Below are 144,179 nucleotides of genomic sequence, written 5' to 3'. Positions count from 1 at the left end.
ATTTAACAGAAACTGTAGAAGAGAGCAGCAACTACAAAATGAGCCTGGGTAGTTTTTTCCTTAGTTTTCATAGATCTTTCACAAGAACATAGTTTCTGTCCTGTTAATCAGATGTAAGGTTTCCCTAGAATCTTATCTGTTATAGCAGACAGGAGCAGATGCATCAGAAAAATTTTAATTCTCAAGGCAGTTGTATGTAAAATAAAGCATCCTTCATACTATATATCATATTCCCTCTTGTATTAGTGATTGGCTTCAGCCTTTCAGTTTGGGTTGTTAATTATATTAGCTGTACTGTTAGCATTAATTAGTAAAACTATGTGTATTATTGCAACCCTAGGACACCCCTTCCTAGTGGAGATATGTAATTTTCTGTGGCAATGAGTTCTTCAGGCTAATTGTACATTTTGTAGACAATTATAATTGTAGGTCGTTTTGTATTTTATCTGCTTTGACTGTTCCTCATATTCGTTTCACTGGATACCCTCTTGTTCAAATATTTGAAGCAGCCAGAGGAGGAGCTTTAAAATTTATTTCCACAGGCCAATGCTTATTTTCATATTATATATATTATAAATTCTTTTTTGTTCTTTCATTTTACACATGACATTCACACAATATCTGCTTAATTCAGGCAAACTCTGGAATGGAACGACATACTCACATTCATTACACAAGCTCTGTCATCCCTCATACCACTTTCTGAACCAATAATATATATTCAGCTCCAGTTCAGAAATCATACGTCCACTTCAGCATGAAACTGAACTGCCACGTCTTGCAATCTAATTATCAAATTCTGCAATGAATGGGCAAAAGTATCCCCAGCTGAAAAGAATTTTAGAAGCAACAGATAGTGAGAGTTTGCTCACGTTTACAACTACAATCCAAGGAAGTTCAGAATTAAGGTATAACCAACAGGTCATGTTCAAAGACAATTTCCTGACTGTAAATCCTCTATTCACATTAACATAATTAATATTACGTCTGTTGGGAAATCTCATAGCTGTTGGAAATTTCAGATTATCACAGGAATTCTGCAGCTGTAGAAGAAATGCTCCTCTTAAACTATTTCTTTTTAAGATAAGCTTTAATATTAGGTTAAAAAATATTTTTACTTGCTTTTCATTAAGAAGGATTGATTTTTAATGAAAAAACACCCCAGGAAATCTCAAATTGTGTGTTTAGAAATACTGCTGCTGAATTCACTTGTGGACAGAAGATCTACCTGGGCTTTCTATTCATTTGGAAAGGCCAAGGCACACATGGAACTAAGGGAAAAAACATCTGGGGCTTTCACACTTGCCTAAAACAGCAGAAAAACAGCCTTTCCACATTCAGAGTTTTAAATTAATCTCTCTCTGCTGCATATTGTGGTGGGCCAACTGGGCTTATTATCACATTTCAGCTAAGAAGGGGTAACCTTTTTTCATTAATCTGATGATGCTCTTGTGTTTTTCCTGTATTAAAAAAAAAATAAAAATCACTGTAAAATGCATGCAAGACAAAGAGTCTGATCTTGTCAGCAGTCAGAAGAGTCGAGCACTGAGGTTCAATTTTTAAGGTGATACATTTTTTATTGCTGGTAATAAAAGCTGGAATTACACATGCTAAGGTAATTAAATCTCATACTTCCTGGAAAAAATACCTCTGTCCTACTGATGGTTCTGGATATATGATTTATTGAACAGATGTATCTATATCAGACACTGCTGAGCAGTGTTTGATGAATCTATTATGTCCCCTGAAGGGGAAATCACCACTCTTTTGGTTTGTGCTAGTCACAAGCTACATTAGCATATCAGATCAGACATAGCAGAAGGCAACTACTGCTGTGGGAATAGAGGGCCAGGATCACATCCAAACTACAAGGCTTATTAGTGGAACAAGCAAATATCAGATCAGCTTCTGCAGGACCTGATGGGATTCGCTATGAGATGAGAAGTCAGCATATTCTCTGGCATGGATCAAAAAGTCATTAAAATCAGAGATGTCACTAGAAGACCAGAGCATATCTAATAGTGGTGCCAATGATGAAGAATGAAGTTATGAGAGCAACAGACCAGGAAATTTGGCTTCTGTAGCTGTAAACAAGTTGGAATGAATCTTTCATTAGAGATAAGGTGTTATTAAAATAAATTCAGAGGAGCAAAATAATACAGTGGCAAAATCTGAACATGTGCCAGTGCCAAGAAAGGAGGAGCTATGGCTCTTTTCTTTTTTGCTCCATAGGATTGACTAGTAGATACTGACTTTGTAGAGGTCTCTGCCATAAATAATAGAGAATTGCACAAGAAAAACAATTTTCGGAATAGAGGCAACATGATAATAGGAAAACTTCAATTTTAGAGGAGTTATGATGAATTCTTTTATAGGATAGCATAGGATAAAGTCAAATTAAAGCTGGTAAACAAGAAAGTCACAGGAGATTAGTGGAGTAAGGAACTGACATGTGGCCAAGGCTGACAGGAGCAAATCTACATGACAATAAACAATTTTTTATTTTTTCTTTCTTACTTCCCTTTTTCAAAGTATTAGAAAGCAAAATGGAGCCTACGATATCAACAAATTTAGCCCTCTTTTACCAGCAACCATTGCTCTTTTCAGCCTCAGGCTGTCCTGTATCACTCTGGACAGAATTACCAGGAGAACAGTGAATCATCCAATATTCATTTACATCCTCCACTTCTTATGACAATTATTATTAAGGAGGAGATGCTAGAGAGAATATATGAACACAGACTTGATTGTATGAGCATGATTTATTACATTACATGGAAACATTCCTAATAAGAATCCATACTTGAAGAAAAATTAACTGAGCTAGTGTGTGAATCAGTATCAATCTTCTCCATTCTGTAACAGTAATAGAAATTAAAAAAGACTCATGCTAGAAATCACTTTCGGAGACAGAAACGGATATTGCGCTGCTTAAATGGATGTCCTAGGCAAATAGGCTATTTGAATCACGGTGTAAACTGCTACTGCTTTGAGATACTCTGTGTAAACCATAAGGGCATCCCTGTCAATAGGAAATTACAAGTTCCAGTTCTTCATCACTGCCTTTTAGAAACACCCAATAAGAGATCCTTTTTGATTTTAAGCTTTCATGTAAAATTTTTTACTACTGGAAGAAAATAATGAGGCATTATTTTTCTATGGATGATTTTATCCAACAGCTTGATCCAGCAGCCTCAATAAAACTAAATTTATATGCTCATATCAGTCATTGAACATCATGTACGATTCTGCTAAGTGTCAAAGTAAGCTAAGCTTATGACAGCTATGACAGCTGCACTCAGAACTGCTACAAGGAGGTGATCTGTTTGTAAAATATGAAAAAAGATCCGATAAGTCATAAATACATCCATAAATACTAGACCGACAGAAGCAGAGGACTTGAGAGTATTTTTTGTTAGCAGCTAGCATAGATTCGGTATCATTTAAAAGAAGCAAGTCAAGACAGAAGAGGGCTCCTGCCTGATGAGTTTTTCCAGAATTTCAGAAACATTCTCAGTTTTCCTTATATAGTATTAGAAGTCACTAGGAGAGTAGCCAGTTTACTCTCACAAAAAGAGGAGTCTGCCCACTTCAAAGGCTCAGCTCCAAAGTGAATCTTTCTGCAGCAGATTTCTGCAAGTTCACATACGCTAAATGGCGAGAAAACAGTGAAAGCCAAATTTACAGATAATGAAAACTGGACCAGGTTCCACATCTCTGATTTTGCAGTGATTTTCAGCAATGAGACCTCCCTCAAACAAAATTATATCCTTTGAGAGGAGAAATCTGGCTCTTCTGATTCTGCAGCAGGCAAGGGTCTTTTTTCTTGCTTCTGATCTGAACTGCTGGAACTTGGAACCACATAAATTCTGCATTTGCTGTTGCCTAAAGGAGGACACCAATCATGAGTCCTTAGGTCTCGATCAAATTTCATCAGTTGTTCTTTTCTCCCCTAGACAATCTGGAATAATCCTTTGTCATCTTGCTGAACTATTTATCTTCTAGAATGAGGAAATTAAGTGGCATAAAAATAAAAATATAATAAAATTAGAATTTTAGGTAGCATTTGGATTGCATCAGTGTGAGGATTCATAGAAATTCACTTCTGAAGTACAGATGCCTTCTTCCTATTTCACGTTTGCCTTTTATATTTGGAAATTCCTATTTTAAACAGGACTGAAAACAGTTCTGTAAAAGAAACTCTTTTAATAACCTTTACATTAATCTAATTTTAGGGCATGAAGTATTTCTAGGACACACTGAAGTTGAAACTTTTTAGAAAAGAGAGAAGAAATGGAGTATTTCTAGTTGCTCAAACTCAGTTTCTGCTTGGGATAAGATAATATTTAATGACAACACTGCTGGATTGTCACAAATACTCATCTGACTTTATGTAAAGGGAGTATCTTCTCTCCGAGATTAAAACATGTTGAAGTTAATGACTGGTTATGTTAATGTGTTACCTTTTTGTGATCACTGCACATTGCTGGATAGCTGAGTTCATGCATTACCCTCAAATTAATGCTAATTGCTATGGGACTGTCATTATCATCTTATTGTAAAGTGAATTGAGTCTTCAAGCCTCTTATGAGGTTGCTTTAGTTGTTTAAATCTAAAGAGTTATTTTTAGATGACACGAGGGAAGATAGAAGGTCCACTACTGTAGGTCCACTACACCAGCTAGTAAGCAGGTAGAAGCCTGCAGCAACCATGAGGGAAGAATCTTCATTTAGAGAAGAAATACTCTCAGAATATAAAGATTAAATGTGGACGTTGAAAGCCCTGCCTGAGGCAGGGGAGTTGGAGCTTGATGATCCTTGAGGTACTTCCAGCCCAAGCCATTCTACGATTCAATGATTAAGATCAGTATACTTAGAAAGGCAATTAAAATACACAGCAGAACACCTTTTTAAAACTCTTGCTAGTTCTAAGTACAACTTATCAGAATGCTGGCTTGGCTGGATAAGAAGAAATTATTAACAAAACCTATGTTGTGGGATTTTAAACAGCATGCTTCTTCTCTCACATCATTCTGCTACTGAGAATGCCTGTGTTGATTTGGATAGCCTGCTATATTTCTGGCCCTCATCCAGTCCATTTTGTGCATTGTGGCAAGGGAACAGGGAGAATATTTTCAGTTCAATTTCATTAAGAAAAGAAGCTCATGTGACCATGTTGTTACTTTCTTCCTTTGTCCTTTTCTAGTCACATTTCAGTGTAATAGCCAAATGTGGCAAAGGATTAGGACTATCTAAATAACTAGATTCCTGCATGCTTGTGTCCTCTAAGTGCTCAGATGAAGGGAAAGGCTGAAACATTAGCTTCATGTCTTAGAAAGAAAACATCTCTCCAAGAAGATGCACACAGAGCAAAGCATTGCCAAATACTCCAGCCAGTGGTTGCCTCAAACAAAGCTCACAAAGAGGAAATTCAAAGGAAATTGAGCTTCTAATTGTCCCAGAACTCCTTCCTTTTTCCCTCTCTTTTTGATAGCTGTTTATTTGTACAGATATTATTGGATGACTGAAGGCTGTTGAAGACAGTGGGAGTGTGTCCATTGGCTCCTACAGGGTTCAGCCTAACACAGTAAGGACTGAGTAATTTCAGGAACCAGAGATGTGTCTTTGTCAATTTACAGTTTGTTTCTGCTACACCTCAGTTACTGTTAACATCATAAAACATTTATATATCAAAATGCCAGTCGGTAGAAACAGCAATCAAAAGGTATAACCAAAAGCACTGTTTAACTTTAAGGCTCCTAACTTAACAACTAGTCTTGCTGAGTTTTATATCCCCTTGTAGTTAAAGACTGCTCTTTCCCTTTCCAGAGAGAGTACAAATACAATCTCTCTGGCAACTAAACCTTCCAATAGATTTCTTTCTCTTCACAGACCCCATGAAAGTTATGATAATTCAAGATAAATAGTGTGAACTTTGCCTTGGAGAAGCTGGCACAGCTCCTGCAACTATGGGAAACAACTGCCTCTGTAACTAATCCTGCTCTGAGCTCCCTTTGTAAATTTTTAAGACTCAAATGAGTTGGTTTTTGATACTCCACCTTTTTATGTGTCTGCCCGTAGGTACTTAGCATGAACACAAATATTAAAACTAACCATAAATTCGCCTGTCTCCTCCCAAAAACCAGCTCTAGATTCCAGCTCACTGATCTGGCAATAGCATATTCCACAGGCAGGCCATATGTTTTTACTGCTTTCCTTCCAGCAGTCGACAATCCATATGCTTACTGAAGACCAAAGAGCTGTCCAGCATTTTGAGAAGCCACATAGAAGCATGTGCCCTCCTACTAATCTGCAAACAGACATGGTCACTGTTGATAAGAAATGAAGCTGCAGGCTACACCCAATTTCCTGGTTCCCAATATTCCACAGTGTTTACCTTATCAGGATTGTCACTATGATTCCTTGTATTTTTTATACAAAGTAAATGAGAAATGAAGGACTGCTAAGCTTTGATGCCGCACTGAAAATCATGAATAGAAGTTCTCCATAAAAAAAACCTGTGGCCAACCCACTCTGAAGTTACTGATAGTTGCACAAGAGCAGAACTGGCCAACTGGTGATTTTTAGTGTTGTCCTACATAATAGAAAGCACAGAAAATATTAATCTGTTTGTGCACAGAATTTGCTACAAAATTACATCATTTTCAGTTAGGCTACAACTGGGAATCTAATCACTTATTACCTAACCAAGCAGAAGTAATCAAGAGCTATTATTTATACAGTGATTCTATCTGAGGCGAGTCCTAGAGGAAAATAAAACCCCATTTGAATAGGAGTCACATCTGCCTCCAAATGCTGTACTTCAGCTTCCATGTGTGAACAAATCATAGAAAATAAGACAGAAAAAAATCTGAAGAGGCTACTTAGCTTAGGCCTGTGTCCCAGCACAACCATTCACATCTATCTATCCTGTTACTAACTACCTCCGTTGATAAAAACTCAAAGTTCCCCAAATAATATTTTCCTTGTGCCACTTTTGCATACTCTTACCTGCAAGATTCATGCCACTGAGCTTAACAGATCTATATAAAGGAAAAAAGACTTCTTAAATTACTGTAAATTATTCATCTGATAGTTAATTTGCTCCTGTAGGGTGTCATCAAAGTGCTGAGGTTGCTCAGAGCCATGTCAAGTTGTGTTTTGAGGATCTTCAGGGCTGGAGATGCTATAGCATCTCCAGGTCACCTGTTCCGGCCTTCAATCATGCTCACAGTAACAATGTTTTTTCTTATGTTGGCAACATCCTAGAAAGAGAATAAGAAATTGACCTGAATTATTAAAGGGATCGGTACTAAAAAAAGTCTATAAAAATAAGCAAAAATAAAGAAATATTCCTGGCAGTATATTAGTAGGATAAATCACAGCTAAAAACCAAGTCAGAGCTGCAGGGTGTCAGTAAACTGAAATTTATTTACTATCAGAAGCAAACAGCCTGGAAATCTATGGCACAAAGAGTAATCTAATACACACGCTCACCCTAGAGATGCTTCCTTTTGTTATGCTCAAAATATTATTTATGGTCAAAGGAAAAACATTTTATTTATAAAAGCTTTATTAAATTTTAAGTCTAATTCAAGAATCATTATTAGTCCAGACATAACTAACATAGAAAAAGAAAGATAACATAACCAAAACAGTTAGGCACACTAAGTAATATTTATATTAAGATTTAAATCATGACAAGCACAATTAGTTTTTTTCCTTCTTTTCCTGATGCTATGTTCACCCTTCCAGTGATTCTCTGGTCTTAAAATCAGTTTCTAGAGACTGCCAGAGAGTGTAAGACACTGAGCCATTAGCCTCTGGAGTCCTCCACCAGGGCAAATACAATGGTCAAATACAATGACAGTCTGTTTTTCCTCCCTTGGGTCATTTTTATCTCTTTACTAACAGGCATCTAAACCCTCCTTTTTCTTCATTGTTTTCCAGCTTTAAGTTACACCTGAATTATCTGTATTTGGTGTCACATATGTAAGTTAACTATTACTCCTTTGTAAGTTTTCCAGCAAGTTTTCAGCCAGTGAGATTCTACTCCACCTCTCTGTCATTGGAGCAGCTGAGAGAATCATGTCAGGAAAGGCATAGATATGGCTGGTCCCTCCTTTGGAATGTTTGTGCCAGCCTTCTTAAATTCTCTTCCTATGATTTCTTCAATTATTATGATCTATGTTAATAAGCTTTCCCATATCCTTCTTTGTCCTTTCTTGTTTTGTATTCCTTGGGGAATACATCACATGAAATAAAAAGGTATTCCTTCACTGGAGTCTCTTTTGTTCTGAATTCAGCAGTTACGAAATCAATACCCATTAGACAGCAATAAAACCTTTCTGTCTTCCCTTCCTCAAATAAACCCTATTTGAAGGAAAAGGAGAACTGCTAGACCATATATAAAATTTTGATCTGAAACATACTAAACCCAAATAGTGGGTGGGAAAAGCTGATATTTCTGATTTTAATAGCTGTAGGAAAATTTATTTTTATCTTGTTAAGTAACGTTCTTTTTTATTGTCATTTTATTTTTCTCTTGGAATATGAATGAGCAACCTGTTTGCCTATATTGAATGCTCACTCCTGGTAGTAAAAAGAAATATTTAAAATGCACGGTGCGCTGCCAAGTGACGTTTCTTTGTAAACACCTAGTTTGAAGTCCTAAATCTCTTTTTTTTTTCTCTTTTTTTTTCTTTTTTCTTCTTTATTTTTTTTTTAGTTTCTACATCTCTCACTAGAATTGGAATTTAGGTCATCAACATCATACTAGTCAGAGGTTGATTTTCTTTGATCATGAGGAAAAGCTGATAAGGATGACTGTCAAATGCATCCAAGCAATCCTTGCAGAATTTGTAGCAGGCATTCTTGCCTTGCATAAACCAAAGCATAAACCAGAATGGCAATTCCTTCCTACAGAATTGGTTTTCATGTATTATTACACATAAAATTCTCCATCTAGACATAGCGAGGTTGCAAACACATTATGTTTCCCACAAGCTTCAAAAATAAAGTCATCCAATGCCTGTTCTGACATCTAAATTTTATGTGCTTGGCTCTGAAGTGGTATTTAATATTAAATAAAGCATTAGAATTACTGTGGGAGAGATCTCTCATACTCTGATAAACCCCTCTGCTCAATGAACTACACTGCCACATTCATGCTCTGTTGTTTCACCAACGCAATGGTTCTTGAATTGTTCTCTGAAAATCATTGAAAAGCGTTGAATTACTTCTCCCACTTCCCTTTCCCCCCCAGCTGATATATGCACTTAGGTAAGCAAAGAATTTTCCTGAATGTCGGCAAATGGGGAGCTGACATCTGCAAAAGTGACCAAAAAGAGAAAGAATCCTTTGCTTCCAAATGCTACTGGTCAAGAGGAAGGAAAACTCCTTCAACAGAGGGCAGCAATGGCTTGGAGACTCACCTTACATGTGCTCCATGTTCTTAGGAAATCCCTCAAGGGAGATAGACACAGGAGTGTGGGATCTCCCGATCAGTCTGACTTGGACATGACTCCACCTGGACACTTTTCTGTGCAGCTTTCTGTGGAGAACCTGCTTTGGCTTGATGATTCTCAGAGGTCCCATCCAAGCCTTACAATTCTGTGATTCTGTGGTTCTGGGATGACAGAGTGACCAAAAGGGTTGGTAACTGTCTGAAGAACACCACAGTTAAACAAATTGTGACAGTTGCTGTAATTTCCGACACAATGGGGAAGGAACCTAGCAGGAGTACGTGGGATTGAATTCCACCTCAACCACTCTTCAGAACTGGACCCTTAGATACTTAAGCTGCAACCAGGACAAGACAGAAAACACCAGACATGTTCATCCTTTCTGGCTTCCAATTGATTGAAAGTTATTGACTTTATGCTTTTGATTTCTGAAATAACTGTCACAGATGTTATAAGGTGGGAAAAAGGCAACAGTGCTGGCCCATGGCATTGGTGAGTCAATTCACAGCCTCATACACGCAAAGACTTGCTATTGATTTTAAAGTACATGGTCAGATTTTAAGAGCTTGTTGGCATTTTCTCTGGAAACTTGAAGTCACCAAATACTTTCTTTCTTGGAATAAAGAAAGCATGTGAAAAATGTTGATATTTTGTTATCCTTTGGCATGTGGATATGCATTTCTATACATGCACAGTAGTCTGTAATGCTTACGCAGTCTTCTAATCTCGCAGTTTTTTTTAGACATATGGAGATGTGTGTCCAAACACTGGTAAGAAGCACTGAGTCTTGGTAGGGTAGATAATCAGCTTAATTTTCTTCTTCATCTGTTTTCATTTTCACATTTTCCCACGGGGGACTCATCCCTCATCTTACTATAACTTAGTGGCCTTTTATTACAGAGTTTTGGTACATTACCTTAGTGGAATTCGGTTATTTCAAGTCATAAAGTTATATTTTTACATCCACCTTGTGGCACTGACATTTACAAAATCATCTAAGTGACCATTGCTTCTAAATGAACCTAGGAAAAATATACAACAATACCAGACGTTAGTTCTGGTTGAGGAGATTCTTTGACAGAGATGGAATGATTCCATTGTCTAGGGACTGAATCCTCACCTGAGAGGAAAATCACCTCCTTGTTGTAATGATAATTTAATAGAAATGACTGGCAGACAGCCCTCTCCCCCTTCCACTCTCAGCAGGGTGCTCAGCCTCTCAGCTGAGAACTTGTGGAGCAGGTCTTGCTCTTCTGAGATTAACACATCTTTAAATACTTCATGTGTAATGGTACAGTTTCCATGGGAAACACTGAGAGTTATTCAACCAGATAGCCAGAGCGTCATAGCAGATTCCCAGGAAGTAGAAGTTTGGGCATCTTGGCCAAATTCAGAAATCAATCTAGATCTGGCACATCCTGGAGAAAAACTCCAAGCTGGCAAGTATTAGAGGGGGAAAAAAAAAAAAAAAAAAAAAAAAAATTTTTAAACAGGTGGTACTGGTTTTATTTAGGATCAAACTCAGCAATCATGACCTATCAATTCCTCACTGTTACCTCCCGCAAACATCCTGGTGAAACAGTGAGAAATGATGTACTTCTGAGCTGAATGGGGCTTGTATAAATCATGGGCAACTGACTAAGACACCTAATTTTATATATACATGCACATATACACGTATATACATCCAATACATATATTTTAAGCTCAAAGAGGGTAGATTTAGGTTAGATGTAAGGAAAAAATCTTTTACAGTATGGGTGGAGACAGAGGAACAGGTTGCCCAGTGATATGTTTAATGCCCTGTCCCTGGAGGCATTCAATGCAAGGCTGAACTAGGCCATGGGCAGCCTGATCTAGCTGTGGTGTCCCCATTCACTGCATGAGAGTTGGACTAGATGGCCTTCAGATGTCACTTCCAACTCTATGGATTCTATGATTCTGTGACATATATACATGTACACATAGAGAGATATATTTATTTCCACGGAAATGACAACAAAGAGCAAAATAACACTATTTTTTAGGGGAAATTCTGAGCTACAAAATATCTTTTTTTTTCAACACATTCAGTGTTGAAAATCAGACAGTTCATACGGATGAGCTGATTGAGAGGCTCTTCATTTCATAGTTAAACAGCTGTGCATGGCCATTCAGAACTTGGCTTGTTCTCCACATTGCTGTCATCACAGCTGAAACTCACCACCCACCACCTCACTCTTTGATCTCCATAAACATCCAGCAAGCACTGATGAACGGCACTGGGTACCATTTTTTCAACAAACAGGGATTTGGTTCCACATGTATGCTTAACACATATTTCCATGTCAGACACCATTCTGCCAGACTGCCCCTCTGGCATCAACAGCATCAACAACAAAATGCAAAGAAATATTGATGTGAAGGGTCAACCTCTACTGCCTTACCACCACCATCTGCCTCCAAAGTCATATGCCAATATAATAAAATAGAGGCTTTACTTTTGGAGCATTCCTAGGATATGTATATTTAGGCACTTAGAGGTGAAGACAGGATTTTCACAAGTTCTTAAATTTTTAAACGGAGTTTGGAGATTGCATAATTGGCAGTTTGAGACACTGCATTAAAAATCTCACCAGGCTTTACACGTTTTACCCTGGAATTTTCACTTTGAATTGACCTTTCAGCACACAGGATCACTTCTTCCCCTTTTCACCCCTGTTTCATACTGCCTTGGCTTCAGCAGTGTTGTATGCTTCACTGATGCTGGTGCACAGAAGAGTCATGCCTGAAGAATGTCCCTTTGGATACATACCTAGACTCCGCTTCCAGTTAGAGATGAGTTCCAATAGCATTGGTGCTTATGAGATTAGATTTCGCTGTGTGAGCCGTTGCTGCTTGATACTTACGATGAAGTCTTAATACACCAGGTGGTAAGTAGGCAAAATATATGTACACCTCTACTGAAGTGGAGCAACCCAGGGGGCTCAGCATCACTGCAGTCCCTTTAATACTGAAAACACCAAAGGTATGCAGTTATGTGGTGATCCATTTGGGAGCTTACATGTGCTAAGATATATAGATCTAATATTTCACTTTGCAGAAATGGTTTATTTCCAGCAGTAAATACGATGTTTGTGAAATGAGAATAGGCTATTTCAAACTGTTATAAGCCCACTGAATAATTGAATTATTACTCATCAGGGGGCACTGTAATTTGTTACCTGTGTGATTCCAACACTCTGAATCAAAGTAATTACATCCACAGTGTCATTTAGTGAAATAATGCCAGGAAGGTCCCTATGAAGAGAGGCAATTGCTGAAAGGATTTTGTTGAAATAATAGCATCAATTCAATTGGTCCTCTTGCTTCATTCACTTTTACTTTATTATATGGCTAAACAGCTCATTCAGCTTTGCTTTGCTGGAGTGACAAATATGAGCTTTGGAAAATATCTGCATGAGGAAAAAGGCACAGCTTTTAAGGGGAAAGCAACCAACAGTCATTTTTACTATCATGAATGTGCAATTGCTAAATGGCTGATAAATTTATAAAACAGAATAGAGAGGCAAGCTAATATCCTCTGAAAATTCAGTGGCCGGCTTCCACTGGAGGTTTGTCTAGTGTAAAGAATTGGTATGAGATGTCTGGAGACTGTTTCAAACCACAGAGCAATATTTTCTATATCTCATGAGATAAGCTTCGGAAGACCATGAAATTGGAATGTATATATACATACATATACATTTATATATAAAGGAGTAATTTCTAAGAATAAGGATTTTGGGGTTCATGTGTGTGCATAAATAATCAGTATATATATTATTGCATGTGAGTATAAAGTGACTGCTGTTTTGCTACTTCATCCTCATCTTGATTTTTAATGCATTTATTACCATGACCTTCCTGTGAGATAGGACAATCCTGCACGCTGTGCTTTGGAGAAATAAAGCCAAAGAGCTAGAAGTACCATATAGAAGATAAAATTATGGCTTACATCCACCTTTTCTAAGACTCACGTAATTTTTTCTTAGAGACATCCCCAAACTGACCAGGATATATTGGTAATGGGCCCCTTTCCAAGATTTTGAGAGGGAATTATGTCAAGTTAGCAAGAGAGAGGCACGTGCCAGTTCCAACAAGCTGCTGAGTACTTTGGTCCCTAGGGATTTTTGATTTCCAGCCAAAGGCTGAAACTCTGATAGCTGGAAAATTTTTGCCCTAAAAATAGATTTTTTCCACATTGTTGGATTCATTTCACATTTTATATAATTGCAGCCCTTGTTGGAAAATTTATTTCCTACAAATCTGGCTCATAAATTCCCTACTTTACAGTACTACCGTGACTCTGTTACAGGCCCTTACTGCTGAGTCCAATATTTATTATTGGGGAAAAGGTGGAAAGCAAATCCACACTATTGAAAGTGTTCCATAATATCACAGTGTTTTAGCAAATTCTGCACTGTTACTTTCATCTGGGGATTTATCATGGTGCCTACATGTGTAAATAGCAGGCCCATATGCAAGCATTTCTTTCAATACAAACAGAGAGTTGTGATCTTTTTTAATAGGAACACAGTTTTCTGGTGAGAGCAATCATTTGGGGAGGCAGTCATTCTGTTGTGTCATTTAAAAATGAGTGATTTTTGCTGAGGGAATGTTTTCGGTCCCTTTCAAAAACCTGACTCTCTCATTATCTTCAGGTGATCGTCAGGAAACTGACTGCTGCTCTGCATAGTGGCATCTCAGGGCCTAATTTCACGCTGAGTTTTCCCCACAAGGCCAAAAAAGCAGAAAAGGTTTTTCCATGTGCCTGACTGCCTGTTTCCCATATTCTTTGGTTGAGCAACGTCCTCACAGAGGTCAGTGATAGAGAAGAGTGATTTGTTTTGGAAAGCTAAGGACTTTCACTGGTTTACTACCAAAAAAAAAAAAACTAACCTCAGTAACACTCCGCTTTTCCTAACCCATGAAGCAGCTTTACTGCATTGTTTAAAGCTTTAAATGTTAGAATTGAAGTATTAGACTGCAAGCGAGGGGATTTAAAAGCAAGGAAGTGTTTACATAGGGAAGAACTAAAAAGAAAAGGAATGGAATACAGATGAAACATGATGGAGATGGGAAGGCAAAAATCCTCTCAGTGCTCTCATTAACAAGGACAGAGAATATCTACAGATGACACAGGATGAGCTCTGAGCCCCCAGACTGATTTGCCATCCCGGTGAGAATACAGCAGATGGCAGAGTTCTTCATCTGCGACGCTGCTCACAGTAGTGCTGGGGAGCCAGCAGTGGTAATGCTTGTCAGATGCCATGGTTTGACAACTATCACATCCAAAGCACGAGGTCATCTTGGAACTGCAAAAGGAGAAACATAACTCCCATTTTCAAGAAGGGAAAAAAAGTAGATCCAGGCAACTACAGGACAGTCAGTCTCAACTCTGTGCCAGGCAAGATCATGGAGAAGATCTTCCTGAAGGCCCTACTAGGGCAAATGGAAAATCAAGACAAGGTGATTGGTAGTAAACAACATGGCTTCACCAAGGGCAAGTCATGCCTGATGAACTCGGTGACCTATCATGATGGGAGTTTTAGCATCAGTGGATAAAGGAAGAGTAACTGATGTCATCTACCTGGACTTGTGCAAAGCATTTGACATGGGCAAGGCACGTTTGTGTTTGAGCATAAAGCCCTAATTGCCTCCAAACAAATGCAAAGCTTGTAGTTAAATATATGGTAAATGTGGGTTATTTCCAAACATCCATGGTTCCCTGTCTGATATGAATGAAACACATCTGCCAGAGACAACTGCTTCTGGTCTGCTTGCTGCCAACAATATTTAGTCTCTTTCCTTCTCAGCATTTCTGTCATTTTTTCGTTCTTTCTTCTCTTGTTTTTATTTTTTTTTTCCCCAAGATTTTTACCAGAGATATTATAGCACTCAAATCCTCTTAGATTAAAATCATGCCAGTATCCTTGAGCTAAATTAGCATCCTTAGCTACACAGATCCACTAAAACCATAGGCCTGGACCAATGCTTTAAAGGAGCTGATTTCTTCACCTGGGTCTGTACCCAAAATGTGGATTTAACCAGTTGAGGAGCACAGGGTCTCCAGGGGAATCATCTTCTGAGCCTGTTTCACCTGCAGAAAGAACTCTGTTTTTCACATCTTACCGGCTTAACGACTGTAGAGTGTTGTGTATCTGAGTGTGCTTTGTGCTTCCTTGGTGGGAGGATTCTGGAAAGAAAAGGGAGAAGATCCCCAGTTAATCAGCTACAGTACATGCTTGATCTGCACAGCCCACCAGGTATTTTAGGAGACTAATAAATATATGTTCTGAGGATTCTAGACACAAAAATTAAATGGTTTGGTAAGCATGAAAATGCACTGCACAGGCTGGCTGTCTCTTTGAGCTGAAAAGCAAGCTTGATCTATGAGACAGCACTAATTGTGGGTTTGGATCAGCCTTTGGGCACATGGGTAGGGTATGGCATAGAATTTGTACCCTTGAACACATTGATTTTGGCAACTCCACTATGCCAGATTATACACTGTCCTCACGTAATGGCTTGCAATTGATTTAATGCAGCATGAGTTCCTGCTCATCAGCTCACCCACAGCATCTGACCATGATCACAATAGCAAAGTGAGTGCAATTGCATCATGGCAGCTGATGCTCTTCATTCAGCATTTGGAGCGTATGCCCAGAAGGTAAACTGCGAGAACTCAGTTTTTCTGCATTATCTGCCAAGAACAGCAGTGTAAGACTATGCTTTGCAAAAGACACTGAAAGAGTTAAGTTTTCAGTTCTCACTGGGATTTGGATGCCAGGATTTTTAAGAGCTTTGGGAAAAACTCAGGGAAAATAAACAAAGCAAAGAAGGAACCTATCTGGTAACTTTAAGTCCACAAAGTTCTGAGCAGATGTATAGAGGTTTCAGTGTATGAGGCCTCTATCATCTTAGCAGAACCAAAGTTCTTTCTAATATATAATTTAATACAAAATAGCTCCTATTTAAGCCCCTTCTGGTGCTCCTGAATTCTGGATGTATATTCTGGCTTTTAGTTACAGCAGTAAAGTAGCTAGATAACTAAAGGTGTTAATCAGCAATGCCATTCTGATTCAGTATTTATTTATTATGGCTATTTGTGCTGATATTTGCTTTTTTTTTTTTTTTTTTTTTTTTTTTTGGAGTGGTGGTAGGATGTAACACCTTGAATTTAATCATTATTTGTATTTGACATCACTGATGATAAACACCTTTAATTTCAGAAGTGTAGAACAGGGTTGGGTTTTCAAAAGGTTGTATGAAGCATAAGACCAATGATGTCAGGTCATTGCTTTTGTGGAAAATGACCTGTACCTGTGACTACCCTAGCTGCCTTTTTCTGAATCCTTTGGGAAGGTAGGGTTCTGCAAGATGGAAATTAATTGAACCTTCCAATCTTGTATACTATGTATAAAGCATTTCCCTGGACTCACATTCAGATCTCATGTTGGAAGGAGATCTGAGCAAATACTAGCACCTCCTTCCCCAAGTAATGTTGTAGTACGTGGTCTACCAGGAAAACAGATCTCCTTTTGTCAGGTCGTAGAATCATAGAATCATTATGGCTGGAAAAATCTCTAAGATTATTTCATCCAGCCATCGCCACATCCCCACCATGCCCACTGACCGCGTCCCTCAGTGCCACATATCCACAGCTCCTGAACGCCTCCAGTGGTGGTGACTGCACCACCTCCCTGGGCAGCTTGTGCCAGTGCCTCTCCACTCTTTCTGAGGCTTTCAGAGGCCTTCACTGTGCACTGAGGAACTACTGAAACACAGAGGGTACCTCATAGCTCAAACACTCATCAGGCTGTGGTAGGAATATCCTAATTCTATTCACTGCCTCTCCTGCTCCTGAAAATCTCAATATTTATATCTGCCTCCTATGAGCTCTTTATGGTCCTAGGAGAGGCTGAGGAGATTCAGTGACTTTTATAGTCTTTTACAGTCTATATGGTCTGTACCTCATTAAACACGAGATGCACTTGCCCCTCCCATGAGGCTGTGCCACTGGTAACACAACTGCACTGACGTTTCTCAGAGATTTGCCAAAATGAATGCATGCATTTTTTCTACAGGCTCTTTAATGTGGTATGTCACGTTCCTCAAAGGAAAAACACACAGATTGTGTTTTGAAGTGCTTGCTAAGAATGCAGGAACGATAAACCAGAAGGGGTGCATCTTTTTCTTCTTCAGGTTCTCCCCATATCTGTGACTAAGTGGTGGAGTATTTACAGAATTCAAAGAGGGATCAAAAACATGGCACAGTATCTGAGGTTCATTTGTAGAAGGTAAAGTAGCATATGTTATGAGTCAGTTAATCTCTTTAGGGCTTTATCCAGCACAAATTAGGTTCTGTGGTCACTGAGTCACAGCAGGCTGTGGGCCGCTGTAGCCTTGGAGCTTTATTCTGATGCAGCTGCCAAGAAATGAACTGCTCTGTGGGCGCAAAAATTGGCTTATGCTCAGCAAACTGCGGCCAGGCATGCTCAGATCCAAAGGATGCTCCTCTTTCCACATACAGCTACACTATTTCTTTCTCACCTGCCCTCAAACAACCCGAATGCTAAGACACAGCCCCTAGAAAATAATGGAGGTGGTAATTCAGTTTCATTAGAACTCAGAAAAGGTTGTGAAATAGTATTAAAAGATGTGAAAGCCCTCACTGCTTTGGCAATTTAGAGCTAGCCAAGATAAATGCACTGCACAGGGAGTAGAACTGTGTTGCTGTTGGGCCATTTTTTTAAATGTAACATATTTGGCCCCAGTCTTTAGCTGGAGATGCTACAACACCAATAGAAATAAACTGTCTTTTGTTGCCTAAGTCCTTCTTACAGAGGAACAGACCAAATCCTGGGGAAATCACAAGTGCTCACATATGACTGTCAGGGTGCCTGGTCCTGTGTGCAGCTTCCTCCTTCCCCGCTGAGTCCTTGACCTTGTTAAAGCACATCTCATCTTTGTGCCATATATTGCACATTATGAACGAGGCTATAAATATTTGTGCATGTCACAGCAGTAGCACTGAGATCACACTTTGCACAAGCTACAACAAAAATCATTTTTTTGTTGCCATATTTATTGTCACTGTGTTATTTATTGATGCCATTCCTTTGAGTTAATGACTACTAAAGGCATTGCCTGGTCATTTTCACTTCTAATCTCTGATACTTCTTCATGCAGAAGTGGTTCATTCTGATACGCTGAAGTATAAAACATAAAGGATGTGCACTGCCGTGACATCCTGAACGTACAAAAATGCATATCTATATACCTGTATATTGATAACAAGAGGCTGTTATTGCAGCTTTCCAGTAACCACAGCTTGGCTAGAAGTATTGCTGGAGGAGGACAGACATGGGATTAAAGTCCACCCTCACACAAAAACACCAAGAACTCATTTCTGGGCACCTGGGACAAGAGCTAAAGAAACAATCAGGCTGGTGACTCATTATATTAACTAAACTACCCCCATTGTGCCTTTCCTGTATTCAAGTGCCTAAAGCTGTGATGCTGCAGGTTTGGGACTCCTGCATCCAGCTCAGGCTCAAGCATTTCTTCTCTAGGGCCATCTGGGATCAAAAACTTGATGTCTTTTCACGTGAAGTGGCATAAGAAATCAGATCTGGTGGATGCACTTAAATCACGCTCACAAAGGTTGTTAGCCCTCACTTTGGCACGAAGTATGATACTGAACTTGAGCAGCACAATCTGAAAAAGAAATCTAGTAGCTAACTTATGTATTTACAACCTCAATTTGGCAAGGCATATGCTTTACTTGAGAGTATTTAAAATGTGATCAAACTTAAATGTATGCATGTTTTTAAGGGTGAGAGTTTTTTGTTTTTTGTTTTTTGTTTTTTGTGGTTTTTTTGGTTGATTGGTTGGGTTTTTTGTGTGTTTTTAATATATAGGAGTCTATAGGACTGGTCCTCATACAAAAGCTGCTTCAAAAGTAATGCCTTCTATTTTATTATATTGGCCCATGACGTCAGAGGCAGATGTTGGTGGGATGGCAGTAGATATTGAACCTTCCCATCAATATTCCATTACACTTTGTGGCTGCGCAACACATGGCAGCAGAGGAGCAGTCTGACAGAATGTCAGCATGGAAGTGAGTATGAAGCAAAAGTGTCATTCAGTTCCTCCGTGTGGAAAAAATTGCACCCACTGACATTCGCTGATGCTTGCTGAATGTTTGTGGAGACCAAACAGGGATGTGAGCACAGTGCGGCAGTGGTTGGTGCGTCTCAGCAGTAGCAACAATGCAATCCAAAAGCCAGGAAACAGTATTCTGATTTTTACCTATTTACCTATTTTACCTATTAACAGATTACTTTATTCAAAATGGGTGAGAGCATCATGCAAATACATGAGGATCAGGCCACTACTGGAGAAAGAAAACCTGGGGAACAGAAACAAACTTAGGAATGACTTCATATTCCTTCAGGCTTTCATAGAGTCCAACACAGAAAAAGAAGCAGCGTTCAAGCACCCAAATCTCCATTTGATAGCACTGATGTTCTAGAAATTAGGCCAGAAATCACATTGCTCCTGCTCTGATGGGAGTGACAGGTGCCTACTCGAGTGACAGCTGAAATGTTCTCTGTGCTGGCAGGACACAGCCCTGGGCTTTTCATCCTGAATACATTCTTTACCAAACCAACAGATTTGGGTTTGGTTACATCTTTTATTAACTCTTTTTCAATAAATTAATCAGAAGCTTTGGGGGAATTAAGGCTTTTAAAAACTGATCAGTTCTTTTGCAATTCCCTTCTGAGAGCTTCAAAACTGGATTTCTTCCCATTCAATTTTTTACATTTCCATTTTGCAAAATTGAAGAGTCTTGAGCCAATGCAAAGACAGGGTCTGTACTCCCTTTGAAGAGAATTTGCCAGAGGCCTCACAGCCACATTCTGAGGAATCCCATTCCTACTCCATGTAATACCCTTGATTCAAAGAGCTGTGACAAATTGTGACAGCCACCACAGGTCATAGATATCTGAGCCATGGTTCCTCCTGATAGTTGAAAGTCTCCAGACACCACCACATCTCAAACTGTCCCTCTAAGTTTGGACAAGGGGAAGAAGCAGCAGAGCTTTCTGGCATTCTCTTTGCACCGGAGAGCAAAATACTTTTCCAGTGTTCTCTTTGAACCAACTTGGCTGCACCCAGTGGGTATAATGAAGGGCACCCATAGCTTTGAAACTTCTTCCCGCAGTTCAGGAAGTCAGCTCAGAGTTAATAACTGTCTTCTATTAAGAAATAAAGGACACTGAGATCACCAATATCTTATGCTCCAGAGGACATCAATAGACTGAATGAGGGATAGAGGGATCTAAGGGTGTCTTAGTTACAGCTGGGGCAGAATGATTTTCTTCAGAGTATCTAGTATGATGCTATGTTTCAGTTCTAGGAGAAAAACAATGTTGGTAACACACCAATGTTTATCACTGCTGCTAAGCAGTGTTGTACAGAGCCAAGGCCATTCTCAGTGAATGGCCAAAGGCACAGGGAGGGAACAGAATTAGGACAGCTGACTGAAACTGGCCAAAGGGATATTTCAGACCATATGACATCATGCAGGAGGAGTTTTGAAAGGGGTGGGAATTTATCTCTTGCTCTTCCAGTGCTCGGGGGGGATAGCTGGACATCGATTAGGGGGCGGTGAGCAATAGCTTGTGCATCACTTGTATACTTCTTTTTGTGTGTGTGTGTGTATACACATGTCATAATTATTCTTTTCCTTCTCTCCATCTTAATAAATTGTTTTATCTTGGATTGAGATCCAAGAGTTCTACATGGTTGTTTTTTTCAATTCTTTCCCCCATCCCACTGGGGCTGTGTGGTGCACAGCATCTGCTGAATTAAACCACAGCACAGGATATACCCACTGCTAGTCAGCATAAGGAGTTATTTTCAGGCATTTTCCTTGTTGGCCAGTAAGTACTCTTCTGTTAGGAAAGACCCAAAGGGGATAACAAAAGTCCTTGGAACCCCACAAAATGAACCTGTGCATTATCTACAGCATAGTTTAAAGGATTCTCCATAAAACAAATACACAAAAGGCAGGTTATTTGGGATCTTTTAGGTCTTCTGCTGTTCACACAGTAAAAATCCAGGGGAAGGAGACACTAGGGTACAGTCATAGCTTGTAAAACTTTTTACAACAAATACACAAATGTACCATTCCCAACTCTACCTTTTCAGTCACACTTGTCAAATTTCTGGTTGGTTGTGCAATATATAGTGCCCTGTGTACCATCAGAGGTCTCACAAGTACCTCAAAGTTCTACTGTCCAGATACCCAGCATGAACACCAAAGGAAAGTTTATACTGCTTCAGTGCCGTCTTGATTCAGGCAAGTGTTTAGTCAGAGTCCTCATGGTAAGAAGAAATAGGGCATAAGAGCTCAAAAATCCTTTTTAATATAAATATCAATCCCTTATAATATTAATATAAAGCGCTTTTAATATTAATATAAAATACATATGTAGCAATGCAGAAAACAGTTGTGGCTGAAAGAGTAGACTGAATGCAGTGGTGTAAAGGAAAATACAAAACTGAGCCAACTAGTTCCGAGCAATGTCTCATTTTCTGGTTCTCCACGTTCCTTAGAAACTTTAATGTTTCACAGTTTCAGGCTTGGCTTTTCCTTTGATTAATGATTTTTTTTCCTCACTAACAAGTACAAGACCTCAGTAGCCTTTATCAGGTAATCTTGGAAGACCCAAAGCCAATAAAAGCTGGAAAGGGTAATCATGGTAAAGGTTTTTCTTTTGGAATTTCTTGGTAAGAGATGAACTTCTCATTTGCAAAGAATATATATTTCCTATAAATAGGAGTGTTAATATGCAATTGGGAGAGAGAAATAACAGTCCAACAGACATGGTTTTTATGGCAAATATTTGGATATTTGGCCTGACAGCCCATGGAAAATTTCTAAGGTCAGAGGGCAACCATGAAATATAGGGCTTTTTTCAGATGGCTAAAAAAGTGGTATTCAGAGGTCTACACTTCCACAGGAAACCTCTTAGGAGTTCAGAACTGAAAGAAGTTGAAAGCCACAGGACTGGCAAGATGCATGAAAGAGAGAAATGGAATGTATGATTAGGTAAGTTAAAAAATTGTTAATATCCAGAAGCCTTAAAGAGAAACTAGTGCACAGATACCCTTCATGAAAGATGGCTTACAATTTGAGAACTCATAGAATAAGAAAAAAAAAGAGGGTAGCAATTCATACATTTGTCTGAAACTCCTGGCATATACTGGCATTTTATGTCAACGTGCAATACAAAAATGTGCTGCACTACAGTCAGGGGACCTATACCTTCAAATAATGGATTACCCTCAGAGGAGAACAAAATTTGTAACTTATCTTGGAGGAAAAACAGATAAGACAGTTTTTATTTTTTGTATGTACGTTCTGAATGCTGACAAAAAAAATTTAAAGAAAAACTTTACAAATATTTCCAGTAATATGAAAATTTTCTTTTGGCATTCTCATTTGGAATAAAATATTTTGACTGAAGTTCTGCTGAACCTCTGAACAGCCTCACTTTGATTACTGATATGATCTCATACTCTTTGTTTGAAATTAGTTTTATGCACCCGCAGGATGTTACCCATTATAATGCCTCACCACACAGGCATTGTATCTCAGGAGAGTGATGCCCATGTTCTCTTTCACAAATTAGACTGCTTTATCATCTTTTATGATGCACCAGAGTCAGATGATTGTTACCTTGAAACACAGTATACTCACAAGGAAATCCATTTTGTCTTGTGAAGGAAAGAAGCTGCCCTTTGGAGACCTCTAGATCATCAGAGATGATAACATCTCAAACTGCCGTCTCATGCCCCAGTGCAAAGAACTGGAATGCAGGATAACAATTTTCTAAAAAGCAAATTTAAGATTCAGCTTAACAGAGTGGAGTACCTCTACCAGGGTCAACCCAAACCAAAATAAAACAATCCCACTGGTTCTTCGCAAAGGAAAGTTCATTTCCAAATCAAAATTAAAACAAAAACAAAACCACAACTTTTTGACACTGAAGAAATTGCATTTTTAATCTAAAAATAATTGCAATCAGTTTTACCTGCAAATTCTAACAAAACCAAAAACATCAGTCTTGATTCACAGCTTTTGTTTTCATTTAGCACCACTTTTATGCATGCAATAACTTTGTGTGAGCAATAGTGAATTTATATTATGTCCTTAAAAGGTATTGGCAGCTGTCGTTTATCTTGGGATTCATTAAATACCATTCTTTCACCTGCAGGGAAGGAAATTATGTTCCTTTATGGAAGAAAGGGCCTGGTAGCAGCAGTATCTGGTGGCCAAGTGAGAAGGGACGTCAGCTCGGATACTTTGTGCGGGCTGAATTTAGCTGTGACAGGAGCAGGGTTTGCAAGGCCACGGGTCTTGGTGACAGGGGTCAAGGTGGAGGTCAAAGCCAACAGTGAACAGAAGAAATGCTCTCATGTGGGTTGTGTGGGTGGCTCCGAGAGGGGTCAGATTAAAGATACTTGAGGTACTGGATCTTAAACTGTTCAGAAGCTGCCTCTAGTGGCTTCTGACAAATGCAGGGAAGCGTAACTTTGTGGGAATTCATTATAAATAAGCAAGGCAGTACCAAAGCAGCCAATCTGATTCCTGTCATCAGTTTCTCCTCTTAATGGAAACAGCCTGACCAGGCCTCAAATGCTAACTGCTCAGGTCAGAGGGACAGCAGTATAAATGTTTGCAATAAAAGACTTCTGGGCTCAAAACACATTTGTTTAATCAAAAAGATTTGTGTAGTGATCAAAGAAATTACTCTAGCAAAAGCCATATAGTTTGCAGAGATTAGGCAAGTTGTCCAGTTCTACAAGTAGAACCATCCTTAAAGCTCACTGCTATAAATCCTGCTGCTTTCAGCAGGAATTAGGAGTGCACTTAGCAGTCAAGACCTACACTACTTAACAGGCCAATCCTGCACAAATGCTTTCTGGCCAAAGCAGCTATAGGTCAAAAGCATAATTGCAAAAAGGAGTCAGGAAAGAGTTATGGACAATAATCACATTTGTAAAATTGAGATAGCAGACAACAAGCTAAAACATGAAAAGAAATGCAGCTCTCTGAAGAAATGGCTATTTCTTTTTCCAATTGTCAGTCTGCTGCTGATTAATGGACAGATAGGTATGGAGCACAAAATGATCCATGACAGATGGGAATTAATTCTTTTTTTGTGTGTGAATATTAATCGCATCATTATTTTGCTTCTTTCTACTTCTGCTCTCTGCTCATCTTTACTGGAGTGGTTTAAATGTAATTTAAATATTAAAAAATAATCTACTCTTACTGCGATCCCTGCCACAGTTAATCACCATTTACTCTCTTTATCAGTCATACTATTTGCTCTGGACGTACCTTACCTGTATACATTAAGGGGGCTGCTGGTGACCTCAGTGGCCAGAACAGCCCCACAGAATTAGAGGAGCTGCAGTAACATAAGGGAAATACATCTGGGTAAACAAGGCTCTGGCACTTCTGTTGGAAATCCAATTATTTTTCTGCTGCGTGGGAAAAACTATGTAGCTCCATTTATTCTGAAAGAATGTCAGAACACAGATACATGAACGGAAAACTTCATACGAAGCTCTTTTTCTTTTGTGAGCACACACTTTCATGTTACCAGCTTATATAGGTTTTCTGAACAAACACAGCCCATTAAAAAACTCCCCCTTCCAAGCAATATTCAGTTCAGATAATACTTGTAAAAAGACCTGAGGGACTGGGAAACCAAACACTGAATATACCAGTGCCTGTCACTTTGAAAAGATTCTGGTGAAATTTTCCAAATAGCAAAGTGTCAGAGCCACCCAAACACTGCTGACTAGGAATGGGACTTCAGCTCCTTTGAAATTTGAGCAAACTCACTCAACTGAGAGGCTTTTACCACATCCGAGAGAATACAAGAGAAGGGAAAGAGGGAATCAGGTCCCAAATCTAAATTTCTGGCACTGTAAATTATGTTTTTTGCCAATAGCACGTAATACTGCTCAATGAGGGGACTGATAATTAAAGGTATTCAGATGGGAGTCTGCAAGAATGGAGTAGCCTTCTTATTTTCCACTCGCCTGATCAGTCCTTGTTCTTGTCATTCATTTTGCAGTTTTCCGAAGAAAGGCCATAAGGTGAGAGCTGAAAGAATTATCAAATGAAATGATTAATGTTGTAAATGGACACTCTCATCCTCGTATGATGCACAGGGAGAGCTTTCTCATGAGGAAATATAATAAAATAGTATGGCTGATGGTATCCAGGCAGTCCAATCTGAACTGCACCCATCATAGAAATATTAATTACTTTAACTGATGTTCTGCATTTTGAATGCTTTTCGAAACTGTGCCCTCTCAGAACTGGAAAGACTTGCTGTGATTTTGTAATTTACATGGCAAAGAGACTTTGTTCGTCTGTAGTGTCAAAGGTAATTGTTGGGCTAATGAGATTTCAGATCAGACATTTATCTGACTAAATAAACGGACTAGATTCAACTTGTGAAAATGGCCAAGAGACTAATTTGAGATGTGCAAATGAAGGGATGGCATATGGGGAAAGTATTCTGTTCTACAGCATGCAGGAAAACTCCACCATCAAACAAGCCAGAAGCTTTTCTATCACGTGGCATCACTTCTATTTATCAAGCCAGGTTGAATCTCTTACGTATCCCAGATAGCTTTCAACCATTTGAACTAATGGAGTAATTGATGGCAATAGCTGGTTGTCATCTCTGATGTGAATCAGCACAATCAGATGAGAAGGCACTTTGCAGAAAGCAGGAAACAGACTGGCAGCCTCTGTCTGTGCTCTGCCCTGCAGGAGGGCAAGCAGCAAGCACAGGAAGGACAGCGGTCACTGTCTTCATGTCTGGCACACCGCACAGCCCGTCCTTGAGCAGCCATGGCTGTGCTTACAGGCATTCTCATCACAGGAAGCATCAGATATTCTAAATAGAATAAAAAAACATGAAACAACACTAAGCTGTGCATCCCATCTGCATTGCAGAAATATTTCCGCCCTCACTGGAATGCTGTAGAGCCCTGCTGCTTAGGTGTGCATAAATAAGACCCTACTGGAAAATTTCCTGGACACAAACTGCCATCTTACGTTTACTCATTGGAGCTTAGGGAGAGAACTACAAATGCAAGAGGCAGCCTCTTCGAGAAGCACAGCCAAAACAGATTGGGGAAATTCACCAGAGGTGCTCTGAATACAGCAATGGGAAGCAGAAGTGAATTTAAAGGCTGAAGAAGAAGGATATAGTATACCGAGCCATGAAACACTGGGGAGGATGAGGAGACAGCTGGTGCATCCAAGCCTTCAACAAACTGTATTTTTCTGCTGACACAAGAGATATCAGGAAAGGAAATTGGGAAAAGCTCTGAGGGATAGTGTGAAAAAAGAGGGGCTTGCCCTGGGCATCACACAAGTTTTCTGCCTTTCTCAGAAGCTTCTCTGCACTGCTTTCTGCCTACTCCCCAAAGGTTAGTTTTGGTAATTTTTTCTCAGGGGCTGCAATGGATGCTATATCTCCCTCTGTTTCATAAGGGATCAGTAACTTGCTTCTCTATAGACCTTTCTTCCTTAGAGGGACATTTCTCCCAAACCTAGCAGTACTATAAACTCAGAAGAATCAGAGCCAAGGTTACATGTCAAAAACATCAGCTCTGTTTAGGGAGATGCTATAGAAAAAGGAGTTGTGACATTTTAGGGTTCATGATCTCAACTTACACTAATTAGAATCACAGAATCATTAAGTTTGGAAAAGACCACTAAGATCACCTAGCCCAACCATTCTCTTACAGCAATTGTTGCCCACTAAACCATGTCCCTAAGTACAATATCTGTCCTTTCTTTAAACACCTCCAGTGATGGTGACTTCACCCACTCCCTGGGCAGCCTGTGCCAATGCCTCACCACACTTTATGAGAATAAATTCTTCCTAATATCCAGCCTGAACCTCCCCTGGTGCAACCTGAGGCCATTCCCTCTCATCCTATCACTGCTACCTGGGAGAACAGGCCAAGCCTCCACCTTACCACAGCCTCCTGTGAGGGAGCTGTAGAGAGCAATAAAGTCTCCTCTGAGCCTCCTCTTTTCCAGACTGAACCATCCAATTCCCTCAGCCACTCATTTAAGACCCTTCACCAGCTCTTTTGCCATTCTCTGGACACACTCCAGAGCTTCGATGTCTTTCTCCTAATGAGTAATAAGACTGTCTGTCTGCCCATATACAGATCTCTGGATAAACAGAGATTTTAACACAAGCAATGACTCAGAATAATTCCAGTTTCCCTTGTGGGACCAATCATCCCATCCATTGACAGCAGAAGAAACATCTTCCATTTGATAGGAATTTGTTCCAATACTACACAAGGATTGCTCCTATTCCTACTCCACAAGAAAAGCTGTGTTTATGTGGTACCTTTTCTTTAGTGAATTAACCAGTAGTCTCTGTGAGTTTGCACATGAACGTTTCCAGTTTCTCTCACTGTGTCAGAAGACATTTGCATACATATAACAAGCGATGCAATATTATGAGTTGAAGACAGAAATTGCATGCTGTGCTTTTCAGTTCACCAAAAGCCATATCCTTTGGCAGGGATAAATCTCCTGATGCTTTTCCTCAAGAGCTCAGAATGCTGAACAATAGAAAATTAACAAGGTAACTTTCCCCAGGTGACAGGTGAAGTTACATTCCTTAAGCTATTTTTTCTTTTCCAAACATACATTCAATGTGCGAGCATGCTATGAAATAAACAGCAGTGCAGCTGAGCATTCATACAGGAAACTTAATGTTGCATGAACTGCTGTTTTCTGCATTTGTTTTGTAAACTGCCTGTGTTTAGTCCTTTTGCCCTTATTTGGTGGGATTGACAAGCTGTGCACAGAAAGTATCCAGAACTAAAACAGTGCAGAAGCCAAAGGTCTGCAGTGAGACAAAGCAGAGTGTGTGCGTGGCTGCAATGAACACTGCTATTATTGCTGACCAAGAATTTCTTACCCTGTGATTACCATCTGAGTCCAATACATTGCATTCCTTTGCAAGTGGTCTCCCCAGGTGTGTTCATCTCCATTACAACTGCAGCAACCTGAAAGAGCCCCACTTTGAAGTGATAGGAATTTGGGGGGAAGCTGAGGCACAATGGGAGAATGACTGGTAAAGGGTGTGCAGCAGATCAGCAACCTGACATTAAAGCTTGTAGAATCACAGAATCCAAGAATTGTTCAAGTTAGAAGGAAACCCTAAAGGTCATCTCGTTCAGCTTCCCTGCAATGGAACAGGCACACTGCTGGCTCGTGTCCTGCTGGCCATCCACCAGTACCCCCAACTCCTTTTTGGCACAACTGTGCTCTATCCTTACATTCCCCAGCTTCTATTGATCATGGGAGTTGCCATCGCCCAGGTGCAAGACCTTGCTCTTGGATTTGTTGAACCTCGTGAGGTTCTCAGGACCCGTTGCTCAGCCTGTCTAGGCCTCCCTGGACGAGGCTACTTTTCTCTGCTATGCTTGTACTACAAGATCCTACTCCAGAGTTCACTGAAATTGATTTTAAAAAACAAAACAAAAAACCCACAACTACTGACTTAGTGGTCTTTGAACTTTGCTCTATAGCTCCAGGAATAAGCACACCGTTTGTTCACAAATATCTACAAAAGGCAGCAAAAGTACCCTACTAGTTTTATACTCATTAACTTGTTGTAACATGCTTGATTAATTAATGCGTGTCTGGAGAATGCTGGCATTAATGAAACTGACAACCTTTCACTCAGATCAGAGTGCTATGGATCTACCGGGGAACTGCCTGGGGGAGGCATAGGGACTTGTACCTTGTCAATATTTATTAAATGTATTACCAAATTTGTATTTGAAAGCAGAAAAATCATGCTAGTGATAACACAAAGAAGATTGCCCTTCTTTGTATTCCTTCCACCTGTGTTCTCCATGGAAGATATTGTGCCACTGGTCATTGCTGAGGTGACACAATCCCCTGTATCAGCAATGAAAGCAGAGCCCTGTAAACAGCCTCATAGAGTTCTCCATTCTTTTAGGCCAAAGAAAGTTCATGCCCATGGTTTTGCTGCAAGCCACTCAACAAATGCATTAATACTCCAGAAGTAGGTAATCAATCCCTGCAGGTCAGAGATGAGAAGGAATGGTATCAAGACTTAACCAGCAGCCCTGCAGCACCTCATCTGGGATTGGCTTTGGATTATGGTGATTCAGCTGTGAAGCTTAGAGCCAGGCTTTGTGTGTTCTGTCCACACTTCATAATCCTTGGCTGTGGTTTATTTTTTTTATTATTTTTAAAGGAAAAGCTTCATAAAACGCAAAGTACAATCAGATTCCTTCTGGAGATAAACAGCACATATCATGACAGAAGCAGCACCTTTCATGCAGGCAATGCTCAAAGCATCTGAATCAGATGGCAGTGTACATTTGGAGCACAAATCCCAGGGAAAGTAAAGGGCACTGCAAAGTTTGAAAAGTTTGAAAGCTTGAAGCTGCTTTCCACACTTGAAGGCCAGAAGCCCTCTTATTCCCAGAAAGCACAAAATGTTTACTCTTAGAATGGGCAAATGCTGAGTGAAGCTTCAGTTTCCTGTAACATTCTGTTCCACCAGCTCTGACTGACATTAGCATCCACAGTGCCCTCTCCAGCATCAGCTGTGAGCACCCCATAAAAAGAAATACTTGTAGCTGAGATAGGATAGCTCTTCCTTATGCATGAGGCACTGAGTTAGTATATGGAAACTTGCATAAGAAAGTTCTGCTTGCATGCTAGTAGATTTTTAACATTATCTGTATTGTGGCCAGTAGGGAAAGGAGGTGATTGTCCCCCTCTGTTCTGCCCTCACGAAGCTCCATCTGGAGTCCTGCATTCTGGCCTGAAGCACCTAACACAGGAAAGACAGAGCTGTTGGAGTGGGTCCAGAGGAGGGCAGTGAAGATGGTCGGAGGGCTGGAGGACTTCTCCTTTATCAGGCTAAAGGTGTTGGGATTGACCCTTGGATTATTCCACTTACTGGTGAAGGGAAAGACATGATGATGCATGAATTACAGGATGCAGAGAATTTAACAGAAAAGGTATGTGGTATCCAAGAGCATAATTTCTTTCCAAATAACTTGGGGCTGGTGGACCAAAGGAGTGATCCTACCAATTTTCAGAAAGCAGAGCCCAGTGCAGAAGCTGTGGGAGGGCAACTCCAAGCTTTTGGGGCCAGCTGTGGCAGGGCTGAGTGGCTCTCAGAGCCATGCCTCCTGGCACCTGCACAGCTCTGTCCCACTAACAGCTGCCAGATAGAGGGAATGATGCTTTCCCCATTGCATGGATCTACGTGTGTCTCATTCATTGGAGACTGGGAAGAAGAAAAACATGTTTCAAATGAAATGAACTTGCTGGTCTCAGTTTATTCTAAGGTGGAGAGAACTGCACATTCAAGGCAAAGATATCCACTTGGTTTTATTTTTCACTTTTTAAGCAACTCAGCAGAGAAAAAAAAGTTTTTAAAGAAGTATCTCCTAAATAAATGGCATATGCCCACTGACTCATTGCATGCAGTAGTAGTACATGAGTAAATAAAAGAAGTAAAAAGGTTGAGCTAATTCAGCAATCAGATGCTCCAAGAAAAGCTGAGGCCATCAAACATGCGCAAAGAAAATGGCTCCAAACTCCATAAATGCTGTCCTGCATTTGCTGCAGAGCAAACAAGTGAAACAGCCCGTGTGTCATTCTGCTAATCTGACACTACAGTAGCACGGTGCAGAATCAGATGAGGAGATCGGAGACCTTTCATATGATTTAAGACTGCTTTTCATTTATTATTTATTTTTGCCTTTTTAATATCTAGTGAAGATTTCACAAAACAGAAGTCAGACAACAAATTGATCCATAGATTAAAATACTCAATAGTGCCATGAACACTGCTAATCTCAGTTTAGTAGCTCACATGGCAACTAAATCCCGTATCATCCCTTCCAAAAATGAGTCAGGTAGATTAAATCTGACAGGACAGCATGGGGTAATTTGTGCTGTGGTAGCATGCAGTGTACTAGTTTTCAGATAATTTCTCATTTCCAGGGCATTTGAACATTTAGCTTTGAAACTTTGACACATAAAAGGGAGAAAGCATTGGAGAAAAATTGTTTTTTTCCTTTCTTCCTCACCTTTAAATTCCCTTTTAAAGAAGCAAAGGGAAGTGAAGACAGATTGCCATCTATTGGTGTAACTGAGAAATGCCACCAGTGAAAACTTCCTGGACACATTCAACTCGACTATCTGTTTTCCAGTAATAGAGATACGACACCCTCATATGTAGCACTTCTGAAGCTATGACATGCTTACAGACTATTTTAATTAAAGGACATGCTATGACAAAGGTGGATTTCCTTCTTTTTCGTCTTTTATTTCCCTCAACCAGTACACCAGGATCCCCCAGCCAAGTTAATTCTTAAAGTAATTAATAATTCTAAGAGATTGCATCCACTCTCTGTAGTGATTTATAGAGGCCTTTCAAACTGCATCCTGGCTTTACCAAAAAGAAAAAAAGAAAAAAAAAAGAAGACTAGAAATAATTTAAAAACAAATATCTAGCTCATGCTTTAGCAGAGGAAATTTAGGTATGTTAGGATGAGACTGGCTTCTTTGCCGGTGAAAATATTGGAGTGGAGTGAAGAAAGAAGAATTCATAGATTTAAAGACACAGACATGTCCTTGTACACAGGAAATGGAAAGGTTTTGTCAGTGAAAGGGATGGGGAAGGAAGGGAATGTGGGAGAAAAGGTAAGGAGAGCAAACGTGAATGTACTGTGTTTGTAGCAGCTATATCCCTCATCAGCCTTTCCAACACGGAGTATGTATTTTTTAGCTAACCTCTCCATTTCATTGATCTTCAAAGTGATGAACAGACAAGATTCCCCTTTGGGTGATGCTGCCTTGACTGCTGGTTACCACATACTGGCTTGAATGTTACCCTCTCCAGTCACCACTTGAGCAGTTTCTGTGGCATTTTTCAATTTCCTTCATGCTGACACTGCTGATCTATATAACACTGCTTTTTCTAGCTCAGCTAAAATTTCCTAGCTACAATTGCTTTACAAGAGCAGAACTGCAGAAGCCACATTCCCCAGCAACAGGAATGATGGTGATATCTTCTATCATGGGAATGATGATAGTGCTCACATCTTCTACCATCACAGCTGGATCCAGGGCAGGACCTGTGCTCTGGCATTAATGGCAAAGGCTCTCTCTGTCCGTGGCCCAGGGAAATGTGTCAGATTTTAGTGAGGACATACTTCCCTTTTCTTCCTGCTCCAAATATTCCACATCCATTCTGCATGCATCAGTACAAATTAGGTGATGACCTGCTAGAGATGAGCTCTGCAGAGAAGAACCTGGGTGTTCTGGTGGACAAAAGGTTAGCTACAAGCCAGCGGTGTTACCTCGTGGTCAAGAAGGCCAATGCACCTTGGGTGCATTAAAAACACTTGGCCAGCAGGTAGAGGTAGGTGATCCTTCCACTTTATTCTGCCCTGCTAAGACCACATTTAAAATACTGCATCCACTTCTGGGCTTCTCAGTTCAGAAAAGACAGTGATCTCCTAGAGAGATGGGTTGCCCCAGTGGAGGGCCACAAGGATTATAAAGGGCCTGCAGCATCTCCCATAAGAGGAAAGGTTGAGCGACCTGGGTCTGTTCAGCCTGGGGAAAAGAAGACTCAGAGATTAATGTTTATAAATATCTAAAAGGAGGTGAGAGGCAAATGGACGAGGCCAGGCTCTTCACAGTGCGTAGTATGTAGTGATAGGACAAGGAGAAATGGCCTAAAACTGGAGCATAGGAAAACGCTGAAGAACTTCTTTATGGCAAGGGTGACAGAACACTGGAACAGGTTGTCCAGAGAGGTTATAAAATCTCCTTCTCTGGAGATATTCAAGGCCAGTTTGAACACCTAGCCTGTGCAACCTATTTTAAGGAACCTGCTTTAGCACGAGGGTTGGACTCGATGATCTCTTGAGGTCCCTTCCAACCTCCACTGTTCTGTGATTCATTTTATAATACCTTTAAATGTCTTACGTTGTTTCATTTCCTCACTCACAAAAGGGATGTGTTGGTACAGTCATGAAGTCCTGCACTGAAACTGGTGCTTTTTATGCTGCTTGTAGCCATGAGTCTTCATTTGCCTTTAGATGAGGTTTCTGTCCTCCTCTTCAACAACCATGACACCTTGACACAATGCATCCCCTCCTTTCCACCACGTAGAGCATTTTTCCATGCGGCACTGCTATTATGTGGGAGCTGAAGAGCTGTGCTCCCCAAATGCCTTGATATAATACCTCTGTGTGGAGCTGATCATTCTGAGTTAGGCTGCAGTGTTACAGCCTTGAGCTCTAGTTGTCTAGAGTAAGTCAATGTAGTTCCCTTACATTTATTAGAGTTGTGACAGTTTCAAACTACTCAAGCACTAGCCCTTAGCTTCCAACACTACCACCACTTTTGGGCACCAAACACTTCTCCAAAGGTACTGAAATGTAAACAGCTCTTCAGCACTTCTCTATTTCCAGGAAATAGACTTTCTGTAACTCATCTCCTCTGTCGCTAGAAGGTTAAAAGTGGCTGATGTTAGTATGGAAGCAAAGCAGAGTACCAGGGAGCTGGGCAATAAAGCATCTCAGAGCTATTTACAAGGTGGATTGGTTGATGTTAATGCCTGTTAGATCAGCATGGAAACAGCCTCCAGGGGTATAAAATAAACAATATTATCAGAGCTGGAGTGTGGGGAATATCAGATTCCACTGCTGACTGACAAAGTGAGAGATGGGTTTATTTACTATTAAGAAACCAATTTATAGTGCTGTGGGGTTGCTGAGTCTCTGTTTACTAGGAAATAATATATAGCTCTCATGTTCTTCTATTGTGTAACATGCCTTTGTTACTTGATCCCCAAAAGGCAGTCGGTGATACTGTTACAGTATGGGAAGACTTAGTTGCACAATAGCATTTGCTCGTTTTGGCACTGTGAAAAGTTTTATATAAAGTATATTGTGGGTAAAAAGAGCAGTAATTCCTGTCTAAACCCTGAAATGAGTTTTTTAAAATAAGAGAGTTTCGTGCATAGATGAAGATTAAGAGCTAGATGTTGCCCAAAGGTGGTGGATGCCCCATCTCTGAAGACGCTGGGGACAGGACTCTGAACACCTGATCAAGCTGTAGATGCCCCTGTTCATTGCAGGGGAGTCAGACCAGGTAACATTTAACTCTCTCCTCCAATTCAAACAATTTTATGATTCCATGATTTCATGACATCTTGAAATCCACCTTTAGAGTTTGTTACTGTCAGTTATTTTCAAGTGTCCTGTTCAGATGGCCTAATCAAGGTGTTGAACTTGACATTGTAAGTACAGTGGTGCCAGAGCTCAAAAAGTTTTGCAACTTTCCAAAAGTAGTGGTAACCTAGCATGTGGCTAATTTACTTCATAATCCACAAGCTCTAGGCCTTGAATCCATATACAGTGATGACAGAAACATACTCCCAGTGCCTTTTGGGCAAAGCATTCAGTGCAAGTGCAAGGCACTTCATGATGCTTAGCAATAAGAAATTGGTGAAATCATTACTGTGAAAAGATCTGTGAAAGGTGAGGTATGAGTAAACACTGTGACTGGCTCTTGTTATTGACACCAATTTATAATACAGAATGATTGGATTCAGTAAATGAGTATAGCATTCATACCAGTGTTACAGAATCTGCAATGTTTTGGATAAGTACCTATTTTGTGGACTCCTATAGAATATCCAAAGACTATTATAAAGCAATGCCTATAATAACATTAGACTTAAGTGCTTCATGTATCATCGAATGCCTTTGTGTAAATCACTCCATGCTTGTGTCAATTCATATATGTAAATACTTTATCTTCCAAGTCTCTACCTTCTTGAGCATTCAAAAGCCTGGGTAATAACTGAATCACTCCCATATCATGTCAGAAGTGACAGTGCACTCATTAATATCATTCAATAACTATCTTTGAGCACTTGAAAGAAATCACTAAAAAAATCATAATGAGTATAAGAACAGGGTTCTGGAATGTGCAGTGTAGAAGGCTGTGAGCAGCGACTTCTGAAACTCTGGATTCCTGGGAGCTAGTTTAAAAGTTTCTGTGCTAGCATGAGATGAATCACATCCTGAATATAAAAACAGAGTTTGATGAATCGTCCAGATTTGGTCTTCAAATGTATGTCTGTTTCAGTTAGGGCAGGTGAATAAACCCATTTTCCCCTCTGCCATTCCACTGGTTCCATAGGTTTAGGATTTGGGAAGACAGCCAACAGAGTACCTCCAGTTATTTAAGTCATGCTGGTGGCACAGAGTAGTTTACATGATGCACTTAGCTTTTACTGGCCATTTGCAGAATTCCTTCTCCATCCCTGCATGTTTTCCCAGCATTTCTGACATGAAATACACAGCATAACAACATCTAGACATTTTCTTTCCACACATTGGACCATAAGAACATAACAGTGTTACAAAATCCAGACAGGTTCTGATGTAGGACCACAGTAGGATCCTTACTCTGTTCTCTATCAATATTCACTGCAATCTAGCTCAGATTAAGGTCGGAAGACAGTCTGTGATACAGCTTCTAAAAGAGATTTGTTGAAGAAAAGCTTGCCCTTAGCACCAGTTACACACTCCGCCTCAGAATGATGAAATAATTCAAAGCTCCTAATGCCTGACTCCTTCTGGGATGCTACTCCTTGTGTATAAAATACTGACTGCACAAGTATTGCACTATTCAAATTGCACTATTCAGAGTTCTGGGTATGGATGGAAGCAACTATGGGTTTAATAATGTCAGTTTTATTGATTATAGATTTGGGAAAACATTGTTTTAAATTTCAGAGCTTGGTCTTTCAGCCACTTGTCACTTAGCCATTGTCATTAATGCACTGTGTATGTAAGAAAAGCAAGACCTGATCACAAATATGCAAAGTTTTAGCGCTGTAGAAGGAAGATGTTTACAAGTAACACATGTGCAGTAATACTGACACAAGAATACTGGTGCATTGGAAAAAGACCTGCAATCAGCATTCTGCATTGCAGCTAAAACCACAGCATTTGACTTAATAGCGCTGAACAGGAACATAATCATCAAAATGTATGTTGTCAGTGGTGGGGCTAATTAAAACAATAAAGCCAACACAATGGGAAACTTCACTGAGAAAAGTTCAAGGTCTTTCCCCTTCACATTTTTTGTTTCTGAATTTTTATCAGGGCTCCTAAACAGCAGATGCTGCAAGTTCTTCTCTAAAAAGAAAGAAATGAAAAAATCCAAGAGACCTTAACAAGGAAGTTAAACCACATTTCTTCATCTACATACAGCATCTTTGCACGATACTGTCTTGAGATGATGGTACATACAAGGGGCAAAGCCATGGCATAATCTCAGATTTTAAGAAAAGCTGTATAAGAAGTTATGAACTTAATGCAATGATATTAGTAGCTCTTACAATTCTTCATAAGTTGAATGGTCTTTGCTGGACCTGTCTCTCAAATACACTTCACACTGCCACCATATTGCTCTTGGGTTCTTCAGCTGTAGTCCATTTTCTTTTATTTGAGTACAAGTCCTCTGCAGCAGAGCTCTGGGACTGAGCATGCTTCCATTTCTCTCCATTTCAAATGCCACATGGTACAATCACTCCTTTTGCTGGCAATCCTTATTCTGAAGGAGCCATTATTTGTGACCCCTCTTTATCAGTTTCAGCAGAATTTCATAGCAATAAAGAAAAGTCTTAAGGACTGATTGCAATTTTGTGCAATAGTCTGACTTTGTGTTGCTGTGCAACTGATTATTATTTATCATCTGCTTTTGTAAACCAGTAAATATTAACCATTGTTCCTGATCCTACACACTTTTTCAAAGAACTCCATTTTATTCCTGTAGGCAAGCTCTTTGCACATGACAAGTGGATGACTTGCTAGGATCTTTTGTACAAAGAAACTAACATTAAAGAATAACTCAAGAAGGAAAAAAGAAAGAATCAGACTTGGTTTATTAACATGCATCACAGTCAAAAACTGAATAGTGACACAGCATTTGCAGGGCAGCATTGGACAGGATATACTTGTGACCATCTTCACTGCATTTCATTTTGCTGAAATGTTTCCACTGAGCTTTTAATAACAGTTTGTTATTTCTTAACATCTGGATCTAATCTAACAATAATTACGCATGTTGGGACTTGGGGTTTTGGGTCCTGAGTGGGTGGAAAAGTGGTTTACGGTAAGGGAATGAGCCTTGTGTCATTCAAAGAGAATTCCATTCATGACAATCTACTTTCTCCTTTACGTTAGTGAAATGAGACTCAAAAAGATCCCACCCTGCCTTTTATTTTTGCCCAAGAATTTCAAAAGCAATTCGAGTTGGATTCAGTTACCCAAATTAAGACATTTGCACCATTTGGGGCTCACGAATGTATTCTAATGTCCTTATGGAGCTGTCAGACATGACACTGGTAAGATCTGTGCTGTTCTGTGCTATTATGTGGAAGAATATCCTAAATGCCAGACACTTACATCTGGTAGTTGAGCCCTAGCAGACGCATATATAGAGGCAACTGAGTTAAGCTCTATCACCTCATAAACAGAAGTGGGAGTTAAACTGAAGTAGCTCATCTCTGGAAACATACGATGTCTCAGGAGACACCTGTGAGTATGTGGCTGAATCTGAATTTCACAAGAAAGGTCTCCATTCATGAACACCAAAACTCTGAGCTAATGTACCTGATTTTCAGATAACACTAAATATAAAGTGTCATTCAAGTATTTCAGAGTAAGTATTGAAAATCAGTATTCACATTTGCAATTCTTGGCCATAATGCTAAAAAAGGAATTGCACAGTCATTACACCTTAACAGCAGTGACATCAGGGTATTTAAGAAAGTTATGAATCAGTTATCTGGAAAAAAAAAAAAGGTAAAATCTGAGTCTTAAGACCCTCAAGGATAGCAGCAGTTCAAAACTATGGTAGTCATGACTGAAAACTGAAAAGTTAGAAATATAGCAGGTAGAGTGCAATTGCCACTGATAACTGGGATTGGTGCTGATCTCCTTTGCTAGAGGAGCTAAGGAGGTTATTGATTTAGTTATTGTTAAGATGAAAATTGAATACAAAATTCTCTCATGAGCAAGCAACATTGGATTGACTGCTACCTTTGCTAGGCAAAAAAAAAAAAAAAATAGAGATTCTGCATAAAATCCTCTCCTTGCATAAATGGAATTTGTTCCCCTCCACTAAATAAAATTATATTTAATTGCACCCAAAAGGAACTCAATCCTTCCACCCTACATATATGGAAAATGCACTTTAGTTCAAATTCTTTATATTCCAGAAATGTTTCCTCCACTGATATGACTCTTTAGGGGGCAGCTGGCAAATTTTATTTTGTCCACACCTGGTCACAGTGATAGTTATGGGGCCATTATTATAACAGCAGACATCTGTAGTAATAGTTACTTAAATATAAACTTCTGCATTTGAACTACACTCTCTAGGCTTCTTCTATAATCAGTAGGAAAAAAGTAAACATTTTTAGTTCCTGATTTTTGTATGTTAAAGTAGGCGTCTAAAACAGGTCAAAACAACAGCGCCCTAGAAATTTCTCTTTACTAATAACATAAAATTTCAGGTGGGGAGCTCAAAAGTAAATGTCAGCTCTGCAGATGTCCATACTTAGATGAGATTAATTCTGTCCCACGAACAAGGAGAGACGCTGATTATGTTAATACATCTTAACAGCAATTGCCCACGTTATGAGGTATACTCAATTGTGGATTAAGAAACAAGCTTAATGTACCTTCTCCTCAAGCCCATAATCGTCTTACCATTGCAATATTTCTTCTAGAGGGAAATAATATAGCAGTAATGATACACTGATATTTAATATGGCAATTTATGACAAGAATTGAATATCAGTTCTGTAATGCCCCTATTAATGTATCTTTCAGCATCACAGTCCATCAGAAATGTCTACATTAAACACTGGGGGAACGGAACAGCATCTGCCTCGTTGTAGAGAGCTGCAGTAGAGATATTTAGATTGATAGGAATAAAGATGCACGAGTGTGGGAATACCAGAAGGAGCAAATGGCAAGAGAAGGGCTAAAATAACAATGTGTTGATGCCACATAAATCATGAGGTCATTAAGATGGTGGAAGTTTGTTGGTAGAAGTTTGATGGTAGAAACACATCAAGATTGTGTTTCTTCCTAGGATACCCAACCTGGGAAGAAAAAGATAGCAGTCAAAACCTAATGACTCCTAGGTGGGACAGGAGGCAGAGACCAATTCCTGCCAATTTGCAAGGGGAACAAAAACTGTGTCAAAAATCAGCAATGTAAGTTGAATTCAGAGGACATGAAGAGGAGCTGGCCTGTTTCCTTTTACCCACTGTGCCTGCACTCCAGCATCTTGGTGCTCCAATAGCAGGTAGACTACCTGACATGCACCTTGGTGCTTGTATATTCCTGTGGAAATATATGAATGAATCAATGAAACCAGTTTGATTTTGAAATATAATCACCTTTCTGCTATAACATCTCCCACTGAGATTTCCTACATTATTTCATACAAATACTTCTCTGTTCCTGTCAAAAAAAAAAAAAAAAAAAAGGAAAACAAACAAGCAAACAAACAAAAAAAACAACCAGCTCCTCATCGGTCTAAATCTTCTGGCTTTGCTTTCATGTCATAAAGTATCCAACGGTAGGAGTTATCTCAAGCTACTGTAACACTTACAATTTCATGAGCATTACACCAGGCTTTTGGAGGCATACAGACTACAGTTCTACTTAACTTTTTAAGTCAGACAAGCAGCATGACTAAATTCACAATTGTGTTATTTAATCTGGATGACACAAGAGAAAAATGGACAATGACAAACCCTACCCTAGAAGGCACTGAATTATGTGAGACAGGGAAGTTTAAAACTGGTTGTATTCCACAGCTTTGTGAATGATCAGGTTGAAATCTGGCACTTGTAATAAGAAAAATGAATAGTTTGGGTATATTATTCATTCAAATGAAAAAGAGCCAAGCCCTTTGCTGGCATAAATTGCCACAGCTCTATTGATTTCAAACAAGAGCTGATTTGCATCGGATGAACATCCAAGCCATATTTTATAACATGCCCAAATTTGATTAATTGTTTATACAGTCCTGAGCAGGATTTTTCATTGCTCAATTATTTTAGTACAAAAAACCCTGCTGCTGAACATACCATTCCCTCTACCATAGGAGAATTAATATTACTTTCTCCAAGCTGTGTGGTGTGGTGAACACACCCAAGGGACAGGATGCCAACCACGAAGATCTAGCTCAAGCAGCGGGCCTAGGAAAACCTCATGCAGTTTCATAAATCTAAGTGCAAGGTCTCACACCTGGGTGGCAGCAGCCCCTGCTGTCAGTACAAGCTGGTAGACAAAAGGACAGGGCACAGCCCTGATGGAAAAGACTGGGAGTACTGGTGGGTAGGAAGCTGGACATGAGCCAGCAGTGTGTTTTTACAGCCTAGAAAGCCATCTGTATCCTGGGTTGCACCAACAAAAGTGTAGTCAGCAGGGTGAGGGAGGTGATCCTGCTGCTCTGCTCTGCTCTATGAGACCCCACCTGGAGTACTGCATGCAGATGTGGAGTCCTCAGTACAGGAGAGACATGGAGCTGTCAGAGTGCGTCCAGAGGAGGGCAGCAAAAATGGTCCAAGGGATGGAGCACCTCTCCTGTGAGGACAGGCTGAGAGAGCTGGGGCTGTTCAGCCCGCAGAGGGCCCTGTGGAGACCCAAGAGCAGACTCAGAATCTAAAGGGGAGTTATCAGAAAGGAGAGACTCTTTAGCAGGATTTGTGGTGATAGGACAATGGGGAGTGCTTTCAAACTAGAAAAGGAGAGATTTAGATTGACTACAAGGAAGTTTTTTACAGTAAAGGTGGTGTAGCACTGGCACAGGTTGCCCAGAGAGATGATGGATGTCCCATCCCTGGAGACACTCAAGGTCAGGCTGGATGGGCTCTGAGCACCCGATGGCACTGTAGGTGTCCCTGCTCATTGCAGGGGAGTTGGACTAGATGATCTTTAAAGGTCTTCTCCAAGTCAAAGAATTCTATGATTCTACGAATTTTAAGGATTATACTTGATGTTAGCAGTGGACTTGTCTATGAAAAGTGAACATCTCCTAGATTACAGGTTGACTCAACCAAGCTGTCTTTGTGCAATTTTCTGAGGTTTCTTTCATCAGCTTCTTGGATTGTCAGGCATGTTTCCTTAACAGAAAATCCCAACTGGATACTTTCAGCATCTGGACAGAACAGGACATGGTTTCCAATAAGACGGGTATAGAAATGGCTGTACAAGATAACTGAAAAGCTCTTGAAATCATTGTTCAGAATTACAGAATTATGGATTTTCATTCTTCAATTACTTCTGATTTTATCATTCCAATTCTAACTTTAAAATAATAATAATAATAAAGAAAAATCCAATAACTTATTCTGAGTACTGTGCTCCCCTGTGATACATGCTAAGTTTTTGGGTTTTTTTTTCTTGATCTGTCAGTGACTTTATGGTTCATTCCTTTTCTGTCTGTATTACTGCTGTAGTAACATATCAGATGTTTGGAAGGGATGGGAAGAAGAAGGAAGGGAAAAGGGTGGATGGAAGGAAGGAAGATAGGGAACTGAGAAGGAAGGAAGGGAGGAAGAGAGAAAGGAAGGAAAGAACAAAAGAATGAAGGAAGAGTAAACTGAGGAATAAGGAGGAGAATGGAAAATGGACAGCTGCCCTGTGGCTAGGGGAATCATCACAGCAGTTTTCACTCAGAAGCAGTGCTGAGTGAATTGTAGACCAAAGCACAAGACAAGAGATAATAGTTTTTTTCAGCCAGTTCTTCCCTATGAAAGGCCTTGTGGATAACAGGCTTATTTACACCTAAAGTGCTCCTCTCTGATAAATCTCTGCCTTATTTTTGTTTGTTTAACATGTTTATGTCAGTGGCTTTATCTGGAAAACATCAGCATCCTTCATCTCATTCTACATGGAGCAATATACATGACACCCCTGTCTCAATTTAAAGAACATTTAGAATTATCTCACAACTTATTTTTGTGCCACCTAACATTATGATCTTTTCAGACTTCATATGCTAATCAGCCTGGGGCTAAATTTATACTTAAATGAATGATCTGAAAAATACATCTATACAAAAAGGCCAGTAGTTCTGACAGTTGAGAAAATAAGCTTATTCTCTGTGAGTAGATAAGCTCAACTCTACAGAAATATGCTAAAGAATTTGATATAGGATTAAAAAGTGCCATATAATTTTAAAGCTAGACTGTAAGATTAATTGCCAGGAAATCTTTGCCCAATTACACTTTATGGTTCTGGCCCCTCACACTGATAAACTCTGACTGATTAAATATACCAAAGCATATTTGCTTCAGTAAGCTGGTTAAAAAAAATGCTGTGGTTCCAAAATCAGGCTCTTCTCAACCATCAACAGGTACAGACATTTGTAAATATGGTTCTGCTATCCTGAACACAACCAGAAAATTCCATATGGAAGCAGCTAATTGAACCAAACCAAATGAAAATCTATTCCCTTTTCTTTCACAAAGTTGTACAAAACTAATATCATGCAATCATAGAATGGCTTGGGTTGGAAGGGACCTCAAGGATCATCAAAATTCAACCCTCCTGCTACCTCCAGGGACGGGGCATCAAAAGCCTCTCTGGGCAGCCTGCTCCAGCACCTCATTGCCATCTCAGTGAAAAACTTCCCTGACATCTGATCTAAATTTTCCCCTCTTTGCTTTAAAAAACACTTCCCCTTGTGCTATCACCATCTACCCATGTAAAAAGTTTATTTCCCTCCTGTTTATTAATTCTTTAAATGAATGGCCGTAATACTGCAAGTTTCCCTGAAATTATTCACATGCACACAAAAAAGCCCCACATCCATTAGATATATAATTTAACAAAGCTGGATAACTAAGAGAAACTATAAGAGCAGGTGTCTTTAATACAGTTTAAACTGAATATGTGGGGCTTTATATGATAGAGTAATTATCTACCTAGAATTATAGGAAATGTTATATTGCATCAGCAAAATGCCATATCAGTATGCTAGTTTAGCCCACACATTTAAAGACAGAGATAGACAAATAAATGAAAGCAAGATTGGAGACTGTGACATAAATATAGAGAAAACAGGAACCTAATACATACTGTCAGATAAAAGGAGCCTGAAGGGAGATGATAAAAACAGTTTAAATACCTAGAAGGATGCAATATCAAGGAATGAAGAGAATTATTTATACCACGTAAGAGAGCTAAACCAACTTGTGTTTACCAGAGCCTGGAAGTTTAAAACAAGAAGATACAAGAGCAGGCCAATATAAACATTTTAGGGGAACAATTATGCATGACTGGGACTCCAGCAGGGAGAATGCAACACTCCTCAATTTTTTTGAGTGCTTTGCAAACCTACTGGTCCCTGAGCACAACCACTGGGGCTCTGTCCCCTCAGTTGTCCCCTTTCTTGTTGACAGAGCCCACCTGCCACCCATCTTCATCACCTTGGTTGGCTGGAGCTCGATTCAGCAGTTGTTCTCTCACTGCCAATGAGGGTGTTAACTAGGGCCCACAGAGGTCTCACCTACAACAGAAAGCAGCTATTTTAAAAGTATGAATGCTGCTGTGCATCTCCATATGAAGGTTCTGGCCCATAGTCAGTGTTTCAAGCCCGTTGTGTCGGGGTCTGTAAGTACAGACAGCCACGAAAAGATCAGTAACCAAAAGGCATGTGCCATGCCTTAAGGATGTAATGACAGAATCACTGAATTGTGGGGGTTGGAAGCGACCTCAAGAGCATCGAATTCAATCTCCCTGTTAAAGCAAATTCCTGAAAACAGGCCACACAGGTACGTGAGAAGAAAAATACAGAACCTCCCTGGGTAACCTGTCCCAATCCTCATAAAGAAGTTATTCCACATGTTTGTATGGAACTTCCAATGATGCAGTTTTAGACCAGTGCTCCTTGTCCTATCACTACATAGTGCTGTCAAGAGCCTGGCCTCACCCATTTGCCTCCCACCTCCCTTTAGATATTTATAAACTCCTCTCGGTCTTCCTCATGCTGAACAAACACAGGTTACTCAGCTTTTCCTCATACAGGAGATGCTGCAGGCCCTTCATCATCTTTGTGTCCCTCCACTGGACTCTCTCTAGGAGATCCCTGTCTTTTCTGAACTGGGAAGCCCAGAACTGGACCCAGTATTCTAAATGTGGACTCACTAGGGCAGAACAGAGGGAGAGGACCACCTCCCTTTACCTACTGGTCACACTCTTTATAATTCACTCCATATCACATCATTTCAGGGGCTTTCTTCAGCATTTTTCTAGTCCAAACCCATCTCATGCATTCTCATCACTAACCAAAATGTGTTAGACATGCTACCAGACTCCCATCCTGTGCTGTGAATCAAAGCATGCCAAGGGTTTGGAGATTCACTTCCAAAGTGCACTCTTGATCCAAATTAAAATGCTAATGGAGATGAATCCAGTTCCAGAATTGGCATTTTATTTCAGACTATTTTCTCCTTAGTCTACTTTAGCTAGGTCAAAAAAATTTGGCTTCCTTCCTGCAAAACAGCATGGAGATGTTTTGTTTCTGCAGTTTTGCATTTGCATTGCTCACCACTGCACTTTCATTTTCTGAACAAAGCACCGTCTAGAACAACGATTTTCAAATTTTCCTATTTTGTAGAATACTGATTTATTTTCTGTTTTTCATTGGAAATTGCAACCCTCTGTTTCACATTGAAACAATATACTTGTCATACTCTAAAACCTTCTCCAAGATCTGAGGAAAAAGTAGAAAGCCCCTCCGAGACCTAATTTCTGCTCATTATTTTAGATTATCCACAGAAAAAGAGAAGTGTCAATAATGACAGCATCCCAGTACATGTTGACAATGCCCTACTTCTGGAGAGGTAGCTGTGCTTTATTATTCCGTTCCATTGCATCTCTCCCATATGGTTCAAGATTAAATCAGAGTAATCATACAAGGGGAAGACAATTCCATGCATGTTACAATTAGATGAAAATAAAAAAGGTCCTTTTTAAAGCTCAGCATCTCAGCTCAGAAGATAACTTTGATTATAAAGACATTTTATTAGTTACGATATCTCCATCTAGGCCAAAATCTATTGCTATAATATGGAAGGTGACAACATAGTCAAAAAATAAAAAAATAAAAGAAAATCAAGGTTGACACTGTCTTTATTATTCCCTTATACTGTAATATCCTCTGCAGGATACATGAAGTGGATTATACAAGCAGTGTGTTACAGCACAGATTCATTTTTCATAGCTTTCATAGACATTTTCTGCATTAAGCAAACAACTGTGAAATAAAGGCTAAACTGTGCTTTCGGAGTCGAGCCATTCCTCGAGCAGTTTTGCATGATTCACACTGTGTTTACAGGTAGCCTCGGACAAACAAGCAGTAGCCCTAACAAATACCTAAAACCAAATGTAATAAAATAGCTATGCCTCATTGCTTCTGGAAAAGAGGACGTAGGTAGTGTAACCACATTCCTGCTGAATCTGCTGTTACACATGTGTTTCTGCCATTGCCAGACTGGATAAACATCCATTCCCAAATTATTTCCTAAGGAGGGAGCATCTGACCATCAGCAAGCAAATTAGGTATGACATAGGTTACCTGGATTTATTTCCTTGCCTTGACAAAGACTTTCTGTCTCATTCAGACAAGCTATGTTTCTGTATCTCTGTTCCCGTGCATGATGCATGGAAATATTTAATTACTTCAGAAAGTATTAAGAAAATGTACACTGATGTTCCAAGAGTCCATGGAAGAAGAGTCAGACAATCCAAGATCTCTCCCATGTGTGAACAATCTAATTGTTTTGAGAGATGCTATATACAGTAACACTGCTATAATTAAAAAAGAAAATCCTGATTCATTATTATAATTTTCATCCTAGGAATACATGGAAAAGATTACATGAGTAATATTTAATATTATTTTTCTTTAGAGACTCAGAAATTACTGTGATATTGAAAAAAAAAAGAAGTTTTAGTGTTTTTTTCCCAAAGCAAGTCAGAATACGCTGGATACAGTGCAGTAGCACCATCTCTCAGCAAATTTGTTACAAAGTTATATAAAGCAAATAGGAAATCGTCAGCACAGACCATAAAATGAAATGTTGTGATATGACCTGCGAAGTATATCCTCAAGGGTGCCATCTTACTGCCAAGACCTCATGTGCAACAAGGTCCCACAACAAGGCGTAGCCATATTGCCAGTGCCGCAGAGCTATTATTGCACACAAACCATTCATTGACTGGGAACCACATTTTCATGAACTAGAATCTCACATGTTAACCTTAGTAATTTTGCAGCAGCAAAGGTTGCCCAATTTGCACAGAAGCTTCAGATTAAAATAAGGGTAGTTCCTCAAAGTGAGTACACATGGAAAAGAGTGTTCTGGGAAGAGGCAAAGCCATCATGAGTGGCAAACAGTTTATCAAGCTGTCAGCAGTGTCAATTCTGGCTGTGAAATCCAAAAGAGCAGTAAATGTAAGGTTAACGAGTGATTATTACTCCAGGAAGGGTGGCATTCACATAACTGTGAACACAGGGAAATCTCACAGCTCCTACTGATGAGATCATTTTTCCAGTGTGGAATAGTAACTGAAATTACTAGGAGATTGTAAGGAAAATACACACCTCATCACCTTAATCTCAGAAACAGGCTGCAGTGTGTAGATAAATATTTTGATTGCTGCCATAGAGGAGATCTTAAGCAGTGATTGTGGCATATCACAACAGAGGCAAATGACATGGAAAGGAAACTGTCATCAACTGCAGAGATCAGGAATCCATCCTCAGGCAGGTGCTGCTGTGCTTAGACTACACAGCGTAGTTCATACAAATATTTGAGCACGCACTGAAATGCACTGTTTTAATTTACAGTTCAACCTACAGTGCTGGGATAATCCTAAAGCAGATGTGACCATCATATCAAATTTTTTCCACCTGAGCATCCACCCAGAAGAGCTGCTCCACAGCTTCTGTGGTCTTCTATTAGCAGCAATAAGTCAGCTTTCAATGCTCTTACATCTGCTGGGCCCTGTTTTCCAACAAGAAGAGTCTGAAGACAGAACATCCAACTCATCTTACATGAAAAATATTCATCACAAAATCACATCATAATTTAGTTTGAAAAATACCTTCAAGATCATCAACATGACCTACCAAGTCCCATGACTACACCACGTCCCTTGGGTCACATCCACACATCTCCCATCTTGTTCCAAAGCCTAGCCATCCCCTCTTTGAGGAAATTCTCCTTGGCACCACTGGAGACCATTTCCTTGTGTCCTACCACTTGTCACATGAGGAGAGATTGACATCCTATTCACTGCAACCTCCTTTTAAGTAGTTGTACAGAGCAATGAGGTCTCCCCTCTCCTCTCCTTTTCTTCAGATTAAACCCCCAGTTCCCTGTGACACTCCTCATAACTCTTCTTTTCTGGTACCTTCACCAGTTCTGTTGCTCTACTTTGCAAATTCATATTCTTCCTGTAGGGAAGGGCCCAAACCTGAGCACTGGAGGTGCATATCAGCAGCGCCATGTACAAACAAGGGGACAATCCTTTCCCAAGCCCTGGGGTCACACTATTTCAGATGCAGGCAAGGATGCCATCAGCCTTCTTGGCCACCTGGGGACACTGCTGACCTGTGTTCAGCCAGCTGTCGACCAGCAGCTCCAGGTCCTTTTCTGCCAGCCTCTGTTCTCCAAGCCTGAAGCCTTGCTTGGGGTAGTCGAGATCCGAAAGCAGCACCAAGCAATTACTGAATGCCATACAATTAGATTCGACTCATTGATGCAGCCTATCCACATCTCTATGCAAAGTTTTCCTACACTCAAGCAGCTCAACATTCCCACTTAATGTGGTATCATCCACAAACAGAACTTTGAATACTTTGTTCTAGTACTTAATTGCCTGCTCATATACCTTATGCAATAACTCATTATTTTTATTATGGATTTAGTCTTAACAAGAAAGACACAGGACTACTTGCATCTTGCTTTGGAGAACTGCAAGTCCAGCCAGGCAGCTTAAATTACACACACCCTGGTTCTGTCAGTCCTTCTTCTAATTACTCATGCCTGACAACATGATCAGCATCAGCAGTTTCAGAGCTTACTTTCCCATACTTGTTACATATGATCAATTGCACAGCTTTCCTACTTCTTTATAAAATTTCTTACTGACTGACACATCCATTTATTTACAGTTAAATAGACACAGGCTACAGATTTCACGTTCATCAGTGCTATAAGATACAGAGAAATAAGACCAGTGTGGAATAAAAGTAGCATTTGGGCCTCCTCACGCTTCGCTTGGTCTCTAACCATCAACAGCAGAGCAAAATTTCAAAGGGTTTGATACAAGCTTTGCCTTCCTGAGCACGTATCAAAACCAGATAGGAGAAATCACTATAAAAATGCTGCTTCCTCTTTCCACAGACTACAAGGGTAGCATAAGGGCTGGCTGATATTACACGCCTAACCTTTTCATAACTAAAGATAGGTATAGTCATTTTTCTTCTGTTATGGTCTTTCCCACACTTTACTAGAATAGGGTTTTCAATTCATTTCTAGGAATCTTACTCTACAGAAGTTTGTGCATTCTGTCCTCTCTGCAAGACTAGCTGTGCTCCTTTCTCTCCAGATGGAAGCATTAGCTGCAAATAACTGCACTGACATTTTCTTCTCTGCCCTCTTACACTCTTGACACAACCACATTAATAAGTCAGTAGGAGCAGGAAATACAGACCAAGATGTTTCAGATGACTAATAGAGTTCAGGTACCCCAATTAATTTGGTGTCTGACACAAAACATCTTAAAAGAACCTCCGTTTTTCAGCAAGTAGTCACTCAGCACTACATGAAGAGAAAATAACCTTCAAAAACCTCCAAGGAGATGCCAAGTATCAATTTAAAGCAATTGGGAACGTCTCTGGGTTTCATGAACACTTCTCAAAGACTTGGAGATATAGAATATATATATTATTTCTAAAGTACTCATTTGCGCCAATCTAGAAATTCTACTTTTGTATTCTGTACATTTGAGGGAAAGTTCAGTCACTGCAGTATTATGCTGAACTAATCTGCAAAATACTTTTGATTAACGTGGTCTCTTTTCCCCTACACTGTAAGGAAACACGAGGATAATGCATTTCTTTTATCAGTACCAACAGCATCTTTTCCTTCACATCATCCTTTGTCAGCTCATTCAGATCTCTAAATAAGATTAAATCAAGTCCCTTTTTAACCATAAAAGCAGTTATTTTCACCATCTAAGTTTTCTTTTGGTTTATCCCTGTATGAGTTATAGCATCAACATTTAAAAAAAAAAAGGTTATTGGCAAAACTGCCATTCATCTTTTCAATTGCTCAGGTGCTACCTGGCAATCCACAGCCAATTCTTCCTTAGGTAACACCTAGTTTTTTCCTAAAGCACCCTCTGCCCTGTGAGTATGCCTTCCCTGCATATGTGCAAAACAGATGATCTAAATATCTATGTATGTTTTCTATGTTGTTTATACACATAGGTTCTTTATAACTATGCTTTGTATCCCTGTATCAATATCCATAGCTATACATACCCGTTATTTACATCTGCTGCAATTGTTTGCTGCCTTCTTAATCATCTCATCAAGTCTCTTTATCACTATAATTGCTGAGGATCTAATACATACTGCCCTATGGACACTACCACAAACAGTTTTGTATTTGTACTGTGAAGAACAAGAAATGAGGAGAGGAGAACAATGAAATAACACTGTTGTTGTAACCTCTGCTGAATACTTTGCTCTGTCAGAACTTTGGCAGAAGGAAACAATGAAAGCTGCAGGCACTGTAAAAAGCGTCCAATTCTAAAAGACTTCTAGCTGCAAAATTTTAGCAGCGGCAGGACTTGCTTTGGGCTTCTTCTTTGCTTTCCTCTACAGTTCCGGCAGCTCTGAGCTGCTTGTCTTATAAGCCAGGTAGGGAGACTGATGGCCTCTTGAATTGCTATTTCAGTTTACTGATAAATAGATCAGATACAGAATATTTTGTTTTTCCAGCCTATTTCATCACTGCATTCCCAATGTCACATTAAAACTCTGTTCCTTCCATCTCCAAACTGTCCACTAAGTTAAAAAAAAAAAATACCACACATAGTTACCATAGAAACTATATCTAAGATAGAGAACAGTTTCTTAAAGAAGTCTGCACAGGAGGATTGAGCATCTCCAGAGCAGTGATACAGTGCTTCAGAAGGAAATGAAGGGGAGGCTGTGTTCCTGAGCCTGAATTCCTCACTCGTTTCTCTCAGTGATGCAGAGTGTTTCTGGTGATATATGAATGACTGCACAGTGAGTGACTTATCAGTGGGTCACATGAGTATCACAAGTCCTTCACAAAACAATAAAACAATAGTAAGAGTTATATCTCACATCTTCAAAGTGTAACAGTTGGTAAGAATGCTAACAGTATAATGTGGTATCAGCCCCAGCCCTGGGGGACACTCTCTGCCTTTTGCTGGTATCTGGAAGAATGGAAAGCCAGAGACAATTATATAACTCCTCTGGGTGGAAATAATACACTATCTGGTCATCTCATAATACTGACATCTTCCAGTCTTGCAATACTACGACATATAATACATACCTTGTCATGTCAGCCTGTAAATGACTCCTTTTGGCATTAAAAAGTCTGTAGAAATCTTAATTACAATTGCAAATAAAAAAAAAAAAAAACCCACAGACAAAAAACAGGTAACAGATCCCACATACATCCCCAATGCATCACATCTCAGGGATAAGAGCAGGCACTTTTCTACTGAACAATGCTGCCAAACAAAAAAAAGTGTCAATGCTATTTGTTCCTGCCACTAGAAAAAATATGTTTTCTGAACTGCACTTCAAAATCACTTTGTATTGAGAATGCTTGCTGGAACACTATTCAGAGCTGTTAGAGAGGATTCTGCTACCACCTTCTGGCTGCCAGAAATACTTCACGCTTATTTAACCAGCACACAGAGTTCATAATGCATCTACTGTTCCTTCAGTCTGCACACTTAACACAATACTGCCCCATTTTCTTTAATTCATAAATAAGAAATATACCCCCCAAAAGTAACACCTGCAGCAATAATTTTGATGGTAAACAAAAAGAACTCAGTATTTCAATACTTTAAATGACCTTATTTTAAAACAGCGTTGGACCGGGGGAGCTCTCCAAGGGAGAACCTTGAATGTCTGAGTCTGGCAATACTGACCAAATGAGATTGAAAACATGAGCAAAGAGTACAGAGTAAAGATTAGAAATGTCCATAACGAAAACCAGGTCTCTTCATCTAACATAAGCCTCCCCTATTGCTGAAATAGGAGGTTTGAACCCCCCCGCCCCCCCATCCTCATCCACAAAAACATTATTGTACACATTACTTCCTTCTAGTAAAAAGAAGGGAAAAGGACAAAATACGTGGAGATAGCGGAAGCTCAACCATGCATTTGGTTATACTGAACATGTTGAAGTGAACACATTTTTAATATCTGATCTCAATATCTTAATTGTTGTGGCGTTTTGTTTCGTTTTCTCTCCCACAGGTATTCATCTAATCCAACACCTTTATTTTCAAATTCCTTTGGGTCGCAGCATTAGCGCACTATGTGTACTTACAAGTACATGACTTATCTGAGTATTTTCTCCCACCTAGGGAGTTGTATTTTTTAAATATTCATAGGTCCTGTTGTATTTCATCCTTGTTTCAGCTGCGGGAAGGATGAAAAAGATCATTATAATATATGTACCACTGCAAGGTATTACAAAGCACTACTCTACATAACGGCTGTAAAGAAAGGTAGAGATTGCATCAAAGAGGTTCCACTCCGCAACTAAGGCTTAGAAAAAAAAACAGATGAAGTATCACTGCATTATTTGTACTTAACCCATATCCTACTGAATTCAATAAAGAAATTTCCAGTCTCCTGAAAGCAGACCACTGAAAATTGATTAAAAAAACACGTTTTTTAGATTTCAAAGACCCCTTGGGAATCCAGCCATAACTGTCTAAGCGTCTCTCAAAATGAGATGCCAGCATCTAGGTTACTTAGCTGACATCTTCGAAAATTCCACCTTAAATGAATTCTTAAAATCAAAAGGCAAGCCAGCAAAGCCAGATATTAAAGGGAGATGGCAAGCTTTAATGAAGCATCTACTCAAATTCAGGCCATCTTTTAGCAGCAAGAGTTCAAGTGGATTATTAGAAGTGGGTGCTCTTTAATCTCTTACCTCCTGGGAAAAACTGGCATTTAAAAAATGTTAGGAACAGCAATCACAGAAGGGATGAAAAAAGCCTGAAATGCCAGTTGTTCTGTTTCTCTGTGAGATGTGACATTTTCAAATTCTATGCCCATCATATCTGACTATGTTCAGTTGAACTGGACAGTGTATTGCAAGCTCTGCAGGCTTGTGACTCTGTTAGTTTTTCAGGGATTTACATCTTATTTTAAACCTCCCCTAAGTTACCTGAAGAAAGGAATTGTTTTTAATTCTTATATTTCCAGATCTGAAACAAAGCTCCCTGCCCTGACTGTCATGGACTCCTTAGATTCCCTTTAAATTTCCAGAGTTCCTTGACTGTTCCAAGGAAGCTGAGGGAGGCCAAATTGCCCACTGCCACTAACAAGAAGCTAGAACATTCAGGCAGCATTTTATTACCCATAGCAGCAGCTCTATCACAGAAGCACAGAATGGTTTGGGTTGGAAGGGAACTTTAAGGTCATTCAGTTCCAAACCCCTGCTATAGGCCTCCCTCTAGACCAGGTTGCTCACAACCCCATCCAGCCTGGTCTTGAATGCTTCCGGGGAGGGGACATCCACAGCCTCACTGGGCAATCTGTTCCAGTGTCTCACCACTCTCACAGTAAAGGATTTATTTCTAATATCTAGTCTAAATCTACCCTCTTCCAGTTTAAAGCCATTTTCCCTTGTTCTGTCACTATCTGGAGGTAGAGCCTTGACAATCACTCCCCTGCCTCTGTCAGTTTTATTCAGAACTGGTGTAGTCTGGGGTTTGGGGAAATCCTGGGATTAGCAAGTCTGTGTGAAAAATGTCCTGGCTTGCAGATAGCAAGACTCAATGATCTTCCAGAAAAAAAAATAGTAAAATACTGCAGCAGCTTCTGCATTTCGAGAAGTTAAATGAAATACTCCTTTTCTTTAAAGATTCATGTTTGCAGTGAAATGCTGTTGCTTCAAACACAATTCTTGTCAGTTCCATAACGTATGTGTGTGATGGGACAACTTTTGACTGTTAGATATCCAGAGTGACTTTTTGGCAGAGGGAATCTCTGCACAAAATCTAGCTCAAAGAGAGACACAAATGCTTCTGCTAATAGCCAGAAAACACATACAGCATGTCAGGCTACATGGAAAGCATTCAGCATCCAAGGGATCGATGTGGGAAATACTGACATGCTAACTTGCAGTGGAGCTGACAGAGAATAACTTTACTAAAACATGATAGACCTAATGATGCATTTTCAAGCACCAAGCACAATAAATAGGCATTTCTTTCTACCTAAGGCAGTCTTTGAGAAAGAACCGCTCTGCAATCTGTCCTTTGACAATTCAACAGCCTCTTAGGACCAGAGGGAACGGTTTCAAGCTACGGCAGGGGAGATTCAAGCTGGTGCTGGAATGGACTGCCAAGGGAGGTGGTGGAGTCACTGACCTCAGGGGTGTTCAAGGAAAGACTGGATGTTGTGTTGAAAGACATGGTTTAGTGGGAGCTATTGGTAATAGGTGAACGGTTGGACTGGGTGATCTTTTAGGTCTTTTCCAATCTTGGTGATTCTATGATTCTGCTCACGTGTTCTGTTCCTTTCACCCACCTGCTTGTTCCAAAGCAGCAAATACAAACTTGGTAGAGGCTTCCTACTTGGTACAGAGTGTCTTGAAATGAAAACTTAGCTACCGAGTCATAAAATATTGAAGCATAGGTTTTAGGAATGTAAATGTTAAGAACAATACAGCATACCCCACAGTAGTTGGATGGAAAAGATGAGAATGCTTCGTATGACAGTGGTCATCTTCAGGATCTAGTAAGAAAACATATTTCATGGCTTCTCAGCATCACAAGATGGGCAGTAGCTCTGCAAACAAGGAATGAACACGCATTTCTTGTGGTACTAGTTCACTCTAACTTCCACTTCGGCGAAAGCAGAAAGGACTGAGAAAGAGAAAAAAATACTGTCATAATGAATGTGCTGCTGACACTTCAGTCTTTCCCAAATTAAAAGGGTTTTCTCTGGGAAAAAGAGATTTATTTCCTCCACCATTGATTTTTCATACTCCTTTTCATTAATTTCAGTGACTGTATCTAGAAGAGCAGTTTTCCATGGAATTATACAATGATGAAGTCTGACCTATCTCTAGAGTTACTTCAGAAATCTCTGTTATCAGAAAATTCTCCTATTTTGTCACCAACTCCAATCAGCAGAAGAAGTTGTGTTCTTACTGTCAGACTGGGACTGACAGATTATTTCTCACCCATCATTTACTGCTTCTCTAGTAAAGCTTCTCAGAAAAACAAATAAAAGAGTCAGTCATTAAACACATCGTAACAGTTTGGAAGACTTTGTAAATCAAAGGATAAAACTCATCAAAAATTATATATAGAATTTGAATGTTTTAAATGCCAGGGATCTGAAAACATTGAAAAGATACTGAGTATCATTTCAAATCTGCTGAAAACAGAGGTTTCTACGCAATAAATATTCTACAATCATAAACAAAGCTTTTAAAATGTACTGTCATACACACATAATGACAGTCTAAATCGTATGTGAACAGTTTACTCTCCGAATCTTCAAAAGTGGATTGAAAATCTCTTATGCCTTCCTCTAAGCATTGAAACTGCCCTTTGAAGTTATACCCAGTTCTGTGAGATCATCATTGTGTGCTGCAAACTGCAGTGCTTCATGTAGGCAGTGATAGGCAACTTCAAAAGACCCACTTAATTGACCCCCAAATATTCTCAGGACAAGAATGAAAGAAATTGGTTTTCTCAAACAGAAGCATGATGCACACAATGGTTAAAATACAACCACAGACACAGGAAGAGCACAATGTTTACTTTACAGATGTAAATTAGATTTTTATTCTCATGCGTTACTTTTGTTGACACTGTGTAAAGTGAATTTCAAGTTTTAAGAACAATTCTTGGCCCTAAGACAACAAATGCCCTTAATTACATTCTCCTGTATGAGGTGTTCAAGGCCAGGTTGGATGGGGCCCTGGGCAGCCTGGTCTAGTATTAAATGTGGAGGTTGGTGGCCCTGACTGTGGCAGGGGGGTTGGAGATTCATGATCCTTGAGGTCCCTTCCAACCCCAGCCATTCTGTGATTCTGTATGTTCCCACCAATCTTCTTACAAACGAGGCTATCCAACAAACAGAAACAATTGAAATGTTTTCAATATGAATAAGAATACTTAAGACTTAATTATATTCTTACTCATTCCTTTGTAAATTGTTATTACCACACCCTACATTAAAATGTTCTTGCTAAATAGCAAGAGGGCTTTTTTTTTTTTTTTTATTCTGCTGGGTTCAAAGCGGTTTATCCTACGTTTATCCTACGAGAAGCCTCCATAGGAGCTTTATTTTGACTAAGAGCTGAAGCAACCTCTTGGTCTTGATAGCTCTACCAAATATCTGCATCAGGTATGATATATAATGAAGTGAATGTTTTAAGTTGAGGGAGACAAGATTTAGGTTGGATGTCAAGGGGAAGTTCTTTTCAGAGAGAGTGGCGAGGTGCTGGAACAGGCTGCCCAGAGAGGTTGTGGATGCCCCATCCCTGGAGGTGTTCAAGGCCAGGTTGGATGGGGCCCTGGGCAGCCTAGTCTAGTATTAAACGGGGAGGTTGGTGGCCCTGCATGTGACAGGGGGGTTGGAGATTCATGATCCCTGAGGTCCCTTCCAACCTTGGCCATTCTGTGATTCTGTGAATGATATTAACTTCCAGTTGGTAGATACATTGGAAGAAATCTCCTCATGGTCTTTTTTCACATCCTTTAAGGAAATGTTTTTAGCAAAAAGCACGTCTGCTTTAGGATACCACGTGCCTTAAAAACTGGCATTATAAACTCAGCATTTCCATAGTTAAAAACTGTAGCAGACATTAAGTTAGAAGAAGCCTATTTGGTTTTGCCCATATAAATGGGCATATATAGTTATTAAATAAATAATAATATAAATAATAGTTAATAAATAAATAATAAATAGTTATCACTGCTGTAACATGTTAAAGAAGCCATAGGGCCATCAGGTGACAGCAGCACTCAGCAGAACAAATCCTATCAGCAATACAAATTCTAAATTCCGGATGCAATTGCCCTCATTTCAGCACAAAGCAGATGATCCCTACTACACGTTTTTTAAACTAAGTGCCCACATACCAGACACCTAGCAACCAAAGCTCTAATTGTCATGTCTTCATATATATTTCTGAGGTGACTATGCAACCCTCAAACATAATTAAACAACCAGAAGCCGAGTGCCGTGACGGAATCAGCCTCAGACCGGTTCCTCGGTGTCTCCTGACCACAGAGGAGTGCAGCCATTTGATAGCATCCCTACACTCATCATCTCCAATCCACGTCGCTGCGGACAAAACGCAGCCGCCACCCCACACAACCTTTCCACACAACCTTCCCGCCAAACCACGCGCATGCGCCCCGCCGTGCGCATGCGCCCCGCCACGGCACTCCGGGCTCTTTGGTTTCCCTTCAGCACTCACGGCTCCCGCGCCGCGCGGCAGCACATGCGCAGTGACCGCCGGTCTTTCTCCCCTTCCCCCGAAGCTTCGTGAAGCTTCCGGAAGGCTGCGGCCGGCTGCTTCCGCCGCGCCGTCCCCCCATCATCCGCCGGCTTCCGGTTGCCGCATCCCGTTTCGCCGCGCTGCCGCTGCTCTCCTCTGCTCCGCGGAACGCCGCTATGTCCTTGCTGTGCTACAACCGGGGCTGCGGCCAGCGCTTCGACCCCGAGACCAACACGGAGGGTGAGGACGGGGCGGGGGGTCCGTCACGGCGCGGGGACCTGAGGGAGCCGGGATGCCGGGCGGTGACGGGGCCCGGCCGCTGGTTGACTGGATAGCGAAGGACGGCTGAGCTGCGGCTGAGCCTGCAGGGCTGAGCCCGCAGCCCGGCTACCCGCCTGGGGGCTGCCAGCGAGTGCCTGTCCTTCCGGCTTGGGTGGGAAGGGACCTTAAAGCCCATCTGTTCCGGTGCCCTGTTGTGGGCTGGCTGCCCCCCGGTAGATCGGGCTGACCCCCGTCCGACCGGCTGCAGTTCTCAACAAGCTTTGCAACTCGTCTGATTTGCGAGGATTAATTTCTAGGGGATGGGCCTTCTGTGGTAGCGTAATTTCTAGCGCAGTGCACGAGTTTAGAAGTCGGCTGATGCGATCTGACACGTGCGACTAAGAAATCACTGCGTAAAATGTTATTGTTCTGAGATAAATATCTGCAAAGAGAGGGGCAGCGCTTTGTGTAAGGCTTGCTAACGTTAGGAACAGCAAAAGTGGGCACACGGTTTTGGAATGCTGTCATTCAGAAATCCTATCCCACTCCAGCTCGGCTCAAAAGGCAAAGTAGACAGGCTTTAGATAGGTTTTCCTATATCAGAAACTTTCATTAGGTCTTTATGACCTGCTCTCATTGTTGTAACAACAGTTTTTCACTGTGTTTTCTGATGTACGTGATATAAGTTGGAGTGGACCAGACCTGATGGACATGGCCCTGTGCTAACTGTGTGATTGTGACAGGCAGCTTTCTACAATGAAGTTTATTCAGTAAGTGACTGGGTCTTGGAGTTCCTATGTCCTGGCCTAAGCAGTTCTGATGCGGTTTTTCAAGAGTGCTCTAGAAGACCAGGTCTAACATGTTTAGCTGAAAGAAAGTAATTTAAGCTTTCAGCACCACTAAACTTCACTAAGATCAATAAGGCGATGGCTGCTTGGGCATCTAAGACCCTATCTAGCTGCATTTAGCTGTCAGCTTTAAGTGTTTTAGAGCTGGGGAGAACATTTAAGTCTTAAGGATTGAGTGAAATGCATATTAGACACCAAAATATGTATTCTTGTAATCTTTGATAAGCTTTATATTGATATAATCTATCACTTAAGCTTAGGATCAATAGTTATGAGGAGGTTTTTATATCTTTTTTTTCCCCAACAAAAATAGAAGGTGAGGCCCACAGGCCTCAAAGATGTTATGGATGTATCACAATTTCAGCCTACAGAATAGATATCCCATAGCAATGATTGATGTAAGAGGCCTTTAATGTTCTCTTTAGAATCAGAGGGCTGGTGTAACGTGCATGTATTTTCTGTAGAAGCTGTCATTGTTTCAAACAAATGATCAGGTGGCAACTGGCTGACACAGAGGACGCAGTGCCTCTTTAAAGAGAGGCAGAAAAAACAGCCTGAGGGAAAGCATTAAAGGTATGACTACACAGGTATGACTGAACACAGTTATGAAATCATTTGTGGCATGCCTAGCAAGGTACAAATTTAACATGCATTTCAGATACAGTAACAACTAGCTACATCCATACAGTTAGAGAGCTGTGCAGTGTTGGATGTAGAACTTAGCTTCCAAAAGGGGCAGTAAAGTTTTAGTTTATTTCTCTGGGAATTAATGACCGTGTGGATATTTCTAATCCATTTCAATACCACGTCCAATTTTGCCACTAATACAGTGGTGTAATGTAATACTTCTGTATAGATTTAAAAAGGTGGTGCTCACAAAGAGGTTGAAGGTGTACACATGTTTGTCTCAGCTTCCTCACTTTACTGCAATGCTTTGTTTTAGGCTGCAATTAGAATCTTTGTTAATGCAGTTTTATTTGGTTTGTTGCCAGAACTGAAGGGCTTAGCTCATTTGTCAAGGGTATTGGTATTGCACCTGCAGGATCAATGTGATCATAGAGCTGATGAAAACTTATTTTACATATTTCTGAGGTGGGGTGAGCTGGAGTCGAAAGCAGTGATAGCCTAGATTTTTATCTGACCTTTCAACTTTGTTTAACTTTGGTCTCCGTTATTCAAACTCTGTTACTTTAAAGTGCATCCTCTGATCCATTCTGTTTCTCAGCCTGAATCTTTCTTTGTGAACTGTTTATAAGCTCTTCACATACAATATTTTTCATGTTATCTACATTTTATCCCAACACTGAGAAATTAAGTGGAATCAGCACCCTCCCGATCACATTCACATTCCCAAGGAGCTGGATAAAGTTCATTGAGTTAAATGAACTTCCATTGCTTCTGAGCTGCAAAGCATAGCTTGTGAAGTATTGGAGTGCTTCCAGAGGGCAGCAATAATAATAATAATAACAGCTAATAGCAGGCAACAGTGTGTGCACTGGTAGACTGGAATTGATTTGAGTATCAGATTTTCATTTAAAGAAACATGACAGTGTGGTACCTGCATCTGCAGAAATGATTTGAAATGATTTCTCTCTTCATTGAGAAGTGAAGAGAGAAATATTGATTGCTTTGAAAAGCATTTTGTTTTGTTTTGTTTTTAAGGAGAGGTATTAACAGCACTGGAGAGGTGAGTTGAAAAAATGTTGAATAGCACCCAAAGGCTGGAAGCTGAACTCAGACAAATCAGAAATAGATCATACTTCTGCATACTGCTGATGTGTGTCCTGATCCTTTCTACTCCCTGCTAATCAGATACAGGATATTTTTTATGAATGTAAACTTCACTTAGACAAGTGTTGCTGGTCTCAGTACAAATGGTAACAAGGGATGTTCTTCTGTTCTCTGATGCACAGGATGGTCGGACTGCTTAGAGATAAACTGCCGCTGCCTCTTCTTGAAGCACTGTAGAGCTGCTTGCCTCTGCAGCTTCTGTTGTTGTGTGCATGTGGCTCTCATGAGATAGCAGCAGAGTGTGGGTTGTTGTTTCTTCATAATATACTGCCTGCCAAGGGGGCTTAAGGAAACAAGGAGAAAGGACTGGGCTTGGCCAAATGGACAAACAGGCCAAACAGGTGCTTGTCTGCCTCTGATGTGTGAGGGATAGCTACCCTGAATTGTTTCTAAGATTGTCTCTAAGTTTTGAGAAACATAGCTCTAATTAATAGCACCTCTCTCTTTTCAACTCACGTACTAAGTAGTAATTTAGGTCTTCTCATTCAAAAATAATCTGAGGTGCAGATAGCTTAGTTCTGCTACCATAATGATGCTTGTGATGGCATGCTTTCTTAAATTTGGAAAAGAGCACCCTTTGTTTTTAAGTAAAAAAAAAAAAAAAAAAAAAAAAAACAGTGAAGCCCTGTGCTCTTTGTATAAAATAAACGTATTTTCTTTTATTCTTAGAAGCTTTATTAGCATTAGCTTTTCATCCTGAAGCTGAAAGTATTGGTGGTAGTATGAGGATATGTAAGTTTTCCTGAAGGACTAATGTCCTAAAATGTGTTCCTTTTGATTGAGATAAGAAACATCATCGTAAGGCAGTGTGTCTGTCTGAACACATTAGTGCTTGAGGCTTAAGCACTGAGTATATGATGAAAGAAGATACTAAGCAAGAGAAAAAAGTCCTTCAAATTCTACATACTTTTATATATATACACACACATATAAAACATACGGCACACACATATAAAACATACTGATTTGTCGATAGTCCACTTAAAATCTGTAGGCAGCATATTAGTAAAGTTGTGTGTTGCTCATCTTATTATTTGAAATGTGGTATTATGCACACTTGTGTTTTATGGAGGCTTATAAAAAAATGTTACTGTTTGTGTCATTTTTAATTTTAGCTGTTTCTACAAAAAATAGAAATAAAAAACCAAATTGCTTTAAAGGCTGGAATGCAGCTGGTATTTCCCATCTTGTTTTTGATTCACATCATTAAATTATGCATACGGTATATGTCAGAAGTGTTACATAGTGAAGGCAGTTATATTACACTTGGAAAGTGTACATATATTAAGTAAAAAGGAACAGTTGCTACGTAGAAAACTGTAATGTTGATAAACATCTATGAATATCCACAGTTCAATTAATGAAAGAAGTGTTTTAGCATCGTTTGTACAGAACCTAGTAGCAATTGATAGTATTGACAGAACTAAATTGTGCATGTTGGAGATTGGCCTCTGTCTTCATGACCTCAAACCTAGGAGATCACAAGCAGTGGTGTAAGTGCAAGGTACTTATTGATTTCAGTGAACTCATAGTGCTTGTATGTTTGTGATCAAACAGATAAGAATTCTTGGTACACCTGAATATTAATAATAACCATTTTTTTCTAGATTCATGCACTTATCATCCAGGTGTGCCAGTCTTTCATGATGCTCTCAAAGTGAGTATGCAAATGCCTTTTTAAGTCTCACCTTTTTTTTCATATATGTAAAACAGTGCACTTCTTTTCTTCTTTCTCTTTGTCAGTCTCTCTGTCCGGTCTGTCATTTTTGAGCAACCCCATGAAATTCCACAAAGCTGCAGAAGAAGCTTAGTGTAGCTTACTGTATCCATATGGTTTAAGTCATACAAGTTCACTATCATTTGACTCTCAACAGTTTAATTAGGTCCTGTGAATAGATCTCTGGAGGTATTGAGAGTTATCTTACTCTCTGTTAATTAATCTGCTTGGAATGTAGACCAGATGCATGCACTCTTATACAACTAGAGCACTAACGTGAGTGTGACATTTGTCTGCCGCAGAAAATAATTGCATTATGTTAACCTGATAACCTGATACCTTGGTTAAGTTGGGACTGCTCACCCGTTGCCTCTGGTGTAACTGTCCAGTGTTCTCAGGATAAATCTTCAGTAATGAATTAAATATATCTGTGATGGCTGTGTGTGCTTTGGCCAACTCCATAGCCCGCATTCATTCTACTGAACTGTTTTCCTGCTTCAGGATCTGCTCGATATATACACAATGCCTGTTGGGAATTATTTGACAGAGAACTGCATAGGTAGGCCAAAACAGTACTGAAAATACTTTTTAACCATTCAGCAGGTCAGGAATCTGGTGTCCAGGACCCAGCACTGTTCAAAATACTAATACAGTTGAAGTGTAAGTGGCCTTTCATAGGATTTGGAGCTGTTATTTAACTGAGGAGCAAGCAGTTTTCCATGGTATTTAGAAACTGCTTCTGCTGACAGTATGTCTCATCCATGTCCAGCCATGTGGTGGTTTGGAGTACATGGAGGTACTTGTGTGCTGGGTATCACGTTTTCTGTGAGCTGATGGTGATTTTGCTGTGCAGTACAATTCAGTTAAAGAAAATAAATTTCCATAGTCTAAATAAAGTTGTAACTGTACTCATAGTACAGTGCTTAAGACTTCTACGTAATTACAAGGACAAAAATTATAAAGATACCTCAAAAGGCTGTGTTTGCTTTCTCTTAAATGAGCATGGTTCAGTTTCTTCCCTCTCACCCCTGCTTTTCTAACTCTAGGCCTAATTAAATTTATCATAGTTTTCTAGGTTTTCTTCCTAATGTGGATTGTAGGTAATCCAAGTGAGCAGAGGTTAACCTTTTACCTCTTGGACTGTGTAAAAAGTGCATATTTTAAGTATATTTTCAAACCATCTACTTGAACAGTGAGCCAGTGCCTCACTGCTTCAGCTCTCAATGTGGTGGGAAAGTGTATCTGCACTGCAGATCTCCAGAACTGTGGGGGGAAATGAGTACTTGAGAGATCTGACTAGAAAGAAAGTCTCTTCATTTTATCTTTTGCCACGGGTGAATGTAGTCTCAGGTATAAAATTTGTTTATTCTTCTCAAATGTTAACTTAAGGGTTGAAGTAACATTTCTGCTTTCTCTCCTATGGAGTTGGCACCTAACTTGTCATGAAAATGTTCAGTGAATTCTCTGATTAAGGCAACATGAGTGAAGTAGAAATGGCAGAAGGAACAGCTGTACTTGGCTTCTAAAAATGCAGGGGATTGAAAATATTGTCCCATCTTGTAAAAGAATAGAACTGGTCTTTCAGAAGCTGCAGCTAAGTAGGGTAGTCACACTTGTTCTATTTTTGTTCCAAACTGTTTATAGGGTTGGTCGTGCTGTAAGAGAAGAACAACAGACTTCTCTGACTTCTTAAGCATTGTGGTATGTATTCATGTCTATTTGCAGTTATTACGCTTGTGAAATCACAGTGGTAAATATCAAGTGGTACATCTGTTTACATGTTTAAAGTTTGCTTACTTGTTTTACAGCTGTCTTAAATCTTGGATACGCTGATTTTCTTGCTCTAAAGCTGTAGCTGCATCTTATGTTTCAAGCTTTAATAGGCATGCTTTGTTTTATCAAAACTTATTTACACTTGGTAGGAATGAAGGACAATTTTTTTTCACTCAACTGTAAAAAATATGTATTGTTCTTTAAAGTGTATCCAAATGAAGGTATTTTCTGTCATAGTTGTAAGATTACCTTCATGGCCAATGTGGTATGTGGGCTAAAGTGGAAGATGATCTGAAGATATAAAAGAACTTGCTGCAGTTTTTGGTAAGCGTGCACAAAAAATAAACTTATTTATAAGTGCACACTTATCGAAAACTGCAGCAACTGCAGCATTTAAGTATAAGCATAAAAACATATGCTTTCCCTGATAGGGCTGTACGAAGGGTCTCCATAACAGTGAGAAACCTCCTGAGCCTGTTAAACCAGATGTCAAAAGTACCACTGAGCGAAAAGAGCTAGCTGAACTGAAACCCAAATTTCAGGAACACATCATTCAAGCACCAAAACCACTGGAAACAATTAAAAGACCAAGGTATTGTATACAAAACCCCTTTTCTTTCCCAAATTTGGTTTGGTGGTTGATTTGCCAAATTAAAGCTTGTTTGATTATTGTTACTCATTTCATGCAGTGTAAAACTTCCCAAAGAGTTTGGTTTTGCTTGCAGTGATGTCTCTACTGTGTTGTCTCTAACTTCGAAGTGAGCTAAAAGAATTCTGTTTAAGACAAGGTAGCACTGGATTGCTGAGCATTTAGCTGCATGGCAAACCAAAATTGCAGTGTAAAGCTCTGTAGCTTATAAAGTGTTTTGTAGTAATGTCTATGGTTTCATATATTCTTAACACTAAACATTAAGGAGTTTGTATGTAGATTCCCTAATCTCTCTGATTTGTTTTTGTTGTACAGCACTTAGTTGCTTTCAACCTTTGTTGAACGGCATTTGAAATTTCTAATCTGTAAGAATGGACACCAAGGAATCTGGTTTGTTACTTCAAGGGGCATTAGAAAGGAAGGGCCTTATCAAAAGATTAAAAGTTACTACTGTCATCTTTTATAAGTTATTTTCCATGAAGTTGATATGAATTCATGGACTATTTTTTTTTTTTTTTTTTTTAGCCCAGATGAGCCAATGACAAATTTGCAGCTGAAAGTTTCAGCTTCCTTGAAGCAAGCTCTAGATAAACTGAAACTCTCATCAGAAAACGAAGAGAAAAAAGGTAAGGATATAAGGAAGTTAAGTAGATATGTGATACTTACTGTCAGGCAAATTACTTTTTTTGTTGTTGTTTCTTTCTAAGGCAATTATTTGACAAGATTATTCATGTTCTCAGTAATCTGGGAGATAACTTTCCTTCTGTAGAATTATAATCCAAGTTAAATGTGAACAGTGTGGGAATTTGGGTAGTAGGTGGAATACATTCCCACTGCAATTATTGGAGCTGCTTATTTGTAACCGGTGACGTTCCCCTGAAAACTGGTTGGTTCTCCCTTGTCTGCTTTTCCTCTTTTTATCTCACTGATCACTTCAAATTTAATTCCTTTAGAGACACTAGAATTGCTGAATTCAATCTGTGGGCATTTATGGCAATTTTATACCCTTTTATGTTTTAGCAAAAAATGTCATTTAGCTTTTTTTTGTACTTGGTATTCAGATTCTTTGCTTGTGTCTATTTATAGGCAGCAATTGGATCCTTTGATAGTCTTTATAAACCAAACATAATGAGTGATTGGCGTCTTCTGATTGTTTCTCTTTGTGTATGATTGTAGCAATCCTTTTTAGCCTTTTTTTTTTTTCTTTCACTTAAAACAGTGGAAATGTATAGAAGCTAAAATCTGAGGCAGAAATAATGAAGTTATTGGAATATTAGCGTAATTTCTGTTTCTCTGTACCCTTCTGGAAGACTTCAATAACATGCAGAAGTTGCTTTTTCTTTTTTTCTTTTTTTTTTTTTTTTGTAATCTACTCTTTAATTCCTTTAAATTCTCAATAGCAGCAAAATGTTTTTTACATTGTAAACTTCTTTATTGTAAGCTGTTTTTTTCTACAATACGATTGTGTTTACAGAGGAGGACAGTGATGAAATCAAGATAGGGACACCATGTAAAAATGCAGGCTGTTCAAAAGTAAGTCATTCAGTTCCACATTTATGCTGCCTTCTTAAACTATTACATGCAGGGTTCTGTTTTTTTGTTTCTTTTTTTTGTTTTCTTTCTGCTACAAATTGACTGGAAATAAGATAAATTACACTGGGCTTAACAAATATACAGTTGTTAACATACATTAGTATTGACACACGTGGGCTATTTTGTATTGTGCATGCAGTAGGTCTAAGATTTCTTTCTTTTGTTATCCATCCTGAACTTCTAATTAGTAAGCCTACCAAACATACAATATTGAAACATTTACCTTAAAATGCTAAACAGAATATTGGTGAGAGGTGACTTACTGTTAACACTTGAATTGTTTTTATGTACATACATACCAGTATACTCTTCAGTAGCATTTTCAGAGATTACCACTTAGTGCATCCTGCCCAAAGAATCCCCAAAGAAAATATTTTAACATCTAACACTGAAATTAGACTTCTTATTACATTCCCACTGAAACAGACAGTTAAGTTTTTTTGCTGCCACCCTTGTTATATACAGAAAAGTAAATTTTAAGTTAGTAATTCACTGTACATCTGACAGATGTGGGCTCTTAGCTGAAACTGTGGTGGGGGAGGAATTCATGTAATTCACTTGTTTGTATTAGGAAGAGCTGATGCAGTGTTCAGTATCAGAGAGACATCATTTATTTTCTTTTGAGAATCCATGTTTTTTAAGAATGGCAACTTTATTTTAAGTACTCCCTCTGAATTTTCAGAGTGTTTTTCAAGTGACCTCTGTGAACATAAATGGTGACACCAATGCTGTATCAATTGAAGCAATACAAAGCATAGCTTGTAAGCATGGTGTGCCAAGGAAGCTTTTGTGAATGGAGGTATCTTTTCAAAATAATAATTCCGATTGGACTTGGATTAACTGCTGGAAAGCTTTATCGTATTTTGTTCAGTGTTCATTTTGTTTGTTGTGTTTTGTTTTCTTTTTTGTTTTTATTCAACTTTGGTCCAACTTGCTGTAATGGTAAAATGCTTTGTTTCACTAGACATACCAAGGACCACACAGCACTGAAGAAGTGTGTCAGTACCATTCTGGCGTGCCTATATTTCACGAAGGGTTGGTGCTCAGTTTAATTTTTTAATTAGTCTTTAATCTGCTACTGCTCTTGTCATAGATGTTGTCTTGTACTCATTCTGTATTTCTTGCAATCAAAAATAGTAATGACTGAAAAACGTCTACTAAATTAATAGTAATTCTACTTAAAGGAACGATAGTATCCACAACAATGTCCTGAAGATTGCTTTTTCATTACTTTCTTTGCAAACTTTAAAGGATGAAATACTGGAGCTGCTGTAAAAGGAAAACATCTGACTTCAATACGTTTTTAGCCCAAGAGGGCTGCGCAACAGGAACCCACGTATGGACTAAAAAGGATGCAGTGAGTACCATTAGCATGGCCTTATGCAGCTGGTTATTCTAAACTTTCAGTACTGAAACGTAGTTCATAGGCTGTTTGAGGTTTTACTATTGTTGAGCTGCTTTGTATCACTACCTATGAAATAATGTGTAGGATACTGTGCACAGCATGGCAGGACAGAAAAGGAGTTTGAAGTGATCTGTGGTAGTACTCCATCACAAGTATGCTTCTGCCTTTCTTTGCCTTAATGCGTGTTTAAATGTAAAAGTGTTCTTGGCAAATTCAGCTTTAATAGAGAGGCTTATTGTTGGATGCAGCTTAACAGACATTTCTTATTAATATTCTTAATTGCTGAGGTAAATTCAGTTTGATGCAGCAAAGTGTCACTTAACAAAAGAAAATCAAAGATTTATTACAGAAGCTGTGATTCTGTTACCCCATTTTATAATGACTGCTTTCGAAGTGCTTTACTTCCTTACTTAGAAGATTGCTGCTTGCTTTTAAGATTTGCTTGTATCTAAGCAGTAGTTTCAGATACATAAATAACCAACAGAAAATTTGAAGTGATAAACCTAAAGCAAGAAGAAAGTAGCCTTGTAGGGTAGTTACTCAAATGTTAAGAAATTCATTAAATGTTTTTCTATTCAGATAATGAACTTCTAGTTGACTGTTGTTTGACTGCAGATTTTTTTTGTTTTTAAACTTATCTTTTTACTCGTTTGGATCTTGTGGGTTTTTTTTTTGTTGTTGTTTTTTTACTATTTCATTTTTTCATGCATTTGGGAACAGGGAGAAATACTTAATTTTTTGCAGCGATACAAAAATTTCTTGGAGTTCTGACTTCTTTTTTCTTTATGTTCCATACTGCTACGTGCTGGAAAACTCCAGTCTTGAAAAGGAGGTTGATCCAACAGAAAATATTTCTATTGCATTTCAGTGCCCCTCTTTTATTCCCATATTTTCTATCATGAAACATATATTTATTATAGTTTTATACACATGTGTGTATAGTGCATATAAAAGTGTTCTGCTCTCACTTCTGAACATATCGTAGCTGTGTTTACTGGCTGTTGGAATAGCCCCAGAATTTTATCCTAATACTGTAAAAAATACTTCTGAATTGTTCTTTTTCCATGACCTTTTCTTTACATAGGGGAAGAAAGTAGTTCCATGCAGGCATGATTGGCATCAGACTGGAGGAGAAGTGACTGTTTCTATATATGCTAAGAACTCTGTTCCTGATCTGAGCTATGTAGAAGCAAATAGCACAGTGGTGAGTGTCTGCCTTAAGATGCCATTCTTGACCCTTGTGTTTAATTATATGTAGTTTGGGTTTTTTTCCTTCCTGTTGAGACGTCTGTACTTTGATAAGCCTGCAAAAAATCGTTAATTAGACTTCTGCAATTAAATCCTGAGTGCAATGACTTCCATTGGCATATATGTAAATAATTACAGATTTTTAATTCCATTGTGTTTGACTTGAAGTAACTGAACGTTGTTCTTGATGGCGGTTTCACAGGCAGTAATATTTAGGGAGTGCTAAAAATGATGTTTCTGTGATTTCTTCCTCTTTTGGACAAAATGCAACACTGTGGTACTGTGTCACAGTCTTGTAGAATGTATTTCCACTTCTGTGTGTGAGTGACCATTTGATCACTTTTCATTTAGGATCTGAGTCCTGATGTGATGCATTTTACTTAAGCATACTTAAAAATAGTTGAGGTGCTTCATAATCTTAGTCTGACTAAATTTTCTGCTGTTTTTCCTCTTCAGTTAAATATCCATATTGTGTTTGAAGGAGAAAAGGAATTTCATCGCAATGTGAAATTATGGGGAGTAAGTATAAGAGCCATTTTTCTGTTCTAAAAAAAAAAAACAAGCACAACAAAACACACAAAACTTCAGCTGCTTCTCTTTAAAAGCTGTTTATTTTTCCTGCTTTCTTTGCTTATTGAAAGAAATTCAATTGCATATCATTCAATAGTTAAATTCAAATCTAAAGCTAATGCCCTGAGGGACTATTTGACTCTTCAAGTCAAATCAGCAGGTTAGATGAGGTGACTTCTTGAAACCCCTTCTAAGCCAGTTTATCCTAAGATCTTATCCTGGATATGATAGCTGTGTTACAGAAAACGCTTGACTTGATCTGTTGTATGCATACTGTGTGCATTAGTCACATGTTTTGTGACACACATTTGTAACTTGAGAATGGGAGATGGCTGTTTTTGTCCAGATAAGAGGGAATTTCACCTGCCTAAATATTTGCTGATGTCTCATGATAAGATACTCTTTCTAACTTGATTCCAAACCTCTGAATGTTTATTTCTTGAGGCGAAGTGTGAAATATGTTTTCTGTTTCAGGTAATTGATGTAAAGAGGAGTTATGTGAACATGACAGCTACAAAGATTGAGGTTACTATGCGAAAAGCAGAGCCTCTATTATGGGCAAGTCTTGAATTACCAGTATCCAACACCCAACAAACAAGTGAGAATTCAGATCAATAATAATTCCAAGAGATGAGATTTCCTATTGTGAAGTGGTGACTTGCTACTGTAATCAAGTATTTAATTTTTATATAGTTTTTTTAATATTTGATCTTGTTCCATTCTACAACAAAGTTCTAATGCGCAGCGAATGAAAGTATCAACTTCAAGAGTAATAGCTATTTCTTCTGCTCTTGCTCCCATGAGAATATTTGTTCTAGTTGGAGTGTCTCCATGAGGATTTAAAATAAAAGAGCTATTGCTTTCTGCTTACCATCTTACCTACTATGCACTGACCATGAAAGCAGATGTGCTGTCAGTCTGCAGTGTGTGTTAATTTTCCAAGTGCTGTGTTTAAACTGGGACTCTTCGGTAGTACGTGTTAGAATCAGAGCTCTTCATTGTGAAGCACACAATTTTAAAGGGAAAAAAAGCCTGACTTTTTGAAGTGGTGAACATGCAATTCCACATCTAAATTAAAAATACCCATGAAAGTAAATGTTAAAAAGCACTTGTAGACTTCTATTCTTGTCTGCTGGAACTAATGTTTGTTTCAATACCTGTTGGCTGTAAAGGGATGGAATAAAAGGTATTTTCATAAGAGCTTCAGTACTTCCTGACTCTTGCTGTCTTTCAAGCATAAATGCAGGAGATCAAATTAAAATAAAAACAAAGGTGACAAGAGAGGATATTTCTTGTTCTTGTACCTTTGCTGTTTGGTTTGTTAAATGCAAAAGCCAAGGAGTAGTAAAATGAATGAGTACCCAAATTTGTAAAACTGCCAAACTACTGTATGTATTTCACAGCATCTTCAGAATGTATGCTCTGCTCTATCCCACAAGGTTCAACATCTTAAATATTTTCAGTGTGGATGTCTGTAGTAGGAGAGGGCAGTACACAATGTAGTTGTCTCAGGAAAATTATTTTGTTACAGATATGCCTTCTCTTGTTCCTGAGTGATCTGAGAATTAAATTTACAGAGCAAGTTCTAGGAGAAGCAAACAACAAGTGTTAAAATGTCTGTCTCAAATCATAAGTGTACCACTGAAATAAAATATTTTAAAAGTACCTTTTCTTTTGAAGAAGCGTAAGCAGAACTATAATTAGAAATCTAGACCTTACGTTTGTTTCCAGTTCTGCAGCATTTAGGATTTGTGTCTGAAAGCACGATGGTTTTACAGATGAGGCTTTTACCTAAGCAAAACTTATGCACTAATGTTGCTTTCTCTTTCTGCTTGCAAAAGCAATCTGGGGTTGCAGCTGAAAGGGGGGTGAGGGGAAGAAAACACATTTTTACATATATAAATTAAGCAAAGTATATAAAATTGTGCTAAAACTTAAGCAGCTCTGTTGACCACAAAATGTGCTGATGCTCATTTACCTACCTGCCTTTGCTTGACCTGATATCCAAGAGAAATGGGGAACTTTCATTCTGAAATGAAGCAGGGATTTCTAAGACTCCTACTGTTTTCCAGCAGGTAAAATTTGAGTCCGGAGTTCTGCCTCTAGCAGTATTTATCCCTGATGAAGTAGCAAACACTTCACCAAATAAACTGCCCCTCACACCAATGGTGTGTTTTGGTGCTTCTTCATCCATTTCCTCATCAACTTGGAGGAACTGTGGCTGCTAGGCCATAATTAAAAGTTGCAGCTCAAAATTTTACATGACAGATTCAACCGAATTCTAATAATGCCCTTTTCAAAACTGTTTTTGTTTAAGGGTCAGATACTGTGAAGTGGTAGGGTACAAACTTATGGAAGCATAGGCCTGCAGGTGGTCCTCTAAAAATTGTTCCAACGTTCCCCAATGTGTTCTGAGCCAACAGCTGGAGCTCTTATTAGTCCAGTGCTAAGAAAAATTGTTTTAAGTGGATGAAGAATTCTAAGCAGCTGTAGCTGTCAGCATGCCATCTATGTTCTTGCATGCAGAAGTCTGGGCAATGTTTAAATGCAGGATAAAATTCTAATTTAGTAAGCAGGTTAAAATGCATGTGGATATATAAATACTGTAAATGTATCCTTTCTGAATTTTTACAGATTTTCAACATAATTGCAGCATCATATGCTGTGAGTTACATTGTAAGAATCCTTTTTAAAGCACTACAAGGGAAACTGAATTTCATCAGGAAAAAAATATCTTTTTAAGCAATTAACTTAATAAATGGCCTGAATGCATTTGACCCTCAATTCATGAAAATCTGAGTGAATGGAATTTCTGCTGTTAATGCTGCAGCTTTGAGACCCTGTAACTATTTGCCTCTTTAGAACTAGATTCTGCTGGTACCTGGATCAGCTTGGTAGTGAAGGGATGAAAGGTTCTACAGCCTACAGACATGGTCTTCAGTTGTGCTTTAGTATTTTCACTGATTCCTTCCATTCTTTCCCTGTTCTTCGTACTCATCAGGGAACTCTGCAAATGCATCAGGAGTTGCATAATGATTTTTTTTCACATCAGTGTTGATGTAAAGGCTTTTAAATAGCACCCGTTTAAAAAAGCAAGCAAACAAAAAAATCCCAGCTTAGATGAGGTGAGAAGGTCTAGGTTTTACAAATAACAGCCCAGTCCTCCATGGCTGATGGCATTTGAAATGGAAGGACAGTATGGACTGTGCTAAGTTTCTTGTTTAACTGCATTCTTTTCAGCTTTTTAAATTCATTTAACCATCATCAAGATACAAAAACTTGCTGAATGTACTTGCTGAATCTGAGTGCTTTGAGTGGTACACAGCACAGTATTTAGCACACTGATGTCTGACATCTTTACATGGCTACTGAGAGCTGACACTTCAGTGGTATGTGGGTTTGACTGTGACTTTTATTAGTAAATGAGGGGGAAAAAAAGTGTGGTATACCAAACGAATCATAATACCTCTCCGAAGCAAGATTTCAAAGCTAAGATAAGCATTTATTGTTTGATAATGGTGAAATTCAGTAGTGCAAACAAATACATACTGGGTTATTTGCAGTTTAATTTACCCTCTTTTCCATGTTCTTGGACATTGTGCTGTATTTAACAAGTTGGTTAATGGTTTAGCTATAATTTTATAATCTGTAAGACTTCAAACCCATACGGTAGCACAGTGTACCTTATGTAACACAGTGTTACATGTCTCAGATAGACCTGTCCAGGTGCATGTCAAGCTTTTTCTTCATAACGTGTTTTTAATAAGAAAAGCAGTATGTGTATGTACCAATTTGTGACAAATTCTAATCTTTTCCTTCATGTTTAGGCCCATTTTCCTATTTACTGTTACACTGCATATCTGGAACAGAACATTCCTTGGATGTAGTTTAGTTTTAATGCTAGAACTGTTAAGCACTGGGCTGTTCAGCTGCTCTGACATTTTACATGGCACTGATGTAACTTTACAAAAATCCTTCCATCTGATGATCTTCTGGAGCACTTGCACTATCAAGTCACCATTTCAATAATTTAGGGACTAGTTCTATTTTGAATAGGATTTTGCCTTGAAAAAAACCAGTTACTTATTCTATGTAACAATGCATTTTTTTGCTTGCATTCTTTAAAACTGGCATGATTATTGGTTAAGTACTCTACCCGTTAATCAATGGTGTTCTCCAGTTGCTACTGGTTTTTTTTTTGTTTGTTTTTGTCTCTGTTCAGGAAAGAGAGAGATCATATTTAAAGTAATGAGTTATGTGTCTGGAACACTGTTTGAAATGGTAATTTTGTCATAAATAAGAGTCTTGAATTACGGTTGGGGGAGGGTGGAAAACGTCTTTTTGCATGGTTATTTGATTCTGCACATTCATAAAACTCATGCAGAAATTAATCTCATGTCTTGTTTTCTTTTTTTCTCAATAAAATTCTTATTACATGCTGGTTAAAATCGGATTTTTTGACTTACTTTGTTGTAGGAGAGAGCTTCTCTTTGGATTTGTAATGCAGTTATTAACATGCTGTGGGCATTATCCACAGGTTGTTGTCTGTGAGGGGTGCAGTGGCCAAGTGGCACAAGCATCCAGTGACATTTGTAAAATCCACATTTGCAGTTGAACTGCTGACCTTTTTATTTTCTTGGTAGCATGAACAGGAATGAAGACACTGCTGCCCTTGAGTGCCATCAAGTGTGCATTTGTAGTCAGTCTTTTGAGCCCAAGAGGAAAAGGGTTGTAGAAACAGCTCCTGTTATGTAGAGGTATGTGAAATGCTTGAATGTGTTTTTAATTCAGCTTAACTCATCGTGCAGTTGAGCAGTCACAGAATCACAGAATGGCTTGGGTTGGAAGAGACCGCAGGGATCATTGAGTTCCAACTCCCTTCCACAGGCAGGGCCACCGCCCTCCATATTTAATACTAGACCAGGCTGCCCAGGGCCCCATCCATCCTGGTCTTGAGCACCACCACAGATGGAGCATCCACACCCTCTGGGCAGTCTGTTCCAGCCCCTCACCAGTCTCCCTGTGAAGAACTTCCCCTGACGTCCAATCTAAACCTTCTCTCCTTGAGGTTGAATGATGAGTTTAATATCATCCACTATATGACAACCAATTCTGGATGTTCAGAATGTGTTTTTTTGTGTTTGATTTTTTTTTTCTTTTTTTTTTTTTTTTTTTTTGCATCTAGTTGCTCCTGTGTGAGAGGAAGCATCCTCTTGCATAGAGTATTTGAAAAAATCACTCTTGATTAAATATTAATAAAAGCTGCATTGCAACCAAAAATCATCGGAAGTCAGCTGGAGGCAGAGCTGCACCTTCAGCCATCCGAAATATTTGTAATCCAAAAACCTTGTTCTCTGAAATGTTTGTTTTAAATTTGGCATAAATATTGATACTGCAGTACTGTAACAGAATTCATTGCTTAAGGTAAAACTGACTGTGCTTCAAACTTAATATGCTTCCCCTCATTTGTTCTTCCTTTATTGAAACTGAGATCTGTGTGTTGGAGGCACCTGCTACTCTGCACTTCCAGACCCTGAGGGACTTTTTAATTTTTGTAATCAGGTAGTACTGTATACACAGACATGAGCCCAGACTTCAGAACTTCTGTTTTTACTTGTGGATGCTGTTAACATTTGGATTGTGTACTCGTGAATATAACCTAAGCAGAGGTGTTCTGTTCAGAATTACTCTTTGATATTCGCTCTGAAAATCAGAAGCCTGTCAGCGCTTCTGTGACAGAATTTTTACTTCAGTGAATTTATAAATTAATTTGGATGCTTATGCTTGCCAAGAGCCATGGTTTAACAACCATGAAGATAAAGGTGGAAAAAGTAAGTGGAGCGTATTTTACTTCTATTCCTCTCTAGTCCTTTTTTCTTAAATCACCCTGTTAAAATCATTGCACCATTATGTTGATCCACTGCCTGAAAACTGAGCTGTGGTTGGGGTTTGCTCAACGAAAGCTGGCGTGCACTTTGCTGAGTGGCAGTACCAAGACATTGAATATATAGTTCTAAACCTAAAATGTGCCATTTGCATGAGTTTTTCCACCTCACAGTTGTCTTATTAACTGAAATGCATGTTTGAATTGTGGCATTGTTGTGCACCCTCATTTTTATGAGAGGAGATTTAGACTGTATGTAAGGAATAAGTTTTTTTTCAGTAAAGGCGGTGAAGCACTGGTACGGATTGCACAGAGAGCTGTGGGTGCTCTCTCCCTGGTGGTATCCAAGGTCAAGTTGAGCAGGGCTTTGAACCTGATCTGCCTGTTGGTGTCCCTGTTGATTGCAGGGGAGTTGGTCTAGATGACCTTTAGGAGTCCCATCCAACTCAAACAATTCTGATTTTGCCTCCATACATTCTAGCCATTTGAGAAATTTTGAATGTGGTTGTGTATAGAATGAGCACTAGCTATGATATATCATCTGATAATTGCTCTTTGGTACAAGGCTGAGTGCAGTGCTGACCAAGAAGCAAGTGCTCAATTCTGCAGTTACTCTCTGAATCCCATATAGACATACAGCCCTCCAACAAAAAATCATTTATCAGACTGCAGGTGGCTAGAAATGATAGATGTTTCTAAAATTAAAGCATGTTCAGGCAGAATTATGTGAAAGGAGAAAAGCTGTCCATTTCATCTGTTCCTCAGGTTTACCAAAACTGGGTATGTCTTTAGATAGTGTGTAGACAGCTGTCCCTGTTTATGGTTTATGAAACTTTTGGGCTCTCCCCATGTACTCCCTTTGCAGATCTACGCGAACAGCTACAAGAACACAGCATTGCCATGGCTAGCAGCAAGGCTTCGTTCTGGCCTTGCAGTCTCTTGGGACTTGCTGAGTCTGCTTGGTTTGAGTGCTCCCCACCTTCTTGGTGGGTTGTTTTAGCTTGTTTGGCTGATGGAAAAAGAATCACACAGAGAATTACAGACTAGTTAAGAGGAGATGGGATATCTGGGTTCACCTGGCCCACCCCTGCTCCTGCAGGGACACCCAGAGCAGGGTGCCCAGGGCCATGTCAGGCAGCTTGTGGGGGAATGGTTTACAAGAGGAATGGTTTTAAACTGAGACAGGGGAGGTTTAGGTTACATATTCGGAAGAAGTTTTTCACCCAGAGGGTGCTGACACAGTGGAACAAGTTGCCCAAGGAGGCTGTGGATGCCCCATGCCTGCAGGCATTCAAGGCCAGGCTGGATGTGGCTCTGGGCAGCCTGGTCTGGTGTTTGGCGACCCTGCACATAGCAGGGGGTTGGAACTGGATGATCATTATGGGCCTTTTCAACCCAGGCCATTCTAGGATTCTATGGTACTAACAATAAGCTTGGCTTTAATTGTGAAGTGTGCTTCTTTCTGCACATACCAAGAGTGGGAGGATGTTTCAGCTTTATCCCACAGCTGTGACAGTGGGTGGCAAAGCTCTGAGCTGTGGGCTGCAGTCAGTATTTCAGGGCATGTAGGAGGAGCCGGAGGACTGAAGCTCAGCTGCTTTATTCAGCAGGGAGATGCTGGTTTCAGGAATATCAGGAGGGAAAAGTGATCTCAGAGGAGCGAAAGCTTTCTGTGCTCTGTTCACAGCTGACCCTGTTTCTCCAGGCTGACGTCCTGCTGCTTGTGGATTACCTAAGGATGTGTTGCCACAACAGTCGCTGTGTCCAGCAACCGGGGCTTGTCTCCTAAAAATACAGCCAAGTTTGGAGGTAATGGGGATGGCAGAGTAAGGAGTGCGTCAGCAGCTTTCTGTCAGCGAGCAGCCTAGCAGAGCACATCTGGGGAAGCTGCCATGTAAACACAGCAAGTCTATTCTTATCTGCTGCCCTCCTGTGAAATGCTTTTCCCGTTATCGCCTCCCGTTCTTTCCCCTTATGGAAGGCTGTAACGCATTCTTACTTGAACCAGGTCCAGCCTCTTCTGCATGAGGTTCCTCGAACCCAGTTCTCCTACACTTGGGAAGCTCCCCAGGTTGGATCCATCAGGAAAACCAGTTGATACTGATATGAGCTGCCTTGGCTTGATGGATTATAACTGGCACAAGCAAGTATAGAAACAATCCATTGCAAGGTCCTAAGCCTTTCTGTGTTTCTCCCAACGATTTCTGCCAGAAATTGATGTCCCTGCTGCACTTCTCTTGAACCTCAAGTGTAGCAGGCTGTATACTTACAGCTGAGTTACAGGGTTAAGCAGGAGCCACGTGTACTTTATTGGTGTTACTTTAGGTCTCAGGCATGTAATGGCAATGCTCTGGTCTCGTTGCAGCTAAATCCAGCTCCTAGTAGTTTCTCTAGGGATAGTTGCTGCATGGTGATGTGTTTCTCAGCAAGGAGCACGTTGCTTTGGTTTGGGTCAGAGCAGCACAGCAGACACAAGGTTTCTGTATTTCACTTTTGCATTCAGTGCTACAGTGTAGTCCATGATGTTCACCTTCATCTAGGTCTGGTAATGGCACACTTAACTGTATGGCATTAAAATCTCATGGCTGAAAACAGGAATTTAGAGTGAGAGGAAACTAACAGGTCATGGTGAGTACACCCTGTTCCTCCCTGCTCAGGGCAGCTCTCCAGTTGCTTCTGATGCCTGGAAATTCCAGTCTGCTTCCTTGAACTCTGTTTCAGAGTACAGAGGTTATTTTCCCAGCAAACTCACAATCACAGATTCCTAAAGCAAAGCAAAGGCACAAAGCAGGTATGTTTAATCTGCTCACCAGAGGGGTTTGGTCCTCTGCTACAGCAAAATCATGGGCAGCAAAAACATGGTTCACATTCTCTTGGCACTTACAAACATGCAGAGATGTTACAGGTTGTCTATAGAAGAAGGACTGAATTATAGAAATTGGGTTGGTGCAGAAGTCAGCGTATACAGCACCTGTACTGATTGTGACCATATGCTTGATGGGCTGATTCATAGCTTTAGGACCTTCCTCTTGCAGTGCCTTTTCCTTAGTAGGTACCTGAGTTACACTGCATGGCCTGTTTTTATCACTCTTGTAAAAGAAGGCAGTCTGAGATCAGCTGAAGCAACTTGACATTGCTTTGGTTGGATCCAAACTATGGACAGCTCGAGGCTCCATTCTAACAGATGAACAACACTGTCATTGAGAAGACTTACAAAACCAGAAATTACAAATCGATGCAGTACTTCTGTGGTCAGGATAGTGGGACAGGGAAACCTCAGTTTCACTGCTCCACAAAAACAGTCTCTTGATGAATGACTGTGTTGGGAAGGGTTGTTAAACTGAAGCATTACAAGTGTTGAGAGAAGCACTGGTCTCACCCCCAAATGCTTCATCTGCAAAGGTACCACATCAGCTTCTGTTTTCATTAAGCTTAAGATCTGCAAGGTGTTTTTGGAGATGATTTTAAATTAATGCCAATTTTAAATTCCTGTGAGTCTGTGAGCATAAGCCATCTATAAGCGTTTGGGCATCACCATTCCTTTATAACATAGCAGAGGAAGTGAAAGAGATCTAAGCTCCACAGAGTTTTCAGGATGTAGCAGGTCATAATGACTCATTCATTCATACGTAATTATCAGTGAAGTTGAGAAGGGGAAGGAAACAATAGATTTTAGCTAGGCACTCTTTGTACTGCTTCGAATAGTGCATGGAAACCATAGGAGATGACAGGTTATTTTGCAGTGGTAAGGTAATGGCACAAAGCTTCACAAACTTGCATTGAAAGTATATGTGTACTGGTGGAGCATTCGTTCACTTAAATGAAAGGTGGCTTATTTTATTATGAAGATCCTGCCAATTATGAAGAAATCATGCTACTCCATATATTTCTTTTTTCTCTGTCACATCCTCTGACAGGCCCCAGGCAGTGACCACCAACAGCTGTTGATGAGGAAAGGCACCAGTGGCTTTTCTTCCACCATCCAAGCATTGGAACCTCTCCCTTGGGAAGTCTCAGTTACTAGTTGATGCATAAATTACTTGTTGATAACATAACATAAATCTATGAGGGAGGAAGAGCTACCCAAGAAAAGGGAACAGTCACCAGAGTGGTTATGGACGAGTCACCGTTCTTGGTAGCACATTCCCCTGCAACCAACACCCGAGGGACTGAACTACTATAATTTCTGACTCCCTTGTCTGAATTCAAGTTATTTGGGTTGAGAATAACTCTTACTGTAGCCTGTTGGGTCCGCTGACCTGTTTGCACTTCTGTCTGTTTTAGCACCACACCTGTTCCACTCCCCATGAAACAGAAAGCACTTCATTCCCACAACCTGCAGCAATTTATGGTTGTGAGAAAAGCTGTATCATACTTTATACAACAGAAAGAAAAAAAAAAAAAAAGGTTATTATCAGTTTTTATTATCAGCTCCCTCGCAAACAGGAATGTGATTTAATAAAATTCTAGCAACTGTATTAGTTGTAAAGCAGATCAGAGGTACACTTAGAGGCAAATGAAACTTTATATATATATAATTTTTAAAAATTAAACACTTTTGTACAGTTTAGACTTTCAATATCTAAAGGGGATCTACAGGAAGGAGGGACACAGACTCTCTAGCAGGGACTGTAGTGATAGAATAAGGAGAAATAGCTTCTAGCTTAAAGAGGGTAGATTTAAGTGGGATATAAGGAAAAAGTATTTTGCAGTGAGGGTGGTGAAGCGCTGGAACAGGTTGCCTGGAGTTGTGGTGGATGCCCTGTCCCTGGAGACTTGCAAGGTGAGACTGGACTAGGCCCTGAGCACCTGATCTAGCTGTAGATGACCCTGTTTATTGCAGGGGAGTTGGACTAGATGACCATTAAAGATCCCTTCCAACTCTAAGGATTCTATGACTCTACATGCAGCTCCTGATGGGAAACTCTCTTATCAGAAGACAGAATTACTCCATACATCCAGCCCTACAGCAATAGTGGCAATGCTGTCATCCACCCCCTTCATCTGGAAGGGACATCACTGTGTGAAAGAGCTCTTCCAGGAGAGAAAAAAAAAAGCAAAAGCTGCCACTGGTTTGGGATTGGCGAGAGCATCAACAGGAGCAAAGATCTCAGTTCTCAGTTATCCCATAATCTGTTTTCCAAAAAGCAACTACAGGATGGAAGTACACAGTAACTGCCCGAGTGGTGGAACTTCACTGTTATGAGTCTTTGTGTAAACCTCCAAGATAACACTCGAAGGTTGGGAGCTCAGGCACAGCAGCAGTTAGCTGAGGCTGGGTCACTGCAGTAGTCTGCCTACAGCGCATTTTTCCAGGCCATCATCCTATGCTACTTCTTTCAGTGTCTCTGCAGCTGCCTGCACAGTGAAGGCTGCAATGGAAATCTGCCTCTTAACTTCTTCCCAGGCTCCTTGATGATCGGTTTTGGTTTCAATATCAAACATGGCATCATAGATACCTGGGAAGGATTCTCCAGTGTATTTGTTGTGGCTGCTTGGAGCAAAGATGACATGTCTGTGGGGAAAAAAAAAAGTGTAAGTATACTAAGTAAAAAAAATCATGAGTATTATGTGCATTCATTGGGGGAAACTGTACAAATGTGTGCTACAAAACGCTTAAATAATTGCAAGATGACTAGAATTCACTAAATATAAAGGTAGTCTAGCTGGAACTGTCTTTAGAAAGACAGAACAGACCAGCCCATAGGACCAACTCTACAGGGAAGAGATCAGGTTTAGCACAGAGAACCTTCTCCTTGGGAAAACACAGTGCATTTCTCTAATTAGGAATGAAACCACGTTAGGAACTTTTGTAAATGAGAGCTCAACAAATATATTGAACTAATGTGACAGTACAGAACATGGAATAAAATGGAATAAAATAGCAAATGGGTGTACAACAGAGGAGAAAAGTACATGAGTCCCAAAAAATAATGCAGCAAATGAGTGATAACTGTGAGATCTGGGAAAGGAATGTGGAAAACTATGGGAGAATTGGTAAGAAAGGCACGGATTCTTTAGAGGAGCACTAATTATATGGGATCCGGAGTGGACAAAATCATAACTTTTTTTTTTTTTTAATAATGAATAATTGCAGTCCTACTTTTAAATTTATTTTGTTCATAAAAGGTAAAAAAGTGCATTTGTAGTATGTGAAAGATGCCCCCCAACTAGAAATAAACAATAAATCAATGTTCACAAGAAGAACTGCAGAAGAACAACCATTTCACTGTTACACAAGTGTGAACACTTTATCCTAGGAGGATGGAAGTCCCTCTGCCTGAGAGATTTCTGGCATGGTGCAAATGCCATCAGCCAGTGAATCAGGTGCATCCAGCCATCAGATGTATCCAGCCATTGGAAAAAGGGGGATATTGTGAGCAAAGTGAGGCAGTTGCGCACCTGACATTGGAAGCTAGCTTCTGGCAAGTGGAACCAAGAAACGCATTGGACTTCTACAGAGGGTGGTGGATCAGGCACTGCCTTCCTCCAGACCCACAGGCTTGTACAGAGAAAATTTCAATAACAGCCAGTTAAGGATTAAAGACAACAGCAAGCAACTAAAGGTGGGATGGACAGGACTCCACAGAATAGCTCATGAGCTGTATAAAAACTTCACAGAGTATCCTGGCTAACAGACTGCTGGAACTGGGAAGACCAATGAGGGTGGTGCAGATTGCAAGTTATCAACAAAGTCTCCTATTTGCTGAATAATACCTAAAACAGTATCCATTGAGCTATGATGCCTACCTACAGCCTACATAGGAGTTAAACTGGCTGACTTGTTTGAGTGGAATTCATCTCCAAAATCACCTTGGACAGCTAAGAAATTTAAGAGCTAGAGGACTTAGACAGTTAAAGAACTTGGACAAGTTAAGAAAGCTATTATCTCACCTGTAAAACTTCCTTCCTGGTAAGCCAAGAGGATCAATGAAAGCTCTTTCTATAAACATCAGCTGATCGTTGATGATTCGCACTGCAACTGGGCTGCAGAAAATGGAAACAAGATGCATTTCACATAGTGAGGAAACATGACTGATCCTTTTCATTCAAATACTTCTCTTCTTTGCACAGAAGGTGAAGCTTTGCAAATAGTGGCCTCCATCCACTGCACCCATAGGGCATGTGAGTCCCACAGAATCATTAAGATTGGAAAACACCTCTAAGATCACGCCCAAACATCAACCCACCCCCTATGCCTCCTAACCATCCCTCAGTGCCACATTTCCACAGTTCTTGAACACTTCCAGAGATGGTGATTCCACCACCCCCATGGGCAGCCTGCGCCAGTGCCTCAACAGTCTTTCTGTGAAGTGTTTCCTAATCTCCAACCTGAACCTCTTCTGGTGCAACTTAAGGCCATAGGGCTGCCCCCTAGGTTTTCAAGCACATGAATGTTTTATATACTCTCAAGCATCACTATCTCCTTTACGTGTGCTAAAAGTATAAATATTTGTGACACATACAGCATTCAAGCATAGGTGTCTAAATACAGAGCTCAGTCCAACTTTAACTTCCACTGCTATCTGCTTTTCCATTTATTACAATAATTGTAATGACAAACTGATATTTATAAGCTCTACAGCTGATACTATTCATCACTGAAAGCAGAATTAATCCTGGCAGATATTGCCTGTCTCAGAGTTCAAGGGCTCTGCTCTATACTAATCAGACAGACTCCCTGTGCAGTCAGTGCCCTCGCTACCCAAAGAAGATGTGATTAACTGCCCCTTCAAAATACTAATTTTGCTCCATTAAATATAAAGGGACTCAAGACAAGTAATTATATCTTTAAGGTGGCTGAAAACTAAGCAAGATAAATATCACCCCAAGGAGAGAAAGAAATGCAGGCTGCACTAGGAGCAAATCCAAAACTGACTGAAAGTTCAGCTGGTCTGCATTTGTAACTTATTCCAACCAACCAAAGTCTGATGGAGTACCCTGGGACAAAGAAGGGAAATACCAAGAGATGAGCTTTTACCAAAATGAGATACACACGTCCTTATGTTTTCAGACTTACTCCTTCCTGTTCACTTTCTCGAGCCTCCTGTGAAATTCAGCAGCAGCCTCTGAGAAGTTCCCCACGGCGGAAAAAAGAGGATCTGGAATGGGAAGGATTTAAACAACTTCAGACGATCTGCAGAGCCCAGTACACCTTCCATTTAACCAGGGGCAGCACAACTACATGTGTTTGGCTGCGCTGCTTGCAGTAGTTTTCCCATCTGTCACAGAATGTATTACTTTCCCCAGTGCAGGCTTGGAAGAGCTGCACTACCAGCAGGAAGAAAGACCTCAGCCACGGCCCCGTGTGCCATCCACATCATTGCTACCCTGGACTCTGCCTGCTACACCTGACCACACATTTGGTTGCTTTCTCCAGCTCTGCCCCTGGCAGCCCATCCAACCCTGTGCCACAGCTGAGCCGCAGAAGCAGCAGACCTCCTGCTAATGACAATATCAGCAGCAATGGTTTCCCTGTGGAAGGGTCTGTTTGATACAGACCTGGGGAAAAGAAGCCATTTCTGCAGCTGATTTCTGTAGAACAAGGCGGGTGCTGTGAGCAGAAATGGCCTCACCAAAACTCACTGCGCAGAAGGAAGTTTCACAACCTGCATATTTTGCCTACAAGTTTCAGAAATCTGTAGATGATCCAGAATATCATAGAATCTACGTAAGTAGAAGCACAGATTTTGCCCCTGCAACCTGTTTATGGACTGTGGTGTGGAGTCACCTTGCTGGGGAGGATTTGCACTCGTCCACGACTGCACTTCCCTGGGGCAGTAGTTATCACCTTGCCAGAGGACAGATGTCCCACTGACATCATGGCTGCATTGAGGCAGCAGATTGTATTTCAGAAGCAGTAGGAGGGGATTTAAGAGAAAAAGGAAAGGTCATCTGAAAATATATAAGAGAATTTGTGCTCATGTTCATGAGCTACTCCATGCTGCCAATTTTGTTTGAGAAATATTATCACTTTTTTTTTTTTTTTTTTTTTTTTTTTTTTTTTTTTTTCTTTTCCCCCCACAGGCCTTATTTCCAAATAGCTCATTATTATAAGTAAATATTTAATGAAGAAAAGGCTTCCAACATTCATTGTATCAGAGGAACAGCTGAAATGGTAGCACAAAGGCAAATTAAAAACTTCATCAACTGTTTTGAAGGACAATTATGTGATTTATTCAGCTTTAATTAACAGCTTTCTGACATTCGGGGATGTCAATAAGCAGCTCCATAGAAATGTTGGGTGAAATGAATTTTGATTTTCACAGTAATGTAAAAAACTACATCTTTATTGCAATGCACTCTGGTGCCACTGAATAAACATAGAATGAGAATCATAGTTTTATCTGAGAAATATTTTAAAACGGATCAGGCATCAGAGGAGAGACATGAAAATAATGAAAAATAACGAAAAGGTTAAAAAAATGTGCCTTGTCAAAGTGCCCCATCTGTGAAGTTCTTAAGGACTTCAGTGATAGGGAAAAAAAGCCTCAAAAATTGCTTGTAGAGCCTACCTGACATAGGATATGTCAGTATAGTATATGTATGCATCATTTAGAAATTAATTTGGTCAAGTTCTAATGTGAAATGGGAAAGAAATACGAACAATGGAAATAAAAGATTGAATAGAAATTTTGGGAGATATTCCAATAGTGGAAAAAGAAAGTCCAGCCTTGATGTTTCCTCATAGGATATACTGCAATTCTCAATGAATTAAGTCTTCCTGTTAGGTAAACTCTCAGTCCAGGCAACTCATCAACATCACAAAGGGCTTCCTTTGTGGTCTGATGGCAAAAAACATCACTACAAAATGGTCAAGAGTTTTCTACCTAGGCCATTATAGGAAGTTTTAAATGTCTTTTTTAGGTTTCCCCCGAGTGGGGATTTGATTTGAATTTCTTCACATTTCAGACAACTCAAAAGAGGACTATATTAAAGCTAACATGTCTTCTAGCCTATGATCCATCAGATACCAAATGGGTTAGGAGTGACCAAAAATCCTCTTCGATGCAGAAACACAAGGGGTGAACAAGACAAGGAGAAAGAAAAAAGAGAGGGAGAAAAAAGAGAATGCCTGTGAAAACTATTTGGAGAGGTTTGCCTAGAGAGGTTGTGGATGCCCCATCTCCGGAGGCATTCAAGGCCAGACTGGATGTGGCTCTGGGCATCCTGATCTAGTGGTTGGCAACCCTTCACATAGCAGGTGGGTTGAAAGTAGATGATCTTTGTGATGCTTTTGTACCCAGGCCACTCTTATGATTCTTTCCGAGCTGGTGATCCACAGCATTCTGCCTCTCCCATGCTATGTGCCTCATTACAATGTGCTCATGTGCTCAGTAAATGCATTTATGCAGAAATTAAAGGGTTCTGTTGCCTAAAAGTGGCACCCAGGCATTGATAGAGATAGTGGAATGAAGCAGGTTTCCAAAGGTCACATTAAGCCTTTGACCCATGTCTCTCAACATTTAGGCAGCTGCCACCAATATTTAATTTGTCTTCACAGAATCACAGAATGGCCAGGGTTGGAAGGGACCTCAAGGAGTAGAGGGGGACAATTACCTCCCTGTCCCTGCTGGCCACCCCTCTTCTGATGGAGCCCATGATACCATTTGCCTTCTGAGCCACAAGAGCACACTGCTGGCTCATGTTAAGTTTTTCATCTATCAGGACCCCCAGGTCCTCCTCCACAGGGCTGCTCTCAAGGACCGCTCCTCCCGGTCTGTATGGATGCCTAGGATTCCTCTGGCCCAAGTGCAAAACTCTGCACTTTGCTGTGTTGAATCTCATCAGGTTCACCTGGGCCCACCTTTCAAGCCTCTCGAGGTCCCTCTGCATGGCATCCCTTCCTTCCACCGTGTCAACCACACCACTCAGCTTGGTGTCGTCAGCAAACTTGCTGAGGGTGCACTCTGTCATCAATGTCACTGATAAAGATGTTAAAGAGCACCGGTCCCAAGACAGAGCCCTGGGGGATGCTGCTCGTTACCAGCCTCCACCTGGACACAGAGCCATTGATGACTACCCTCTGTCTGCGGCCTTTCAACCAGTTTCTTATCCATTGAGTGGTCCACTTTTTCTACAATAAGCTCTGAATTGGAAATGAAGTTGCTAATACAACTACAAGAAACCGGCCCCAAAGACTTGTACACATTCACTCTCATGAGGCAGTCTCAGACTGGCTCTGCCCTTACAGTGGGGGGCGATTTGTCTTCTTTTTTAAGGAAGAGAAAATAATCTGGTCACGGGTGAGAACCAGATTGGTACTATCTCTTTGTTCTGCTTTTGATTCTGGTTCGTGGCTGCTCACCAGTACTGTGATAACACACCTAATGATACGAATGAACATTATTGTAACTCAGTCATCTCTAAACAATAACGTATTCATTCCAGTTAGGTTCAGAAAGATCTTTTTTTTAGTGGATCTTAATAAGATAGCAGGTTGGAAACAGAAAAGGAATTCAGTTTCAGAGAGAGAACAGATACATCATGTCACTGCATAAATCCAATTGACCCACTCAACAAATTCTGCTTTGGCTATTACTCACCAAATGATACTCCGTATGTTTCCAACTGTTTTTCATGTTTCTTAGCCAATTCATAAATTCTGTCGCTGTACCCTTTTAAGGCCTCTCCATAGTCTCTACAGTCGAATGGAATGACCTGGGAATCTGCAAGTTCATAAACCAGTTTGCCTCGCAGCTTGGCAACTGCTAGCTGTTTCGTGAAGGTGGGGTCATAAAATTTTTCCACTAACTCAAAGGTCTCGTATGCAGTGTGATAAACAGGGTAATTGCTGAATTTGTCCGTTTTCTGAAAAAAAAGAGCAGGTAAATTTGTCAGTGACTACAGTGAAGGTTGTAATGCTGCCATGATGTTCTGCACAGCTTCCAAATGAAAAAAGCTACTTCTTAGAAAACACAATTTGCTCTCCTTCCCTTCTTTTTGTGTGCTCATCCTCAGGAAATAAAGCAACCCAAATCCACAGACTGTCACACAAGAATAAGGGAGCGGGTTTCCTTCTTCCCACCTACGCAGACCTGACTTCAGTTCCCTTGTACAGACATGGCCTTCACTGATTTGGAAATCAGTCTGAAGTTTGGGATCACAGAAATCCTCAGCCGTGGCCCCTCTGAATAATGCACAGTTTCCTGAACAAACTCCAGGGGGATGTATATATATATTAAGGGGACTACTAATAGCACAGTGGAATGAAATCCACCCTCCCAATCAGATACTATAAATATACTCCTGAGAACTTGATAGCCCATAAAATGTACACATTACAGTAACGTTTTTATTCTCCACGCCATTAGGTTTCTTGTTAAATTCTAAAATGGTACTGATGAGTCAAAAACGAGCCAAAAATTCACTGAAGCTTTTTTTTATTAACTATGAATAAATGCTTTTAAAAGATGACTGTTCAGCACCACTGAACCCCTCAGAGCAATCTGTTGGCTCACCCTGTTCTTGGTGTAGCGCACTCTGCCAGATGCAATTCCCAGTCGCTGGAAGTAAGCTTCAAAATCACTGCCTGATCCCAGTTTGTTTATTCTGCATGTAGGAAACAGAACACATCAGAGAGGCAGTACTTATTTTATAAAATGGTGGTAATGTATGCAAAATGCAGATTTTCATAGAAATGGAGGTCAAGGCTTCTGAAGGGCACACCAGGGACGCCAGTCAGATTAGAGAGTAGATGAGCAGCAAGCTTAATTACCCTAACTGATTTTATTCCATCCAATATCCAGTATTACTACAAGGATCTCTTAATGGTAGCATCCCTGATTTGACCACATTAGGAAAAAAATGAACGTGGCGTGCACAAGAAGTGTAGATTTGCATCAGATAAGCCTCTGCAATCTTAAAATATTAAATACTTATTCCCAAATTAAAAGGAATTGGGAGGCAATATATGTAAAAACAGATGTGCTTACATACTTAGAGTACTCCACAGCACAAAGCCTGGCAAGCAATTTCCACAGCAGAAGACATTAACATTTGTCTCTTACAAGTAAATATTGCCATCTGCTGGATAGGTGTTGCAAGACAAAGGAAAAGCAAAATATCAGCTAAGATGGATTAGATCTAGTAGGTTTTTCAAAAGGAAGAAATCTTAAGTGAGTTTGATGTATCTAGAAGAACATATTACCATGGCTTAAAAGTTGATAGGGTCATCCATGCAGAATATTTGGGTCAAATGATACAGGGAGCAGTTCTATTTGCCTTATGAGAATATAAGATTTAGCCTTACCAGTCATGGGCTTAAACAACGTGCTGAGATTTTAATATCTTCAAATATAGATTTTTAATGTATAACATCTACATCCATTGTACAAACAAAGAATAAGTATCATGAGAGCTTTTAACTACTGCCTGAGGCAGTTTCTTTCAACAAAGTACTTGCTTAGCATAACAGTCTTGATATTATTTAGAAGAGTAACTAAACTATACTTTGATTTTTTCCCCACCCTGCACTTCTGTGTTTGTTTTCCAAAATGTTTTTCTGTTCAAAACAGACTTTCAAAGAGCGTGAGATTTTGTTCTTGTAGTGGACATAGATGTCACAATCATTCAAAAAAAGGTCATGATATTTTATTTTATTTTAGATATTGTTAGAGACTTCAAGTACTAAAAGATTTTTGCAGCACTGTCAATAACAGCACATCCTGAAGAATTCCAGAGAAGAGCCATGCTGTGATACAATGAAAACATTGGGAAAGTGAAAACAGACAAATTACTTACCTGGGATGACTGTTATTTTCAGGCGCAGGGTCTTTCTCAAGCCAACTCTCATAAAGAGATTTATTTTCATAGCCTACATCAGGGCTTGAAATCTGGAGAGAAATAAATACATTATAATCTCATTGGAAGTACCTCAAAGTCAAACTGGTATCAAAAGAGACCTTAACCAACAGCACTGCTGTATGCAAGGAGGCACACATAGCCTGCTTACTGCTATATGCAACTAAACAGCATCACACAGGCACCTGGAACCAACCACAGGCAGAGGGCAGAGCAAGACAAAAGCTGTGAGACACAAAATTAAACCCATCTGGTTTTGGAAGAAAGCAGAAGCGTACTTGGGGTTTCCAGGACTTTTTACCAACTTATTATAGCGCTGTGTATGCACACGCACAAGTGCACAGGACAGAACTGAGGAGCTGCTCCAGCTGTTCACCTCTCAGCTGGCAAGAAGAACAGACAGCCCTAAGCCACCACAACTTTCCACCACAAAACAATGGCATTCCCTCAGCAGGCTGAGCCTGAAATGGGCATTTCTTACAGGAAGCTTATAAAGGAATTGTGGTCTGAAGCAGTGTCAGTGGAACACAGCCAAGATCGGAGCCCTGTTGTGCGAGACACACTTTCCTTTAAAAAAAAAATAAATTGGGTAGTTATGTATCCATGATGGAAAATTAGGAAGCTAGGAAAATGGCTGTCCAAAGCTGCTAGAGGAACTATGGCAGAGTTTCACATAAATCAAAACCCTGGTCCAGGTCTCCAGCTATGCTTACCTGTCTGTGACAGCTATGGCTAAAGCTACCATTGTCCTTCAAGTGTAAAATTGGCCATGATCTGCACAAGATTGGGATTTTTCTCTCTCTTTTTCTTTCTCTCTTTTTTTTTTTAATGCAAAGCATAAATGTGCATGGGTAGATGCAGAATATTGTTGAGTCTTAATACAGCATTGAAAAACATACAGACTCCAAAAATCCTTGAAAATCCTACAAGCTCTGACCTCTAAATTTATGGCAACAGTTAGCAGAGAAAATAACAACTTTGTGAAGCAGTCATTTGACTGCTGTCATTTTCAGGGCATTTCAGTAAAGTTTTAAGGCTAAATTGGAAATGGCATAACAGGAGCAAGCTGAACTCTTGACACAGGCAAGTGAAAGTGCTTCATGCTCTGTCAGAGATGTTATTCTAACAGCTCTGCTCATATCAAAACCATTGGCCAGCATTTTCATACAATGCTAAGAACCTTGTAAAATGAACTGTCCATTCTAACTTAGATTTAAGTCTGGAATCAGATCCCAGGAGAAAAAAGATGTTCAAATCCTTACATAAATTTTATTCTGTGATGCTAGATGCTAGGCAAGGAAAAGATATATCACAGCTCTACAATGTTAATCAGTCACCTGTACATGTGTTTATTTATCCAATTATCTATATTCCAAGTTTTATACATACATATGTATAGTTATCTCTACATACAATTGTTTCACTATACATTGCAAATAATATTCCAGCTATGTCAGCGATACATTTCAGCCTTGCTCAGCGTACCAGGGAACTGTGAGCCAGGATTGTGTACCACTGAGAGAATGTTTTGCTACTGATTTGAGTAGGATCAAGATTCTTTCAGCATTGCTGTAAGACAAAAGCAATATTACTCAGTAGTCCCATTTTATCCAATAAATTTGTGCATTCTCAGGAAATCAAGAACAATAAACACTCTGATTCAGTACCTCTTTCGTTAGATTATATATCAGTTTGTAGAGAAGAGGGGTACAGTCAACTCTTAATGTGTAGTTACCTGAAAATGAAGCACAGACATGGAAATCCCTCCACATACAATTGGCATTATCTTCTTAATGGATTAAGTCCTGCAGTCCTTTCTTAGACAAACTCCTTGACTCCAAGGCAAAGAATTTAGATCTTTCCTCAGAATATACACAGAAACAGACTGTTTATTTGGTCACACTTTGTAAGCTCCTGTTTCTACACAATTATGCACTGGTTATTGAGCATGCAAAGTAAGTAATGAAGTTTCCACGTAGTTCTGGAATATGTGCAACTATCCCTCATCAGCTACTTGTCACTCATTGACCCTTGTCTCTCACATGCTCCTAAAAGCCTGCATTTAACAGAATGGAGTGGTAAGTGGGTAAGTATCTCACAGGGAAGCTGTCAGTCATAGCAGCAAGAGCCCCACTGCAAAGAAACTACTGCCACTGCTGAGGGAGGCAGGTCTGCAACGCAATCTTTTCTGTAGCCACCCAACAGCAGCTGGGCAAACATCTCTTCCCTCAGATGTGGACAACAAGAAGGGTGAGAAGGTTTTGACATAATGAAACATCAGAAAACACTGTTATTAGGTCTTGTTACTGCTTTAGACCTGGGGTCATCCACTGCATGCTCACAAGAGCCAGCGTTGGACTAACAATTACAGAAAACCCAACAACACTGTAAAAAATTCTAGATAATGTTAAAATCACTTGATAACATTAATAATGTTTCCAACAAGAGTCTCTATTTGAGAACTGGAAATTAGAGACACAAAAATACTCAAAAGAATGACTTGCTGTTCCTTTTATGGATTTTCACGTCTCAAGGCCAATGAATAGAAAGAATTTGTGTTCAAAACATGGCACAAGAAGCACTGTAGAAAAAGCATGATGATAAAAAAATTAATTCCCAGACTATATGGATGTTTTGGCTCTACAACAGATGCTCAGAAGAAAGTGAAAGACGCCCAAATACTTAAAACAGTCCTCTGGTGATGGTGCTTTTTTGCCTTACTACATATCTTTCCCCCTGGTTTTACTTTCACACTTTTTTTAATGCACAAAGCAAGAGACGTGTTTGAGTAACGAGGATTTGGAAGAAAATAGTTAATGCAGCAGCATGTTGGCTGCAGATCAGCTGAAAAAAATGAACGTGTTACAATCCATGCTGAGAATATGAAGCAGTTGTAAAGCTATTATTTCATCCACGAGATCTAAGTGTGAACTTCTGCTCCACTTTTTCCACAGCATGTATGCTGTATAATTGAAGGAACAGCTCCACTGTCCTTACAGCCAACCTCCAACATAGCATTTAGAAACTGGGTTTGTCTTTTCTTTCCTTCCAATCCTTTTGTGACAGACAGAATTTTCTGCTGACAGGAGTAAGAAGAGCTTTTAAATGTGCCTACTGATATCCATTTTATTCACACAGAGTAAGCACAAAACGGTTGGGTTTAACATGGAAAAGGCAATGCCAGAAAGAACTGTGCTGAACAGATTCATGGGGCTCTACTGATGGAACTCCTCCCCTACAAGGACAGGCTGAGAGAGCTGGGGCTGTTCAGCCTGAAGAGGAGAAGGCTCCGGGGAGACCTGAGAGCAGCCTTTCAGTATCTGAAGGGGGCTGTGAGAAAGAAGGGGACAGACTCTTTAGCAGGGTCTGTGGTGACAGGACAAGGGAAATGGTTTCCAACAAAACAAGGGGTGACTTAAACTGGATATTAGGAAGTTTTTCACAATGACAGTGGTGAGACACTGGCACAGGTTACCCAGAAAGGTAGTGGATGCCCCATCCCTGGAGACACTCAAGGTGAGGCTGGACAGGCTCCAAGCACCTGATGGAGCTGTACGTGTCCCTGTTCATCGCAAGGGAGTTGGACTGGATGGCCTCTAAGGGTTCCTTCTCTTCCAACTCAAACAGTTCTATGATTCTATGATGATTTCAGCACAGAAAACAGCAAATGAAGATCTTCTGTAACAAAGCTCAAAATAATTTAATGATATTATCCTTGCTATTCTGATTTAGGTCATTGTGCTTGCTCTAACTTCCCAAGTCTAGCTTATAAGCAGCATTCCTGTATGCCAGATTCTTCTGAGAATCTGAAAGACACAGTAAATTAAATAACGGTGGGTCACTTTTTTTGTGAATCACTCCTGAGAGCCTATTTTTCTATGTCAGCTCAGGCATATTCTGCAAGGAACTCTGCACAGCCTCCCTCTTCACAGCACTGCACAAAGGGGTGCACCCCATCCCAAAGCCACAAAACGATTTCCCACACCTACAAAACATAACCCCAAGGTTTTGACACTAATTGTCCCGTGACTGTAAATAATTATAGTATCCCAAGATACTTCCACAGTAAATGGAGCTGGAGCTGCAGGTATAAGTCAGCCATACATCATAACAATAATTGTATAATAATTGCTAAAGCAGTTAAGAGAGATTTAAAAATTCAGACTGCTCAGCTCATTTGCACAGAACACTGAATACAGAGGAGGCCTTCTGGCTTCCAGATACGTGGACTGCAGCTCATGGATGGCACTACCTGCAGCAAGCAAGCAACATGAGGATTTGGACTGTCCTCTCCCTCCACTTCATTCTGTATTTGCTACAATTACTGAATATTACATAACTGATGTTTGCTAGCTCTGGATGCAACAGTAATACACAGTAACTACTAAAACTGACATCCATAAATAAAGTGAGTTTAAAAGTAAGACACACCTTCTATAGAAGAATCTGCATTGATGTACGCCACTGCCCGTTCCTGGAGGACTCTGGCATTTTCCTGGGGTTGTAAAAGTGTAATTATTACCTTCAGGTAGTGACATTTACTGAAGAGCATATTAAGTATACTAGGTGAGCTTTTTATTGTTCGTTTGTTTTAACCACATTACCTTTAGAAAACAAGTCAGGATAAGTAGCACAATGTTCTTCGTCAGTCACTGTGGTGTTTGAGGATGGGTCAATGATCTGAGCATACAACATTCACTCTTGCTTCTGGGACTCATTTTTGTCTGGAAAGCAATCAACCTCTCATACTGGAGAGAGTCCAGATGGGTCTTGAATATCTCCATAGAAGGAGACTAAACAAATTATCTGGGCAACCTCTTTCCTAAGCTCCGTCACCCTTACCATAAAGAAGCTCTTCCACATGTTTGTATGGAACTTTTCTACGTTCAAGTTTTAGGCCACTGCTCCTTGTCCTGTCACAAGACACCGAGTAGAGCCTGGCCTCATTTGTTTGCCTCCCACCTCTTTTTAGATATTTACAAACATTAATCTGATCCCCTCTCAATTTTCTTCTCCTCAGGCTGAACGGACCCAGGTTACTCAGCCTTTCCTTGTACAGGAGATGCTTCAGGCTCTGTATCAACTTTGTGGCCCTCCACTGGACTTTCTGTAGGAGATCTCTATCCTTTTTGAGCCAGGGAGCCCAGAACTGGACACAGTATTCTAAATGTAGCCTCACCAGTTTTGCTACTGGTATCATGTTCCAGTATTTAACTGAATTTTAACAATGATAAAGCAGGTATTGCTGTCATTTCTATACTCACTCATTCCTAAAAACAATGAATGAAAGCAGTTTTGAGTCAACTACGCATTGCTTTCATGATAAATATTTACACATATGCTTAATTTTTTTTGCAAACTGGTAATTATTTTTGGAATTGATACTCCAATCAGGAAGGGATATGTTACTAAACCTTGGCCTTGTAATAGATATTCTAATTAGGTTAGTAATTGATTCATTCAATTTATAACCAACTAATTATTTTTAAATCACGCAAACTACAAATTAGCTTGATAATTGATAACTCGATAATGCTCTCACTATCTTCAAAACAAACACTGGAGAAGATTCTGCAGGAGAATATGAAGGAAGAAAGCAATCTTGTGTGTGCATACACGGGGCCATGCATATGTGGAAAAGCATATTTGCAGCATAAATTCCTTCATGATGTGTTTATGTAACAAAAGGACGTTGCCACACTTGCAGAGTCTTTGTTACAGAGAAGACAGTAAATATAATGGATTAATTTTTCCCAAGATTTAGTAGATGGCAGATCTGGCAGCTGCAGGAAAATGAATGTAAGCTGTGAGGAATGTCTCCAGAGAAACTAAAATCTAATTTTGGTGTCAAAGAGGAGGAATGCACACCACTGAGACAAAGCAGGAAAACAATAACAGAAAAACATTGAGGTTCAGATAGGAGAGGTGCTTAGAGGCTTCTAATCTACTACAGCTGCCATGAAGTGAAATAGCAGATGATAGATTACTGGCTGTTAAATTATTTAACAAAAAACACTACAGAGCAGCAGTAGTAACATGAGAACAAGCATATAGAGAACTAATCTATTCATTACTTGCTCAAGAGAAATGATCTTTTAAATATCATGCTTCTATACACCTCATACTTAAAATTGTTCTTCTTTCTCTTGATAGCATCTAAACGTGCCCAGATACATAAAGAAAGAAACCCTAAATAAAAGATTAATATACAGTACACCTCTGTTACCACTGGAATTCAGGAGAGATGAAGTTTTAGAACCAACTCCCTCTAGTCAATAAATAATTTTAAAAGTAATTTATATTATGTTTCCTTTGTCTAATATCCCATAAAACAACATTAAGGGGCAGAATGTCTATTGCAGCTGGAAGCAAAACATAATTTCATGGGAGAAAAGGTTAGTGCAAGTCCAAGGAAAGAGAAATCTCAGCTTTGTTAACAGATGAATGATGCTGTTTTATGTTTCTGGTTTTTGTTCTGCAATTTTGTGTTCTACTGATAAACAAACTAAATAAAAACATTTAAGTATTTTTTTTTACGTATTTTGAAAGCAAAATCCAAGTTCTATAAATACAGAATATGTATAATAAATGAAATTTTAACAGCAAATAATCTGTTAAATGTTCCAGTGCTAATAAACCGTGTTATTTACCTCAGCCCATTCTGTGGAACCCAGCAATCCAAATTCCTCTGCATCCCAGCTAGCAAAAATGATAGTTCGCTTAGGTCTCCAGCCTGCAGTCACCAAATTAATTTTCAAGTTTAATTTCACCACAGTTAATTGAATCTCTTTAAAAAAATAGACTTAATTGAAATAGCAGAAAAAAAAAAGAAACAACAATTCTAGGTTCTTTACAGAAACATATTACTGCAAAGACATTTCTTCTTAATGTAACATTTTCATTCCGTACAACTAAAGTAGTAATATTACACTGACAAGAAAGATGAGGGAATAAATTCAGCCAACTAAGATGCAATGCTGCATTTGCATCTCTTCAACGAATGTGTATATTTCATAATGAAATATACAACCAACTTTCTGTAAAGGTGAAGCTTAAATCAAAGCAGCTGCTACTGGGAATATTCATCACAGTCTCTCAAAGCTGTTCTTTTCCACATCCATCACTTTAAGTCCATAATAATTAAGTTACCTTCCATCTTCATTTTACCAAAACTTCGAACAACCTCTTGAAGAACAGCTGCACCCGTACTTGGATCAATACCACCAAATACCCAGGAGTCTCTATGACCTCCTAAAATAATGTATCTATCTGCAAACAAGCACACAATATCAATCCTGACTTAAAAATACATTTAGGTTATTTGCATTTCTGTTGATTCCACCATTATTATTCAACATATTAGTCAGTAACATGGACAGTGGGATTTAGTGGGGGGACAGGAGCACCTCCCCTATGAGGACAGGCTGAGGGAGCTGGGCTTGTTCAGCCCAGAGAAAAGAAGGCTGCAGGGTGACCTCCCTGCAGCCTTTCAGTACCTAAAGGGAGCCTACAAACAGGAGGGGAATCAACTCTTTGAAAGGGTAGATAGCAGCAAGACAAGGGGAAATGCTTTTGAGAGAGGGAAGATTCAGGTTGGATGTCAGGGGGAAGTTCTTTACAGAGAGAGTGGTGAGGTGCTGGAACAGCTGCCCAGAGAGTCTGTGGATGCCCCGACCCTGGAGGTGTTCAGGGCCAGGTTGGATGGGGCCCTGGGCAGCCTGGTCTAGTATTAAATGTGGAGGTCGGTGGCCCTGCATGTGGCAGGGGGTTGGAGATTCATGATCCTTGAGGTCCTTTGCAACCCTGGCCATTCTGTGATTTGGTAATTCTTTGATAGTGCACCCTCACCAGCTTTGTCAGTGACACCGAGCTGCACGGTGTGGTTGAAACACTGGAGGAGAGGGATGCCATCCAGAGGGATCAGGACAGGCTGGAGAGGTGGACCCATGCAAACCTCATTAAGTTCAACAAGGCCAAGTGCAAGGTCCTACATCTGGCTCAGGGCAATTTCAAACACAGATATAGGCTGAGAGATGAGTAGATTGAGGGCAGCCCTGAGAAGCCAGTGTTCAGGATGGAGAAGCTTGACATGAGCCAAGTGTGCTCTTATAGCCCAGACGGAGAACAGTCTCCTGTGCTGCATCAAAAGCAGGGAGGCAGCAGGGTGAGAGAGGGTACTGTCCCCCTCTGCTCTGCCCCTTCCAATGCAAGCAAATCTATTCTACACACTTTTTGAATTAACATTCTTTTATGCACATCTTGTTACTCAGTCCCAACAATAGGATGTTAAGGTCCTAAATCATAACCAGTTTTCTGCGCTTTGCATTCTGTCAAGATTTGCCAGACAAAGCATATTAATTATATAAGCAGAATCCCATGGTAAAAGGACAGGCATGTAAAGAATTATGTCTATCATTCTAGCATCATAATTCAAGTATATTCTTGAGAATGCCTATTAAAAACAGTGTAGTGGAGGGATGGGACAAGCTATTAAAGATTTCTCAGGTTCCAACACTCTCTGGCTATCCTAGAAAGTGACTTTTTCTTGAAACCCGATGACAATTTCACCAAACAGCAATAAAGAAGGAATTCTTATGCTCACCTGGTTCCACAGCTCCTCTGATGACACCAATGACGTTGTAAATTCGAGCGATTTCATTGTTTGTATGAAGGTGCATTCTGACTTTTCTGAAATGAAAAGCAGTTGGTGTAACCATCTCTGAGAAGCTTGTAAGTAAGAAAGTTTATGTTCCTGTTTTGCTTTGTGTGTTCAGCAGTTATCTAATCCATCATGCTGCATCAGCTTCCCATTCCATATTTCAAGCTAAACTGTTGACAGGAAGAGGCCTACACAGGTCAGCTTCTAAAGTTTCAAATGGTGACAGAATTTATTGAATTGTTATTTCTGGGTGACAATTGGTCAAAGGTATGTTAGAGCAGGAAACTGAAAAGTCTACACAGTAACTAAAAATGAACCTGAATTTTGATCAAAATGATAACTGCAGATATAAATATCTTTATAAGGAATACACTGTGATTTTTTAGCAAAACTACATGAATTGTGATAGAAGTTGGAGAGATGGTCATTATAAACAGTTATGCACAAATACACTGAAATCTCTGTTTAAGACAGCAGATCAAAGTGATCAAAATTTGTCAAAGCAAAATAACATTAAAAAAACAACTTCTCATGAAATTTCATAAAAAGAAAGGGAATTCAGGTATTAGAAGAACTAAAAATAGTGTACTATTCAGCCCCTTTTAACCTATAGAAGACACAAAGAATGAAACAACACTGATTTGGGGTCTGGCAAAACTCCAAGAGTTTCTCATCTTTTCGGCAGCGGACCTGCATGGCTGTCAAAATCGAGACCCACTTCTCAAGACAGCTACTGGATCACTGCCCAGAAAGAAACTGGCACCTGTGGCTTGAACATGCTTATACTTACACATTTCCATGTGCAAGTGACTGTCGACCTAGACTCAAAAGTCTCCTTTCGATATGGAATTACTCTGATAGAAAAGTATATGCAGGATTAGTCTCTACAAAAACTACTTCTCCTATCAAGTGGGAAGATGTTAAAAAGTGCATTCAAAAATATTTCCTTTGCATACATGTTCACAATGAATCATGGTAGTTCTTTCCTAACTGTTGGTTTTATTACTCTTGAAGACATTTAAAACAGCACCTTGATTATGCTTTCTTGTTTTTTTCCTACTTTGTTCCTACTTTGCTCATTTTCAGATAGTGTTAGAACAGACAAGGAAAGAAAAAGGATAAATGAAGTCTTTGCAGAATTATATAGTGTCAAAATAATATCTTGTTCTGCAGGAAGAAGTTGCTCAAAGTTGCTCCAGCAACTGCTGGAGACCTGACCAGTTTTATTTCTCCATCAGAGATGAAAAAAGGTAAAGAGCAAAATACTATTGCTAATCCAACAGTTCCACGTCCAATTTCTCCCTAATCAAATTAGTCAGACATTGAGCTTCATTTTCTTATATCCTGCTATTTTACAGGCTTTCCACCGTGGGAACTACCAGCTTTGGGAAACAGTTGATGGACTCACAAACAATTCCACAGCTCTTATGTTCAAAGAAACACTGGGGGGGCTTCCAGTGGACAATGGAAAGCTATCTAGACGAGGACTACCTAATTAGTAGTGCTTCCCTTTTGAACATTTACAAATTGGCTTAACTATTTTCCCCTTGGTCATTAGAAACATGAAAGAAAAGTAATACATAGATGGACTGGATATATACTCTCTGCATCTGTCTATCCATTTACATTGGGAAACACTGAGCAACACGGCAGTTTTGACCATTTACCTCCAACTTCTAATATTTATCATTAAGTGTTCCCCACTGAGAATGAAGTTAATTTATCCAGGGCAGAGTGGCTGGAACTAGATTTGACTTCAAGGTCCCTCTCATTCAAAACCATTCTATGATTGTATGTTGCTATTAGAACACATCTGGTTGTTTTGTTTCACAGTCTTTTTCTTGTGGACATTTTTGCAGTTTTTATGAACAGGTGAGCATTAAAACAGACCTTGTTGAAAAGTTGTTTGCAAATCCTGGCCCTACATTGTATGATACATTCAGAGCTCCCTTCCAGGTGCTGTCTGGAGCTGCAGGTCCTCCCATTGCACTGTTAAGTGAAAACCAAGAAAAGCAGTTGAACAGTGGGCTAAAACCAGAAATTCCTTTAAAAGCTGGTGCGCCTAAACCGAAGTGGTCTTACAAAACTCTTAAAAACATCATGCCAGAAACATTGCTCCAAATCTTTGAAATTTCTGAAGCACACGCTACTACAGAATAACAATAAATACAAGTAACTATACAGATTCCACCATCTTAGAACAAGAAAATCTCACAGTACATTTGTGAATGCTAAATTGTGGTGAAGAGCACTGACGTATACTCACTGTAATAACACTTCTGCATCATGATATCCAATGGGATGAACCGGGATTTTTGGAATCCCTACACCTTCATTCACTTTGTATCGGAAAGTGTACTCTAAAAAGCCAGAACAAAATATCCATTGTACAACATTCTTATCAGCTTTCACCAAACTAGACCGAGATTTCTTTTGATCGATGCAGCCATATATCACTCACAAGCATACATCAATTCCTAAATCATTTCTTACATCATTTCTTAGATATTGCTTCTAGAAAACCAAAACGTAATGAGAGAGTCTGCACAGCCCCCACAAGAGGTCTAAAGAGGACTCTGAAAGAGACTGACTGCATCACATTCAGAGAACATTCAAGCTGAAAACATCTGGACACTGGCAGAATTATGCATATCAGACACACTTCTTTGTTTCTAACCTTGCATGGGCATCCCTTAAAGTTGGCTGTAGAAAGAGATTATTGGTGTGGATGAATCCCTAATCTGAATGCACATTTGACTGAAGGCTAGATTTGCTAGCCTTCCATCTACATGCTAGCATGTCCATCTACATTATTGTGTCTCTTCAAAGCTGAATGTGAGATAACTAAGCTGGTGTTTGCTTTCTGCCAGCTTCAGAAGACATCCACAGATGCATGTGGGTGTTGGACTCGATGATCTCTGGAGGTCCTTCCAACAATTCTGTGATGCTGTGATTTATCTAAGTTGCAGACTTTCACTGTCTCTCTGAATCTAGTGAGCCAAATGCACACAGCCTGCCCTGTTAGGTTTGCTTTTTTTCTATATGATGTTGTGTGATGCCTCCAGTAGTGATCACACAAGCCAGAAGCACTGTTTTGTTGCCAACCCTTTGGCAGACAGGACTGGTAGGCACCTTAATTCAGGATGCCTATAGAGACAAGACAAGCATATGGTGCCAAGTTTCAAAAGGCTTTAGGCTATTGTTATTTTTATTACAGAAATTTACACCCTGTATAGAGAATTTTAAATTGTTTTTCTACTTGGAATTTCGGTTGAGAAAGAAAACATACCTCCAAGCAAAGCTATTACTTCTCTTTGATGATAGAATATAATGTAGTTTAAACTTTTCCTCTTGCGAAACATAGAGATTTAAAAACAGCTGTAAATTGTTACTCATTTTCAACTACTTTGCAGTCTGTGAACCTGAAATCATTCATCTGAGAGTTGTAAGGCTGAGAAAATGCAAAGAGATTTTCCAGAAAACGTAACCATCCCCATGATATACAGGCAGAATCTACTGTGCACCAGGAAAATGAATGACTGCTAGAAGACATTCTAAGTAGCTTTTCTCTTTGCATCTGCACCAAAACCAGACGAATTTCTAGAGCTACAGTAACTTTCAGTATCATTTTAGAAAGTACTTGATGGTCCAAGGTACAGATCTGCCACTTACCTTTTGCAGGATAACCAGGTGTTAGAGGATCCCCAGCTCCATTCAGGTTCAGCACATTCCCACGCTGGACTCCTCTGCCTGGAAGGTTCCAACCATCTGGGTAAGGATCTACTCCTGGGGCACAGTAATCAGCAGGGTCTGAATAAAGTATGACCCCTATGGCTCCTGCTAGAATGGCATTTTTAACCTGTAAAATGATTTGGCATTAAGAAATACAGGTTTTCTTAAGTGCAATAACAATTTTGAGTGCTGTGATTTATTCCCATGGGGACGTAGTTTTAGAAGATATATATGTGGAAAAGTGAAAATGATCACAGACTCATCAGAGCAAACCACAACAAAAGACATTAAGTTCATTATTTGTGTCACACCTTTAAATCATACCTCAAAGCTGTGAGATAAATCACATGGCATAACACTGAGAGAAAAAAAAAACTAACCACTACCATCCTTTTCCTTCTATCCTGAATTTTATTGGAGTTGATGTCCAAAGCCAGAGGAGTAGTTACTCAATGTCTGTACATCAGAATCCATGCTGAATCCTTCTCCAAAATACTGCAGTTCTTTAGATGAAAAGTAGTAAATACCTTGGCTCTACATAATACTCCGTTCCCCAAACTAATCTCTTGCAAGAACTGTCTAAAGAGTTTGTAGTCATATCACTCTCACAAGATTAGTATCCTTAACAATTTTCCTTCTGTTACAAGTTATAGTAAAGAAGGCAGACATGCTGAATGCATTACCAGGACTCTTCAACATCTTTATCAATGACACAGATTATAGGACCGAGCACACCCTCAGCAAGTTTGCTGACGTCACCAAGCTGACTATTGCAGTTGATAGGGCAGAAGGAAGGGATGCCATCCAGAGGGACCTTGATAAACTCAAGAGATGGATCCATATCAACCTAATGAGATTCAATAAAGCAAAGTGCAGAATTTTGCACTTGGGTCAGGGTAACTTCAGGTGTATATATAGAATGGGGGAAGAAATCCTTGAGAGTAGCCTTGCTGAGGACTTAGAGTTCTGGTAGATGGAAAATTTAACACAAGCCAGCAGTGCGCTCTTACAGCCTGGAAGGCCAACAATATCATGGGCTGCATCAGAAGAGGTTGGCAGCAGCGCAAGGGAGATAACTGTCCCACTCTTCTCTGCCCTCGTGAGGTCCCATCTGCTTCCAGGTCTGGGGGTCCCAACGCAGGAAAGATGGGGAGCTGTTGGAGAGCATCCACAGGAGGGCCATTAAGATGATAAGAGTGCTGGAGCACCTCCCCTGCAAAGACAGGCTGAGGGAGCTCGGCTTGTTCAACTGGAGAAGAGAAGGCTGTGGGGTGACTTCATTAAGGCCTTTCAATATTTAAAGGGAGATTATAAACAGAAGGAAAATAAACATTTTACATGGGTAGATAGTGCTTACACAAGAGGAAATGGTTTTAAATCAAAGGAGGGGAGATTTAGATTCGATGTCAGGAGGAAGTTTTTCACTGAGATGGGAGTGAGGTGCTGGAACAGGCTGTCCAGAGAGGCTGTGTTTTCTTGGAGGTGTTTAAGGCCAGGTTAGCAGTTGGCAATCCTGCCTGTGTCAAAGAGGTTGGAGCTTCATGAACCTTGAGGTCCCTTCCAACCAAGCTGTTTTATGATTCTATGATTCTGCTCATATATTGCAACTTACATTTGTTGCTAACTCCTGCAGGCTTTACTATGAGCAGTATTAGACAAAGCTACCTACCTACCAAAAAAAAAAAAAATAATTAAACACAGTACTCACTTTGTTTCCTCTGAAGATCTTCCCATATCTAGCTATGACAATCTTCCCTGTACAGTTAATTCCCATTTCACGCTCCAGCTTAAAAAAATCTTCAGTGCGGCCATAATTCACATATACCAGATCTGCCTGTACAGTAAAGAACATCAGTTTGTTGGCAATTGGTCATCAAACAAACAAAATACCTCTTCAGTTTTCTTCACGTGTGATATACTTTGCATTTCCATACATGAGTTCCAGCCCCAATAAAAGTAATGGCAAAATATTTCCATCATATCTACAGGAAATCTTGTCTTAGGCAGCTGACCTTCCTGTATTACCCTGCACTTAAATGCTGCCCAGCAGCCGTACAAAGCAAGGCTGCAAATGAAAGCAACACAATCTGCTGACGTAACAAAGTTCTGTGGCCATGGATAGATAATGCTATTTCTTGTACACATAGACACTTGCTATTATATAATTTTATTCATATATATATATAAAACAGTGCTGCCCCTGACTGATCTATCCATGAAGAATTATTAGTTCGAGTGATTTTTTTAACCTCTAAAGACACACACTCAATCCGAAATGTCTTTCAAAATGATTCCTATAGTTATTTCCACTCATGGAAATCCTTTCCACGTGACTGAGTAATGTGGAGTAATCTGAGATGTATCCAGTTTTCCATAGAAATAGAAGCTCTTCACTTGTTTCACGAACCACTTTTCTAACACTTTCAGAAAGGCTTCTTTTAAATAGCCTTCTAAACTTCACACAATATGTGGCCTAGCTGTCTTTTTCTTCCCTTGTAGTAGTGGTTAATTAAAATTTCTGCAAGGAATATTTTGAAATGTTGAAGCAATGCACTCCACCAAGTGTTTCTCAAAACATGATTTCAGTCAACAAATCTCTTCCTTTTCTTTCTCACCTCTGGTGTTCCTTGCGCTGAAAAAGCATTATATGGTGGCAATATATCAGTAACATTTTCATATCCCTCAGGAGGTGGTTCAAATGATGAAGTATTGAAAATCTATCAATAAATAACATAAGTCTTTGATCAAGCAGTGCAACTCAAGGTGTAAGTTTGGTTAATGCAAATGATATGCTAATTTCCTTAAACTGTCAGCAAAAAGATGGAATGCTAAGCATCATGCGTAACTTCAAAGAAAAATCAGCTGAGGATACATGGCTGAATTTTTATAACATAATGCTGCTATGAATACAGATCACTTGTCAGAAGATGTTCATCAGTCACTTAAGTAAAGAAGTAGCTGAAAAATGCCAAGAGGTGATGGCAATACAGAGACACCTAGTTCATCCATGCCTTCACAGGCATTTCTTGTGATAACTTCCACCTATGTTATTATTCATTATTCACCTCTCTGAAGTACTTACACTCCAGTTAAACATGCAGCCTTTCACCACTATCTATCTGTAACACTCATGTTGTCTCAAGGTTTATTTTTATTCTTTGTTACCTCGTGAGAGTCCCAGAGATTGTGTTAAGAAGTTTCTGGAAGGCTTTCTCCATTCTTTTAACACATGAGCACATATTCCTCAGTTCCTACCAGTGGTCTCCATTCCTGACAGTGTGCTATGATGCTTCCCTAGCAGCTCCATCTTCCCTCTTCACTGCTACCTATTAATTCTCCTGGGTGTAAAAAATGAAGAAGGTGACTACATACGATTCATTTGTTATTACTTCCAACACCCCAGGAAGGCAGTAAGATCATATTCAGAGCAATTGAAAAGAGGCAGTACTCCATACAGTGAGCAGCACTGCACGGCATTCCTCAGCTATGTGTGGAAACAATTGTACAGACATTCAAGCAGACCCTGGATAGGCACTTGGAACAGAGAGCTAATAAGAGTACTAACCAATTAAATACTTGGAAAACAGGTCTAACAAGTCTTCTGAATGTGATACAGTCATATTTGAGCTGAAAACATCTAGACACTGGAAGAATTATGCACATTTGACACGTTTCTTTTTCTTAAATTTGCCTGGGCATCTACTTAAAGCTGTTTGCAGGAAGAGGATTTTGGTCTAGACGTACCTCTAATATGAACCAGTGGTGGTCATTCTTACATGTTGTGGCATACATGTGCTGAGTCCCTGCCCATCCTCACGTCCTTTCTCTTCTGTATGAGGCACTGAGATTTAAGCCACACCATTGTGTTTTGCTGCACAGACTGGAAAACTATTTTTACATTTGAGTTCTCTTTCCACTGGATTTTTTTATCAGAATATAAAGCCCAGTGCTGGGATCAGGGAGTGTGAAGATGTTATTTCTTAAAAGAGATCTTACAGAAATACAGCTTAATCGTTAAAAATATCACCTCATTCCCTTGATCATCAATTACTGAGATGTAGTTTGGCTGTGTTTCACTTGGGTAGGAAAGCAGCACATCATAATGAACAAGTTCTGCTGAATCCAATCCAAATTCCTTCCACTGGCCTTGAATTTGTTTGGCAAGAAGAAAATTCTGCTCAGTTCCTGCAAGATGAGGCAACTTGGTAAAGGAGCTAGAATAAAACAAAAGGTCACCAGTAGTAGTTATCAGTTCATTGAATCAAAGAATCACAGAATCATGATTAAGGTTGGAAAAGAACTCTAAGATCATCAAATGCAAACAACAGTCCAACCCCACCATGACCACTAACCATGTCCCTCAGTGCCACGTCTACACAGTTCTTGAACACCTCCAGGGATGGTGACTGCACACCCTCCCTGGGCAGCCTGTGCCAATACTTCACTCTACCTGAGGTGAAATTTTTCCTAATATCAAACCTGAGCCACCTCTCTTCATCATCATTTGTTCCAAATTGTAACTACACACATAACTCAGTGGCATGCAAGCATTATAACCTTTTGAATGTATAGATTTTCTACTTGGACTAACTGGATTAACTGGATTATTGCTTATACTGAAAAATTAAGGACACACTGGACAGATTATCAATCAAATGTAATTAATAGTAATCAGTCTTTACCAAATAAAGTAAAATAATCTCTGTTGGAGAACAAAGAACAAAATTCTTCACATCTCTGATGCTAGAGCTTCAGAGAATCATGAAGAAAAAAGCAGTTGTACTATTTTAGATGTAGACTATAGAAAATCTTCATAGCAAAATTTTATGATGAGCACTGGAAGCAATAGAGCTTGAGGGAAGTACCCATGTGCTGAAAAGACAGTTTCAAAAATGGGGAGGAAAGCAGCAGAAGGGTTGTGGGTCTCTCCCTTCCCCTCTCCCCAGGCAGCCTGCACAAACCAGGCATTTTCAATGCATCTTAGCAGTTCTGCTTTCAGGGACTGTTTCTTGGAGCTGATGTTGTCACTTCCCAGCTTTCCTGGCTGATGAAATTAATCACAAGGCAAGATGAGCAGGGCTTACCGAAGGAATCGCTTGATGCTTTCGGCTTTCATTTCATCCACAAGTTTCTGTCTCACATTCTGAAAGACATCTGAAGAGTTGGGGTTTTTTTCGGTTGGCTTTGTAAACCATCCTGAAAGACATTTTGAAAAGTTATTTATGAAAAAGTCATTATTGAAAAGGTCCTATTTAGCAAGAGCCCCAGCTCTCACATATATGGGCCCACGTGGAACTTCAAGTACAGAGCGTCACATCAAAGTCAAGAGGATGATTGGGGCTTAAAGTGTTCTCTGTCAGTGCCTGCTGACTCAAAGAGAGGAGTGAAACAGAGAAGCAAAAAAAATTTCACTGGCTGAATTGCAAAATAAGTGACATCATTAAAAGAACATAAGCTAAACCTCTGGTAAATATTGTTAATTTTTAAGGCAGATTCATCTCTTGTTAGTTTTTAACTATGGTATAGATTCTGAATCATGTGTGAAGTTTCCTTAATTTTACAGGTATTTAAAAACCTGTGTATAAGCATATTCAAAGCAAAAGCCTAGGACTCAAAAGCCCCTGTAGCAAAACCACCAGAAATTTGCTCTTTAGGGATCTCCTAAATGAAAGCAACAACTTTTATATTTCATACCCTTCCTTCATGCTTTAGCCCTTTGCTTCTGTTGCAACACAAGGTTAGAAAGGACAGATGCAGACATGCAATTTTAGACATAAAATCAAATGTTGCATGTGACTACAGAAATGAATCTGAAGTTGTAGTGCAGTGCATTGGACACAATGGAAAATTCAGCAGCTCCGCTCCTGGCTGTTAGACAGCACTCCTCCTTGTCTGCATTCCTTTAACAGAATAGGAGCATTTCAATAGACCTTCAGAAGGAATCACAAAATAAAAATTAAAGAAAGAAAAATCCTGGAGGTTTTGCAGTCATGTAAATCTCAAACTCTTCTGTTAACCTCTCCTCTCTGGATTGCCTGTTGCAGGGAGCTGTCAGCTCACTGTGGCTCCTCTTCTGCTGAAGCGTGACTGCTGTATTCCTCTCCCTCCCCAAAGACACAAATCTGAGAGATGAACACTTTTGGTGCAAGTGTGCGTTATCTGAAGTCCCTGGACAGCAGCCCAAGCTCCTAGATGGGAAGTTAATCACGACACGGGTCGCATAGAAGTGTCTGTGGAGGACGAGAGCTGCAGGCTGAGTCTCAGAGCTCTGTACTCACCTATGAGAAAGCCCAGCACAAAGCAGCCCAGCAGCGCAGGGCAGCCCAGCCATGTGCAGAGGGTGGCCCGGCTCCTGGCCATACGGGCAGCTCTGTGACAGGCAAAGAGGGCAGGCAAGCTGCTGCCTTCTTTCTCCTCCTTTCTCTCCCCCTCCTCTTTCCCCCCTCGGCACCAGGGCTGCCTCAAGCTTCGGTGATCCTCAGCTCATGTCCTGCCTAGGAAGCTGCAACCCGGCGATGAGAATGGGAGGATTTTCTGAGCACAGCAAACCGCCCCACAAGACAGTCTGTGTATCAGAACAAAGGCTGTGCAGCAAGCAGTGCTTAACTATTATTTTTAAAACCATTTTCTACTAATTATCAGGACTTTCTGCTTTAGAAAGTTCCTGTTTCAAGCTGAAACCACAATCCGTGGAAGTGACCGCAAGATGAAATGGAGGAAGGGAAAATTACTTTCTCTTTACTGAGGAAGCATTGAATCGCTCCTCTTTGTAATCTGTGGTTATGTTGGCAAGCAATAAACACTTAAATTAGCCAATGGGGACACTTCCAGATGTCACTTTCCAATTTAGATATGTTGCCAAAGGATTTCCTACATCCTTTAGTTTTTTACATTTTGGACTATGAGGTCCCTAGGATCTAGTTTTGACAGTCTAATTCTACCAAATCCATCAGTATTTCGTGGGAAAGGATGCAGCCTCAGCCCAGGGAAAAGCCAATTCTTTTTGTGGAAACTTACCCTGGCTCTGTATCTCTCTCGCTGCCACTGAAGCCAAGGCAGATCTTTCTGGAACTGAGGGCCTGCCCACGAGACAGCTTCTCAGGATGAAGGCAGGAAAGCTTTTCTGGGAACCCAGACATGCACGCTGTTCTTACTGCTCGATCCCAAAGGTCCAAAGGAGATAGATCCTGTGAAAGAAACAGCAGTGCTCCAAGTATCAAGTATCCAAGTGCTTCAAATGTCTCAGACTGTACCGAGAGGAAAATAATCAGAAATAGCTGGAAAGGCTGCTTAGCATCCCAGTCACAGCAGGAAGGGCCTTTCAAGAAGGCTTGAGATACAGAAGAGTTGCAAGACTTGGGGATTCTATTCCACTCAAAGCCATGAACTTGAGCATGCGGCCACATGGCTGGATGTCTTTGTTTAAACTATAAGCAAGAACAATAAGCAAGTCCAGTTTTCTTATTTTTTTTTCCTGTCGTTTCCCAGCTGCTCATAAACTATCACAAATCCTGAACAGCAAGGACTTTCCACGACATCTCACTTGACATACACAAGCCAGATGGATTTCCACCTTCAGAAAATATAACAAATGAGCATATTGGTGTATTACTGGCATTTATATAGCACCACAGGTGTGGGATTGGCACATAATAGACAGCAAAGTGACAAGGGCTTTTGGGGATTAATGCCTAAATTAGATCTCACATGATTGTAACATCAGTGGAGGAAGAAGGTAAGAATAGTAACAATGAGACAGTAAGAAATACATTTATTTCTGTATCTTTCTATATCTTCACAATATCAGATATACAGAGACTGAATCAGGCATCTTGTGTTTAATACAGCAGTAACCCAGTGGCTTCTACAGTTTAAGACAAAGTTCTAATACTATTAGTTGTTAGCTGTGGTATGCTCTTAGACTCCATGGTTTGGCCACATGCAGAGTACCTTATGTTTCATTTAAATACAAGCATACCATAGTATGAATCTGTGCCTCCAATAATCTTGGTGTGCTGTGGAGGCCAGTTCAAGGAGTGGCATTACTACCTAACTTTTTTTGCTGGCTCTCTCCTGGATCACATCTACTATATATAGAATTAAAATCACTTGCTGATATGCTGCAAGAGTATACATTAGTTATCCCATCTACGCACTTGGCAGGAAGATGAGAAGAGCGACATCTAAAGGCCAAATCCATTCATGATGGAGAAACAGGAGTTTACGCTTGATAACAGAACTTGTAGATGCTGCTATCTTCCCTTCTGGAAGGGGGAACAGGGTGCAGAAACATAGATGATTCTTACAGAGTGTGCAGAGGCAGTGGCTTGAACTATTTTTCAAGAGAAGGGAAATGGAATGATGCCTCCTGTACCCACTTTCATTCACCTCGTTGCCTAAGCTGGAAGAGGGGGCTCTCTTCAGTATTTTTTGCTGCTCATTTTCTTGTCCCCCTCATCCCAGTCATTTTCTATTTCTTTAATTCCCTTGCTTTCTCTTCCTTGCTCATACTACCAATTCTAAAGTATGCAGCATAAGAAATGCAGCCTGTGTCCTGCACATTTGCTACTTCATGATACATGCCCTGAGTAGCCCACAAGAGACGTTACTAAATCACAAAGCCAAAGTTGTACTGGCATGTCTTGACTATGCTAAAACATCTAAGAATAACTGAAGCCAGAGAAAAATGAGCCTGACATATGAGAGCTGAAATACAGCATGCCTGGAATGGAAAATCACATCTATGAGGAGGCAAAAGAAGCTGCTCCAAACAGAAATGCATAGATCTCACTGAGCATCTTATTTAGCAGTCAAGGAATGCTCAACTGCAATTTCAAGTCAACAGATCCCTTCTGACTCTGCCAGTTTCTCAGTCTCCCCAGAGTTCTCTCTCTCATGGCCTCTGCAATCTGTCTGACTGCTAGATTAAAAGGGCAGCAGATTTTGATGCCTTGAGTTGGAGACTGCTATATTGAACTTCAGAAGTCCCTAATCAGATTCCAGATAAAGTTTACATTACTGGCAGCTAAGTTCAGCTTGCAGACTTTGAGCCTTTCTTCTGCAAGGGGAATAAACCAAGTGAGATAGAAAGAGTAAAGAACTGCACATTAAGCATAAACCAAAAGCAACCGAATGGTGTCTACAAAAAGTCTTTCAAGAAACATGAAGAACAGTAGGCATCAACGGAAGCAAAAGCTTTTCTTCATTACAGACTGAAGCAGTGGTACACGTTGCACAGACTGGTTTTGCAGTCTCTGTCCTTGGAGTTCTTTAAGACCAGACTAGATGAAGCCCTGTGCAACCTGATCTGCCCTCAGAGCTGATCCTGCATTGAACAGCAACTTGCACTACAGACCTCTGATGTATCTTCCAGCCTGAATTACCCTACAATCCTCTGATTGAATGATGTTGCTCTACGAATTGCAGTCCCCTACCCTCAGGACCTGCTGTGAGTCACATGAAAGAATGACACACACTGACAGCAGCTGTTCAGAGTTGAGTACTCTGCTCCACCACACCACTGTCTGTGATCCAGCTGCAAATTTCAAACAGCTTACATACAGAGAGACAAGCACAGGTCCAGTCTCAAAGAACTTGACTACCAGGGACTGCTCGAACATTGACATCAAGGATTAATTTTAATACAAGTATAGGTTCTACTTTTCCAACACATTCATTTCATTTGATATACAGTGCACAGTATGGTCACATGGAGTTCTTTGGAAAATCTTTACAGCATTCAGTTTAACGACATATGAGAAGATGTACTTTATAAAAAAAACTTTTTTTTTTTTCTCTTGTTTCTCTTAATAATGCCAGAGGTTCCCCCCTCTGCTTACTTAACACTTATAAAACTCCTGACTTCTATTTAAGTCAGCTGCTTCTGTATTTAAATCAATGACATAATGAATTTGTCTGCTGTAACTATCAAAAATGAGTGTTTGCAAGGACCATGCAAAGAGCTGTCTGGAAGTACGATGTTATTTCTTCCAAGTAGTCATTACAGCATATTTAGAGAACAAAGCTCTTGGTTATAGTAAACAATTCCCCTATTGGTCATCTCTAGCTGAAAACATCTGTAATTACATGAACAACTTGCTCAAGTTATACAACCAGTTTACTAACTGTAAATTCAACACATTTTCTTTTTTATTCCTATTTACAACCAGTTGTAAAAAAATTAACTCAGTAGTCCTTCTTGGCCAATTATTGTGGATTAATATCAAAGTTTAAGAGTCAAAATGGTTAATCTGGTCAACAGCAGTTAGTAGCATTAAAAGTTTGACTCACTGTAGAAGTCCAACAAAAAAGACTTTTTTTTTTTTTTTATTAGATGTAAGGGAGGAATCCTTTAGGATGAGGGTGGTGAGGCACTGGAAAAGATTGCCCAGAGAAGCTATGGATGTCCCATCCTGGAAGGCCAGGCTGGAAGGGAGCCAGGAGCAGCTCCATCTAGTGAAAAGTATCCTGCCCACAACAGTAGGGTTGGACTAGATGACCTCCAGGGCTCCATTTCAACCTGAAGCCAATTTACACACCAACCACTCCCTGATTCCACACTCAGGGCTTCAGTTAGATAACAGCTGTACACCTGAGCTACACCGACAGATCTAACAGATGCTTAAAAACTATCTGTTCCTCTATCTGGTTTCTCACAGTGTGTCTTAGGAGACCTGCTCATAAGATGTATCTCCTTGTGCATGTGGCTGGTTCAGGCTGTTTTCTGAGCTCTAAGAATCACTGAACTGGAAATATTTGTCAGTAAAGTTACAAAGTTCTCAAGAACATATTAACAGGCAGGGCTCAGAATGCTTATTTATTGTTTATTTAACTGCTGTTTTGCCACTAGGCTGATAGGAACTGAATGCTTCATTTGCTGGCATGTGCCAGTTGCCTTGACTTCATTCATAAATGTCACGTGACCTGTGCTTCTTACTGTCCTCCTAGTAAATGAGTAATGTGAAATGCCATTTCTCAGTGCACACAAAACTGTTCTTTCATTTTGTGCTCATTTGTTGTAACTCATAATACAGAATTGAATAGAATAAAACGAGAGAGGTGAGAGGGAAGGGAAGGGAAGGGAAGGGAAGGGAAGGGAAGGGAAGGGAAGGGAAGGGAAGGGAAGGGAAAAGAGATCTTTAAACACAAAATCCTATAGGTTAACTTAACTGATAACCGAAACTAACCTCACTAATTTTGCAAGAATTGGACCATAGAACATCATGATTCATTGCTTCATTGACAAAAGGAGCAGTGGAGCAGACAGCAGTGATAAAACTAAGACAGCATTGCCTCCCATCCACACAACTTGATTTTGGAGAACGTGTCTTCATGCTTTTATTCCAGCTTTAATCAATTCCATAGAAATATGTAAACAACTGGGTAACAACTGTGGTTGCAAGAGCACTTCCCACTACCTGATAAACTGAATTATTTTGAGAAAGAGTAGCTGCCATGTAAAATGATCTAACAACAAAGGTTTTTAATGTGAGAAGAATTGTTAAGAATAAATTAATTGTTATGGAAAATAAAAAATCACTACACTGAAATCCACCAGATGAATCTTCTAAGAAATGGTGGAGGACTCAGATGAAATAACAAATCAAATTTCACAGAAATATTATTGAATTCCTGCAGTGGCAGACTGTCAGATGAATTGACCTGGTTTTCTGAGTCTTCTCCATCGATTTCAGTTGTCCCTTCAGCAGCTTGGTGTAAGAGTAAGCTGCATGCCAAAATCAGAAATACAGGTTCTACGGCGGTTTTAATAATTTAATAAATTTTCACACAAGAGACATGATGAATTTTCTTTTCTTCTAATTGTCTTAATAGTAAGAATGCTATGGTATGGCCAAGATAATACAACATAGGTATGAGTATTTTGGGCTGGCAGCTCAAAATTTGTTATGATCCTAATGCATTCTTCACATGGTATGGAACAGTTTTCCCATCTTTCTATGTGAATCTTCATGTAAAAGGAAAGCAAAAAGATGGTCACAGAGTACAAATCTGCAACTCAAAGGTAAAAAATACAAAGATAAAAAATTAAGCAAGCAGAATTGAAAGCTCTGAAAATAAATCCCTTGGCTAGAGATTCTTAAAATGTGAAGCAGAGAAAATATGTTTTTTAATGCAGACTTTCACTTCAGAATTTATATAATGCATCCATTATCCAGAATTTATATAATACATTATTACCTTGTTAACACTGCTAAGTGCATTCCACTTGGTTATAATAATAAGAAAGAACAAGACTGTTTGGGTTTTGTGGCACTTCTAGTAATTGTCTTAGTGTTTTCAAATGTTCTGGTTTTGAGGCTTCTGCACACTGTTAAACATAGTCTTCATTGATGATAATGCAGATATTTATGCTACTTCTTTGAGTGTTCCTGCTGCTGCCTGTACAGTGAAGGCTGCAATGGAGATCTGCCTCTTAACTTCTTTCCAGGCTTCATCTTGATCAGCTTTGTTTTTAATGTCAAACATGGCATCATAGATCCCTGGGAATGATTCTCCTGCATACTTGTTATGGCTGCTTGGAGCAAAGATAACATGTCTGTAATTAAGGGGGAAAAAAAAAATCTGTAATAGGAAAATAATTTTTTTTTTTTTAATCTGGTGTTTCCACATTCTTTGTCAAATTCTTGACACTGAAGGTGTAAATAAATATTGTCATTGTAGCAACAATGCCTACAGTCTATGAAGAAAGAAAATTAAACAAGCTACATTACTCCATGCAAATTCAACGACTTTGTAGCTAAGAAGACTTGAGATAAAACTGACTAAGCATTTACCTTTCCCTCACTTCAGAAGAAAGGGAAAGATTAAAAAAAGGAAAAAAGAGCCAGCATCTCTTCTCACAGATATACACAGCCTTTGACAGATACAGGCATGCTTTGAGGTATGAAAGTTGATGTTCTAACAAGGTTGTTCTCAAGAGATTTTTAATCAGAAGTCATGAGAGATACGATTGTGAATCTTACATTCTCCTTCTCCAGTTACTTTTTATTGGAAAGATTACTATTCAGAATGCAGAGCAGTATAAGGATGAAAAAGCTAATTTCATCCTTATACTTGATTTGGCTATTCTGCCTCTCCAACAAAATTTATTTCTTGAACTGGAAGAGAGAACTCTGAATTCACTGCTGCTGGAGGACTGCCCTCCATAATGTATTTGCTAGCATGCCTGTTCTGCTACGATGGGTCCAATTTTAAATGTTTCCAGTATACCCTATGTCACTTCCAATTCACAGCTTCCTAAAAAATTTTTACCAGAGAATTTGCATTGGGACCAGAGCCAAACTTTCTGATCTGGTTAGAAGCACACTAAGATCAATGGAAATGGATTTTTTGATTTGTATACGCTTACAGCAAGACTCACTCTGTATAGAGTCTCTCAGTGCAGTTTTCCCTAGCACTGTTTCCCTTGCAACCTTATTTTTCCTATTTAATGTACTTTTACTATGTTCAATAAAGTCATTACAATTTCATTTAGAGATCCATAAATTACAAAGAAATTCTCATACAGTATTTCAGGCAGAAAGTGGAAAGTAACCCTTTCTTACCTGTAAAATGGCCTTCCAGGTAAACCAAGTGGATCGATGAAAGCCCTTTCTAGAAACATGACTTGATCATTTAACGATCTAACAGCAAGCAGGCTAAAAAGAAAACAACATAAGAAGACATCAGCTATATATAACAAATTATTTTTTTGCTTACTCTGTTCATGCTATGAGATGTATACAGCTCTGGAAATATGAAGGACAGTAGATCCAGGGTGTTGAACTTGAACCACAGCCCACAGAAGACAGACCATGACTACTAACCTGCATGAGCAAATTATGCTATTCTATACTGTGAGACAGTCTGGTGTATAAATCATAGAATCATAGAATGGCCATGGGTTGAAATGGACCACAGTGATCCCCTAGTTTCAACCCCCCCGCTATGTGCAGGGTCGCCAACCACCAGACCAGGCTGCCCAGAGCCACATCCAGCCTGGCCTTGAATGCCTCCAGGCATGGGGCATCCACAGCCTCCTTGGGCAGCCTGTTCCAGTGTGTCACCACCCTCTGGGTGAAAAACTTCCTCCTAATATCTAACCTAAACCTCCCCTGTCTCAGTTTAAAACCATTCCCCCTTGTCCTATTTCACCCTGTAAAAAGCCGTTCCCCCCCCTGTTTATATGCTCCAATCAAGGCCACAATGAGGTCTCCCCAGAGGAGAGAAAAGACCTGAAAGTCTTTTAAAGCTGTTCTACAGACCAAGGAATATTGTCAAAGAAGACAGACTTTCAGGTATTTTCTTTCATGCTTTATTTTATTCCCTCCTTTTTGTTAGGATGCTTAGATAGACCATTCTCTTCTTTTATAGAAGACTCCATTTTCCAAAAAGCCAGTCAACACCAAATTACTTCCGTAAAATCACATTAGCATTTATATAAAATCACCTCTGAGAAACAGGAACATTAGAATCATCTTTTGAGTAATCCAAGAATTTTGCTTTTCTGATAGCAGACTGCAAATTCCCTGGAGCACAGACCATCTGTTTCTGTGTGCTCTGAATAGCTCTGGGCATACTACTGATGCTTAACAAATAGAAGAACTGTGAAGGAGAATATGCTGACTATATCTGAGTTTGATAGTTCACATTCAAAGTAACTTACTGTAAAGCTTCAAAAGCACTCACCAAGAAAAAGTGGTGAATTTTCTATCACTGTAAGCCTGCAGTAATTCTACAACTGTCAATGAAATTGTTTCAAGCTTACACTGATACAGATATAAACTGAATCTGGTTGGCTGAATTAATGTTTATATTTAGGTCAATCATCAGTAAAATGATTTTAGACTGAATTTTCTCATTTGCAACTGTGCTGCAGAATTATCAAGACATGTTACTGAGTCACAAAGATTAATGGTAAAGTGTTTTCTTCTATATTTACTTTGAAACTTCAGCTATGTTTACGGACACATTTTAGTGATTCAGGAAAACAAATACATTGAAATTTACAAATGTGTAAGCTTGGTATCTGACAGGAGTTACAAAATCAAAATAACTAAAGCAGAAGAGATCTAACAAAGTCGGGAGGGAAGTTATGATTTGCAAATGCAGCACAAAACAGAAAATGAATTAATTAGCTTAAAAGTCATTTTTTCTGCTTATGCAAACTAACCTTTTTTCAAATAACATGATATAAGCACCATAGCATTATGAGGCCCAGAAAAATGTCTCAGATATGCCATATGTCATAAATCTAATATTTTACATAAATTTATCTCTCTTCAAAGTTGCCACAATTAAAAATAGGGCTTTTACTCTTAGTATTCCACAAGGGCAAGCTTCTGGCTAAGCTCCACCCTTCCCATGAAATGTAACATACGTCTACATATACATAAAAGAAGTATACTTTTGTGTCACAACCATGCACCACCCAAGTGCTCCTCCTGAGCAGAACTGACATTCATTACCTTGGATACTTTTCAAAGAGAAAATGGCTAGATTTCCAGGCTCTCCAGTGTCTCTCTGATGCCCACTAGTTCAACACTTCCATATTATGTTTCTTAGAATAATCAGATCCTTAAAGACAAGAGCCCATAAGGACTTCAAATGGCCACCTGCCATTGGTCATCATGGTTATTCAGGGGACTCAATGCAAGCAAAGACAATGCCCTCTGAGCCCAGAGGACTACGAAGACTTGGCTGGAAGAAAAAACAGTTAAACTTACTTGTTGATATCTATTTGTTGCAGTCTATCATGAAAGCTATCAGCAACTTCTGTAAAATTCTTCACAGCTGAAAAGAGAGCATCTGGAAGGAGCAGAAAGGAAGGAACTGGAAGGCTTATAAATTAAAATAAGGCATCGCTACAATTAACAGAGGAATTAAAAGATTATACCTACCAAAGGATACATTGTATGCTGCCAGTTCTTCCTCATGATTCCTTGACATGTTATAGATGACATGAGCATAGCTGCTCAGAGCTGTTGCATAATCTCTACAGTCAAAAGGAAGCAGAATAGAGTTGGCCAATTCAAACACCAACCCTCCCCGTACCTGAGCTACTGTCAGATGATTCTTGAAAGAGGGATCATAAAATCTTTCCACAATTTCATAGGTTTCATACACACTGTGGTAAACTGGATAGCTGCTATATTTTTCTACATTCTGAAACAAACAAAATCAAACAAATTCATTATTCAAGTCAGCTACAGATACTTTCTGTTTGTTTGAAAAGCTTGGCTGTAGGATTTAAGGCACAGTAAAGTTAAGTGTTCAGGTCACACTACTACGCTGTAGCCACTATGGACAATCACATGGGAAGAACTGTTCAGTGGTGGAGCTAGCTCTAGACATCTGCTTATGATGAAATGGTTACGGTGAGAAGCTCTTTCCACTGACCTGGAACTGGGCCTAAAGAAGATAGCCAAGAACAGACACAACTTCTAGTTTCTGAATTAATGTGAATTTGCCCTTCCTCTCTTTGGATCTCAGTAGTTATTTCTGTTTACGACTTTGGCTGAGCTTTTTCACAGGAAAAGACTAAATTTAATGGATTGCTTCTCAAACATTTCTCAGTTGTTTTCATACCATGAACCAGAGTCGACCCTATATTCTTCACAAAACATGAATTACTGCTGAATTCAAAGCTTCATAAGCCATCAAATTCATCTGAAAGGCATCATAAGCCACTGAACCCTTCCTGAACCATAAGTAATTTTGAGTACATCCACTTACTCTAAATAAAATTCCTCTTCTCTTGTCTGATTGACACCAAGTTGACAAGTCCTGTTTATTAATTATTTGTAGCATAGTATCATGTAGAGCTCTAGTTAGGAACTGAGACTCCACGCTGACACAGAAAACTGAACTATTCAAAAAAGCTACCACTGTGAATGGCTCATTTACAGTTATTATTCAGGCAATTGCAAGGGAGATGCCATTACTAAGATGCAGACTTACCCAGTTTTTACTGTAACGTGCTCTGCCTGAAGCGATGCCAAGACGTTGAAAAAAGACCTCAAAGTCATTGCCAGAACCCAGTTTATTTATTCTTTTAACAAGAAAGAAGAAAATGCCTTGAGTGACAATACTCAACATACATTTCCTAGTTTGTTTCCAAGTACTGAGATAGCTATTTATTCTCCTGCTACAGTCACTACATAATCTTTCCCTAGAACGTTCTTTCTTTCAACACACCACAAATTCCCTGAAAACCTGCACTGTATTCATCTCCTACCAACAACTGTATTCTTACGAGGACAGAGCCATTGCAGAGAAAACATTAAAGGGGAAAATTTAACTCACTGCCTTTAATAATTAAGAAGACCAAAACACCTTCTTCCTGCTGAACTTTCATTATTTCCAGTCTCTCAACTGAGAAAAAAACACAACAGTACTAGCATGGCTTCACATAAGAGAATCAGTTTCTTAGATTCAGTAAATTCTGAAGGACAGTACTGCAAAAACCTGCTTGGTGTGCTCCGTAGCCATAGAAATTCAGAGGCCTGCCAGGTAACTGGAAGAAACTGCAAGGGAATGCTATTGTGTAATCATCTAGTGCTCCTGCCACTGCCTTTCACATACTTTATGTGTCTGCATCTCTAAACTATGCCAACACTACTTTTAACTCACAAAGCTGTTGATGCAACAAGTCCAAGTTCATGTAAGTGTTGTACAATACTGTATCAGTGGCAATCAGACTCTGAAATCTGTATCTGTTGAAAATCACACTGTTTCATTCAAGTGCTCAGTTTTTCAAGTAGGTACTTCTTTAACTACAACTACAAGCTGCTGTAAGTTAAGGCATTGTCTTCATTTTCTTTTGTCACTAACCTGGGGACCTCTTTATAGTCTGTTGATGGATTTTTTTTATACCAGCTCTCATAAAGAGATTTTCCTTCAAACCCTTCATCAGGACTTGGTATCTAGAAAATATATATTGCAAAAAAAGACAAAAGGTACAGTTTTAAATATTACCAGTCAATGAAACTAAAACTGGCCATCACTCAAAGCCTATGGCTTAGGATAATGAATAAATAAAAGTCATAATCCCTCATCCTTTCTACATTTCCAGTTCAAACTTTTAAATGCACATTTTTCAAAGGAATATTTTATTTCCTAAAAATAAGTTATTTTAAGTGAAAGAAAACACAAGAAAAGCAGAACACTTCATGTCAATATTTACATTCTGATACTTTTAATGAGATGTTCAGTCATTTAATTTAAATACTAAGTTAATTAATTTAATTAATTAATAATTGGGGGGAAAAAAAAGCTTCTTGCTTCAATCTGGCAGGAAATTTCAAAGAATTCTGTCTTGGTTTAATTTAAAATTGTTTTTTTCCTTGTTTCGGTTCAAAACAAGGATTTCCAGAGATAGAGTAGTGACTTTAGAAGGACAAAGTGTGCAGCACTGAGTGCTTCCATCATTATTACTGCTACAGAGCTACACAAGTATTATTGTGTATTATTATTAACTAATTATTATTAGTTCATTCCTATCACTATTTTCAGACTACTTCCCAGATTAGTGAGCACAATAAACACTGTATATTTTTCAGCTTTCTCTTCACTGATGGGCAGCTGAGGTTTCATTGCTTTTACTGTATTAAAATTTTTTTACTCTCTATTTTTGTTTTAATATATTTGTAAGAATGACTCCATGATAGCAATCAAAATAAAATATGCTTGGCTATTTGGACATGGAGCTAACTGCCTAAACAAGCGTGTTAACATTTTCTGCCGCAGGTTAATTTTGGACGGTGTTACACAACCTCCTTTCTGATGAGTGATCTCTTCAGACCCCAGCTACCAACAGGGTGTAGTAACATGCATTAATCGGCCTTTGTTGCTGCTTTCCAGCTCAAGGAAGGGTTATGCAACCATGTTTACTGGTATTTAGGTCAACAATTTAATGATGGCTCTGGTGTCCAAAGTAAGGCTCTAATGACCTGATTTTCTGCAGTTCTGAACACTCACATTCAGCACAAGTTACCATGGGAACTGCAGGTGATCAGCTCTTCCACAGCTCCAGACAGAAATATCTTTAACTGGGCATCTAATTTTAACAGAGTTAAATTGTATTTGTTGTCTTTCAATTGCCAGAAAACACACTTCCTTTACCTTGGTAGAAAAGAAAGCAACATGACATCATATTTTATACACTAAGCCCCATCCAGTAAACAAACAGTGAATGTTGTGGCTACAAATTTAAAGCAATATTACCTCTTTGGTCACACTGTACACCAGTTTGTACATCAGTGGTGTGCAATCCACTCTTAGCGTATAGTTTCCTGAAAAACAGAACAAAAATATTCATATGAAGAAGGAAGTTCAACTGAAGCCTTGTGCCACTATTAGTTAATAAGAAAGACATTAGAAAATTACACACTCTACAAGAAACAAGCTGATTCTTCCTGTAGAGATGCTCTTCTCCTTTGAGTTAGTTAGGATGAATTACAGACCAACTTCTTAAGCAACCATAAGAGCATTTCTTATGCCCCCATGCTGGTTACAAACATTATGAGAGGGGATGTAGACCCTACTGAGTTGCTACAGAAGTGCTGACAGAGGCACAACAATTGTTGCTCACCATGACTCCCCAGATAATACAGCTGCTATAAGGTACTTCTTCCCTAAAGCACCAGCAATGGAATATCTGAAGGATGCTTTACAATTCTAGGTCACCATTTCCTTCCACATTCACTATAACATTAACTCAACAATATTATCATGTTGAGGCTTTCACAGATTTCTAAGTCAAACTGCCTCCCAGTCATCCATACATGCCATCTCTGCATTTCTACATGCATCTCTTGCATTTCTACAAAATGCAAGCCAAAACAATATACCTTCAATGGAAGAATCTGCATTGATATAAGCCACTCCTCGTGACTGCAACAGTTTGGCATTTTCCTGAGAAGGAAAACAGAAAGAAAATGTTGATAAACTTTTCTCCTCAGAACAGTTTTTCTGACCACAGAAGTAACAGCTGTTTCAGGTAAGGTCGTATGATCTGCACTGAACAGATCTACCTTGGGGAGTCTGTAAGGAAAACTGTATGTATGTAAGACAGACAGAGAGCAATTGAGAGAGGAAGTGCTGCTTTCTTAAACAGATTTCTTAAAGATATGTCATTATGAACACTTGTCTTGTAGCCACATCAATTTACCTCAGCCCACTCTGTTGATCCTAACAAGCCAAACTCCTCTGCATCCCAGCTTGCAAATATCACTGTTCTCCGTGGCCTCCATCCTGCAATAAGACCATAAAAAGTGTATTACCAAAATAAAAACAGCTCATGTCATTTCTGAGGTGTTCATCTTTAATCCTGATTTGTGGAAAAAGAGGAACTTTAAATATAATTTTCTCTCTAATCTAATAAAGCTTTGTTATTTTTTAGCAGTCTCACACTTTAATATCATGTACACTTCTCCTCTTGACAGAATTTCCTCAAATTTAAAACTGAACAAGAAAAAAGAATGTCTGTGCATAAATTCTTGAAAGAAAGCTTTTCTATTTGCTCATTTCAACTTAGTGCACACTGCACACTGTAAAACGATTGTAAAAAAGTTGTATTTGGAAAGTTGTCACATCTAGTACTCAATTTCTTTGACCTGCTTCACAAATATCAGATTTCCATACCTAGATCATCTTCAAAACAAAGTTATTTCACTTGAAGTTCATTCAAACCCAGGCTAAATGCAGCAGGCTTGCCTTTCTAATGTACTGCCTTGCCTCTCCAACTTTGCACAAAGTTTGAGGATACTGGAATCTTTCATTCGTTTGCCCCTTATAACTTTTTTTTCTTTTTTAATTTAAGCTTGCATTGCAAAGAGTGTCCCCTGACATTCAATAACTGCAAGGGAAAGAGGAGAAAACGGAGTGCTAATAGGTTTATAATGCAATGGCAAGGCAAAAGAAGCTCCTGTAACACACTACTTGAGTTTAATCGGAGATATCAGCATTTGCTCTGACAACAACAGAAATCTGGTACATTTAATATTCTTCTCCTATTATAATACAACTAGGTAGGAGGCATTTTTAAAACTATTACCTCCTACTATGTTTGCACAGCTCATTCTTTGCATCACACAGATTTTATTCGTATTTGGGTCTGTCTCCAGATCAGTCAAGTGAACAGAATACTTTCAATGCTGCCCTGCTGAAGTATTAATCAGTTCACCACAGTATCAATTTTATAGCATCATTCAAACTCCCAGGATGATCAACATCAAGTAAACAGAAATCAACTTTATCTGAATGTCATATTTATTTTACTATCCTTCTCATAACTTATGGTTTGACTTTCGCTTTTCTTCAGGTATATTTTCTCTTGAATAGATGTAATACAGAGATACTGAGATTGTAAGTGTGATTAATTAAGAGCTGCAGAGCAATGTGCTTCTTTGAGAGATCAGAGATAAATAAATCTAAGTTTAAGTACATGCTTAAATCTCAGAGATATCTGCAGACACTGACGAAAGCGGTGTTTTTTTGTGTGCTTTATTCCCTCATGACAATTACCTTCTTTTTTCAGTTTTCCAAAGCTCCTCACAATCTCATGAACCACAGCTGCTCCACTCTGAGGATCAATGCCACCAAATACCCATGAGTCACGGTGGCCTCCCAGGATGACATATCTATCTAGAAAAATACGGAAGTTTACTTAGAAAAAAAACCATTGTTTTCCTGCTATAGAGTTAATTACACACAGAATCATAGAACTGTAGTGGCTGGAAGGGAAATTTAGAGATCACAGAGTACAACTCCCCTGCTAAAGCAGGTTCCGTACAGAACAGGTTACACAGGAAGGCATCCAGATAGGTCTTGAATATCTCCAGAGCAGGAGACTCCACAACTTTTCTGGGTTGCCTGCTCCAGTGCTCATCACTCCCACAGTAAATTCTTCCTTGTGTTCATATGGAACTTCCTGCGTTTCAGTTTTTGCCCACCGCCCCTTCTGGTACTGCTGCATGCCACCAAAAAGAGCCTGCCCCCATCAGCTTCACACTCCAGATATTTATGAACAGTGATGAGATCCACTCTCAGCCTTCTCTTCTCCAGCCTGAAGAGGTGCAGGTCTTTCAGCCTTTCCTCACAGGGGAGATGTTCCAGACTCCTAATCATCTTTGTGAACCTCCACTAGACCTTTTCTAGAAGATCCCTGTCCTTTTTGAACTGAGGAGCCCAGAACTGGACACAGCAGGACTGGAACTTATTTCTAGTTTTTCATGTATGTGTTAGGTAACAAAACTTACTAGTTTGTATCACACATAATGTAAAGGTAAAAGATATTTTTAACATCCAGACATTTTTCTACATTTTCAGCCAGTGCTACAAAACTTGTCAAACAATTCAAGGCCATAGGACATAAGATCTCCTAAATTTCATAACATTACTTCTACTACTAGAAATTCTGTGGTTTGCCTCTGAAAATAGATGCATCTTTTCACATTTTACAATAGCGTGTGTATTTCTGTACATCATGCTGACTCCCAGCATTGGAAGCATGTGTATCTGTGAGTATGTATATAGTCAGTCATAAAAAGGTGTTCAACGTGATGGAAATGTGATTAATATGATCAAAGTCAGACTAGATAGCTGTGATACTGTAATATGGTCAGCAGTTGTGTTTCAGAGAACAGGGAAGGGCTGCAGTTACACATTAAATGAATTCATCATTCCAGGGATGTCTCTATTTATGCTTTTTTATGTGTAAATATAACATTGGCTGCAGAAAACTATAAGACAGGCGATCAGGCAACAGTGGTGGAAACGATGTATTCAGGTGGAACGGAAAACCTGGTTTTGAACCATTTCCATTTGGTTTTGAATTCCTTCAACTGGCAATATCATTCCCTAGTTCATAGGGAAAAATATCCATTTAAGAGTATTCCTTCAGTTGCAAAACTACTTGTTTGAAGACAAATATTCTGTCTAGAGTATGACTCTCCCTTTGGAACTCAGCACTTGTACTGTTAACTGTACGAAATCTGACACAGCAAGTATTTCAACACCAAGTATCACACAAAGCAGTATTTCAGAGAAAACTATCTTCCTCATTTCCCCTTTCTAGCTACTCCACTGAAGACAAATAACTTTACCTGGTTCCACTGTGCCTCTGATGGTACCAATCACATTGTAAATTCTTGTTATTTTGTTGTTGCTATGAATGTGCATTTTTACCTTTCTGGTACGTTGGGAAAAAAATCCAAAGAAAAAGTTAATCAGATTACATAATAAAGCATCAACACCTTTAAAAAGCATACAGAATAAACTGTAATGAATTCAGCACAGTCTGCATGTTCGTACTGATGTGGCACCTCAGACACCAGAAAATCAGATGAACTGAGTTGTGTCACAGACTCTGTTTATCCACAACACAGATGGAGGTACAACAGCTCATCCTCAAAGATGCCTGCATATTTTTTCTGGAAGAAGAGGTTTGACTAAAAAACAAAAGGTCAAATGGTTCATATGAAGTCAATACAGTAGTTCAGCCAATAGTGAAATGCCTGGAATTGATCCTAAACTGTAATTATTTACTTAAACATAAATCTGAGTTAATAAAAATGACACTGCACTTCCAGCATTTTTTTCTGGAAATCTTAAAAGTGTAGGTTAATATTGTTTTATACATGGCAAAAGGTAAGATCAAAAGCCAGTCCAACAAGAATTTCAAATACATAGGTTCTGTTCTGAAAAAGTAACCCGTCTATTCAAATAGCTTGCCAAAAGCTAGATGACTGTCAAATGAACTTGGCTCAATATTAGCTTAAAACTAAAGCAATTCAGTCATGTGAGCCCAATTAGATGTGAATCTATTGCAGCTTTGCAGAGAGCAGCTCAGCCCAGGAAATGGCCAAAATCAAAGGAACAATGCATATAACTTTGACCATTGTATCTTCAGTCAAATTGTATTGCTCTACCAATTTTTTTTCTCCAATCCCAAACATGTTTTCCTTATGAAACAGAACTTACCTTGTAGAATAATTTGTTGTGAAACCAGGACCAACATTGTAAGACACATTCAAATTTCCTTTCCAGCTACTATGCGGTGCTGCAGATCCTCCCATATTACTGTTATGAAAAGAAACATGTAGTATCATTGTTATTACAATCATCTTAGCACCAAACACAAACAAGGAAGCAGAAAACAGATTTTTCTCAGAGCCATGCAAATGCAGACCACAGTGATGGTCACTGTCTTAAACATTTTATAGCATAAGGTTTCAAAGATGACTAATCTACATTTTTGGCTACATTAATACTAGTATTTTAACAAGAAGAACTGTTCCTGGTTATTGAAGACAGTTCAGAATGGAAAACAGTCTTTGCTTCCAAGGGTTTTGCATATAAACTGCTCATTGTAAATGGTCCTTGGAACTTTCTACTGCCTTGAACTGCAGTTGCAGTTTTCATTCAGTAGATTGTTGTTTGGACCATTCTAACAGCTTAACAGCACAGGCAATTGTCTTTCAGTGCCTGCCTCTGGGCACCATTTAATATGGTGGCATAGACACAGCTGAAGTGTTCTTAAGATGTCTAAAACTGAACAAGTATGATGTGTCCAAGTCATCTTTTCTTGCTCCAAGTTGAATGTTTAAGGACAGTGCTGCACCTGCCAAATCTACTGCATCTTAGTTTTTTCAGTGTGTACGTTTCGTTAACATAAAAATGAATTTTAATACCATCCTCTGCAAAGCTCGGAGCCTGTCTTCAGATCACCTGCACACTCAGTATGCAGACTTCCTTAAATATGGCTATCTATTACTTACTTTTTAACACTCCAGAGCTTTTCCAGTATCCTTACATTCATGTGCTAGCATCGTTTCACATTTACACAACATAATACAAATGAGGAGAAAAAATATGGCTTCATATAACTACAACACAATATAGATACTGTCCCATCAAAGATGTATAGTCACGTATTCACCTGGACACTCCTTATTTTGTTTTTTTTTTTTTCACAAAACAAGCATCACAGCAGGCCCACAAGTTCTTGCCTTTTCTCTACAGTAACTTTACAACTTCAGTGTACCTGTGCTAATCGTTGTTACTTCACGTAATACCTGATGCATTAAAAACAGGCCTTTCCAAAACACTTTGCATGTGTTTTGCATGAATCTGGCACGTAGCAACATGTGTAGATCTAATCACAAACAGGATTTCAAAAACTACAGAAGTTGCTGAGTGAAAAAACCTTTTCCTTTTCTTTTCAAGCACTCTTCTCATTGTCACTGAACATTTTTTAAAATTCTTTGTCTCCCCAACACTTACCTCAGTAATGACTCAGCATCATGGTAGCCAATGGGATGAACTGGAATTTTTGGGAGACCTACACCACTGGCTTTGTCTAAGCGGTAGGTGTATTCTGAAAGGCAAAGACGAGGATTTCTGTCCTTAGAAGTCTCAGAAGCAATCTGTACATTTCACAGCACAGTCCTTAAAGACACCACAGGTCTCAAAGAGAATCATTTCACTTCCCTATCACTTGGGCTGACATTTCCTCGGTGACTTCCCTATTTGTGCTCCATCAGCACATTTTCAAAACAACACCACAAAATACTCTCCCACAGCATCTACAGTTACACATTCAGAATTGGCTGGAGATTTAAAAATTATTTCTTAATCTTTTTTTTTTTTTTTTTCATTTAAATGATACAGAAATACTTCTCTTTGTGGGAAGCAACTTCAGAAAAAGACACAGCCAAAAAACAAGACTAAACTGTGAGCCCATAGCCTAATGTTTGGAACACTCAGCTGGGCATCTGCCAGAGATTCAGATACAGACTTGCACACTAGACTAATGAATATTTTGTTCTGCTGTGTTCACAAAAATAAATACATAAATAAATGAGGACTAGGTTTGGCTCAGACAAGACACAATTCAAATATATTTTTTTTCCCCCCACAAACCAGAATCTAAATTTTCACAGTGTGGACAAACATAAACATTTGGAAGCCATTCTTCCAGTAGGTTATGGAATAGAATGGAATTTTGTCCTTTATACAGCATTCACAGTGACCTTTTCTGATGGAGGCTTTCTTCTTAGTACTGAAGACATACAGATGTCTAACTCCGCTGTAAATTTCAGCACCCGTTTAGGAAGTGTGTGATGGTCCACTGAACAGACACTTCACCTTTTGCAGGATAGCCTGGGGTCAGAGGATCTCCTGCACCGTTCAGGTTTAATACATTTCCACGCTGAGCTCCTCCACCTGGAAGGTTCCAGCCATTTGGATACGGATCTACTCCTGGAGCACAGTAGTCAGCAGGGTCCGAGTAGAGAATAATTCCCTTGGCACCTGCCAGCTCAGCATTCTTCACCTGCAAAGCACATCTCTGGTTTCTATCCAGACCTTTATAGCTTGACATAAGCATTCAAGGGGCAAAAGAAAGTATTATAAATTACAGTGATTATAACTTGGAACCTTTCACACAGCTTTAGCTAAACAAAGGTCCCATACTTGTCTCATATCAAAAAGATCATATAGATACACAGATAGTGAAGTAGGAGACTTGCACACCAATATAAACAGTTGTTAGAAACACCACTGTAAGAGTGAACGTATCATCCCCTTATGTCAGTGAGGACATATCACTTCCAAACTAAATGGCAACTGCCTGTCCCTCTGGTTATGAGCAATTTTGATCTGTATTTCATTTTAATAAATGAGTCAGATTCTTCTATAATGTTTAAGTCTTTTCCATTCAGATAGTATCTTTAAGAGTGGCAGCCTATAAAAATTCAATCACAGTGATATCTGACTTAGAGTTAAGAGCCACAAGTCACTTTTCACTGGTGAAAATAGTATATATGTAAACCAGTGAGTTCCTCTCCAGAAGATTACTCAAGTCTGTGTAATAAATTTTGGCATTCCAATGAGGATATTCAGTGTTTGACACTCAGATCTAACTGAGAAATTCAAAATACAGCACTTCCCAAATTATATTAAGGTGCATTTGAACAAACTGGGAAGAACAGACTACTTCAGAGTATATTACTGGAGCAAGTTAGTTACATTTTGGAACAATTAATAGTAAGCAGATACATTTTGAAATACGTAACATTTTCCAACTCACTTTTATCCTTTAGGTGTATTATATACATACCAAACAGATATTTTATATCTCCTATTAAATAATTTCCTTTGAACGCACCTCTATGAAAACCTCAATTACACTACAAGCTTGAGAAGACTTTGGTTAAGAGTTTCAGTCTCTTGAAATCAACTAAAGGATGGCATAAATTACGTTTCTATATGGAGTGATTACCTTATTTCCTCTGAAGATCTTCCCATATCTGGCAATAACAATCTTTCCTGTACAGTTAATTCCCATTTCACGTTCTAGCTTAAAGAAGTCCTCGGTGCGGCCATAATTGACATACACTAACTCACCCTGATAGAAGGAAACAGAATTTGAATGTCAGTGAGCATAACAGGAGGAGGATGGGATTTAGCAAAACAACAGGCTGGGAACAATAATCTTCAGGATTGGCTCTTGTATGAATTCTCCTCTGATAGAGACAGTTAGGTAAGTAAGTGACTTCTCATGAATTTACAGTAATATAAAAAGCTGTGTGATCTCAAGACTCTATAGAGAACGTAAGATATGATTCAGAAATTGAGTGTAACTCTCAGAGCATTGGCCTTTCTTCTCTCTAGTCTGCTTAAGCTCTAGTCAGTCAGCATTGGACAGCTGGAGGTATCCCAAAACTATCTTAGGAAGAAACACGCTGTCCTCTTTAGAATAAATGCCTACAGTGAGATTGAAGAACCAGTTTAAGGTAGACACTTGCCATTTCAGACAGCTAAACTTAGGTGACAGATAATTCTTCTCAAGGTGCATTTCTCTGTATGATCACACACTTCCAGAAAGATATTCAATTTAATTTCAAAAACGAGTAACCTTAAATCTCCAACACAGTCTGTAACCAGACATTCAGGTGGCCTTGCAATACAGCATACAGCACAGACTGAGGTACAGCCCTTTAACTGTACTGGCTTCATCACAGATTCACAGAATGGCCCGAGTTGGAAGGGACCTCAAGGATCATGAATCTCCAACCCCCCTGCCACAGTCAGGGCCACCAACCTCCCCATTTCATAGTAAACCAGGTGGCCCAGGGCCCCATCCAACCTGGCCTTGAACACCTCCAGGAACAGGGCATCCACAGCCTCTCTGGGCAGCCTGTTCCAGCACCTCACCACTCTCACAGTAAAGAACTTCCCCCTGACATCCAAAGGCATGAGGCATTTTTCCAGTCACTTAAAAAGCAATGAAGAATAGAATTTTACTGCTATTTAAGATGCTAATGTTCCAAACCAACACTACTGTATGTAAGAACGTGACTTCACGTCATCACTAAATAAGCTTTCTACTAAAGATTTATAAGAAAAGAAGCTTTTGCTCAAAACTTAACTTCTTTCCTGTTTATTGGGATCTAGTTGAAATACACCACACGGAAGAAAAATATATTGTATCTGAGACCAGGGTACACTTGTCATAGTTTTATGACTTTTGTTACTGGTATTCCACATCACCACATCACGTAAAGCTCGTGGAATTAAAGAGTTAATACTCCAGTTCCTTGGACTGACTTCTGGATATCTGGTCAGAAGAGATAAAGAACTACATATCCCAGAAGACTTTCCTTCAGAGGGGAAGGAAAGACCCGCAAGTCATGGGACTCTCTCCCTCCCTTGCTGCCTGGCAGTGTGTGGGTGTGCTTCCCAGCCATTCCACCTTCAATTCAAAGTAAGGCCTTCAGTTTCAGATACTCTCTCTCATTTTATCTGATTTATTAGCCTCAATTCCAATAATATATTGTATTATAGTGTGTTATCCTGCATTCTGATATCATATTTAGTAAATTATCTTTCCTCCTCAGATGGTTGCTGCTGTTCTGTATTTAGGCTCATCTCCCATCTTCCTACCCTTCCCCCTTTTCCCTTCCCCTTTCCCAGGGTGTGGATCCATGGGTCCCACGCTCCATTAGTCACAGAACTGGGCTGAAGTTGCCACAAACCACTGACAACCTCCCCTCCCCTTTTTGGGTCAGTGGGCCTGTGGAACTGCTGTTCTCCTGCCACGGACACAAACACATCCAGAAAGCCCAGTCACAATACTACATCTACCAGAAATAAGCAGCAGCTATTTCTAAATCTCTGCAGGGTTTCTCTCTAGCAGAAAAGAAGCTACCATCCCACTCTGACAGTATATAACCTTCAAAATAGAGTCACTACCACCTATTTTTAAAGAGCAGCTGCAGGAAATAGTAATGGTGCTAGCAGCGCCTAACTACCTCTACAACTCCCTGATTAGAGCTTTCACCCAGAAGATAAGAAAGCTGAGTTCCTGGCCTCTCTCAGTCTGAAGAACTTTGATCCATTTCTTCCCACTTCTCAGCAAAGTCTCCTACTCTTGATACTACAGTTATGCTGGCATGCAGGTTCCTGACAGCCTTCTCCCTCCATTGAACTTCGAGCTTTATGCAGGAACTGTCCCAAAATTCAGAGCAGAAAGCCTAAGATTGATGAATGCACCCGGCAGGTTCCACACCTGTCTCCACAGCCTAGTTCTGTTTTTAATAAAATGGCTTTTAACATAAAGAGATATGGGAAAACTCAGACGAGCCCAAAACGCAAGCAGCATTCCCACTGCAGAGCTTTATACGTGCCCCCTGCTATGCTATTTGCAGTAGAGCTGCAACAACTGCTTACTGAAGAACGTTGTGGCTAACAGCACCAGTATCTGGAGCTATTACCAAACCATTATGCTTTAAGGGAAACATAAGCAATATATTTTGAATAGAAAATCTGTCCGTTAGGTATTGTTTCTTTCAGAAACAATGTTCTCCTGTTTAATTCAAATAAAATCATTTTCTAAAGAAGGAAGCTGCATCTTTTAAAACTTGTTTTTATTGTTATTTCCCATATCCCATCATTTACAGTAGCTCACTAGAAATCAAATAAAACAGTGAAGTTATTCTGTCTTTCTGTGGGAATATTAAAACAGGAAGGCAGAATAGATGAATTTTACCTTATATTACCTTCCAAAATTCCCACTGTGACTCTTGAAACGCTCATAATTCTCATATCCTAGGAGACAGGCCACCTGTCTAGCTCTCCAGCTTCCTCCGAGTATGAATATAGGATATATTTTGCTTTCTGGGCTTGTGCAGCTTATTAACAAGCTTCAGAAAGAATATGAATTTAATACTGCTAGCAGATTCCAAAGTCAACTCCAATTTTAGAGGCCAGCTTGGAAGAGAGGACCTCCAGAGGGCCCTCCCCACCTATGTTATTCTGTGTATAGACAAGGAAGGTACAGCAAGCAAAAAAAATATTTCCTATTCTTACAAATTATGTATCAAAACAATTAATGACCATAGAATAGAAGATTCCTGTTACACAGGCCAGCTTCAGAATAGACAGTTTGTTAGCTGTTGCCATCTGTGCAACAGAGAAAAGACAAGTGCTAGCAATAGCCATTTGCAATAGCCATGGTACACTGCACAGGTACAGCTGTATGACAGTCTCTGGAAAACAGCACTTTGAAAATGAGGTTGGTTAATTGCCTACTTTTAAATATAAGTTTTATTTTTATCACCAAGATGGAAAAGAATAGTGTATATTCACACAATATCTAGAGAAGCTGAAGAAGTGAATAAAACAAAAGACTTATTTTCACATTTTTAGGAAAATGAAAAACAATTCAATTTTAAGTCAAACTAGAGGGGAAAACAAACAAACAGACATGTATGTATGACAGTTCATTTTCAACACAGCTCCATTGTAAAACTCCCAATAACATCAGGGCTGACTCATCGTTCTTACTGGTAGTATGTCAGGGTCTGTACACACACAGCCTAAGATCTAGGGATTTTACATTACTCTATTCCATACTATTCCATTTACTTTACACTATGCTATGCTCCAGCATCCCATCTTCTCTTATTTCCATCTCTGTCTCTGTCTCTTTCAGTATTCCACCATTTACCTCAGGCATTCCTTGGGCTGAAAATGCACTGTAGGGTGGCACCACATCTCCTACTGCCTCATACCCTGCAGGAGGCGGCTCTGACAATGATGTGTTGAACACCTATTAGGAAAGAACAAACACCTATTAGGAAAGAACACAACATGCTGGATGTTGTGTTGAGCTGGATGTTGTGTTGAGGGACGTGGTTTAGTAGGAGCTATTGGGAATAGGTGAACGGTTGGACTGGGTGATCTTTTAGGTCTTTTCCAACCTTGGTGATTCTATGATTCTAACAAAAGAGTAAACCAGGAAATATGAAAAAGAAGTACTGTTTATGCAGGCACATTTCACAGGCATTTATGTTTAAAGGACTCTAGTTTTTTAACTCAAAATGAGATGTGACCAAAACTTCAATAAGCAATGGTTATCACTTTCTGTATGTGAATTCAGTGTGTGATCTTGATAGTCTCACTGTCACAGACTTAGCACAGAAGCCTGTTTATGTGAACCCAGGTTCCTTTGAAGGTGTCAATATAGCAAGTAAGAGAAGGCTAGATCACAATAATAAAAAAAATGTTTGCATTCTGCTCATCCCTCGTCCTTCAGTGAGCAGTAGAGCTGCTCTGTAATGAACTGATTTTGTGTCAGTGTATCCTGAGGCATAAAGTCTGTAATCTTCGAGGAACTGAATTCAGCACAATCACCAATGCTGTAAAATGACTCAAGACAAGTAATGATGCTAACCGTGGTTGATTTCCTCTCCCTAAATAACACAGCAATTTTAAAACAGTTGAATTACATACAGTAACTCTAACACACACTTTTCCTTTCATCCATGTGTGTCAGTAAGCTGCACGAAGCAGCGCAGTTATTAGTATTCCCAGCACAAAAATGAAGAAACAAATATATAAATTAAGAAAAAATAAATAAAGCAAATGAGAACCACTAATTTCCATGAACTCTGAATCAGGTGCCATGAACAGAGCAGAGGACAGCTTTCCCTTCCAGTCTTCCCAGGTGTATAAAGGTGTTTTTTTTCCACTGTTTGCAAAAACAGCTGTTTTCAGTACCTCATTTCCACGCTCATCAATTATTGAGATGTAATTTGGTTTATTTTCATCAGGATAAGAGAGCAGGACATCATAATGAACCAACTGAACAGAATCCAAACCAAACTCCTTCCATTCAGCTTGAACCTGCTGAGCCAGATGGAGATTCTCCTTTGTTCCTGCAAGGTGAGGACGCTGTGTAAAATTGCTAGAAGAAACAGAAGCAATTGGTCAGGATCAGGCATGGCTGCATATGATCTTAACCTAGCTAAAAACATCTCCTGGATATGACCAGATGTATCCAGACTGAATCAAGACCAAGATTCTTCAGCATTTATATTTTTGTCTGCCATACACATAACGTGAGGAAAAAGGTTTCAGTCATAGATGTTTACATCTTGCTAGCAATGCAGCCTAGCAAGAATGGCAGAAAATCAGCCATGGGGTCTTGGGCATCCTAGGGCCATTTCTCTGTATAATAAGACCAGCCCTCCTTGAAGCAGTAAAATAACTGAGCATAATTACTTCTAGGTATTCAGTTTAGAAATGTGCATAATTAAACTGTGATACCCATATTTAATTAGCTGGAAAGTGTCCTCAGATCCCACTGTTTTAATTAATTTTAGTGCAAATACTGATTCATCTGAAAGTTGACACTGAGTGTGCTTTGTTGGCAAATAAAAGCATGAGTTCGTAGCAGCTTACAAACAAGGAACAGAAAAATTCAGCAGCTTGTGACTTAAGAGACATGCACACTGAATAACAAATAGTGTATAATACCAGGAATGGTGAACAACTCATCAGCTGAAAGTGAAAGTTGGACAGATTACTGAGAAAACCCAGTGGTGAACTGATCTAAAGAAGCCCCCATTGAATGAGATTATCATCATTATGTTCTCATCCTGTTATACAACCGCGCCATCAGCACGCCACGTGAACCCAGTGGTGTTAATGAAGGAAAGGAGACCTCAGATAAGATCCAGGTATAAGGTTGGGGAAAATTTTACTTCTTAAGTTCCACTGAGTGTTACCAAAAAACAGCAAAGTACTTTGGAAGAATTATATACTTCTGACTTTTGTACAGAGCCATGTTCTTCTGATAACATCAACAGCTTCTATCAAGACTGTGCTGTTCCTCATACAGTCAAGGCAGCACTTTCTTTGGATTTGATTACAATTTGAGTTATGCAATAGTGTTCTCCTGTGTCATATCCCCATTTAGTAGAACTTTGTTTTTCTTCGTTTCCTGTTCTAATCTGTTGACTGCCTGTACTGCTAGTTCTGAGTAGTGATTAAGCACTTGTGTATTCCACCACAGACTGGCTGCATGTCAGTAAATGTGGTACAATGTTCCTGCTGGCACAGAGACAGAGATTGGAGGGACGAAAGCTTCTTTTACAGAGCTGTTGCGCAACAGTTGGTGTTCCAGGAGCCAAAACACAGGTTGAAGAGTGCAAAAAATCTTAAGTTTTCAATGTTTACATAGCCCAGGACAAGGCTATAAACGCAGTAAAGAGAATGTACTTTCCAGCTAACTTATTTGCAATAGCTTGTGGAAGTGTACTTAAAACGAAATATGTGGGATTGACACAATCAATAAGCTGAACATGTTTTGTTTTGTTTTGTAATTTTGTAATTTGTAATGTTTTGCAGTAAGATATAACTTCCTGCTATTTAATCAGGCTGGGATTTAAAGGCAAAACCAGAACTACTGTCTACTTCTAAAAGCACTGACACTTTAAAATTTTCTTTACATAGAAAGTCAATTTCTATCAATAATTTACGACTTCTAGTTCAAATAAATATATTATTTTAACAAGTATCACACCTTCCTAGAAGAAAATCTGTTTAGAAGGTCTCTAGAACAAACAATTAATAATGCATCAGTTTCCTAGCAGCTAAGGCTTCTAAACTTTAAGAAATCAAGAAATTAACTACAGTAATTCAACTACAATAGATTTTAAAAATCTACAGTGCCATTTTTTACCACTTGAATTTTCAGGAAGTTAGCATCTTTGCTTGTTGGAGCGGAAAACCTCCTTGGGGAAAAAAAAACATGGTCTTAAAAGTGTCTTTACGGCTTTAAAGATAACCATTCTAGCTGTTCACTGTGCGGTGAGGGAGTGTGAGGGAACATCTTTCTTCAAGAAAGTGAGAACATGACAGAATGCTGCCAAGTAACACAAATGTGGTCACAAATTTGGGAGAACAGCAAAGAAGCGTAAAGGTCTCCACACAAAGAAACACAAGCTCAAATACTGGCATGACTTTTTTCTCTTTTATGTTTAAGAACTCCACTATTTTGCACTGAATTTGTCCTGTTCATTCATAAAGCCTAATTTGAAGTAAACACCCTCCATAAAAAAACAGTGTAAGGTCAACATTGCTGTTGTCTAAATAGGCCACATACGTGAAAGAGTGAACTATGCTTGTGCAAGTATTCACCAACCGCTGAGCAAGAATTTGGCCAGCTCTTAATTACTTTTAAGTACTGAGTTTGCTGAGAATGACTCCAAGTGCTTTCAACACAAACAAGAATGAAAGAAGTCAAGATGGACTGTAGTCTCTCTCATCTTACTGGAAAACATTAGTTGAAACCAATGGCCAAGAGCCTACACACTGATCTGTTTAGTGGTATCCTTGGGCTGGTTCCTGATTATTTTTTTTTTTTTTTGACAGATAAAGCTACACATTGCTTACAAAAGAAAGTGCTTGATGTTTTCAGCTTTCATCTCAGCCATAAATGCCGCCTTCATCTCCACATGAGGTCTTAAAGGTGTCTTCTCTTCTACAGGTTTTGCAAACCAGCCTATATAACACATCAAAACACATTTTTCTTGAATATTACAAGATTTTCACTGCATATTTTACCATTATTCTTTATCGCAGCACAATAAAACAGCCACAACTTGATACTGGTAATGGCAGTGATAGCCCTGCACCACAGTATTTGTTAGCTAGAGCACTGAAGCGAAAACAGTGCTATACCAATCACAGTCATTTTACTGCAGATCTTACATCACAGAATCACTAAGTTTGGAAAAGACCACTAAGATCACCTAGTCCAACTGTCAGCCCACTCTCACAATGTCCACTATGTTTCTCAGTGCTACATCTCCATAGTTCTTGAACACCTCCAGGGATGGTGACTCCACCACCTCCCTGGGCAGCCCGTGCCACTCATCACCACACAGTCTGAGAAGAAATTCTTCCTAATATCCAACCCAAACCTCCCCTGCCACAACTTAAGGCCATTACCTCTCATCCTATCGTTTTTACCTCAGAGAAGAGGCTGACCCCTACTTGGCTGCAACCTTCTTTCAGAGAGTTGTAAAGAGTGTCGAGATCTCCCCTGAACCTCCTCTCCTCCAAATGAAGAGATGTTGAGAACTCCTATCTTCCCTGCACACAGAGCATGATGCTGCCAGCCAATGCAGAAAGATAGCAGCTTTAAAAAAAAAGGAAAGAAACAGAGCCCCTTTTTAAGGAACAGATGTCTTTTAACTATGTTCTCTGTCTCTGGTTCTTATTTTGGAAACCTTCCCTTACTATACAGCCATTATCAGAGTAAGTGATGAAGGAACACCTGGCTAGAAAGTTTCTGACATCTGTTTTTATTTTTAAGTCAGGACATAGAATCATAGAATCTTTGGAGTGGGAAGGGACCTTTAAAGGCCATCCAGTTCAACTCCCATGCACTGAACAGGGACACTTACAGCTCCATCAGGTGCTCAGAGCCCCATCCTGTCTGACATTCAGTGTCTCTCCACAGATAGGCTATTCACTGCTTCTCTCGGCAACCTGCCCCAATGCTTCGCTACCATTACAGTACAAAACCTCTTTCTTATATCCAATCTCAATCTTTTTTTCAGTTTGAAACGATTTCCCCTTGTCCTATCACCACAGGCCCTGATCAAGAGTCTATCCCCTTCTTGCACCCCATCCCCGATCCTGAGCCACCTGGGCACGGCTCCCCCACTCCCGCCCTCTCCCTGCCCCCTCCCCCCCCCCCAACCCTCGCGACCCGGCCGCCGCTCAGCCCGGCTCCGCTCCAAAAAGGGCTGAAGTCCGCACTGTACCGATGAGGAACCCGAGGAGGAAAAGCCCAACCGCTGCCCCCAGGGTGACGGCCCAGAAGCGGCCGCTCTCTGCCCTGGGGCCGACCGGCTCCGAGACGGCGCCCAGCGACGTCCACATGCCCGCCAGCTGCTCCCGGCCGAAGCGCCCCCGCCACGGGGGCGGGCGGGAGGGCGCGGCCGCTGCTTCCCGCCTCAGCCGGGGCCGCCTGTCGGGGTGTTTCGTACGGGCATCGGACTTTGATCTCACCCGCAGCGCCCAGCGCCCTGCTTTTTTGCACAGTTGAGAGCTGAGGTGCCATCCACAGATTTAGACAGGCTGGAGCAGCGGGTCCAAGAGAGCCTCACGAGATTCAACAAATGCAAGTGCGGGATCTTGCATCTGGGTCACAGCAACCCCCGCTGTCAGTACAGGCTGGGAGATGTAAGTGTAGAGCACAGCTCCGATGAAAAAGGACCGGTGGATGGCAGCTGGTCACGAGCCAGCAAAGTGCCCTCACAACCAGAAAGCCAGCTGTATCCTGGGCTGCACCAAAAGAAATGTGGGCAGCAGGGCGAGGGAGGTGATCCTGCTCCCCTGCTCTGTACTGTGAGACCTCACCTGGAGCGCTATGGCCCGATGTGGAGACCTCTGTACAGCAGAGACATGGAGCTGTTGGAGCGCTCCCTGGGGCCACAGAAATGATTGGAGGTATGGAACATCTTCCCTACGAGGACCGGCTGAGAGACTGTTCAGCCTGTAGAAGAGAAGACTCTGGAGAGATCTGATAGCAGCCTAGAGGCAGTGGATGCCCCATCCCTGGAGACACTGAGTGTCAGGCTGGATGGGCTCTGAGCACCCTGATCAAGCTGTAGGAGTCTCTGTTCATTGCAAGGGAGTTGGACGTGATGACCTCTAAAGGTCCCTTCCAACTCAAGCAACTCTGACTCTATGATTTTAATGGTTGAGCTAACAGTCTAGGTAGAGTGCTCTGTCACTCTGTCAAGTAAGTCAATACCAGATGTCTGCCAAATTACCCTCTGTTGTCGATACTGTTGTGGAATGTTTTAGATCTCCTGTGTAGAAAGAAGGCAACATGAGTTTGGGAGTCACCACAGGGGAAGTTTGTATCCCTGCCTTGCAGTTAGTGTCAGGTTTTGTTCTTGGAGTGCCATAATCAAAGAGTCATTAAGGTTGGAAAAGACTGGTAAGAGATCATCTAGTCCAGCCATCAACCTGTCTACATTATGTGCCCATGTTCACTATTCGGCCATTACTCATTGGTGTAAACTGAAGTCAATGCTGTGTTTAAGTGAAGTCAGTGAAGAACAGGCACATATATTGTTCCTGTGAAGACTGACATGGCCAGGGTACCTTTAGGGCTAGAAATGTGGAATCCTTGATAAGTTAATTTCTGCTGGAGGTATTTGGAATTTGAGTTAATGAAGCACTGTGGGACTATGCAATGAACAAAAATATATTTTATCTCTAGACTAATATTCCTTGGAGATTTAATCCCTATGGGTTATAGGCACACTTACTCAAGTAAAATTTGAGATGAAAAGTAACAGTGAGGAAACTGTGGTGGGAATGTTGTCAAAAGTTTGGTGCTATTCAGCACTCATAAGCTAATTAGCCACCCACACCCCTTAGAATCTATGAATTCAGCTATTTTATATATAGCCTTCAGTGTGCCTCAGCTTATACAGGACATTATGACCCCAAAGAGCATAGGCAAACTTTACTCAAGAGCATATCACAGCTGTGATAAATACATAAAGTGCTATGTTTGTTCCTCTGCAGAATTCTGTAGATCACTTTACAGCCAAAACATTTCACTAAAACAAAAACATTAAATAAATCAGAAAGTAGCATATTTATCCCTTGCTATGTCCTAGTGCAGAAAATCTGTTGCTGAAGATACAAGATACAAGCTGATGATGCTCCTACTAAATTGAGCGAGCATGCTGCGAATTTACTCAGGTTTTCTAAGTTTTGTAAGGTTTTGTGAGAAGATGGAGAGAAGATCTCTCAGTGGTAATTTTTACCATATAACTTCATTCCTGTGAGTCACATAGCGAGATTGATAGGTGATTAAGACAACTTCCAGCATTTTGATTACAGCAGAAGGCTAAGAAGGTAAAACCAGTTATTCCACTTACAACCCCCTGGAGGAGCACCTAGTCCTGAGCGGAGATTCAGGTTATTCTGTAATGTCTGAGAAGAACGTTTGCAGATTGTCAAAGAAAGATGAGTTATCTACAGAAAAAGGTTGTTGGTCTCTGTTACAGTTTTAATTGTCAGAGAAAGGATGCTAAGCAGATGCTCAAATACATGGGGTTCTGCTTTGGAAATGGTGACAGGGTTATGTGTCAGAACTAGGAAGGGAGGCCAGCGAGGGGGCCTTCATGTTGTCTGACTGCAACTGACAGCTATCTCAAGACAAGAAAGAGGAAGAAATCTTTTGTAAACAACTGGAAGAGGTCCCACCATTGCAGTACCTTCAACGTGGGAGCAGGTAAACAGTGGAACAGGCTTCCCAAAGTTGGAGTATAAATTCCTGGAGTATTTCAAAACACTGCACAAAGCTCCACGCAACCTGATCTAACTTTGAACAGTTGAAGGTAGCACAGCTTTGAGCAGGAATTCAGGCCAGATTGACCTCTAGAGATCCCTTCTAACATTTTTTTACTGTGATTTCAATGGAGACTTACTTGTGGATTAATATGCTGTCTGCTGTGTAAATATTAAATATCCCTCCTTCTCTGTTACATATTTGCCATACAGATAGTGAAATAAAATGACTTGCTTAGCTCCCCAGGGTTCTGTACGATTAAATCATTTATTTAGAAAAAGTGAAGAAATTCATGAGTTCCAAGTCTCTATTATGCAATGGAACCACTCTCTAATTAAATCTGAAGTGTTTCTGATAGAAGTTATTGTTGAATGTTACATGAGAGAACTAAATGAGGTGTATTGTTGTAAAGTGTCAGTAGAATGCAAGGAAGTGAAACATAGGTTCTAGAAAACTTTTATTACAATGTATTTGACTTTCTTAGTTTCAAACTGTATAAAATACCAGCTTCCCACTTTTTCCTCATAGGTGGGATAGAAATAATAAGTAAATATATAGCTTACATTTTCCTTCCCCCTTCTATATTCCTTCCTGGTTGAATGACATTTGTATGGATATAATCTTTCACAAGTGTCCAGAAACCACGCTGCTTTTGATTTTCACAGCGCGCTACAGGGCTTCTCAAATGTCCCATTCTGCAAGGTGCCACATCTGCCTATGTATTAAAATAAAACTTGTGCTTTCTTAGTATTTTTATCCCTATAGATCTCCATATAAAGAAGAGTGCTGTATCTGTGCCTACATAAGGCAGTGAGCAATGACAGAAAGGCAAACAGCATTTCTCTGATTTTAATCTTAGGTAGTCAAGCTTTTTAACTTTGTTGAGTTTTGTGCTTTGTCCCTACACTGTGTGCGTAGAGATTTTTGTTGTGTTGCACTGCTGTGATAACACTCCTTCTGCTGAGATTCTTATGATTGTTAAAAAAAAGAAGCAGTGACAAGTCTGACAGTTTTGCTATCCTGTGGTAAGTGCTCAATCATTTTTTATTCCTGCTCACATCCGAGTTCCTTTTGTTACTTCTTTCCCTTTTAGGGATTTCCTCTCACAGACAGTAAAACTCTATAAGGGGATTGATTCTTCTGCCCTAGTGAAAATGGAAATGAATTGGCTGTGGTAACTACCTTCTCATGTGTGTTATTTAGCTCCCTTCAGTCCTGAATTATGACATTTATAACTGTCAGAATGACTATGTTCCCATCTTCTGAGCCTTGCTAATGAAATGCTGGCACACTTTGGCTTTTAAAGACCTCATAGGAATGAATATCCATCTATCTTCAGTCCAGTTATTCAAATAGTAAAGCATTTTAGGGTAGCACATTGTGAAAGAAGGAAGAAAAAGGTACTGTGAACTAGTGCAAAGGCCTCTGAGGATCAGTTCCATGCATATAAAGACACGAGGCAATTCTGAATTGTACCAGACTGTCCTTGTTCTAGTGTTGCAAGCTACAGAAAGAAAGTTAAGAAAGATGGTGCACAGATTGATCGGCTTGCCATAGCAACTGAAGAGCTTTTGCTGCTCTCTCCTGCTCTTGGCTTCACAGGTCAGTTATCTCCCAGTTGCAGTGCTCAGTGTGCTACATATAATTAATTAGGTTTCATCATCATTCAGTTTGCTGCTGGATTAGAATGGTTTGGGTTGGAAATGACCTTAAAAACCATCTACCTTCAATTCCACTGCTGTGGGCAGGAACAACACCCAGTACACAAGATTGCCATCCAACCTGGCTGGAGGGATGAAGCATCCACAGCTGCTCTGGACAACCTGTCCAAGTGCCTCACCAACAGCACAACGAAGAATGTCTTCCTATATCTAATCTTAATCTCACAGAATCACAGAATCACCTGGGTTGGAAGGGACCTCAAGGATCACGTAGTTCCAACCCCCCTGCCTAGCAGGGCCACCAAACACACACATTCAATCTATTCTCTTTTAATTTAAAACCATTACTCCTTGTGCTATAACTACATATTGTAATAAAGAATCCCTCTCCTGCTTTCTTGCAGACCCACTTCAGGTACTGGAAGGCCACAATAAAGTCTCTCTGGAGCTTTTCTTCTCCAGGATGATCAACTCAAGATCTCTCTGCCTCCATAGGAGGGGCGTTCCATCCTTTTGATCATCTCCATGGTCCTCCTGTGGACTCACTCCAACAGGTCACTGGCTGGGGCCTCATCTGATGAGATCAGAGTGGATTGGGAGGATCACCTCCCTTGACATGTGAAAGGATTGGCCCATGAAGAAGCTGGACAGCAAAATGTTAATTCATATCTAGCTTCCCTATGTGGATGTTGCCATGAGAACAGAAATGGCTTGTAAGTAATGCAGAATTAACTCTTCCAAGCTGAAGCGGAATCTTGCTATTGATTGAGAATGATTTCTTACAGAAAGACAGTTTCTTCTGTGGATATTTTCAACTTTTTTTTTTGTTTCTTGGGGCGTTGGTCTATCACGTACAGAAAGCACGGGTTCCTGCAGTGTTCTTCTGACTTCACTGGCAAAGAACAAGATGCTAATGTGGAATACAGAGATAATGGAGCGAATTAATGATGTACACTTTCTCTGTTTTCAGGGCATAATTGATATCAAAATATGTGCCTTTTTGGACAGGGAAATCAATAAACTCCAATTTAGCTGTGTTACAACTGCTTCAGGATGAGCATCCTAACAGTTTATGCTTTCCTCATAGCTTTACTGGAGTGCCCCCAAGCTTTCTGATACCCTAACTTTTGCATGCTGGAGGAGTGAGGATTTTTTTTTATATTTTTATTTTTTGTGATTTCCTGAGCAGACTGACACTGCTCTGCCTTTTAAATATCCCTTTCTTTGTGACTTATAGTTAGCCAAAATGTTACAAATAGTGGTGTTGCTGTGATTACCACTGTTACATGTGCTTTGATAATTTTGTCTGCTCCTGGCTGTTTACTCTTTCTGATCTCCTCTTGCAGCTGGAAGAGATTTGGTGTTTGTAGTTAGAAGCCAAATTCTGTTGGTGGACAAGACACAGTGACTTAAAATTTTAAAAACAAGTTAAAAATAGGCATCGCTGTTATGGACATTTTTGTTTGAAGTGTAATTTCATCGTAATGCAAAGCATGAAACTTATTTTTTTAATAGTTTCCTGTTCTGAATTTCATCTCAGAAATAAGGAGCTAATAATTCCCAGCAGGATTTTTTGTGGTCAGACTTAAGACATAATATTTGCTCCAGAAATTTGCAGTGTCTGCTTCATATTTTTGTCCAATTTGGGATCATCCTGTGATTGAAGATTTTATCTTATTGTATTTTCTTTTAGGATCTCATTATTCAGAAAAATGAGAACATATGGCTGCAGGTAACACCATTTCTCCTGGTTAGTCTGAAGCACTTTATCTTTTGTAAGTATGATATTTATTTTAGTCCTCGCTGAATTTGAAGTGTAGTCTTTGGGACTTGTCTGAGGTCTCTGTAGTAGACAGGAAGGTCTCTCATTTCTCAGCACTGTATGCTGACCACAAGACTTCCCTGAATCTGAAGTCTATGGTACTTCAGTCTTAAGTAGTTAAGTCTACACTTGACTTTTGGATGATGATCTAATTAGATTTTGGTCCTCACTACTGCTGTTAGTTCAAAGGCAAGTTGTTTTGACTGAGGTAGTTATGTACTGTGTGCATGGAGAAAAAAATGCTATCATGGAAAGTTCCACCTCTGTGGTCATAATTTCTGTTGTCAGCAGAAAGTAGGGAGATATTTTTCCCACTTCTCTAGAATATTTCATGCAATGTGTTTCTTTAAAAAATATCCCAGTGGCTCAGATGAACTTTCCTCCAAACATGCATCTAAATACTTCTGTGATGTTCAGTCCCTTATACAAATCTGTACCGTAGGCCTGAATCATACAAGTCTTGCTCTTGTCTCTTCAAGAAGGAACGGTGCTGGTGTGAAATTGGCATGGTACACATGTAAATCAGACTCCTGAACTTTGTGTGATCACTGTCCAAAGGACAAATTGAGCTACACTCAACCT

At 39.7% G+C, this 144,179-nt stretch overlaps 3 protein-coding genes across 14 annotated transcripts; 1 reads left to right on the top strand and 2 right to left on the bottom strand.

Annotated features, from left to right (window-relative positions):
• Positions 1 to 57,601: 57,601 nt before the first annotated feature.
• Positions 57,602 to 70,571, top strand: CHORDC1 (cysteine and histidine rich domain containing 1). Its single transcript, XM_042832652.1, has 11 exons — positions 57,602 to 57,747; positions 62,015 to 62,064; positions 63,769 to 63,825; positions 64,329 to 64,489; positions 65,072 to 65,172; positions 66,021 to 66,079; positions 67,104 to 67,174; positions 67,391 to 67,496; positions 68,629 to 68,748; positions 69,249 to 69,311; positions 69,837 to 70,571. The coding sequence occupies exons 1-11, from the start codon at positions 57,684 to 57,686 to the stop codon at positions 69,978 to 69,980; spliced, it is 996 nt and encodes a 331-aa protein (XP_042688586.1). The 5' UTR covers positions 57,602 to 57,683; the 3' UTR covers positions 69,981 to 70,571.
• A 9,079-nt stretch (positions 70,572 to 79,650) lies between these two features.
• Positions 79,651 to 108,571, bottom strand: LOC122160638 (N-acetylated-alpha-linked acidic dipeptidase 2-like). 6 transcript variants are annotated; one of them, XM_042822982.1, is made up of 19 exons: positions 108,458 to 108,571; positions 106,525 to 106,636; positions 105,468 to 105,654; positions 104,056 to 104,157; positions 103,149 to 103,274; positions 101,381 to 101,567; positions 99,975 to 100,068; positions 99,599 to 99,697; positions 97,652 to 97,737; positions 96,199 to 96,318; positions 95,700 to 95,782; positions 93,481 to 93,544; positions 90,717 to 90,784; positions 88,990 to 89,081; positions 87,708 to 87,798; positions 86,793 to 87,057; positions 83,267 to 83,348; positions 82,141 to 82,233; positions 79,651 to 80,761 (listed from the first exon to the last, which is right to left on the bottom strand). In XM_042822982.1, the coding sequence occupies exons 2-19, from the start codon at positions 106,554 to 106,556 to the stop codon at positions 80,572 to 80,574; spliced, it is 2,061 nt and encodes a 686-aa protein (XP_042678916.1). In that variant the 5' UTR covers positions 106,557 to 106,636; positions 108,458 to 108,571; the 3' UTR covers positions 79,651 to 80,571. The 6 variants fall into 6 exon arrangements, with proteins under 6 accessions (XP_042678916.1, XP_042677317.1, XP_042678118.1 ...); XM_042821383.1 differs by lacking the exons at positions 106,525 to 106,636; positions 108,458 to 108,571 and adding an exon at positions 104,606 to 104,778 and having other exon boundaries at positions 105,468 to 105,551; XM_042822184.1 differs by lacking the exons at positions 105,468 to 105,654; positions 106,525 to 106,636; positions 108,458 to 108,571 and adding exons at positions 104,606 to 104,778; positions 105,185 to 105,455.
• On the bottom strand, positions 108,488 to 137,673 carry FOLH1B (folate hydrolase 1B). Of its 7 annotated transcripts, none has more exons than XR_006168263.1 (20): positions 137,563 to 137,673; positions 136,184 to 136,292; positions 133,505 to 133,691; positions 132,453 to 132,554; positions 128,724 to 128,849; positions 127,589 to 127,775; positions 126,725 to 126,818; positions 125,423 to 125,521; positions 124,546 to 124,631; positions 122,966 to 123,085; positions 121,611 to 121,693; positions 121,291 to 121,354; positions 120,665 to 120,732; positions 119,273 to 119,364; positions 118,400 to 118,490; positions 117,340 to 117,604; positions 117,166 to 117,247; positions 115,006 to 115,098; positions 113,639 to 113,996; positions 108,488 to 108,627 (listed from the first exon to the last, which is right to left on the bottom strand). XR_006168263.1 is itself a non-coding variant. In XM_042816563.1 (20 exons), exons 3-20 carry the CDS (start codon positions 136,237 to 136,239, stop codon positions 113,807 to 113,809), a joined length of 2,109 nt encoding a protein of 702 aa, XP_042672497.1. In that variant the 5' UTR covers positions 136,240 to 136,292; positions 136,763 to 136,931; positions 137,563 to 137,622; the 3' UTR covers positions 112,530 to 113,806. The 7 variants fall into 7 exon arrangements, 5 of the variants coding, with proteins under 5 accessions (XP_042674119.1, XP_042672497.1, XP_042670488.1 ...); XM_042816563.1 differs by lacking the exon at positions 108,488 to 108,627 and adding an exon at positions 136,763 to 136,931 and having other exon boundaries at positions 112,530 to 113,996; positions 117,166 to 117,271; positions 137,563 to 137,622; XM_042818185.1 differs by lacking the exon at positions 113,639 to 113,996 and having other exon boundaries at positions 117,166 to 117,271; positions 137,563 to 137,644.
• Between the last annotated feature and the right edge of the window lie 6,506 nt (positions 137,674 to 144,179).

This window comes from Centrocercus urophasianus, unplaced genomic scaffold (genome assembly GCF_019232065.1).
Source record: "Centrocercus urophasianus isolate 14NV4802_14NV808 unplaced genomic scaffold, USGS_Curo_1.0 seq_1, whole genome shotgun sequence".
NCBI classification, from domain to species: Eukaryota; Metazoa; Chordata; class Aves; order Galliformes; family Phasianidae; genus Centrocercus; species Centrocercus urophasianus.
This window is presented reverse-complemented; position numbering and strand designations above follow the sequence as displayed.

Excerpts from the sequence above, each read along its gene's own strand:
- CHORDC1 (XM_042832652.1), top strand. The coding sequence starts at position 57,684 with ATGTCCTTGCTGTGCTACAACCGGGGCTGCGGCCAGCGCTTCGACCCC. Across the intron at positions 67,497-68,628 it reads TATGGACTAAAAAGGATGCA|GGGAAGAAAGTAGTTCCATG; the intron begins GTGAGTACCATT and ends TTCTTTACATAG. Across the intron at positions 69,312-69,836 it reads GCAATGTGAAATTATGGGGA|GTAATTGATGTAAAGAGGAG; the intron begins GTAAGTATAAGA and ends TTTCTGTTTCAG.
- LOC122160638 (XM_042822982.1), bottom strand. The coding sequence starts at position 106,556 with ATGAAAGCCGAAAGCATCAAGCGATTCCTTCG. Across the intron at positions 103,275-104,055 it reads CAGCGCAAGGAACACCAGAG|GCAGATCTGGTATATGTGAA; the intron begins GTGAGAAAGAAA and ends TTTACTGTACAG. Across the intron at positions 89,082-90,716 it reads TATATAATCTAACGAAAGAG|ATTTCAAGCCCTGATGTAGG; the intron begins GTACTGAATCAG and ends ATTTCTCTCCAG.
- FOLH1B (XM_042815754.1), bottom strand. The coding sequence starts at position 136,239 with ATGAAGGCGGCATTTATGGCTGAGATGAAAGCTGAAAACATCAAGCAC. Across the intron at positions 124,632-125,422 it reads ACAACAAATTATTCTACAAG|AAAGGTAAAAATGCACATTC; the intron begins GTAAGTTCTGTT and ends CCAACGTACCAG. Across the intron at positions 118,491-119,272 it reads GACTATAAAGAGGTCCCCAG|AATAAATAAACTGGGTTCTG; the intron begins GTTAGTGACAAA and ends TCTTGTTAAAAG.